This window comes from Aquarana catesbeiana, linkage group LG11 (assembly GCF_042186555.1).
Source record: "Aquarana catesbeiana isolate 2022-GZ linkage group LG11, ASM4218655v1, whole genome shotgun sequence".
NCBI lineage: Eukaryota > Metazoa > Chordata > Amphibia > Anura > Ranidae > Aquarana > Aquarana catesbeiana.
Window position 1 is genome coordinate 28,526,073 of NC_133334.1, and position 144,179 is coordinate 28,670,251.

Below are 144,179 nucleotides of genomic sequence, written 5' to 3' on the forward strand. Positions count from 1 at the left end.
TCTCCAGTTCCCCGATATCCTTTTTGAGAACTGGTACTTAAACATGAACTGCATATTCCAGATGAGGTCTTACTAATGATTTGAAGAGGGGCAAAATGACATCTCTCTCTCTCTGGAGTCCATACCTCTCCTAATACAAGAAAGGACTTTGCTCGCTTTGGAAACCGCAGCTTGGCATTGCAAGCAGTTAAAGTGTAAAACCTTTTTTTACTAGTCTTGAATAGAGTGGGGGAAGAGTTAGACCCTCTGTCATGTTATGATTGGTCAAACACAGAAACAGACGGGGCACTGGATTCTCTAAGGGTCACAGAAATTGTCACTTGGCACATTGGCTTCAGTTCGGCAGAAATCCACAAAACAGGGGCCACCCTCAAGAACAGGGAAAGGACCAGAGTTGAGAATCCACACGCATACTGTCAGGTGCAGGTATGGAGATGGAGATGCGAAGGGGGCTCCCCTTGCGGCTAAGTGCAGCGCGCCCCTGGAGTTGGGAACAGGGAGCGCGGTACTCAAAGAAGCACGGTTCGCCAGGTGCTTGCTTGTAGTCAGATGAGTTGGCCACTGAGGGTTGACTGTAGCAGGCTGAGCTGAACTTGCTGTGTTTTGGAAAGTGGAGGAACCAGGAGCCAGGCCAGAGGTAATACACGGATAAGTCAGTCCAGAGTATAAACAGGGGTGAGCCACGGTCATACACGGAAGAAAGGAACAAGAGCAAAGTCCAGATGCAAGCCAAAGGTCAAAACCGGGAGATCAGGAAGCGAGGTCCAGGTAAACCGGGTCAACAACGGGTAATCCACAGATCAGGAAACAGGGTCCTAAGGCACACAGGGAAGCTGAGATAATCCAGCAAAGTTCTGTTGCCAATGGCTGGCTTATATAGGGCTGTTGGCGCCAGGGTCTGTCACACCACTTGCGCACCGCGCACGCGCCGTAATGCGCATGCGCCGATACACGCCAGTGTGTGTGCCAGTGCGCGCTAATGCGCGTCGCGCACTCCTGCACGTCTCAGGACTCTCTGTGGGCATCCATGACGGCCATGTCCCTGACACATACTATCCAATGAGGGAGCCAAACAAACTTCCAAGAGTCCAATGTAATTTAATGATAAAATTGATTCATAGCAGGATAGAGCCAATGCAGCTTGGGAGCCAAACACACTCCCTCTTCATCAGGACTTAAAGTGGAAGTTCACTCAAACACCACCTAAATCTACTCCCACCGTTTTCTAAGCCTATAGTCATTTTTCTGTGGTGGTGAGACCTTGTAGAATGCCAACCCGAGATCGCAGCCCCCCAGGTACTCTCAGCTAAAGATATGGAGACCACTCAGTACAGATGGCAGGAGACAGAAGAGGATCCAGGAAAAGAGCCGAGGTCAGGATGGGCGGCAGCCAAGCACAAACGGAGGACGAAGCTGGGGTCAGTACACGGGAAGTCAGACACTGGATACATGAAACATTAAGCAAACAGGAGCTCAGAGAACTAGGAAGTTGCTCAGGCAACATGGGCTGTACTGAACATGTCTTATATAGGAAAGCAAACTAGGAGGTGGGCGAGGAAGTGAGAGACGGGAAGGAAATAAAAGCCCACAGTACAGCAGGTGGTGCCCATATGTGACCACAGAAGCCAAACAACACATATGAAAAGAATCACACGTCTAGCAGAGCCACTGCAGCAAGAAGGTAAGTATACAGAGGCAGGAAACTTCAGGATAAACTGTGACACCTATTCTGTCTACCTTGTAAAGGAAAGATCTGTATAGATACCTATCTCAAGGAGCTCCCCTCCTGTCACATGATCTCCCCAGCGGCCGGCTTCAGTACAGAGGAGAGACATTGGCTGCAGAGCCTGGCCAATGACATCACCCATTGGCTTACTCTGGGGCATCCATTGTCGGCTGTCTCTTCTTTACAATAGGTACTGTAAGTCTAGAGATCTTTTCTTTCACAGGGTAGATAACCTAGGCTTAGAATGGGGGTGGGAGTAGATTTCAAGTGGTTGTAAACCCTTACAATCCACATTTTGCTACGGGTAAGCCTATAATAAGGCTTACCTGTAGCTACTCTGGATATCTCCTAAACCTGCACGGTTTAGGAGATTATCCCCCGTATCTGCATGTGCCGACGTCATCGGCACATGCACACTGAAGCAAATGGCACGTTTGCTTCAGTGAGCGTGCCGTTACCGGCGTCTCCCACGCACATGCGCGGGAGTGACGTCATCGTGGTTCCGGCCAAGTTCCGGCCAATCACGGCGCCGGAGCCGCGATACCCGGAAGTAACTCCGGGGAGAAATGAGGTCGGACGGTGCTGTGTACGGACACCGCAGCGGGGGCTTCGATCTCGGGTGAGTATTACATAATGAGCTAGTATGCTATGCATACTAGCTCATTATGCCTTTGTTTTGCGGATCTTTTTTTTTTTTTTTCATGTGGGTTTACAACCACTTTAAGTGTTTGATTGGATTTCAACATCAGGAATTCTGACTGTGCTTAACCAGTTCCCATCCAGCCAATAGCAAATTGATGGCCGGGCGGTGGCTCTCCCATCCTGAATGGAGGTCATATGACGTCCTGTCAGGAAGTGCCGATCGTGCATTGGAATCTGTCACCGGCCACATCCACTAGACACAGTCGATGACCAGAGTACCGGCTCGCTGCTGGTACCATGTGACAAATCACAGTAGATCAGATGACAGTTGTACACAATGGATGGCTTCCTTACATGCCATCCATTGTGTTGCTAGCTGTGATTGGTCAATTTGATCACATGGTACAGACAGGGCCAATCACAGCCCATCTGTACCATGTGATGAGCTTTGAATAATCACAGCTAATCACAACAAAAAAGACTGAATGAATCCTTTTTATTCAGTAAAATGCTTGCTTATAGCAACACAATTCACTGCTATAAGCAAACAAAGAGTAAAAAAAAACAAAAACAAAAAAAACTCCTGATTACTTCCCCAGAGAAGTACAATGTTACTATGGTAACATTATATTGTTCTGGTCAGCGTATGTTAAAAAATAATCAGTAAAAAAAATAAAAATTTTAAAAAATAAAAATAAAAACACAATTAAAAAAAATATTTTTTTTTTTACTGTCAGCAGTGTTCCTGATCACTGCCACACCAGTTATATGATGACACTGTACTGCACTGGTGACAGTACGTAAAAAAAAAAAAATAAAATAATTGTGAAATTTTCAAAAAAATTATGACAAAAAAATGACAAATAAAAAAACTTGCCATGCCGCTTACTAAATACCTTGGACTGTTTACTTTCCAAAAGGGGTCATTTGGGAGATATCTGTACTGTCCTGGCATTTTAGGGCCGTCGGTACATCAGGATTGATAGATTATCATATATATATATATATATATATATATATATATATATATATATATATATATATATATATATACATATATATATATAGTTTATGGACTCTATAGCTTTCCTACAGACTAAATAATATACACGGATTTGGATTATTTTCACCAAAGAAATGTAGCAGAATACATTTTGGGCTAAATTTATGAATGAAACAATTATTTATTTGCAAAATTTTACAACAAAAATGAATAAAAAAAACAAACAAAAAAAAAACGCAGTGGTGTTCAAATACCACCAAAAGAAAGCTCTATTTGTATGAAAAAATTACATAAATATCATGTACAGGCCTGGACACAAAGGGGGGAAAATCTATCCGGAGGTCAAGTGGTTAAAGTGCATGCCATAATGGAATTGCATCAAAAACACATGAAAATGCATGTAGATGTGTTTTTGGTGCATTTTCGGTGTGTTTTCCTCCATGACAACAGACACCTCCTCCTAGCAACATTAACATATTAAACAAAAAAACACAAAGCGCAGTAAAAACACATAAAGAAATGCAAAACACATGTCGGAAAAAACGAGCCTCAAAAACGCATCAACTGCACATGCATAGATGTGAACCGAGCCTTTTTGACCTAGCCTAGATTTTGACCTTTCTGGTTTTACATGCAATGGTATGTGAAGGTAAAACAGGAATATTTCTATATTAAAGTATACAGTATATAAAGCTGAAATGTTATAAATAAAGCAAAGAAGTGTTGAAACTGTCAGATTCTGTGGATATTCTGCCCTATAAGCCCTGAAGAAGGGGAGGCCTTTCCCCTGAAACGCGTTGGCTGTATTTAATGTTCCTAATTAATAAACATTTTTTAAGGGCTCGTTCACACCACGAGTGGTGACTGGCATTTTCCCACACTGGATAATCATCAGTCACGGCAAGGGCACATAGAAATTAATTGTTTTCTATGTGCCTCGTGATCATGTGCCAGTGTTTTCTGCAGTGCCCTGAATGCAGCACAACACACTGCGCGCTTAAAATAAAAAAATACAGCTAAAAAAAAAAAAAGCCAACAGTGTGATGCACTGAAACACTCATACTGCAAGCAAAATCCAACAACTACCTGCAGGCTAAAACAGAGCGTTTAGTGTGTGGGCAAACCAACAAGCTAGATGGCTGATATTACTAGTTACTCCTAACCCTACACCAAAGATTATTTTTTCCTGTCTGTGATCCCTTTGGGGAGATTCACCCCCTCCCCTGTTTGTCTCCAGAACAGGAAGTGATTGGAAGGTTCAGGACAGGAAGTGACTGGAAGGTTCAGGACAGGAAGTGAAGGGAAGGTTCAGGACAGGAAGTGAAGGGAAGGTTCAGGACAGGAAGTGAATGAAGGTCCTGGACAGGAAGTGAATGGAAGGTCTGGACAGGAAGTGAATGGAAGGTCCTGGACAGGAAGTGAATGGGGGGTCCTAGACAGGAAGTGAATTGAAGGTCCTGGAAAGGAAGTAAATAGAAGGTTCAGGACAGGAAGTGAATGGAAAGTCCAGGACATGAAGTGAATAGAAGGTCCAGGAAAAGAAAGTAAGGTTCGGGACAGGAAGTGAATGGAAGGTCCTGGACAGGAAGTGAATGGAAGGTTCAGGACAGAAAGTGAATAAGAGGTCCATAGTTGCCCGATTTTCCCGGGACAATCCCGATTTTGGGACCCTCGTCCCGATTGGAGAGTGTCCCGAATCGGGATTTTCCATAAGGAAAATCTGCCTCTAGTGTTGAGTGGAGAGGGGAAGGGGGCTTGATCCGTGCAGCCAAAGAAGCGGCTTCTTTGGCTGCACGGCCCCTCCCCTCTCCACTGAAGCGAGCAGAAGACACGGCGCCAGCGCCGTGTCTTCCTGAAAGTTCCCCAGCCCCGTACTGCGCAAGCGCTGCGCCTGCACAGTACAGGGGGTCCGCCATTGCCGAGGGGAACTTTCTCGGCAGAACACCGGCCGCTCCTCCACTGAGCGGGGGCCGGGCTGCATTGAGGGGGGGGAGGCTGCACTAACTGAGGGGGGCTGCACTGAGGGGGGGCTGCAATAACTGAGGGGGGGCTGCACTGAGGGGGGGGGAGGCTGCACTAACTGAGGGGGGCTGCACTGAGGGGGGGGCTGCACTAACTGAGGGGGGGCTGCACTGAGGGGGGCTGCACTGAGGGGGAGGCTGCACTAACTGAGGGGAGGCTGCACTGAGGGGGGCTGCACTAACTGAGGGGGGGGCTGCACTAACTGAGGGGGGGGGCTGCACTGAGGGGGGGAGGCTGCACTAACTGGGGGGGCTGCACTGAGGGGGGAGGCTGCACTAACTGAGGGGGGCTGCACTGAGGGGGGGCTGCACTAACTGAAGGGGGGCTGCACTGAGGGGGGGCTGCATTAACTGAGGGGGGGGCTGCATTAACTGAGGGGGGCTGCACTAACTGAGGGGAGGCTGCACTGAGGGGGGGCTGCACTAACTGAGGGGGGCTGCACTGAGGGGGGCTGCACTAACTGAGGGGGGGCTGCACTGAGGGGGGGGAGGCTGCACTAACTGAGGGGGGGCTGCACTGGCGGGGGCACCTGATGTAAGGACAGACTCTGGCGGGGGCACCTGATGCAAGGACAGACTCTGGCGGGGGCACCTGATGCAAGGACAGACTCTGCCGGGGGCACCTGATGCAAGGACAGACTCTGCCGGGGGCACCTGATGCAAGGACAGACTCTGCTGGTGGCAGGCCACGTGGCTAGTGACACGCTCAGGGATCCCACTGATTCGGCATTATGGTGAGTTGAATGATTTAATTTTATATTACAATGTAATAATAGAAATAATGCGCTTCAATCATCCTGACACCATAACAACCATGGTGCCAGGATGATTGAAGCGTTAACACCAGGTGTTTGGAGTATCTTTATCTGCTGATTGTTAGGACCTGGGGCTGCTGTCCCGTCATTCCTCTCTCCCCCTCTCCCTCTCCCCCTTTCCCTCTCCCTCTCCATCCCTCATTCATCTCAGACTCTAACCACACCCTCTTGAGCCACGCCAATTTAAGCCACGTCCACTTTCATGCAAGCCACACCCACTTTTCATGCAAGCCACGCCCACTGTCCACGTAAGCCACGCCCACTTTCTGCGCAAGCCACGCCCATTTTTCGGCGTGGCGCGCTACGCGCGCCGCAACTATTATTTTTTCCTAGACCACACCTACAAACGAATGCCCCACCTCCTAATTATTGATCGGCTCCGCCTACAGCCAAAAAAGTGTCCCACATATTTTTTTTTCAATGTTGGCAACTATGGAGGTCCAGGACAGGAATTGAATGGAAGGTCCAGGACAGGAAGTGAATGGAATGTCCAGGACAGGAAGTGAATGGAAAGTCCAGGACAGGAAGTGAAGGGAAGGTCCAGGACAGAAAGTGAATGGAAAGTCCAGGACAGGAAGTTAATGCAAGGTTCCGGAGAGGAAGTGAATGGATGGTCCTGGGCAGGAAGTGAATAGAAGGTTCAAGACAGGAAGTGAATGGAAGGTCCAAGACAGGAAGTGATTGGAAGGTTCAGGACAGGAAGTGATTGGAAGGTCCAGAACAGGAAATGAATGGAAGGTTCAGGACAGGAAATGAATTGAAGGTCCAAGACAGGAAGTGAATGGAAGGTCCAAGACAGGAAGTGAATGGAAGGTCCAAGACAGGAAGTGAATGGAAGGTTCAGGACAGGAAGTGAATGAAAGGTTCAGGACAGGAAGTGAATGGAATGTCCAGGACAGGAAGTAAATGGAAGGTTCAGGACGGGACGTGAATGGAAGGTCCAGGATGGGAAGTGAATGGAAGGTCCAAGACAGGAAGTGAATGGAAGGTTCAGGACAGGAAGTGAATGAAAGGTTTAGGACAGGACATGAATGGAAGGTTCAGGAGGGGACGTGAATGGAAGGTCCAGGATGGGAAGTGAATGGAAGGTCCAGGACAGGAAGTGAATGGCAGGTCCAAGACAGGAAGTGAATGGAAGGTTCAGGACAGGAAGTGAATGAAAGGTTCAGGACAGGAAGTGAATGAAAGGTTTAGGACAGGAAGTTAATGGAAGGTTCAGGACGGGAAGTGAATGGCACGTCTGAAGATAAAATAGAGAAGGGCAAAGTGGAGACACAGCAATAAAAACTTGACAAAGGACATTTTTAAAATTGTTTAACCACTTCAGCCCCGGAAGATTTGGCTGCTGAATGACCAGGCCATTTTTTGCGATTTGGCACTGTCGCTTTAACTGACAATTGCGCGGTCGCATGACGCTGCACCCAAACAAAATTGACATCCTTTTTTCCCCACAACTAGAGCTTTCTTTTGGTGGTATTTGATCACCTCTGCGTTTTTTATTCTTTGCGTTATAAACAAAAAAAAAGCGACAATTTTAAAAAAAACAATATTTTGTACTTTTTGCTATAATAAATATCCCCATTATTTTTTTTTAAAAAGCAAATTTTTTTCAGTTTAGGCTGGTATGTATTCTTCTACATATTTTTGGTAAAAAAAAATCACAATAAGCGTATATTGATTGGTTTGCGCAAAAGTTATAGCGTCTACAAAATAGGGGATAGATTTATAGCATTTTAATTTATTTTTTTTACTAGTAATGGCGGCGATCTGCGATTTTTATCGGGACTGCGACATTATGGCGGACACATCAGACGCTTTTGACACATTTTTGGGACCATTAGCATTTATATAGCGATCAGTGCTATAAAAATGCACTGGCAGGGGAGGGGTTAACCACTAGGGGGCGATCAAGGGGTTAAGTGTATCCTAGAGAGTGATTCAAACTGTGGGGGGGATGGGCTTCAACTCACATGACAGCGATCACTGCTCCCGATGACAGGGAGCTAACACTAGGGGGCGATCAAGGGGTTAACTGTGTTCCCTGCTACACGTTTCTAACTGTAGGGGGAGGGGACTGACTAGAGGAAGTGACGGATCGTGGTTCCTAGCTATTAGAGACACACGATCTGTCACTCCTCACAGAGCAGAACAGGGATTTGTGTGTTTACACACACACTTCCGTGTTCTGCCTCTCGTGCCCATGATCGCTCATGGCCAGCAGTCATCGCGACCGTCGGCCACGAGCATCGGCACCCCTGCAGTGCAGCGGGCGCGCGCCTCCGGCAGCCTGTGCCCTCCTGCTATCCCATGAGCCGATCTATAGCTACGACGGCTCGTGGGATCGTGCCGACCTGCCACAGTAAAATGATGGTGGCTGGTCGGCAAGCGGTTAAGGGATATCTGAACACCAAATTTATTTTAGTCAGCCCTGAGCCTAACTGTCCTAACTATAAATACATAGGGGGGTCCATAAAGTGAAATTGGTGTTGAGTTCATCTCATTCAGGTGATTACAGAGGACAAGGGGGCACTCTTTACGTCTAGAGGAAAAGAGTTTTTACCTCCACATACGGAAAGGCTTCTTCCCAGTAAGAGCTGTAAAAATATGGAATAGACTCCCTCAAGAACTGGCTCTGGCCAGCTCAGTCAATTGTTTTAAAAAAAAAGAACTGGATGCATTCCTATAAGCACAAAATATAACTGGATATCATCATTTTTTAGGTAATAACACCAAGGGTAGTTGATCCAGAGACTATCCCATTGCCTCCGAGGGATCAGGAATTCCCCCCCCCCACTGAAGCTTTATGGGGTTTTATTTTGCCTTCCTCTGGATCAACTCTGGGTTTTGGGTTCTGTATATGGAGGTTTCCTAATGACAATTACTGCTAATAACACCAGAAATTGTTCTTCCAGGGAATATCTGATCGCTTTCAGAGGATCAGGAATTATCCCCCCCCCCCCCAGGGGAGCAAATTGAACCCCGCTTTATAGGGGTTTTTTATTCACCTTCCTCTGGATCAACTCTGGGTTTTGGGTTATGTGTGTGGAGGTTTTTTATTTTCTATTATCAGTTATAGATAATAACACCAGAGATTGTTGATCCAAGAAATATCTGATTGCTTTCAGAGGATCAGAAATTATTAACCCCCCCCCCATTTTATTGCCCCCCCCCTCATTATATTGCCCCCCCCCCCTCCATTGGAACACATTGAACCATGCTTTACAGGGGTTTTATTTTGCCTTCTTCTGAATCAACTGTGGGTATAGAGTTTTGTGTGGAGGTTTTAGATTTTCTATTATCAATTATAGATAATAACAGCAGACATTGTTGATCCAGGGAACATCTGATTGCCTTCAGGGGATCAGGAAGAAATTCTCCCCCCCCCCCCCCCCCCCCCCCCCATTGGAGAAAATTGAACCATGCTTTATAGGGGGTTTATTTTGCATTTCTCTAGATCAGCTGCAGGTACAGGGTCCTGCATATGAAAACTTTCTGTTTTCTATTTATTTTTTTCTATTGGTTGAAGTAGATGGACTTATAGGAGTTCATTTACTAAAACTGGAGAGTGCAAAATCTGATGTAGCTGATGCATGGTAGCCAATCAGCTTTGTCAAAGCTCATTGAACAAGCTGAAGTTAGAAGCCGATTGGCTCCCTTGCACAGCTGCCCCAGATTCTGCACTCTCCGGTTTTAGTGAATCTACCCCACAAGGTGAAAGCTGATTGGTTACAATGCAGAGCTGCACCCAATTGTGTGTGCACCAGTTTGAGTAAATCTCATCCTATGGGGTTGATTCACTAAAACTGGAGGGTGCAAAAAATCTGGTGCAGCTCTGCATAGTAACCAATCGACTTCCAGGTTTTATTGTCAAAGATCAATTCAACAAGCTGAAGTTAGAAGCTGATTGGCCACCATGCACAGCTGCACCAGATTTTTGCACCCTCCAGTTTTAGTGAATCAACCCCATAGGATGAGATTTACTCACACTGGTGCACACACAATTGGGTGCAGCTCTGCATTGTAACCAATCAGCTTCCAGGTTTTATTGTCAAGGCTGAACAAGCTGATTGGTTACTATGCAAAGCTGCACCAGTATTTGCCCCCTCCAGTTTTAGCGAATCAACCCCATAGGGTGAGATTTACTAAAACTGGTGCACACACAACTTGCTGCAGCTGTGCATAGTAATCAATCAGCTTCCAGGTTTCATTGTCAAGGCTAAGGCCCCTTTCACACATGCGGACCGTATGTCCGTATTTCATCCATCCGTTTTCGGATGAAATACGGACATACATGCATCCCTATGGGATAGCGGGTGTCAGCGGATGTACATCCGCTAACACCCGATGTCGTCCGCCTCCGCTCTCGTCCGATTCTGTGGACGGAAGAAAATCCTATTTTTCTATCCGTCTGCAGAGCGGATCGGAGGAACACGGACAGACGGTCCGTGTTCCTCCGATCCCCCATAGGGGAGAGCGGAGATCTGACAGGGCGGTCCCTGCACAGTGTGCGGGTCCCGCCCTGTCATCTGCCTGCTCAGCTGGGGAAAACGGAGCGATCCCCGCTGAGCAGCAGATAAACACGGGGCGGATCAACACGGATCCGTCCCGTGTGAAAGGGGCCTAAATTGAACAAGTTGATTGGTTACTATGCACAGCTGCACCACATTTTGCACCCTCCAGTTTTAGTAAATCAACCCCATAGGGTGAGATTTACTAAAACTGGTGCACAAACAATTGGGTGCAGCTGTGCATAGTAACCAATCAGCTTCCAGGTTTTATTGTCAAAGATCAATTCAACAAGCTGAAGTTAGAAGCTGATTGGCTACCATGCATATCTGCACCAGATTTTGCACCCTCCAGTTTTCATGAATAAACCCCATAGGGTGAGATTTACTCACACTGGTGCACACACAATTGGGTGCAGCTGTGCATTGTAACCAATCAGCTTCCAGGTTGCATTGTCAAGGCTTAATTGAACAAGCTGAATGGTTACTATGCACAGCTGCACCAGATTTTTGCACCCTCCAGTTTTCATGAATCAACCCCATAGGGTGAGATTTACTCAATCTGGTGCACACACAACTTGCTTCAGCTGTGCATAGTAACCAATCAGCTTCCAGGTTTCATTGTCAAAACTCAATTCAGCAAGCTGAAGTTAGAAGCTGATTGGCTACCATGTGCAGCTGCACCAGTATTTGCCCCCTCCAGTTTTAGTGAATCAACCCCATAGAGTGAGATTTACTAAATCTGGTGCACACACAATTGGGTGCAGATGTGTACAGTAACCAATCAGCTTCCAGGTTTTGTTGTCAAGGCTTCATTGAACAAGCTGATTGGTTGCTATGCACAGCTGCACCAGATTTTTGCCCCCTCCAGTTTTAGTGAATCAACCCCATAGGGTGAGATTTACTAAAACTGGTGCACACACAATTTGCTGCAGCTGTGTACAGTAACCAATCAGCTTCCAGGTTTCATTGTCAAGGCTTAATTGAACAAGCTGATTGGTTACTGAGCACAGTTGCACCAGATTCTCTGTGCATCGGTTTTAGTAAATCTACCCCATAGCATGTATTCTTTTTTCAACCTGACTAACTATGTAACAAAGATGAAAGATGATTATAAACAAAGAGCGTGCATTGTACTCTTTAAATTCAGCATGCAAAATACATTTTCAAAAATATGTATTTTTCTTTCATTTCATTTTTTTTTTTTAAAGCAGGCCAAGGGCTTGCTCTCTTCTACCATCTGCTAAGAGACATCAATGAATAGGTAAGACGTTTTTTTTTTAGCACCCAGTAACAATGTAGCTCTTGTAGAATAATAAAAAAAAAAGACCAGCATGCTTTGCTATCTAAACCAGCAGGGCAGCCCTGGGACCCACAGTATCTACACAAATGGAGAACAAAGAGTTGTGTTTTTGATACATGTTATCAGCTTAATTTAGGACTGTATGCATTTTCCAAAAATCAAGATTAAACATTGTAGCAATCCACATTGAGCCACACAGATGTATAAAAATGACAGCATTACCTTCTTTTTTTTTTGGAGGGGGGGGGGGGTCTATTCAAAGCCTTACAAGATGCTCCTTAAAGTTCCTCCCGTTCTTCTCTCCCCACATCTAACCGGACACACAATGCAGAATGACGGGGACACAATGCAACACTGCGGCAAAGCCATCCTGTTTCCCATTGTCTTCTCCCACAGTCCCTTCTCCTTTTTTGCACAGTACAACCGCTAGCAACACAACCGAGCCTCAGACTGAAGTACCATCCCAACGAGAGGAGGGAATATACTGCAGGAATATATCCCAGCATTCCTCGGGGCCCTTCAGCTCCCAGCATGCAAATGGACCGCCAGAGCTTTAACCCTTCCACGCCCGCTCCCCTTGCTTTGAAGCTTTTGCTTTCAACAACACACCACACTGCCAAAATAAAAAAAATGATTTTGAATATTTTTACAATTTTAAATTTGACCAAATTTGAAAAAAAAAATGTAAAAATATAAAATATCTGCACATGGATTAGCACGCTCGTGGCACGTGCTTAGCAAATACTGTATTTATAAGATATCATTTTCTATTTCATAAAAATGATACTAAACTAGAAAAAAGGGGTAATAATTCTATTTAGTCCAAGTTGTCACTGGTACCACGTCCTCAAATTTACCAATTTCCCATCAATAAATAACAAAATCGAAACCAATCTATAGGACTTTTAAGGTATCACAAATATAACCAAAATTTTAAACCATTTGGAATGTTGGTTTTATTTTTGATACCTTAAAAGTCCTATAAATATATAACAGGGGTGTAGAGATGTACAACATGTATTGTCTTTGTAACATTTCTTGTTGAGCCTTCTGTATCACCGCATGTTAAATAAAGAATTTACAAAAAAAAAAAAAAAAAAAGTCCTATAAATTGGTTTCGGTTTTGATATATATTTTCTATTGTATAGTTCGTTCATCCATGTATTAAATCCATTTTTTTCTTTTCGGATTTCTATTTTTTACGGTCAAAAACAGTAATTGGCTAAATCACATTTTTTTTAATTTATTGTTTTATTTAGTACATTGCACAATTACAATACAGGCGCCTTGTGCAATGTACTAAATAAAACAATAAATAGAAAAATGTGATTTAGCCAATTACTGTTTTGCAGACAAAAATTTTTGAAGGTTAAAACGCAGTAATTACGTAAGACAAGACACTGAGGGTGATTTACTAAAGCCGGAGAGCCTGGTGCAGATCTGCGTGGGAGCCAATCAGCTTGTTCGATTAAGCTTTGACCATAAAACCTGGAAGCTGATTGGTTTCTTTGCACAGCTGCACCAGATTTTGCACTCTCCAATTTTAGTAAATCAACCCCCCCCCCCCCCATTGGCTAAATCACATTTATCTCTGAGACCGTAGGAACTGAAATATACAATATCTATTGAACCACATTTATGCACGATGGCAATGCATGGAGCTGGCCTACTAAAGGAGTAATTTTCCCTTGAGACTCTGTGGAGGAGATTTACTAAAAACCGGAGCACACAGAATCTGGTGCATAGTAACCAATCAGCTTTTAACGTCAGCTTGTTCCAAAAAAAAAAAGCTTTGCCAATACAACCTGGAAGCCGATTGGTTACTTTGCACAGCTGCATCAGATTCTGTGTGCACCAGTTTTAGTAAATCAAATTCAAGGGGTGCGAAAAAAAAATACAATTCCACTGAACCTGATTTAAATCGACCAGGTTGGGGGTGATTATTTTTTTTTTTCTTTAGTAAATAAGGCCCTGCACCTGTTTGTGAGAGTAGGTGGGGGCATTCGCTATAACATTTCTAACAAGAAAAGCTTCAACATTATTTTACCTTGAAAATACACTGAAAATGGTAATATAACGTCAAAAATTCAGACTAAATACATTTTTTTAGACCCCAACATAGATGCTTAATTAACCCAGAATTTTAAAAAAACACCAAAAATATCAAAAATGTTTAAATTGTGTACCCTATCTTCAATCATAAAACATACCGTAAATCTAAGGCCTACAGAAGCTTACCATAGCCAGTGATTGCAAGGCAAAATTGTTTTAACGCCATTTATTCTAACACAATTTAAAAAAATAAAATAAAATGGCAATACAACAACACAACAGGTTCACTTTTGGCCTACTCCTGGTTACATATAACATTTCTAGTGATATTAATTTACCTATACTTATTTGACCTCCAAATAGTTCACCTTTAATAAAATGCCCTCGTTTTTACTCAATCTACCCTTCCCCCTTCATTCAAAAAATATCCAATAACACAACAGATTCATTTTTCAGCCTACGCCTGGTTATATAAAACATTTCCACCAGTATTCATTTTTTTTCAACCTATTTGACCTCCAAAAAAGTTCACATTTAATAAAATACCCTCGTTTATTTATTTTTTTTCTCAATCTACCCTTTCCCCTTCGTACAAAATTCTTCAATGAGACACAACAGATTTATTTTTAGCCTACGCCCGGTTACCTAAAACATTTCCACCAGTATCCATTTTCATTTTTACTTATTTAACCTCCAAGAAGTTCACATCTCATTCATTAAAATGCCCTCTTTTTTCTCAATCTACCCTTCCCCCCCTTCGTACAAAATTATTCAATGGGAAACAGAAGCAGAATTCACCCAACCATTTGGAACTAATGTTGCTAAGTATAAACAGAAGCACGCTTGACCTACATATGAGAATAGGCATAGGTAAAGAGGCATTTATTACAATCTAATTGTTTTCTCACACAAAATGTTACTGCAAATGTTGTCTTGGTAGGTTTTTTTTTTTTTACCCCCATTACCCTTCAGAAAATCTTTTTTTTTTTTTTTTTTTTGTTTTTTAGAGCAATTGCATTGATACATTTACAAAAATTCTAACTATGCCAGCTTGGCACAACCGTGTGCATGTAAATGCTTCTCTTGCTCATTGTTTTAAATAAATAAATTAAAAAAAACTGGATCATCGGCCTGCAAAATAATTTTTGAATCTCAATTTTTTTATTATGTATCTAGAGAGGTCCAGACATAAAGCGAAAGATGTGGTCAATTTATTGTTTGCACCCTAGAGCGTGTTCACTTCAAAATACGGGTCAGGAGAATTAAAAAAAACTATAGGTGAAATTTTCACGTCAACCCGATTAGATGAATAAAGTGGAAGACCTATGTTGACATATACATATTGGTTTGTAAAAGTATATATATATATTTTTTTTATTTTAATGAGTTTCTACTTTGAAATGTTTACAATTTTCTAAACTATACATACAAGGACATTTTTTTTACATTTTTAAGTATGGCACACACTTTTTTAAGTATATTTTTAAATATAGCTTAGCATACATAAAAGGGTTGTTTTTTTTCTCTTTTTAAGTATGGCACACGCATTTTTTTAAGTATATTTTTAAATATAGCATAGCATACATACAAGGAGGATTTTTTTTTCTTTTTTAAGCATGGCACACGCATTTTTTAAGTATATTTTTAAATATAGCATAGCATACATACAAGGAGTTTTTTTTTTTCTTTTTTAAGTATGGCACACACATTTTTAAGTATATTTTTAAATATAGCATAGCATACATAAAAGAGTTTTTTGTTTTTTTCTCTTTTTAAGTATGACACACACATTTTTTAAGTATATTTTAAATATAGCATAGCATACATAAAAGAGTTTTTTGTTTTTTCTATTTTTAAGTATGGCACACGCATTTTTTTAAGTATATTTTTAAATATAGCATAGCATACATACAAGGAGGATTTTTTTTTCTTTTTTAAGCATGGCACACGCATTTTTTAAGTATATTTTTAAATATAGCATAGCATACATACAAGGAGTTTTTTTTTTTCTTTTTTAAGTATGGCACACACATTTTTAAGTATATTTTTAAATATAGCATAGCATACATAAAAGAGTTTTTTTTTTTTTTCTCTTTTTAAGTATGACACACACATTTTTTAAGTATATTTTAAATATAGCATAGCATACATAAAAGAGTTTTTTGTTTTTTCTATTTTTAAGTATGGCACACGCATTTTTTTAAGTATATTTTTAAATATAGCATAGCATACATACAAGGAGGATTTTTTTTTCTTTTTTAAGTATGGCACACGCATTTTTTAAGTATATTTTTAAATATAGCATAGGATATATAAAAGATTTTTTTGTTTTTTCTCTATTTAAGTATGGCACACGCATTTTTTAAAGTATATTTTTAAATATAGCATAGCATACATACAAGGAGATTTTTGTTTTCTTTTTTAAGTATGGCGCATGCATTTTTTAATTATATTTTTAAATATAACATAGCAAACATAAAAGAGTTTTTTGTTTTTTCTATTTTTAAGTATGGCACACGCATTTTTTAAAGTATATTTTTAAATATAGCATAGCATACATACAAGGAGGATTTTTTTTTCTTTTTTAAGCATGGCACACACATTTTTTAAGTATATTTTTAAATATAGCATAGCATACATAAAAGAGTTTTTAGTTTTTTCTCTTTTTAAGTATGGCACACGCATTTTTTTAGTATATTTTTTTAAATATAGCATAGCATACATACAAGGAGATTTTTTTTTCTTTTTTAAGTATGGCGCACGCATTTTTTAAGTATATTTTTTTAAATATAGCATAGCATACATACAAGGAGATTTTTTTTTCTTTTTAAGTATGACACACACATTTTTTTTTAAGTATATATTTTTTAAAAGATTTATTTCTTCTTTTTAAGTATGACACACACATTTTTTTTGTAAAGTATATTATTAAATATAGCATATTTATGTATATTTTTAAATTACAAAAAAAAAATATATATATGCACCATATATACACAGGCTAGGTTAAAGATAACCTGTCACCTATGCAGTATACACGGACATGCAACAAATGATGCATTAGATAGGGTGACATAGTTTCACAGGATCTGTCAGTATCTGTATACAGTTACTACATAAAACTACAGACAACTTGGGCATTGCCATGTCATTTTTCGGCAGCATCTAGGCACAGAGCAGAATCTACAGGTCTCATGCCATGCAGCTGACAGGTTTCCTTTTGCAAAAAAAGCCATAGACAATAAAAAAAAGGGACCAAAGCTACTCAATTCTTCCCGATTACCAGTCAGTTGCTCGGCACATTTAAAAAAAAATTAACAACATTTTTGTAACATTTTGCGCCCGTTTGATATTTTTCGCAACTGACCGATTTGCTTTGAGCTAGTGTACTAGGATTTTTGCCTCGGGAGACTGTTCTATGTATTCGCCGCCAGTTACAGGTGATACATATGCATTCTGACAATTAAAAAAAAAACGGGTTATACGTCTGCCTGATACTACAATAGCTTCAATTTTTTTTAAGGATGATGGCATTAGATCAAAATCTCAAGCTGAATTCCTATACAGTCTACCTATGTTATTAAAATGATGTACTTTTGAGCATAGGTCAAATAAAATATATCAGGTCATTTATACCTACAAGCGTGAACTTTTAATTTTAACCGAGGCCTAATCCTTTAAAATGGGCTGATGGTTTGAGATTGCCACCTCAAAAAGCGCACCCGCACAGTTCCGAAAACTGTGTAATGCAATTAAAAAGAAATATATAAATATATAGTATTTCTGCTTATTTGTATTTAACTTATTTTAAATTAAGATCCCTGTCCAAACTATTTCTTTTTTTCTTTTTTTTGCAATTTAAATTTAAAAAAAATCACTATTTTTATCATTATCAAAAAAAAAAGAGCCCACTAAGTAAATTTTTACACGTTCGAAGTAAGATTATCAGTGTCACAATATAAGAAAAAAACAAAAAAAACATTAATTTAAAACAGACAGAATTTTTAATTATAGTAGTTTTACATTAGAGAGAATTCGACAAGCAAACTACAGCTTTCTTTTTTTTTTTTTTTTACTCAATTAAAGCAAATTTTTTACGCAGCCGACCAACACTTGAAATGGGGGGGCTAACTCTTAGGAACAGTCAATGAACTTCCAACACAAACTGTGACCCATTTAAGACCATAGGAGAAAAAAAAAAAGGGGGGGGGGAGGGAAATGCTATATGAAGCACAACAAAACCATGCAACTATTTTGAAGAATCTTGAATCAATTCCATATTATCATATGTGCAATCAATCATGTTTATATGCAAGTTTGGACTACATCTAGTACATTTTTAAATATTTACTATTTACTATGTAGGAACTTTTATGTACATGTATGCACTTCCAACACTTATACGTGTGTGTACATTTTTTTGCATGTATTATATTACTATATTATTATGTTATTTGCTACATGTAACTTACGGTCCCACATGCATCCATGTGCACCATTAAATATTTAATAATATCTACCAATTTATTCATCTGGTTTTGGTGTTGTGCTTTCATATAAAGTCCCACCATTTCCCTTTCCCCTCCTTCCCCCCCCTTTTTTTTCTATGATTTAAGGATGGACACATACAAACTCTGTAGCCGTTGTTGTCTCATACAAAGTCCCAACAATTTTATTTATTAACGACCATTTAAGACCATAAAACACCTAAAACACCAGCATGGCAAATCACATTGCTTTATATTATTTTATATTTTCGGATCCCATCATAAATAATTATTTAACAACCATATCACCACAAAATGAAGAAAAAAAAAAAAAAAAAAGATCATTTGAACAGACGCAACCACTACACTTTGACTTTTGGAGGGTTAAACTATTAAAATAATTTTTTCGGCAAGTAGGCCAAAATACGTGCATGATTTTTTTTTTTTTTCAAAGGGCAACATCTAAAAATATATATATACGAGGGCTATGGTCTTGTATACCCGGCTGATGGTTTTTTTTTTACTTTTCCACTAGAAGACCCCCTCCAACAAAAATAAAAATTAGCACGGCTTTTTTTACATCATGATAAATGATGTCAAAAAGGAACGGCGAGACATTTTTTTTTATAAACAAATTACAATTTTGAGTCCAATCAGAGCACCAAAAAGCTCCGTAGGGTGATTTTCTTTATTATGAACTGCAGATTGAGATTTTTTTTTTTTTTTACCCTTTCCTAAATTTTTTTCAGATACCTGACGGTATTTGTAAAACATCAAATTTATCATCTGAATGCGTTATATTAAAAAAAATGACATCAAAGGGATGATATGCAGATGAAGGATTTTGTTACTTTTGGTGTTTTGCTTTAAAGAATCCACTGCAGATTACACTTTTTTTATTACGGTGTTTATTTCGGTGTCTTTATCTAAGGGTAAATTCGACAAGCTTACCCAAGTGTTTTTTTTTTTTTTTTTTTATACCTAATTAACCAACTGTGGTGATTCAGCTAACGTTACAATGGGAATTGTGCCATAGGAAAAGCCAAAGGAGGTTCCATCATAAAATACGGCCTATACAGTATATCCAACACACTATCCCTTAACACCTTATCAACCTTTATATACAACATTTAATATTCAGTTCAACGTTACAACCGCTATTCTTCCACCGCATCGTCAACACAGCCTGATAAAAGTTCATTCAACCGGATGAAAACATGCTACGCAAAGTTTTACCATCTGCCTTGAATTTGGAGGGTTAAAATATTGGAAACATTTTATGTCTACCCACTGTTGGCCAAAGTGCATCATAATACACCTTTCTTCAATATGCAACTTAAAAAAAAAAACCTACTTAACCACTTAACATTTTTTACTTTTTTTTTTTGCCATAGCCAAATAACAAACGCCCCCACAAAAAATTATATAAGCTTTTTTTTTTTTTTTTTTTTTTTACATAATAACAGTTATAAGTCAATAGGAAAAATAAGTGGTTTGCTTTAGCAGTGAAATACTAGTTTGAGAAAGCAGAAAAAAAAGTTCTAGCTGTGTAATGGATACTTCCTTGTTTAAAAACTTTACAAAATGTAATATAGTCTGTTTTGACCTTGTCCTAACTTTTTTTTTAATATTTTTTTTTTTACCTGTCTACGATCTGAAGTGACAGCATGACATATGGAACATTATATGGAAAATATGATATCAAGAGGGTACCTTATTGACTGTGTAATTTGACATTTGGTGGTGTGAGTCATGTGATATTATGTATATATATATATATATATATATATATATATATATATATTTATTTATTTATATAAATAAAATCCAAAACTGGGGGGTGTAACCCCCTGTTTTGGATTCTTGCTCTATATTGAGCCTGGAAAGCAGGGCTCTGGTTGCATGCATCAGCTATAATATCTGCAAGTGCTGTTTACCCTCATTTGAACATATATATATATATATATATATATATATATATATATATATATATACACACAGTATATATGTACAGTATATATACTCACACATATATATATACAGTCATGTGTACACATGTATACACATAATATCATATATTTTACTTTCGCTTCCTCTCTCAACTGTGTCCTGTCTATAGCCAGATGCTATCGAATTTAAAAAAAAAAAACTCTTGCAAATATGTTGTATTTGTTCTCACAAGTCCCCCCAAAACCCTCCCTCCCCCCCCAAAGAACATATGGGTTGATCCATCATAATTAAAGGGCACTTAAAATAGGAGGGGTAACAAAGTTAAAAGGGAAATCTCATACTTTCTACCCTTTAGCCCAATTTCCTGCCCAGCAACACCAATATTATGAAAGGACAAACCTGGATTAAATACCCCCCCCCCCCCCCATGTAAAAATCTATAAACTGTCTTCCAGGGAATAAGTCAGTGTATACTCTCTATCACCGATCAGTGCTGTGCTTGAAGACTATGCTACAAAAAACTTTCAGGTGTCATGTAATTAACATACTATACTTAGGTAAGTATCGTTTAGATCTCAGGGTACAATCATTGTGTCCACCCAATCATTTAGGCCTGTATGTAAACCATAGGGGAATGCAGTTGCTGGCCAGGATTGTCAGATTGTGAAATAGCTGTTAACATATCAATGGGATTTTAATGGAACAAAGGTTGCAGATGTTGTTTTTTTATTATCAAACAGATTCAATTGACTTTTTATTATTATTATTATTTTTTTTTTTTAAAAGGGTTGAAAGTTGAACCAATAAGCCTGTAAGTGCTAGGTATGACGTTAAGCATACAAAGTAACATAACGTCGTTTTTTTTTGTTTTTTTTACCCACCCTGTATATTTTAAAGTTCATTTATATTTAATCTATTGACCTTTTTGTTCTATTTTCTTACTCAATATAAAAATAAAAAAAGCTTCTCTTGTACCTTTAATCTTTTTCCCTCCCTACAAACGCTAAAAGTTGTGGTTAAAAGAGTAAATGTCATATAGGCTCGTGGGAACAGCTTAATATTGACTGTTGAGGGGTTCACTGTAAAATCTCAGGCCCTAATATAACAGTGATTAAAGGAATTAAGATGTATGAATAATGGTTTGGTTCCTGCAGTATCCACAGGGTTAAATTTTGATTTTTGCTTCTTGTCCCTTTTAACGTTCTGCATACTAGCTCTTTGCATGTCATGTCAACTTTTTAACTTATATTTAAATTTAACTTCCGACTCTGGATATATCTTAGTTTACATAAAACTACTTTTAGACCCAACTATGATCCCTGGGACTGTTCAGATTTTCTAGTTTATAGATTTTTTTTTAACAGTAAAAGTTTTTACTAGTAATTTTTAAAACTTTTGATGGGCTTTGCATATAAATAAATATATATATATATATATATATATATATATATATATATATATATATATATATATATATATGCAAAGCTCATCAAAAGTTTCAAAAATGACTAGTAAAAACTTTTATTGTATATAAATAATATATCTATCTATGTATGGATATATCTATATATAGATATATATCCATATATATCTATATATATCTATATATACATATAGATATATGTCTATATGTATATATAGATATATATGTCTATATCTATATGTATATATCTATATGTGTATATATCTCTATATATATATATATATATATATATAGGTATATAGATGTATACACACACAAAACAAAGCTCATAACATTTAATATATATCATTGCCTTCAAAGAATTATATTATAAAACAGTTCATGTTACCACTGTAACCTTTCTACCATTACGGCAAGATGTGCCAGCTAATTTTTTATATCAATTACTTGCCTATCATTTACAGGGTCATAAAACATAATCTATTGGGGTTTTTTTATCCTTTTTTACCTACACTATTCATTTTACACATTATAGTCATTTAGTTTTGTTTAGGAACCCAAAATCACCCCCTTGCCCAGCAGTTTGGCCCTTAAGATTTCTTCAACAGGTCAGTTTTGTAGGCACAGGCCAGTAACAAGGGATATCATGATTTAATTATTTTTTTTTATTAGTAAAAAAACATTTGAGAGTCGTGGCTTAAAGGGTAAAATACGGTATTCATATTTATATTTACTTTTTAAACAACCTAATAATGGCTATCAAGGGATCAGTCAACTCACCAATGGGATTGATTTGCTAAAACTGGAGAGTTCACAATCTGGTGCAGCTCTGCGTAGAAACCAATCAGCTTCCAGGTTTTGTTGTCAAAGGTTAATTGAACAAACTGAAGTTAGAAGCTGATTGGCCACTGTGCACAGCTGCACCAGATTTTTTGCACTCTCCAGTTTTAGTAAATCTACCCCCATGTGCCCTATAATTAGGATAACACTAGCTGGTCTCTAGCAGCACCCATAGGGTTAAATGATAGATATTTGCACTAGTTACAGTCTATTGGTTTATTTTTTTGGATGTTTACCCTTTGAATAGGTGAGTACATTGATAACTGTCAAACTTACTGGTTTATATCCCAAATTGGCATAAAACTACTATATAGACCTAGTTAAATCCCCTCTAAGACGCTCAAGGTTTTATATATTTTGTTTTGTTGTAACGTTTTTATTGCCCATTACAAAACTTTATGACACATATATATAGATATATATATATATCTATATATATAGAGATAGATCTCTCTCTCTCTCTCTCTCTCTCTCTCTCTCTCTCTCTCTGTCTGTCTGTCTCTCTCTATATATGTCTGTATATATATATATATATATATATATATATATATATATATGTCTACATATATATAGAAATCTCTCTATATATATATATATCTATATATAGAGATATATATCTATATGGATATATCTATATATCTATATCTATATAGATATATAGGTAAAACTATATATCTATCTATATATAGATATATATATATATATATATATATATATATATATAGATATATAGATCTATCTATCTATCTATCTATCTATCTATCTATCTATCTATCTATCTATCTATCTATCTATCTATCTATCTATCTATCTATCTATCCATCTATCTATCTATCTATCATAGTACATAATAGAGTGTAATATACATCTCAGCCTGCATTTTCTTCATATGTTGTATTTTAGCAGGATAACCCCTGGGGACAACCTTTTTTCAGTTACATTTTTCTTCTTACATACATCATACAACATAACCCTTTATTAACATTTTCTTGACTTGTGGTATATGTCCTTGTGGTATATAGAACCTTTTTTTATAACTTTCTTATAATATACAAATACATAGAAATGTATTGTATGTCAGGGGTACTTTTTTTTATTCCTTTGTTATAATTTCACATATTTTGATTGATTAACTAACTAATCCAGAATAATGCTGTAAGGTTTGATGCTTACAGTCTTCTTATATGTTGCATTTTATGGGGAAAAGATATCTACAAGGGATATTCTAAAAACATTTTTTTTTTAAAATGCAAATTAAAATGCAAAAGTTTTGTTAAAATCTGAAGAAAAGTACTTTTTGTCGGTGATATAACATACCCAACAAAAGTCAAAAACTTGTGATTTATTCATGACATGTGATTCTTTGTCATGAATGGGGGGTAGAATATGCTTACTGTCTCTTGACTATTGCTTTTTGCACTAGAATTGCTTTCAAAGTCTTCAGTAATACCTATCTACATCTATCTATCTATCTATCTATCTATCTATCTATCTATCTATCTATCTATCTATCTATCTATCTATCTATCTATCTATCTATCTATCTATTACCTGCAAAAGTGTTGCCCAGGATTTATAGTTTTGGGACTTTTGAGTTTGATAATGGGCACAGATGCATATATACAAAAGCTGTCCAGGTTTAATTAATAAACCTTCGTATGTGTTAAAAGGATTATATTGTATATTACAAAAATTTAAAAATATATCAATATAGCTGTATCTGCTTTGGTCTGCTTTGCTGGGGGTAAACTACAGATTCAGATCAAACTGGCTACATGCTGGCTACTAACATGTTTCCCATGTATTCTGTATACATAGAGACTGATACATTTTTTATTTAACTACTAAACTAATTTAGTGCTTTTTAGATGTTTAAAATGCTTGTTTCTTCAAAAAAGAAAAGGCTTTGTTGCATGTTATAAATCTATCTATTCAAAAATATTGTATCTATGTATCTCTTCAAAACTCTCTTACCTGTTATTAGCCTTGTTATTCATACCATTTCCTACTGATAAAATATTGGTTTGTATTTATGTAAGTTCTCTTAGCTATTTCAGATACTTTTTTTCCCTATAGACCTTGCGTGGTATGAAAAAAGGGCCTTCCTTATGTCATCGTACCTCTTCAATGTAGGGTTTTTTACTGTTTAAAGTAAATCTGTCATAGGGAGACAAAATAAAAGTGATATTGGACAGCTTAAAAAAACTTTTAGATATTACTTTTTTTAAATGATTGCTGCCATTGTCAAGTAATCAGCAGTGTAAAATCAGCATTCTATCCTTGTAATTGGACCTCTAAAACTTTTTATTGGGAGTGGCCAATCAGCTGCCTAGAAACGCCTCTTAGTCGTATCTGTCAACGATGCTCTTTTGACACATGGCCGCACTGATATTAACTATATTAATGGCTCATGGTGTCAGCCCTGACACCAACTCGCCCAGCATTATCAGAAATAATTGGAAAATTTTGGGAATGCACTTTGCTTAATATATACCGTATTTACATAACGTCAGGACGTGGCAAGGATAGCAAACTGTGAAATAATCATTTTACTTTTTTCCATTTTTTTTTTTTTTTTTTTTGTTACAATTAATTTATTTATTCAAAGAACATGGTACTTTTTTACATTTTACTAATTATAGTATAACTAATAATACTGTGATAATCTATGGGCCAATGTATTTTATGAATTTTATTTTTAGGTGACTATAAATAAAAGCATAAGAAAGTTTAATGACGGTGGATGTTTTGTCATATACGAGGACCCCTTTAAGTCCCATTCATTTCTAGTCTTCTATCATCAATAAGAGAAATAATTAGTGGGATGTAACATGTCCAGGTGTGATTTTGTAGGTATTTCTAATTGAAAAATGAAAAAAAAAAAAATCTGAAATATTTGGTCCAACTGAACACATCAGCAGGGGGTTTTGGCGCCACAAAAACATCTCAATTAAACAACAAACAAAAAAAAAAACTATTCCAAAAAAAGGTCTGTACCCATTAACTTAGTGAAAAAGGTCTTTACCCACTTTAGAAAGCTCCCTCTCTATTAATAAGACTCTATCTATCCATTAAAGGGTGTTGTCTATTTAAAAAAAAAAAAAAAGAATTATCCATTTGAAAAAATTATCTACTCACTAAAAAACCCAAAATTTCTATTGTAGAATGTTCTGAAATTCTCTTTTCCTTACTTGTTTGAAAGCTGCTTCTTCGTGTATTTCAAATGCCACCTCTTAACTGCTAATTAATGTATTCATTTTTAATTAATTCTTATCAATAATTAATTTTACCTGAATGGCACGGGATGGTGGTTTATCGTGTTGTATGGTCAGGAGATGACTTGGTCAACTGGTTACATTTATACATCTATAATTACGTAGAAAGGTTATTTTTCAATGTAGGCGTGCCCTTTGTTCAGGTTATTATTTTCAATGTAGATGGTTAATCCATGAAGCCTACATGTGTCTGCATATGTATCGTAATCCATACAAATGTTTATGCATTCTTTTGTTGACTTAATGCCTTTTATTGAATATACTATTCTGTAATAAACTTCTGTTTTATATGATATAAGTATTGTTTTTGGTCACTCAAAAAGTCCCACCTACCAAAGTGGGGTTCCGTGTTTTTCCTTCTTTTCAATGTAGATGTGCCCTTTGTTCACCTAATATTCAGGGAGGTTTTATTGTTTTTCCCTAAATGAACGCTGCATTCAGTACAAAGGATTGAGATCGAAAAGAGAATTTTGCTGTACAGTCATCTCCTAAGCACAGGACTTCCGTTTCTCATCTAGGTATAGTTCTCCAGTTACAGGCCCTTCAATCTGGACATATCAAAAAGAGCATAGAATAATTAATACGCATAAGCTAAGGTCACCTTCACATGGTAAAATGATCAAAAGTTCCAGAAATTAGGCAGCTAGAGTTCTATGCCAATCTTGACTTTTTTTCTGCAAAAGTCGAAAAACATTGGCCCTGCCCCCCACTTTCCCAAGACTCTGTGTTGGTCAGTTTCATTACATTTCACTATATTAGAAAGGCTTGAGATGCAGAAGGGGGGGCAGGTCCAAGCTTAAAGTTTGAAGCAAAAGTCCAGATCTGCATTGAACTTTAGCTGCCTATAGCTCTGGATCTAGTGATCTTTTTTTTTTTTTTTTTTTTTTTACATGGAGGCGGCCTTTGCTTTCCTAGTTTTATGAGTCTTCCAGGTTGGTGAGGAGTTAATGGATTCCTAAAGACTATGTCACCCTACTGCTTGCTTGGAATTGCAGGAGGTATTTCCTACCCTGATCATAGAGGCAAGAGGATTTGTACTCAAGCTGATGACCCCATCACCATAGGTGTGTGCACAGGGTGTGCCGGATGTGCCCGTTCACACCCTAATCACCCCCATGTGCATTAGCATTATACAGGGGGCAGCACCAGATGGTGTAGTTGGGGGTGCTAGTGGCCAGTGTAAATGCCCCCCGTATATTAAAGGCTGGGTTCAACTTTAAGAACATGTTGCAACCATATTTATATGCTCCCAATCAACTGTCTCCCACCACCAGAGCCCCCTCTCTGTGACAGCAGGTGGCGTTCACGTGTGTTTGAGCTTTGGGGTGCACACCCTAATGCAGGGGTCTCAACCTGGCGGCCCTCCAGCTGTTGCAAAACTACAAGTCCCATCATGCCTCTGCCTGTGGGAGTCATGCTTGTAACTGTCAGCCTTGCAATGCCTCATGGGACTTGTAGTTTCGCAACAGCTGGAGGACCGCCAGTTTGAAACCCCTGCCCTGATGCAAAAGGCTCCCCACACACACCTATGATCATCTCTCTGGATCCACCAATCTCTTCTGGGCTCCTGCTTGGTCTCCTCCCAAATTTCCCACTTTGTCCCCATCTCACAGCCCCATCCCCACCCCGATATTTGCTGTCTCATATTTTGCTCCTCCATGCCCCTTTGCGGGTGCCTTTTGCCAAAGACAGTTTGGCTGATGGAATCCCATCCAGAAGCTGCACACGATCCATAAGGAATAACTGATAAGAAAATAAAATAGAAAGACTTTGGCACAGCTATAAAATTTCCTGAGCCAATGGGGTGGATTTACTAAAATTGGCGAGAGTGCAAGATCTGGTGCAGCTGTGCATGGTAGCCAATCAGCTTCTAACTTCAGCTTCTTCAATTAAGCTTTGACAAAGTTGATTGGCTACCATGCAGAGCTGCACCAGATTTTGCACTCTCCAGTTTTAGTAAATCAACCCGACACTGTTCACTTTTACAATGGAAATTGCACCTTGTAATGTGCAACTTTGCCCCTAAGCTTAGTAAATTTTGTGAAAGGCAAAAAAAAGCAGAGCCCATAATTAAAATGTTTATAAGCTTTTTTTTTATTATTATTTCCCACGCACTTGACTGGCTATTCTATGCAAAGTGAATTTTCGCTACATTCACTAAGCTCTGGGGGAAAATTCCTTTGCAATGGAAATTGCACCTTGTAATGTGCAACTTTTCCCCAGAGCTTAGTAAAATCGGTGAAACTATGTTTAATTTCATCATCCAACCATGTGCAAGTAAAGAAGAGCCGAGCCCTTTCTTGTTTAAAAAAAAAAAGTAAATTCTGGGAAACTCTGTTTCATTCCCTTGTCCAATCATGTGTAGGCAAAAAAAAAAAAAGAAAAAAAGCCGAGCCCCTCATAAAATGATTTATTAGGTGTCAATTAAGATAAGAATGATACCTAATAAGACCACAAGACCTTAGCACGGTAGACTCTCTCAGTTTGAGGCCTGAGCCCATTATAAAAGCTTTTTTTTTTTTTTTTTTAATTCCCACGCATTTGACTGGCTATTCAATGCAATGTGAATTTTCGCTACATTCACTAAGCTCTGGGGGGAAAATTCCTTTGCAATATGCAACTTCCCTATCAAAGTGAAAAGCCCATTTGCTTTTAGTAAATAAACCTCAGTATGAGATGTTTCCTTCCATCATCCAATTATGTGCAGGCAAAAAAAAAAAAGCAGAGCCCATAATTAAAATGTTTATAAGCTTTTTTTTTTATTTCCCATGCACTTGATTGTCTACTCTGTGCAAAGTGAAATGTCCCTACATTCACTAAACTAAACTAAATTCCTTTGCTATGTGACTTCCCTTTCAAAGTGAACAGCCCTTTTGCCTTTAGTAAATCAACCTCAGAATGAGATGTATAAAACATGGCAAACCATATAGGGGTTGATTTACTAAAAAGGGAGAGTGCAAAATCTGGTGCAGCTGTGCACAGCAGCCAATCAGCTTCTAACTTCAGCTTGTTCAGTGAAGCTTTGACAAAGCTGATTGGCTCCCATGCACAGCTGCACCAGATTTTGCACTTTCCAGCTTTAGTAAATCAACCTGACACTGTTCACTTTACAGTGGAAATTGCACCTTGTAATGTGCAACTTTGCCCCTGAGCTTAGTAAATTTTGTGAAACTCTGTTTACTTCCATCATTGAATCATGTGCAGGCAAAAAAAAAAAAAAAAGAAGCTGAGCCCATAATTAAAATGTTTATAAGCTTTTTTTTTTTTTTTTGTATTTCCCATGCACTTGATTGGCTATTCTATGCAAAGAGAAATTTCCCTACATTCACTAAACTAAATTCCTTGCAATGTAACTTCCCTTTCAAAGTGAACAGCCCTTTAGTAAATCAACCTCAGTATGAGATGTATAAAGCTTAGCAAACCATATAGGCAAACGAAAAAAGAAAAAAAGAAAAGCAGAGCCCATAATTAAAATGTTTATAAGTTTTTTTTTTGTTTTTTTTTTATTTATTTCCCATGCACTTGACTGGCTATTCTATGCAAAGTGAATTTTCGCTACATTCAAAGGGAAAATTCCTTTGCAATGTGAAACTTCCCTTTCAAAGTGAACAGTCTGTTTTCCTTTAGTAAATCAACCTCAGTATGAGATGTATAAAGCTTAGCAAACCATTCTGCACCTAGATACAGGGGATGATTTACTGAAACTTTTCCACAGAGAATAGTCAATTTTCTGAAACTCTGTTTACTTCCATCCTCCAACAATCATGTGCAAGCAAAAAAAAAAAAAAAAAGCCAAGCCCATTATAAAATTATTTATAGTTCTTGGAAATTGCACCTTGTAATGTGCAACTTTGCCCCTGAGCTCAGTAAATTATGTGAAACTCTGTTTACTTCCATCATTGAATCATGTGCAGGCAAAAAAAAAAAAAAAAAAAGAAGCTGAGCCCATAATTAAAATGTTTATAAGCTTTTTTTTATTATTATTTCCCATGCACTTGATTGGCTACTCTATGCAAAGTGAAATTTCCCTACATTCTCTAAACTAAACAAAATTCCTTTGCAATGTAACTTCCCTTTCAAAGTGCACAGCCTTTTTGCCTTTAGTAAATCAACGTCAGTATGAGATGTATAAAGCTTAGCAAACCATATAGTGGGGTTGATTTACTTAAAACTGGAGAGTGCAAAATCTGGTGCAGCTGTGGCACGGCAGCCAATCAGCTTCTAACTTCGGCTTGTTCATTTAAGCTTTGACTATAAAACCTGGAAGCCGATTGGTTTTCTATGCCGCGCTGCACCAGATTTTGCACTCTCCGGTTTTAATAAATCAACCCGACACTATTCACTTTACAGTGGAAATTGCACCTTGTAATGTGCAACTTTGCCCCCGAGCTTAGTAAATTGTTTGAAACTCTGTTTACTTCCATCATCCAATCATCTGCAGGCAAAAAAAAAAAAAAAAAAAGAAGCAAAGCCCATAATTAAAATGTTTATAAGCTTTTTTTAAATTTTATTTCCCATGCACTTGATTGGCCACTCTATGCAAAGTGAAATTTCCCTACATTCTCTAAACTAAACTAAATTCCATTGCAATGTAACGTCCCTTTCAAAGTGAACAGCCCTTTAGTAAATCAACGTCAGTATGAGATGTATAAAGCTTGGCAAACCATATAGTGGGGATGATTTACTAAAACTGGAGAGTGCAAAATCTGGTGCAGCTGTGGCACGGCAGCCAATCAGCTTCTAACTTCAGCTTGTTCAGTTAAGCTTTGACTATAAAACCTGGAAGCTGATTGGTTTTCTATGCAGAGCTGCACCAGATTTTGCACCCTCCGGTTTTAGTAATATGTTATATTGTAAAAAGCATATGCATACTTGCTAAGATTATATAGTGTAGGCATTGATACATATGTAATGCTTTCATTAGCAGAACTACAACTCCTATCATTTAAAGGAAGGAACTTATATTTGATTTTAGGCTGTAGTGCAAAGAGCCCCTCGGTCCCAGTTTCTATTATAATTTTGGTCCCCTCTTTTGTTTCATTTCTTTTATCCCTAATCTGTTGATTTGCTCCCATCACTAACAATATATGTCAGGCAGCAGCGTGGAAAGAACAATAAACCGGAGGCTTACCCCCATCAGATCCTTTGTTCACCATCCTCGCTGACCGTCCCCATCAAAACTTCTCACCCCCTTCCCTTCCTTGGAGTTCTTGAATGTTTTGCACGGCAGATACTCCACAACCAGAAAAAAAAAAACAAAACACAAAGCAGATTTAAAATTAGTTTAGACAATTACACATCTTACCGTTATTTTGTTTTCAATCTTTCTTTATTCATTTTTTTAAAAACAATTATACAAATACATATAAATACATATAAATACATGTATACCGTTATTTTAATGCATTCAACATAAACCTAAATGCAAACATTTACTGTAGTGCAGCTTTTCCAAATCTTACATGTGATGGCTGCATTAGTTTTCTTTTTTTTTTTCTATTTTCACTTAGTGATCTGGCCAGTAACACACCTCCTGTATTAGCGTGCCCCTACTTGGGATGAAGGAGCGCAGGGGGCACCTTTGGACACCAGCAGGGGTCAGGGCAAGGGGTGGGCAGGAGCAGGGTCAGGGCAAGGTGTGGGCAGGAAAGTCAGGGCAGGGGATGGGCAGGAGCAGGGTCAGGGCAAGGGGTGGGCAGGAGCAGGGTCAGGGCAAGGGGTGGGCAGGAGCAGGGTCAGGACAAGGGATGGGCAGGAGGGGCGGCTGCCCTGGGCGCAATGGTTTATTGCAGGAATGGGGCATCCTGACCCTAACCCCAAGGGAAGGGGGGGCACAGTTTGGCATCTTTGCCCTGGGCGCTTGGTGACCTTGCCCCAACACTGGGCGCCAGCATTCCCATTCTGGGGGGGGGGGGGATGTTAGATGTTTTAGCAGATATAGATAGCAAATTTGAAGCAAAACTCCAGCTGCAGTTACACAAGCAGTTAAGTTCTTCTTTTGGGATAAAGGTTTTTAAAAAAAGCTGATCATTGTAAGCACCCCTTGTCGGTGGTAAATGCTTTGTCTCAATACTCTAAGCCAGTGGTCTCCAAACTGCGGCCCTGGGGCCAGATGCAGCCCTTTCCTTGCCTTTATCCAGCCCTTGAGGCATTATTCCTGCCACTGACACCAATAATGGGGCACCATTCCTCCCACTGATGCCATTACTAGTGAAAAATAAATAGATAAAAATGAATAAAAACATTCCATAGTTTGTAGATACGCTTATTAGGATTTTTTTTTACCAAAAATATGTAGCAGAGAATACATATTGGCCTAAATCTATAAAGAAATTAGATTTTTTAAACATTTTTATTGGATATGTTTTATAGCAGAAAGTAAAAAATATTGTTTTCTTTTTCCAAATTGTCGCTCTTTGTTTATAGCGCAAAAAACAAAACAAAAAAATGATCAACTACCACCAAAAGAAAGCTTTATTTATGGGAAAAAAAGGACACTTTATTTGGGTACCTCGTCGCGCAACCACGCAATTGTCAGTTAGCCACTTAAGGACCGGAAGGATTTGCCCCATCAATGACCAGGCCATATTTTACGGTACGGCACTGTGTCGCTTTAACTGACAATTGCGCGGTCGTGAGACGCTGTACCCAAATAAAATTGATGTCCCTTTTTTCCCCCCACAAATAGAGCTTTCTTTTGGTGGTATTTGATCACCTCTGCGGTTCTTATTTTTTGCGCTATAAACAAAAAAAAGAGAGACAGTTTTGAAAAAAAAAAAAACATTTTTTTTTACTTTTTGCTATAATAAATATCCCCAAAAAAGATTAAAAAAAACCCGAATTTCTTCCTCAGTTTAGGCCGATATGTATTCTTCTACATATTTTTGGTAAAAAAAAAAAATCGCAATATTGATTGCTTTGCGCAAAAGTTATAGCGTCTACAAAGTAGGGGATAGATTTATTGCATTTTTATTATTTGTTTATTTTTTACTAGTAATGGCGGCAATCTGCGATTTTCAGCGGGACTGATCGGACACTTTTGACACTTTTTTGGGACCAGTGACGTTTATACAGTGATCAGAGCTAAAAATAGCCACTGATTACTGTGTAAGTGTCACTGGCAGGGAAGGGGGTTAACACTAGGGGGCGATCAAGGGGTTAAGTGTTCCCTAGGGAGGTGTTTCTAACGGTGGGGGGAGGGGACTGACTAGAGGAGGAGACAGATCGCTGTTCCTCATCACAAGGAACAGCAGATCTCTCTTTATTCCCCTGTCAGAACGGGGATCTGTCTGTTTACATTGACAGATCCTCGTTGTGGCTCTCTGAGGAGCGATCGCGGGTGGCTGGCGGACATCGCGGCCACCGGCCACGCGCATAGGCTCCGGCGTCGAGTCGTGGGCGCGCGCCCCCCTATAGTGGCTGACGTACGATGACGGCGTTTCGCGCAGCCGTGCCAACCAGCCGCAATACAACTGCGGGTTCTGGTCGGCAAGTAGTTAAAGTAACGCAGTACCGTATCGAAAAGAATGGCCTGATCATGAAGGGGGGTAAATCTTCCGGGGCTGAAGTGGTTAAAGTGTAACTAAAGGCAAAACTTGTTTTGTTTTTGTTTTGGATAGGGTGGAGATGGATTAGAACACCTGTCAGGTTTTTACTGCCGCCTATGCCCCCAATTAAGGAGATTTACTCTCTCTATTTGTCCTGTTTACCATATTTATTATTGAAAGTGAACGTAAAAGAAAATCCCAAATGTTGGGTTGTCCCCAGAAAAGAAATAGAGGGGGAAATCTTCCAATGAGGACACTAGTTCTGGTGATCTGGGGGGTCCCCAAGGAATTCCCTTCATTTGCAGGGATTTCCCCTCACTTCCTGTTTGGTTATGGGACAGGAAGTGAAGGGAAATCTCTGCAATGGGACACAGATGGCAAAACCCCTCCTTTACTCTATCCAAAATTTTTAAAAAATAATAATTTTTGCCTATAGTTCTACTTTAAGGTGTTTATTTAAAGGTTTTCAGGGTATCCATAAAAAGGGATCACAAACATAACCCTGGGCACCACAACACATCTAGTGGAACAATGGCCAGCTCTTTTTTATCCATATAAAACCTTTATCCCAAAAGGAACAAACCCATTGCTGTAACTGATTATAAAGTGTGAGCTGGAGTTTGGCTTCAATTGGTTGGTGCATTTAAATCTACTAATACATTTAACATCCTCCCCCCCCCTCCCAGACTGACAATGCTGCTGTCTACTGTGCCTCCTGTGCTCCTTCATCGTGTAGTCATTCTAATACAGGAGGTGTGTTAATGGCCAGATCACAAGGTAAAAACAGAGGGGGGAAAAAAGCCTAAAAAAAGAAAGCTGCAATATATTACATTTTCGGTTTTGGGGTTGATACAGCTTTAATAAATGTGAGAGGCAGTAAACTTTTTTTTTTTTGCTAAAGCCGTTATAGGATTACCTCCTATGTGCTCTCTAGTGCTAACTGCTGATATCAGAGTTTCTGCTGCCACGCCTTTGTATAACGATTCCTGCAATTCCTGCAAAATCTATATGGATGTCAGGATACGGCTGGTTATATTTGTTATATATAAAAAGAAGGCTTGGGGGCATGTCAGTCAGGAAAACCCCCCAAATATGCCCCCCAAATATGTACTTGTATGTTGTAATAGGCCCTGACCAGGTTTTTGGGCTGGAGCACCCCTCCCCCTCCTCATTACCTCCTATTTAGTGGCCACCAGTGATTAGGATGTATCCCTTTCAGTTCTCCCACATAGAGGAGTTCAGCTCCCATGGTTGAGACAGAGGATCTTCCATTCTATTACTAGTGTAGGACCCACTAATTCGGGGTACTTTGTCGCAGTAAGTGGGCTTAGCACTATATGACCATATAGTGTGACCAAACCCCCGTATTTTTTGAATATGTTCAGGTGTTCAGGTGTTTTTAACTAGCCCTGCAGGAAATGTCATTCTTGTATGTGTGCGCTGTAAAATATTTTGTACTGTTTATAGGTCTTACAGCAGCACCATCTTGAATTTAAATGCATTGTATGGTGTGCCCCCCAAATATGTACTTGTAGTCAGGAAAACCTGGGGGGGATGTCAGTCAGGAAAACCTGGGGGGGATGTCAGTCAGGAAAACCTTGGGGGGATATCAGTCAGGAAAACCTTGGGGGCATGTCAGTCAGGAAAACCTGGGGGATGTCAGTCAGGAAAACCTGGGGGGATGTCAGTCAGGAAAACCTGGGGGGATGTCAGTCAGGAAAACCTGGGGGGCATGTCAGTCAGGAAAACCTGGGGGGAGTGTTAGTCAGGAAAACCTGGGGGGCATGTCAGTCAGGAAAACCTTGGGGGGCATGTCAGTTAGGAAAACCTGGGGGGGATGTCAGTCAGGAAAACCTTTGGGGCATGTTAGTCAGGAAAACCTGGGGGTGGGATGTCAGTCAGGAAAACCTGGGAGGCAATTCAGTCAGGAAAACCTGGGGGGAATGAAGTCAGGAAAACCTGAGGGGGAATGAAGTCAGGAAAACCTGGGGGGCATGTCAGTCAGGAAAACCTGGGGGGGTGTCAGTCAGGAAAACCTGGGGGGTGTCAGTCAGGAAAACCTGAGGGGCATGTCAGTCAGGAAAACCTGGGGGGGATGTCAGTCAGGAAAACCCAGGGGGGGGATGTCAGTCAGGAAAACCTGGGGGGAGTGTTAGTCAGGAAAACCTGGGGTGCATGTCAGTCAGGAAAACCTTGGGGGGGGCATGTCAGTTAGGAAGACCTGGGGAATGTCAGTCAGGAAAACCTGGGGGGCATGTAGGTCAGGAAAATCTGAGGGGAGTGTTAGTCAGGAAATAATGGGGGGCATGTTAGTCAGGAAAACCTGGGGGGGGGGGTGTCAGTTAGGAAAACCTGGGAGGCATTTCAGTCAGAAAAACCTTGGGGGGAATGAAGTCAGGAAAACCTGGGAGGCATGTCAGTCAGGAAAACCTGGGGGGGCATGTCAGTCAGGAAAACCTTGGGGGAACATGTCAGTTAGGAAAACCTGGGGGGCATGTCAGTCAGGAAAACCTGGGGGGGCATGTCAGTCAGGAAATCCTGGGGGGAATGTCATTCAGGAAAACCTGAGGGGGGCATGTCAGTCAGGAAAACCTGAGGGGGGCATGTCATTCAGGAAAACCTGGGGGGGGCATGTCAGTCAGGAAAACCTGGGGTGGGGCATGTCAGTCAGGAAAACCCGGGGGAGGTCAGTTAGGAAAACCTGGGGGCATGTCAGTCAGGAAAACCTGGGGGCATGTCAGTCAGGAAAACCTGGGGGGGCATGTCAATCAGGAAAACCTGGGAGGGGCATGTCAGTCAGGAAAACCTGGGGGATGTCAGACAGGAAAACCTGGGGGCATGTCAGTCAGGAAAACCTGGGGGGGGGGATGTTAGTTAGGAAAACCTGGGGGGATGTCAGTCAGGAAAACCTGGGGGGGGGCATGTCAGTCAGGAAAACCTGGGGGGGGAATGTCAGTCAGGAAAACCTGGGGGGGGCATGTCAGTCAGGAAAACCTGGGGGATGTCAGTCAGAAAAACCTGGGAGAATATCGGTCAGGAAAACCTGGGGGGGGGCATGTCAGTCAGGATAACCTGGGGGGGGGGGGAATGTTAGTCAGGAAAACCTGGGGGGATGTCAGTCAGGAAAACCTGGGGGAGCATGTCAGTCAGGAAAACCTGGGGGGAATGTCAGACAGGAAAACCTGGGGGGCATGTCAGTCAGGAAAACCTGGGGGGGGGCATGTCAGTCAGGAAAACCTGGGGGGGATGTCAGTCAGGAAAGCCTGGGGGTCATGTCAGTCAGGAAAACCTCTGGGGGCATGTCAGTCAGGAAAACCTGGGGGGCATTTCAGTCAGGAAAACCTGGGGGGGAATGAAGTCAGGAAAACCTGGGGGGCATGTCAGTCAGGAAAACTTGGGGGGCATGTCAGTCAGGAAAACCTGGGGGGCATGTCAGTCAGGAAAACCTGGGGGGGGGCATGTCAGTCAGGAAAACCTGGGGGGATGTCAGTCAGGAAAGCCTGGGGGGCATGTCAGTCAGGAAAACCTCTGGGGGCATGTCAGTCAGGAAAACCTGGGGGGCATGTCAGTCAGGAAATCCTGGGGGGAATGTCATTCAGGAAAACCTGGGGGGCATGTCAGTCAGGAAAACCTGAGGGGGCATGTCAGTCAGGAAAACCTTGGGGGGCATGTCAGTCAGGAAAACCTGGGGGATGTCAGTCAGGAAAACCTGGGGGCATGTCAGTCAGGAAAACCTGGGGGGGCATGTCAGTCAGGAAAACCTGGGGGATGTCAGTCAGGAAAACCTGGGGACATGTCAGTCAGGAAAGCCTGGGGGTCATGTCAGTCAGGAAAACCTCTGGGGGCATGTCAGTCAGAAAAACCTGGGGGGCATTTCAGTCAGGAAAACCTGGGGGGGGGGAATGAAGTCAGGAAAACCTGGGGGGCATGTCAGTCAGGAAAACCTGGGGGGCATGTCAGTCAGGAAAACCTGGGGGGGGGGCATGTCAGTCAGGAAAACCTGGGGGGATGTCAGTCAGGAAAGCCTGGGGGTCATGTCAGTCAGGAAAACCTCTGGGGGCATGTCAGTCAGGAAAACCTGGGGGGCATGTCAGTCAGGAAATCCTGGGGGGAATGTCATTCAGGAAAACCTGGGGGGCATGTCAGTCAGGAAAACCTGAGGGGGGCATGTCAGTCAGGAAAACCTTGGGGGGCATGTCAGTCAGGAAAACCTGGGGGGGCATGTCAATCAGGAAAACCTGGGGGATGTCAGTCAGGAAAACCTGGGGACATGTCAGTCAGGAAAACCTGGGGGAGCATGTCAATCAGGAAAACCTGGGGGGGGGCATGTCAGTCAGGAAAACCTGGGGGGATGTCAGTCAGGAAAGCCTGGGGGGCATGTCAGTCAGGAAAACCTCTGGGGGCATGTCAGTCAGGAAAACCTGGGGGGCGTGTCAGTCAGGAAATCCTGGGGGGAATGTCATTCAGGAAAACCTGGGGGGCATGTCAGTCAGGAAAACCTGAGGGGGCATGTCAGTCAGGAAAACCTTGGGGGGCATGTCAGTCAGGAAAACCTGGGGGGGCATGTCAGTCAGGAAAACCTGGGGGGGCATGTCAATCAGGAAAACCTGGGGGATGTCAGTCAGGAAAACCTGGGGGCATGTCAGTCAGGAAAACCTGGGGGAGCATGTCAATCAGGAAAACCTGGGGGGGGGGCATGTCAGTCAGGAAAACCTGGGGGATGTCAGTCAGGAAAACCTGGGGGCATGTCAGTCAGAAAAACCTGGGGGGGGCATGTCAGTCAGGAAAACCTGGGGGGGGGGGGATGTTAGTCAGGAAAACCTGGGGGGATGTCAGTCAGGAAAACCTGGGGGGGGGGCATGTCAGTCAGGAAAACCTGGGGAGGAATGTCAGTCAGGAAAACCTGGGGGGGATGTCAGTCAGGAAAACATGGGGGGGGCATGACAGTCAGGAAAACCTGGGGGATGTCAGTCAGGAAAACCTGGGGGATGTCAGTCAGGAAAACCTGGGGGATGTCAGTCAGGAAAACCTGGGAGCATGTCAGTCAGGAAAACCTGGGGGGGGGGGGCATGTCAGTCAGGAAAACCTGGGGGGGGGGAATGTTAGTCAGGAAAACCTGGGGGGATGTCAGTCAGGTAAACCTGGGGGGGGGCATGTCAGTCAGGAAAACCTGGGGGGATGTCAGTCAGGAAAGCCTGGGGGGCATGTCAGTCAAGAAAACCTCTGGGGGCATGTCAGTCAGGAAAACCTGGGGGGCATTTCAGTCAGGAAAACCTGGGGGGGAATGAAGTCAGGAAAACCTGGGGGGCATGTCAGTCAGGAAAACCTGGGGGATGTCAGTCAGGAAAACCTGGGGGGGAGTGAAGTCAGAAAAACCTGAGGGGCGTGTCAGTCAGGAAAACCTGGGGGGCATGTCAGTCAGGAAAACCTGGGGGGGGGGGGGTGTCAGTCAGGAAATCCTGGGGGGAATGTCATTCAGGAAAACCTGGGGGCATGTCAGTCAGGAAAACCTGGGGGGGGGGGGTGTCAGTCAGGAAAACCTGGGGGGTGTCAGTCAGGAAAACCTCGGGGGGGTGTCAGTCAGGAAAACCTGGGGGGGATGTCAGTCAGGAAAACCTGGGGGGGGGTGTCAGTCAGGAAAACCTGGGGGGGCATGTCAGTCAGGAAAACCTGGGGGGGGGGCATGTCAGTCAGGAAAACCTGGGGGGATGTCAGTCAGGAAAACCTCGGGGGGGCATGTCAGTCAGGAAAACCTCGGGGGGGCATGTCAGTCAGGAAAACCTGGGGGGGTGTTAGTCAGGAAAACCTGGGGGGGGATGTCAGTCAGGAAAACCTGGGGGGGATGTCAGTCAGGAAAACCTGGGGGGGTGTCAGTCAGGAAAACCTCGGGGGGCATGTCAGTCAGGAAAACCTGGGGGGGGGGGCATGTCAGTCAGGAAAACCTGGGGGGATGTTGAATACTTGAGGCTCTTATTTAAAGATCCAAAAAACACCAACACAAGTTACTTTCTTTGAAGAGCTGGAAACACTGAATACAATACATATGTATGGAAGATGTTCTAAATCTGCCATGAGATATTCCTCATGTATGGTATATATTATATCAGTGCAGATTACTATTAACTGACATTTTACACTAAATGACAGTTGTCAGCATTTCTCTATAGAATACTTTGAAGACTTTATTTTATTACTCTTTGCAATGATAATGAAATGCTTAAATAAAACCTTTCTACTTTTTTTTTTTTTTTTTTTTTAACAATCTACACTACACTATACTTTGTCAAATGTATTGGGACGCCTGCCTTTACACGCACATGAACTTTACCGACGTCTTAGTCTATAGGGGTTCAATATTGAGTTGACCCTTTGCAGCTATAACAGCTTCAACTCTTCTGGCAGCAAAACCTGTGCTTTCCTTTGAATCACCAAGAACCTGTGATATATCCATTACCATTACATCACCTTCGCACACAGGAGAATATTTTGTACTGTCTGTTTTTGCTTGCCTAGAGGAATGTATGGGAAATGAGATGGGGCATGTGAACATCAACACTACAGGTAAGTTCCGAAGATTTGCCTGGTGAGAATATTCCAGCACTTGGGTGGAGCTGGGGAAACTGAAAGCTACCTCTCAACACTTTTTTTTTTTTATATGTTGGTATCTGAAGATTGTACACCACCAGGTGTTTTTATTACCTTCCTTTAGCCAAAAAAACTCCCTCTGTGCTCCCCTTTCCTGCCTGATGTAAGGCCTCCGTCCCACCAACCTGCCGTAATCATGTCCAATGAGACTCTCACTGGACAGGAGGATGGCAGATACATGGAATTTTGTCCCAAATTTAGGGAAGTCAAGCCCTTAGCAAGTTAGCAGCAAAGTGAAACTACACTATATCACCAAAAGTATTGGGACGCCTGCCTTTACACGCACATAAACTTTAATGGCATCCCAGTCTTAGTCCGTAGGGTTCAATATTGAGTTGGCCCCGCCCTTTGCAGTTATAACAGCTTCAACTCTTCTGGGAAGGCTGTCCACAAGGTTTAGGAGTGTCTATGGGAATGTTTGACCATTCGTCCAGAAGCGCATTTGTGAGGTCAGGCTTCGATATTGGACGAGAAGGCCTGGCTCACAGTCTCCGCTCGAATTCACCCCAAAGATGTTCTACCAGCTTGAGGTCAAGTTCCTCCACCCCAAACTCGCTCATCCATGTCTTTATGGACCTTGCTTTGTGCACTGGTGGGCAGTCATGTTGGAACAGGAAGGGGCCATCCCCAAGCTGTTCCCACAAAGTTTGGGGCATTAAATTGTCCAAAATGTCTTGGTGTGCTGTTGCCTTAAGAGTTCCCTTCACTGAAACTAAGGGGCCAATCCCAACCCTTGAAAAACAACACCCACTCCATAATCCCCCATCCACCAAATGATTTGGACCAGTGCACAAAGCAAAGTCCATAAAGGCATGGATGAGCGAGTTTGGGGTGGAGGAACGTGACTGGCCTGTACAAAGTCCTGACCTCAACCTGATAGAACACCTTTGGGATGAATTAGAGTGGAGACACTGAGCCAGGCCTTCTTGTCCAACATCAGTGCCTGACCTGACAAATGCGCTTCTAGAAGAATGGTCAAACATTCCCATAGACACACTCCTAAACCTTGTGGACGGCCTTCCCAGAAGAGTTGAAGCTGTTATAGCTGCAAAGGGTGGGCCAACTCAATATTGAACCCTACAGATTAAGACTGGGATACCATTAAAGTTCATGTGCGTGTAAAGGCGGGCGTCCCAATACTTTTGACTATATAGTGTTTGTTACCCCTACATAAATGCAAAACTAATGATGAATCTGCCACTTTTCTACCAATGCACTCTCCCTTTTTGGTTTAAACTTTTGAATAGCTACCGGCTCCCAAATTCCTTTTTATATTGCAAACGAAAACAGCACTGGTGGTCCCAGCTGGAGTCTTTCCTTGAAGTCAAGTTAGGAAGAGCTGAATGAAAACTCACAACTTATGGAACGTGAAGAAGAGTGTTACAGTGAGCACAACACCCTTTACAATTACTAATTGTGGTTGCAATGCTCTGCAGGCTCCTGAGAAAAAAAAAGAATACATGCTTATTTTTTGTTTTACCTGCAAAAACATGTATATTTTTATATATATATATATATATATATATATATATATATATATATATAAATCTTATTTTCTGGGCAATAACATGGTGTGGGCAGATTTCTGCCAGTCACCGGCTGTGTCACGCCCCTCCAGCCTGTGTCTTAGAATAACAGGGAGGCGAAGCCTACATCAATCTACATGTAATATCCCGCTCCCATTGTGCTTAGCTGGTAAGTGGGCATGAAGGAGGAGGGAGAGGGCTATTATTTACCACTGTGTATACGCCCACATGTGTGACTCTATAGTCACATGGGCTGCTCAGATGTTATAGGGAGGAAATGCTCAGCATAGAAAATCAGTCAAAACTGAGCATGTGCAGAGCCTTCAACACTGCTCTGCAAAATCCCTAGCTGAATTGGGGACATGGACAGAAGGGGGAGATAGAGAGCCGCGGGATCAGCCAGGATTTTTGAAGAATAAAGAAAACAAATCTCATAGTGACTGAGTGAGTATGAACAGCATGGAATACACCATTTATTGATCGTTTTTTATGATGTGGCTTTAGTGACACTTTGAACAAGAATGACTGATCTATCTCGCTTTAGATTACCGTTAGCATTGCTGGAATAAGTCCTCCAGGCTTCTCTGAATCTACAGGATAAAATAAATGTAAATCATTACTAAGACATAAGATGCATTTTCCAGTATGTTTAAAAGGAGACATTTTCCAGTACGTTTCGTCATGAAGACGTCAACAAGAAAGTGACCTCCTGCATGAAACAGACGAAGTCCAAATAGCCAATCATTCTTTCATAAAACCTCATCCAATTTATAAGGACAATGGATCTTATGTGAGGCCATACATACATACATATGTCAATTTCTGTAAATTCCAATCTAATCTTAAAAGATGGTACAATCAGTGTGAAGAATGTATGGTCAACCTTAAAAACTCTGAAGTACCACATCTAGCTTTTTTATACAATGCAGAAGAGTTACATCATATGTAAAGTTTTAAGGGAAAAAAAATGTCTTCTATGTGTGTGGTTAGGAGTGCCTAGTACAGTGGTCTCCAAACTGCGACCCGTGGGCCAAATGTGGCCCTTTGCCTGCCTCTATTCATCCCTTGGGGCACTATGCCTCCCACTGACGCCAACAAGGAGACACCTTTCCTCCCACTGATACCAATGATGGGGCACTATTCCTTGTTGGCTGTTTTTTAGTGTAAACCATGGGAGCTCAACACGTGGCCCTCCAGCTGTTGCAAAACTAGCCATCATGCCTCTACCTTTGGGAGTCGTGCTTGTAACTGTGAGTGGCTTGCAATACCTAATGGAAGTTAGAGGTCCACAGCAGTTGGAGGTCCACAGCAGTTGGAGGTCCACAGCAGTTGGAGGGCCACATGTTGAGCACCCATGGTGTACTGTAAACTAATAAATTAATTTGGACTCTTTTATACTTTGGTCTGCCGTTCCTTCCATGATGCATGTTTTGCTCTACAAATCTTTATTGATGCACGTGCTTGCGAACAAAGCCCCTCCTGGACCTTCCCTCACTGACACATTTCACCCAGCAACTTGGCTTATCAAAGAGAGGCTCCGATGTCAAACGGTGTCAAAGGTGACCCAGTTGGATGATGTCGCCGCTCCTCTACTTTTAGTAGAGTGAAGATGGGTCACCACATGTTCACTGCTGTCCATCCCTTCCTGTCCTGAAGATGACTACACTCTCTATTTCTTGTAGTGAAGGAAAATATACCCAATTGTGTTAAAGGCAGAAATAACAAGCTGATGATAGATTAACATTTCCCCACTCAAAAAAACAAAAAAATAAATAAATAAAATTGCTGGTTGGCTTTACAGTAAACTATAAAGCTCTTGTTCCTTTTGAGACACAGCTCCTGTGGGAAACAAAGAGCAGGTTCATTACTTGTACAGCCCAATGCTACACAAAACAGAATGGAATTGTTCCTATTACTAGCACAGCTTGACAGTAAATTCAGCAGAATATAAAAGTACAGCCTCTTGTGCAGTCTGACAATAGATTGTATAGTTTAGTGCTTTTTTCTTCTTGTATGACAACACACACATGGGACAATATAAATGAACTCAATACTTCTACAACTTTATACCACATGGCAGGAGTGAAACGTGATATTGCATACAGTGCAGTGTAGATATATGTTTATTGTGCAGTGTGACATTATACATTGGCCCGTGTCAACCGGGGTTCCTTCAGAGGTTGCTGGTGGTTTCTTGAGTAGTAAGCAGATTGGTCTTCTTCCAAAGTTCTGGCACCAGTGTCACTTAGAATAGTGGATTGGATTATTATAGAATTCTTCTTTTATCTCTCAGGTAAGCAACTACTTACACCGATGATCTTTTAGGATGTCTATAAGAAAAGCATTCTTTCCAGTTTCCACTGACCATGTAGGAAAGGTCCTTCTCTACTGACCATTGATGAAAGGAGGACCTCCTCCCACTGATCACCAATGTAGGTTCTGTTACACTGTCCACCAAAGTAAGGAGAACCTTCTCCACTGACCACCAATGTAAGGAGGTCCTTCTCTCCGTTATCATCAAAGTGGATCCTATTCCTATTGACCACCACTGTAAAGAAGCATTTCTCTGCTGACCACCAAAGTAAGGCTGACCTTCTTCACTGACTATTAATGTAATGGGGTCCTTCTTCCACTGATTGCCAGTGTGAGGGCACCATTCTCTAGTGACCACCAACATAATGCACTCTGACCACTAAGGAAGTCCTTCTCCCACTGACTGCCAAAGTAAAGGGATCCTTATCCCACTGACCACCAATGTGAGAGAGCCATTCACCAAATGACCAACAATGGAAGGACACTGTCTACACTGACCACTAATGGAAGTAATTCCACTGACTACCTATGATCTTTTTAGCTGTCTTTAAAAGAAGCATTCTTTCCACTGACAATGTAAGGAGGTCCTTTATACTGACTGCCAAAGTAATGCAGACCTTTTCCCACTGGTCACCAATCTAGAGGGGTCCTTCTGCACTGTTCACCAATGTAAGGAGGCCCTTCTATCATCAAAGGGGATCATATTCCCATTGACCACCACTGTAAAGGGGATCCTGACAACTAAAGAAGTCCTTCTCCCACTGACCACCAAAGTCAGGCTGATACTTATCCCATTGACCGCCAACGTAAGAGGGCCTTTCATCCATTGACCAACAATGTAAGGACACGTTTCTCCACTGACTACTAATGAAGGTCATTCCCCTGACTACCAAAGAAAATCCTTCTCCCACTGACCACCAATGGAAAGGGGTCCATTTCCACTGTTCACCAATACGGGGGGGGGGGATTTCTCCACTGACCACAACTGTAAGCACACCCCTCTCTACTGACCACTAATGTAAGGAGGTCCTTCTGCCACCGAACACCAAACTGAGGGGGATCCTTCTTCCATTGACCTCCAATGTAAGAGGACCCTTTTCCCATTGACCACCAATGTAAGGGCACCCTCCTCCACTTACCCATAATGTTAGGAATTCCTTCTCCACTGACTACTAATGAAGGTCATTCCACTGACTACCAAAGAGAATCCTTCTCCCACTGACCACCAATGGAAAGGGGTCTATTTCCACTGTTCACCAATAGGGGGGGGGGATTTCTCCACTGACCACAACTGTAAGGACACCCCTCTCTACTGACCACTAATGTAAGGAGGTCCTTCTGCCACTAAACACCAAACTTAGGGGGATCCTTCTTCCACTGACCTCCAATGTAAGAGGACCCTTTTCCCATTGACCACCAATGTAAGGGCACCGTTCTCCACTTACCCATAATGTAAGGAATTCCTTCTCCACTGACTATTTATAAGTAAGGGTTTTTTTCTCCCATTGAGCACCAATATATGATGGTCCTTTTTCAAAGACTTCTAATTTTAGGGCACCTTTTTCCATTGACCATTTTTTTTTCCCCTGAAAATATAGATGTGAAAATCAGTTGCCCAAATATCATGCAACGTAAAAATTTGCAGCTGCTATCTTTTTATCCTACAGATTCTCTGCTTTCAGAAAATCTACAAACGTTTTGGGAATTTTAATAATTTACATCCGAACAAAACTCTTTCAAGAATGATCCAGAGACCACCGGTAAATACAACACCTAAACAATTACACAACAAGCCTGTCCTATAAGACTACTAACTTAACTGTAAAAACTCAAATATATTAACTGAAATAAACTCATTAAAAAAAAGGAGAAAATTATATTAAAAAGTCATGAAAGAGTTGTGTGCATATCTAAATGTTTATTTCCCAAATATTAAAAAATATCTCAATATACAAAAACCCATTAAACAAATGATCCTTCAATAACCATCCATGTCATAGGTTCAAGTCCAATGTTATACAAATAGATAAAAGCCCTTCCCACTACAGTAGCAACACAGTAGTTAATATAGATGCATGACACAGAAATTTAAGCAATAAACAGAAAAAACATACTTTGTAGCATATATACCCCAGATGCACTATATTACCCAGTTTGATTGTTGATTGGGTAGTAATGTAAGGTAGTAGTCCTATTTAATATAGTATTATGTAATTGTTTAAGTTTCAATAATTTGCAGACCTACTCGTGCATTTTAACATGCTGAGCATTTTGTTTTTTTTGGGGGGGGGACCCTAATGCTAATGGGGTGTAATAAGATTCTTTGTAAAATATATGCCGGTAACTACACTATATTGTCAAAACTATTGGGACGCCTGCTTTTACACGCACATGAACTTTAATGGCATCCCAGTCTTAGTCTGTAGGGTTCAGTATTGAGTTGGCCCACCCTTTGCAGCTATAACAGTTTAAACTCTTCTGGGAAGGCCGTCCACAAGGTTTAGGGGTGTGTCTATGGGAATGTTTGACCATTCTTCCAGAAGCGCAAACTGTTCTCACAAAGTTGCGAACATGAAATTGTCCAAAATGTCTTGGTATGCTGATGCCTTAAAAGTTCCCTTCTCTGGAACTAAGGGTCCAAGCCCAACCCCTGAAAAACAACCTCATACCGTAATCCCCCCTCCACCAAATGATTTGGACCAGTGCACAAAGCAAGGTCCATAAAGACATGGATGAGCAAGTTTGGGGTGGAGGAACTTGATTGGGTTGCACAGTTCTGACCTCAACCTGATAGAACACCTTTGAGATGAATTAGAGCGGAGACTGCGAGACAGATCTTCTCGTCCAACACCAGTGCCTGACCTCACAAATGCGCTTCTGGAAGAATGGTCAAACATCTCCATAGACACACTCCTAAACCTTGTGGACAGCCTTTCCAGAAGAGTTGAAGCTGTTATAGCTGCAAAGGGTGGGCCAACTCAATATTGAACCCTACGGACTAAGATTTGGATGCCATTAAAGTTCATGTGCGTGTTAAGGCAGGCCTCACATTACTTTTGACAATATAGTGTATGTACATTGAGTTATTCATGGTGGCTTTAGATATGATATGAAAACCATCTTTAAAAGGTGTTTGTTCAAATGCTCATCAGACAACAGCTCACAGGCACTTAGGGAACCTTGTATACTGTATTATCCTGTATATTACAGTATATATTATATACAGTATATCACTTCTTCTCCAGATGGAAAAAATTCAGGTAAGGTCATTAGGTTGTTCAGGTTTTTCCACACAGCTGAGTTCCTTCATAGCCCTTATTAATTTAGTTGCTTTTCTCTAAACCCCTTCTAGTTACAGGGCATCCTTTTTGCGACCAGTTGCCAAACCTTAAGGGCATATTCAAAATGAAATGAATGAATTGTATAGGGGCAAGATTAAATCTTTTGCTCTTGTGTCTATGGGGTTGGGGGTTGCTCTTGAGTCTATGGGGTTGGGGGTTGCTCTTGAGTCTATGGGGTTAGAGTTGGAGTAGAGCATGTTCGCTTTGCTAGAGAATTTTCACTTAGCTTGCTGAATGAGGGGGAACTGTGCTGATTCCAATTATCCAGTCCTGTGCCAGCAAAATTCCCGCGTTGGACCAAATCAGCAGACAAATGGGCAAGTCCAGTAAGGAGGCCAAGGTCAGTAGCAGCCAGACAGAAGCAGTAGACAATCAGCAGGCAGAGACAAGTCCAGTAAATGGGCCGAAGTTAAGATAACCAGATGAGCAGAGTTGGGGCAGAAAGCAGAGGTGAAGTCCGGGGAGAAGCGGGGTCATACACTGGTAGCCAAATGCAACAGATCAGGCCCAGAAGTATCAGTAGTGCAATGCGCACGCACGTGAGCATATATCCGCACTGGTCAGTCTTCTGATCCTGAGAATCCGGTTAACCATACACCGTTACTAGACAAAGTACTAGGAATTATCCTATCTGCTTGATAGGATATCCATTATTCTTAATATTTAGTTACTGAATATAACTGGTAATAAAATAATCTCACTGGGGTTACTTTATTTAAAGAGTGTAAAGGATATCTTTAATTTAATACTCAATCATTTGTATATAAAAAAAAAAATTATAAATAATAATTATTTGCACATATATGGAGGTTGAAACACAAACATCTTTAGGTAAGTAAATTATCTACTCCTTTGGTATTTAAACTGCATTAAATCATTATGTTTGCTTAAGTTATTTTTATAATTTTTAGGCAGAAAAAATCTTATTTTCTTGGTAAATTCCCTACTCCAAGCCAACTGAAATAAATGATTGGGTTTAATTCAATAATGCGCTCCAACCATTTATATAAATTACATAAATGACTTTACTCAAGGAAAGATTTTTTTCCCTGATATATTTGCTGATATTAGGAGTTTAAAGGGTATCTTCAATGTAATATCCAATCATATATATGGAAAATAAAAAAATGTATTACATAATAGATACGTTAGTACACGTACGGATGGTAAAGAGTGTAAAGGATATCTTTAATTTAATACTCAATCATTTGTATAAAAACATTATAAATAATAGTTATTTGCACATATACGGAGGTTGAAACACAACATCTTTAGGTAAGTAAATGTTCAACTCCTTTGGTATTTAAACTGCATTAAATCATTACATTTGCTTACGTTATTTTTATAATTTTTAGACAGAAAAAATAGAAGTTTCTTGGTAAATTCCCTACTCCAAGTCAACTGAATTAAATGAATCATTTATATAAATGACATAAATTACCTTACTCAGGGAAAGATTTTTTTTCCTGATATATTTGAAGATATTAAAAGAGTTTAAAGGGTATCTTCACTGTAATATCCAATCATATGTATGGAAAATAAAAAAAATATTAAATAATAGATACATGTATGGATGGTTAAAGTAAACACAACTCCTTTAGTAATTCAACTGCATTAAATCATTAAGTTGGTGAAGTTGAAAATTTAAAAAAAGAATAAAAATATATATATATTTTTTAAATCCCTTACTCCAAGCCAACTGAATGGAATGATTGGGTTTAATGCATTAAGGCGTTCCAACCATTGATATAAACTATATAAATTAACCTACTAAAGAAACATTTTTCCTGATATATTTGCTGATATTGGGTCATTTTGGAAGAATGAATCTAATATATTTGATTTGAGCATACTAGAATCATATATATTGGTGTTGTGTCATACAATGTATCTTCAGAGAGATGAGTTTTTTATAGTAAATGTTTGTTTAAATTTGTTATCTTTGGTAATACATTTAGAGAAAAATGATAAAATAATAAATGTACCCATTAAAAAAATTGTAGAGATTATATTAAAATAATGATACAACATGATCCAACACGATTTATACCATTGATCTTGGAGAGATTAAAAATAAAAGGAGAGCCTTTTTATTATTTGAACAATGTGGCCTCTCCCTTTGTCCTTTTTGAAATGAAACTTTTTTTTTTTTTTTATAATTGCTATATTTAGATAATGGTTATTAAAAGTCTTTTTATTTTCGTGAGTTATTGTTCAACTAATATGGATTGTGTTGTTCTCATGATATGCGCAGATTATAATAAGCTGTGTTTATAAAATAAATAAATACGGTAATTAAAAAAAAATATTTTAATGTAATGCCTGACTTATGTTTTTTTTTAATTTTTTGTCATGACAAAATGTTTCCAAGAAAGTCAAGAAAGGTTTGATTCTCGGAAAACGAAGTCCTATAAAGTACACCAAAGATGAAGTATTGATAGACATTGTGGATGAATCAGCTGGAGAGTTAAGTCGGACACACAGCAATGAAGACATCTTGTACCTCTCCAGTGAGTCACAGTCCCGTCATTGAAGACATTTTATCTTTATGACGGTTATTAATAGTTTGTACATCACGCACGGGATGCTGAACATAAGCAGAGAACACGCTTGCTGCAAATTAAAGGGTTAAATAATTATATTTAGGGCTAAAGACCTCTCAAAATTATCTTCCCGGACAGTCTTTGTATTGGACTGTATATATATATTTTTTTTATGTGTACACGTAACTAAAGTTTTTCGTACAATAAAAAAAAAAAAAATGCAATATTTTTTTTTTTTTAAATGTACTTTGGGCAATTACCTTTAACCCCCTTTTTTTTTATATTAAATTCCCGACCTACCCTGAACACCAGCTGAAATGTCAGTTCACTCAAATTTGGTAGGGAACGCTTGGGCTGACTGCAAAAATGAAAGAATAGGAGTGAACGACGTTTTGCTTTCCTGAATAAAGATATAAATATATTATTAGATTGTAAGCTCTTCTGAGCAGGGCCCTCTTAACCCTCTTGTATTTTATTTTATTGTATCTGTATTGTCTCCCATTGGCCCTCTTAACCCTCTTGTATTTTTTATTGTGTTGTCTGCCTTTTATATTGTAAAGTAAACTGTTGGCGCTACATGAATCCTGTATAACAATAATATATTGTATGTATATACAGTATCTCACAAAAGTGAGTACACCCCTCACATTTTTGTAAATATTTTATTCTATCTTTTCATGTGACAACACTGAAGAAATGACACTTTGCTACAATGTAAAGTAGTGAGTGTACAGCTTCTATAACAGTGTAAATTTGCCGTCCCCTCAAAATAACTCAACACACAGCCATTAATGTCTAAACCGCTGGCAACAAAAGTGAGTACACCCCTAAGTGAAAATGTCCAAATTGGGCCCAAAGTGTCAATATTTTGTGTGGCCACCATTATTTTCCAGCACTGCCTTAAACCCTCTTGGGCATGGAGTTCACCAGAGCTTCACAGGTTGCCACACCCTCTCCTCCTCTTGCACAGGATAGTCCTCTCCTCTTCTGGGGGTGTCTAATTATTCTCAGAACTGGGCTAGCTCCTATGCAGGGGTAGAGCAAGGGGGTCTTCAAACTATGACCCTCAGGCCAAATGTAGCCCTCTAAAGTAAAAGGGGACTCTGATGTGGATCTTGATGTAAGTGAGGACTCTGATGGGGACCTTGATGTAAGTAAAGGACTCTGACTATGACGTAGGGGGGCACCCTGAAGGGCTCTAATTTATTTGGAATGTCTTTGCTTTGTTTTACAGTTTTTGTTTTTCTGTTGTTCTAAATCAGATCATGCTGATTAAAATTAAAATTTGATTTGTTCATTATTAAAACAAATTGTCCCACCAATGTTTGTCCCACCAATGTTTGTAAAATATATGATGTGGCCCGAGTACTAAAAAGTTTGGAGACCCCTTCTATAGAGTGTCACTTGATAGTTCTGAGCCTGCTGGGGCTGCTGACATTACATCCAAGGTGGTAGCAACCAAAAGCAATCTCAGGTCTTTAGGATGTCTACAAAAGGGAGGTTTTTACCCATAAATAACATCCCCAAAAAAGGTTAAATGCACATAAAAATAAAAATCTTGTAAGAAGATTTTTGCTGCAATTAATGTCTGGTGACAGGGTCTCTTTAATTTAACAGATCTTAGTCTGGGCAAGGTGAAAAATAGTGTGTGTGTATGGATGGTCTAAACAAGTAGTCTTTAAACTTAGTAAACAGTGGGCCAGTTTACTTTCCTTTAGACTTTAGGGGGGCCAGACTGTGGCAATTGGGAGTAGAAAAGGTCCCGACATCAGGGAAAAACCAATGCCCCACCTTTGGTGTCATTGGGAGGAATAGTGAGCCATCATTGGTGTCATTGGGAGGAAAAGTACCCTATCATTGGTGTCATTGGGCCCAATCGGTGGTGTCATTAGGAGGAATCCTACCCCATCATTGGTGTCATTGGGAGGAATTGTGTCCCTTCACTGGTCTCAGCGGGGGAGTATTATGCCCCATCGTTAGTATTAGTGGATGAAATAGTGCCCCAAGGGCCGGATAAAGCAGAGGGCTACATCTCCCCCCCCCCCCCCCCCCCGGGCAGCAGTTTGGAGACCACTGGTCTAAACGAAGAGTTTTCATTTTATAAAAATTTTAGCAAAAATTGAGAGAGTTTAGTGAAATTTTGTGATTTGGGGAAAGGCATTGGAGCCAATGAGAAGGGCTAAATATAGTTGTCTCTTGTAGTTTTTCAAGAGACATTGGACTTTAAAAGTCTCCTGAGCACTTCAGAATCTCCTTTCAACTACCCTCAACCTGTGCATATGCTAAAAAAAAAGCCCATCTTTAACCTCGTTATTTTACTTTTTTTTTCTAAACTGGAAAAAAGCAAAACAAATAAAACACAAATATTTAAAGTCACAGAACACAAAAAAGACCCCAAATGCTTCAAAAAGGAAAAAAAAAATCCCACATTTTTACCAACCCCCCCCCCTATAAATAAAGAAAACAATGTTTTTTAAAGCAAATTCTGTAAATGATGGGAATTGCACCAATAGGGGCACAAAAAGCAAAAACAAAAAAATTGCATAAAAAAGGAAAAAAAGCATATATATTGTATATTATATATATATATATATATATATATATATATATATATATATATATATACTGTGTGTGTATATATATATATACACACACACACACCAAAAAAAATATAAATAATGAAAAAAAATATTTGTTTATGTCAATTTTGGAAATGATGGGAAATTGCACCGACAGGGGCACAAATTAAACAAAAAACAAAAAAAAAAACAAACAAAAAAAGCACCCTCCAGATTATTTTCCTAATGTAAGACTAAAAAGGGTAAATTGGCATTAACTTTGTTTTTTAAAGCATTAAAGCAAATTCTGTAAATGATTGGAATTGCACCAATAGGGACACAAACAGCAAAAACAAAAAAAAAATTGCATAAAAAAGGAAAAAAAAAAACTAAATATAAATATATATATATATATATATATATATATATATATATATATATATATATATATATATATATATATATAAATATAAATTTTGGAAATGATGGTAAATTGCACCAACAGGGGGACCAAATTTAAAAAAAAAAAAAAAAAAAAAAAATAAGCACCCACCAGCTTATTTTCCTAATTTAATACTAAAAAGGGTAAATTGGAATTAACTTTCAATATAATTTATTACAAAGCAGCACAATTAAGTGCTCAGCCTGAATGGAGCCAATGCTTTGTTTACATTTTTGGGTGTTCTGTACGCTCTCATTGCGAAGCAGCAATGTACCTTGAGAAGAAGACAAGGGGTCGGGGGGGGGGGAGGAATGTCCAGCCTGACTCAGACCCCTTCTTCTTGGTATTTTATAGAGCATTGTGCTCTATTCATACAGGCTGGTACAGACTGGCTGTTCAGACTACAAAGAAACAAAAAAAAGTACATTGTTAAATTTAGAATCTGGTAGTACATTGTCTACCTTTTAGCAACCACAATTTGAAAAAATCCAACATTTATCCTATAATAAATTAAAATAATATTCTTAGAAAATCTTTCACCGTGCGTATAAAATCTTTACTGGTTAGGAGCAACATTTACATCCAGATTATTTCAGGGAACAGGACCCTCTTCTTCAGGGTTTGGGGCAATAGTTGGCACAATGATCAGGATAAAATGATATATACCCTGTTTACCCGAAAATAAGACCTAGCGTGATTGTCGGTGATGGCTGCAATATAAGCCCTACCCCCAAATAAGCCCTAGTTAAAGTCCTTGTAGGGCTTATTTTCTGGTAAAACAGGTTGGGGCTTATTTGGGGGGTAGGGCTTATATTGCAGCCATCACTGACAATCACGCTAGGTCTTATTTTCGGGGAAAGAGGGTAGATCCTAATACATACAACAATATAATTGATAGGTATACACCTGACACCACATCCCCAACTGCATAAACCAGAATAAGAAGGTAAAAAAAAAAATGAGACTTTTTAGGTTCCACAGTAATGTCAAAAACAACAAAATTGTGATTATTATTATTTTTTTAATTATTACTATATTACTTTTTTTTTTATATTTATTGTTATTTTTTGTTTTTTTATTCTTAAATGTTAAATTCCAGATGGTAAAGGGGGCAGAGTCAGCTCCCAAAACACGTTGGCTATTGTAAACAATTTGTCTTTCTAATTAATTTATATCAGGACTTGAACATTAAGGTGTGGCATTTAATCGAATGCAGCCACCCCATCTAAAGACTGGTAAGCCACAATATTTAATATTTTGGTTCTTGGGCTTAGATATGCTCAATACAGGAAATACTTCCACACCCCATGCAAAAGTAAATGCTTTACCTGAAATTCCCTTTTAAACCTTTGAACGGTTGGCAGAAATAAGGTAGGGGGATAATTGAAGATAATTAATTGGCTAAATAATTAATAAAATGACATAATAAAATAAATCTGAACTCCAACATTTTTTTTATATTATAAGGGAACAGATGCTCTTCAGATTTGCTACTTTGCACTAGCCAGACAGTATGTTTGCAAAGTAACAATAATAATAAACATTATTCAGACATATATTTGAAAGTACTGAATAACAAGCAGTGTATAAAATATTCCATGTTTTTTTTTTCTTTACTTAAACCAAATGAACATTTTAGATACATCGCCTGAAGTCAAGGCTATATACTGTCTGCCAGTGAGGGAAGATGATGTAATTATATTTAAAAAAAAAAAAAAAAAAAAAAAAAACTTTTTTTTTTTTTTTTTTTTTTTTACATGTTATGATTTATATTCTTTTTTTTTTTTTTTTGTTTCAATTTATATTCTGACTAAGGATTTCAGCTACACTTGTCCAATGACAACCTTTCCCCAGTCTCCAAGCCACACCAACCCACATGAATTATTTTTTATTTTAATAAAAATTCTCTATAGCTTGACCAACTTCTACTATATCTTCATGCCAAGCTTTTACTCCATGTTTTAGTTTATTTTAAAGGAATGTAGTGTCCTATCACGGAAGATAACCTTTGCAACTAGAAGAATGTATGTTTAATTTCCACTTGAGAAAGGAATTATTTGCTTTAAGAGTTGTAATAACGTACAATAGTCCTCCCCAGGAGCTGGTCCTAAAAGGATGAGTAGGCTGTTTAACCACTTGTTGTCCGGCCAATTTTAAAATTTTGCCCACACTTGTTAAAATCAGAATTTTTTTGCTAGAAAATTACTTAGAACCATCAATTAATATATATATTTTTTTAAATCACAGGCCTTGGAGAATAAAATGGTGGCTGTTATTTAATTATATTTTTTAAAATGTTTTTACACTTTTGCATTTTTTTTCTAAATTCGAACCTTATTTTTCTATCTTAAGTGATAGCTTTTGGCAGGTGGCACAGGCCTTGGAGAATAAAATTGTGGCTGTTGCATTTTTTTTTTTCTGGCAAGATTTAAAATTGTGCACGCCCCGGGAAATTACAAAAAAACTACGGTATCTAAATTAGTATATAGGTTACAATTTAGAAGCCTTTTTAAGGTTATTAGTTTAGAGTGAATTGTGAATCATGGCCTTAGAATTATTGTTCTGAATCCGACATTGCAAGTGTTTGCATTTGCATGTATGCCCGGGGGAAGGGGGTGCTTTTAAATTTTTTTTAAAAATTGTTTTTTTTAAATGTTTTTTACATTTTTAAATTTTTTTCTAATTTTAACCTTTTTTTTTTTAATCTTAAATAATAGCTTTTGGCAGGTGGCACAGGGCTTGGAGAATAAAATTGCTGTTCCATTTTTTTTTTATTGGTTGTTGCAATTTTTATGTCACATGATATTTGCTCAGTCGTTTATCAAATGCAGATTTTATTTAAAAAAATACACTAAAATTAATTTTTAATGAACACAAAATAATACCCAATTTTTGGTAAAACATAAAAAATGATATTTCGTTGAGTAAATAGATAACAAAAGTGTCAAGGTTTAAAACTGTGCATGTCTGGGAAATGACGAAAAATTACGATATCTAAATTAATATATAGGTTACAATTTAAAAGCCTTTACAGGTTATCAGTTTAGAGCGAATTGTGAATCATGGCCTTAGAAATCTAATGAACTCAACCACAAAATAATACCCAATTTTTGGTAAAATATAAAAAGATGATATTGCGTTGAGTAAATAGATACCAAACTTGTCAAAATGTAAAATGGTGCATGCCTGGGAAACAACTAAAAATGACGGTATCTAAATAAATATATATATATACAGTAGGTTACAATTTTGAAGCCTTTACAGTTTATCAGTTTAGAGTGAATTGTGAATCATGGCCTTAGAATTATTGTTCTGACTCCGACATCGCAAGTGTTTGCATTTGCATGTATGCGCAGAGGAGGGGGGTGCTATTAAAAAAAAATAAAAAATTAGTTTTATTTAAATGTTTTGACACTTTTACATTTTTTTCTAAATGTAACCTTATCTTTTATCTTAAGTGATAGCTTTTGGCAGGTGGCACAGACCTTGGAGAATATTTTTTTTTTTTTTCTGGCTGTTGCAGCTTTTTATGTTACATAATATTTGCTCAGCCCTTTATCAAACGCAGATTTTATTTTAAAAAAAAATACACTGAAATAAATTTTAATGAATGTTTTTACACTTTTTAATTTTTTTCTAAATGTAACCTTATTTTTTATCTTAAGTGATAGCTTTTGGCAGTTGGCACAGACCTTGGAGAATAAAACTGTGGCTGTTACAATTTTTTTTTTCTGGCTGTTGCAGTTTTTTATTTATTTAATATCACATGATATTTGCTCAGCCGTTTATCAAACGCAGATTTTATTTAAAAAAATACACTGAAATAAATTTTAATGAACTCAACCACAAAATAATACCCATTTTTTTGTAAAATATAAAAGATGATATTTCGTTGAGTAAATAGATACCAAACATGTCAAGATTTAAAATTGTGCACGTCCGGGAAATGAGAAAGAAACTACGGTATCTAAATTAGTATATAGGTTACAATTTAAGAGCCTTTACAGGTTATTCGTACAGAGTGAATCGTGAATCATGGCCTTAGAATTATTGTTCTGACTCCGACATTGCAAGTGTTTGCATTTGTATGTATGCCCGGGGGAAGTGGGTGCTTTTAAATTTAAAAAAATATATATTTTCATTTAAATGTTTTTTACACTTTTTAATTTTTTTCTAATTTTAACCTTATTTTTTTTTTTTTTTTTAAGTGATAGCTTTTGGCAGGTGGCACAGGGCTTGGAGAATAAAATTGTGGCTGTTGCATTTCTTTTTTCTGGTTGTTGCAATTTTATATCATATGATATTGGCTCAGCCCTTTATTAAATGCAGATTTTATTTAAAAAAAAAATACACTGAAATAAATTTTAATGAACTCAACCACAAAATAATACCCAATTATTGGTAAAATATAAAAGATGATATTTAATTGAGTAAATAGACAACAAACGTGTCAAGATTTAAAACTGCGCATGCCTGGGAAGTGACAAAAAACTACGGTATCTAAATTAGTATATAGGTTACAATTTAGAAGCCTTTACAGGTTATCAGTTTAGAGCGAATTGTGAATCATGGCCTTAGAATTATTGTTCTGTCTCCGAAATTGCAAGAGTTTGCATTCGCATGTATGCGCGGAGGAGGGGGGTGCTATTTAAAAAAAAATTTTATTTAAATGTTTTTACACTTTTTCATTTTTTTCTGAATTTAACCTTATATTTCTATCTTAAGTGATAGCTTTTGGCAGGTGGCACAGGCCTTGGTGAATAAAATTGTGGCTGTTGCTCTGACTCCGACACTGCAAGTGTTTGCATTCGCATGTATGCACGGGGGAAGGGGGTGCTTTTAACAATTTAAAAAAAATTATTTTCAGTTAGCGCGGTAAAAACGTAGAATAGTCTTCCATAAGAGCTGGTCCTAACAGAAAGGGTAGGCTTGTTTTAAGTAGATGTAATTTTTCACTAAAATCTTATATAGGCTTCAGCATGCTAATGTCATTTCAAAAGTTGTAGACAATGTACTTAAATCTGCTGTTTTAATTAAAAGAATACCTTGTGATCCTGCCATGAAGGTCCTTGTTCAGGCACTTCCTGTTATAGGGTGACAACCCTCTCTCAATTGTGCTCCTCTGTTGTCATCTTGTCACATGCATCCCAATGCAGACTACGGGCGACTATGCCGACATACATTGCATCTTGCTAGGGTTTACATCTACTTTAACACTGAAATATTTAAAATTATCCAAATAAATATAAAAAAAAAAATTGTCAAATCAGAAAGAAGCTGTGTACATTTAGTTAAAATTGCTCTATGGCATGAGGAACAAAATCATTTCAAAATGACCAAATGTTTTTTTTTATAATGTCTGTAGTTGTAATCACCAAAGGGTGGCACAGTAATATTTTCTTTCATTAAATTCAATTCTGAACTCTGAAAAGGGTATTATTCCCTGTGTTGGAGGGAAAAAAAATTGACGCTACATATCCAAGGGGGCTATCAGAAAGTTGAAAAAAATAATAAAATACAATAAAAAAAATTAAAAGGAAAACAAAGAATCCTGGACTTGATTTTTAACGTTAAATAAATAAATAAATAAAAGATTCTTAGAAAATATAGAACCTACGTATCCAATGTGGTCTATCAAAAAAGTTGAGAAAAATAATGAAATACAATTAAAAAAATAAAAATAAAAGGAAAAACAAAGAATAATGGACTTGATTTTTTAACGTTAATTAAATAAATAAATAAATAAATAAATAAAATATTCTTAGAAAAAATAGAACTTACTTGTGGTCTATCAGAAAGTTGAGAAAAATAATTAAATTTAATAAAGAAAAAAAAAAGGGAAACAAAGAATCCTGGACTTGATTTATAACATTAAATAAATAAAAGATTCTTAGGAAAAAAATCTAACCTACGTGTCCAATGTGGCCTATCAGAAAGCGGAAAAAATAATTAAATACAATAAAAAAAAATATAAAAAGGAAACAAAGAATGGACTTGATTTATAACGTAACATAAATAAATAAATAACAAAATAAATAAAAGATTCTTTTAAAAAATTAACCTACGTGTCAAAGGTAGTCTATCAAAAAGTTGAGGAAAATCATTAAATACAATAAAAAAAAAAAAAGAATCCTGGACTAGACCATTTCTTATCTTCTGATGGCATATGTCAATACTATCTATAGTGTCTAACCAGTAGCTAGATGACTTTCCTGGATTTTATATACATTGCTCTTATGTACAAAGCTATGTTTCTTCTGTTCTTTCTTAATAATAATAATAATAATAAATATACATAAATATACATATATATATATATATATATATATATATATATATATATATATATATATATATATATACATATATATATATATGTATATATATATATACATATATATATGTATATATATATATATGTATATATATATATATATATATATATATATATATATATATATATATATATATATATATATATATATATATATATATATATCTCCTAAAAATAAACCTAATAAATAAATAAGTATTCTTATAATAATAATAATAAATAAATATATAAGGTTCTTAAAAAAAAATTTAACCTACGTGTCTAAGGTAGTCTAACAGAAAGTTGAGGAAAATCAATAAATAAAAAAAAAAATACAAGGGGACCAATGAATTTTGGACTTGACCATTTCTATTCTACCAATGACATATGTTGATTCTGTCGTAAGATGCCTTGTCCTTTCTATAGGGCCTCATTAGTAACTAAATGACTTGCATGGATTTTGTATCCATTGTTCTTTTGTACACATTTTATTCTCATTTTTTATTGTCACTATTATCACTATTGCATTTTTTTTACACAGGAGTTATATATCAATATTCATATATTGAGTTCCTTTTTGATTCATATTTTATTTGCACTTTATATTAGCGCGACTATTTTGGACCTTTTCTTATGTACAAAGCTGTATCTCTTCTGTTCTTTAATAACGAATAAAATAAAATAATTATAATATTATTAAATAACAGGTTATTAATTATTTCCTTAATTACAGTATTAGGTTATTATAATGCCAAAGCATTTTTTCCATAATTTTACTATTTATAAAGTTTATAATTTGATATTACAATCATATAAATTCAATTTTTTTTTTTAGATAAATTGCTTTTGTATCAATACTGAAATTAAAGAAATATCTATTTGCTGTCAAAAGAATTAATAAAAAAGATGCAAAAGAAAAAATTATTACGATACCGACACGCTTACTTTTACTAAACAAGTGCCGTCAAAATGAAATGACTCAATGTTTACTCAGAAGTCTGTTCTATTTATAACATGTCTATTTTTAGATACATTAAACACATGTAGCGTACGTTATTTTAAAATATGCCTCAAGCTTACATGGCTTACATAATGCGGTAAACATGCAAAAAAAAAAATAGGAAATAACTTTCTGTTCCCAGTGTTTGCTGCCGATGGCGTCTATAAATATAAAATTATAGATATGAAATTAATTTGGGTACAATAGTGCACCACCGAGTATCATCCATTGCGGTGGGCTGGCAGCCCATTTATGATAAGTAGTCTGCCATAACCACTTAATACCCTTATATTGTTAAAAAAAAATGGTGGAAAGGTGGGTGTGTTATTCTAGAGTGCCATTTAAAAACATCTGGCGGCACACAATGCCTGTGCCAATTCTGTCAGTCTACAAAATAGGGGGTAGATTTATAGCATTTTTATTATTACTTTTTTTTTTACTAGTAATGGCGGCGATCTGCGATTTTTATCGGGACTGCGACATTATGGCGGACACATCGGACACTTTTGACACATTTTTGGGACGACTGACAGTTATACAGCGATCAGTGCTATAAAAATGCACTGATTACTGATTTTTTTGAACTGATATCCCATTTATATTGTTTACTAGCTGTCTCTGCTTGTTTAGAAATAATATATTTGAAAAAAAAACGGTTCCAGAAGAAGCCCTTAATTTGGGCGAAACGCGTTGATCCGTACGCTATTTATGCATTAACCACACACATTTATGTACTGTATGTGAATATGCATAATATGATATGCTTTTTAGAGTTTCTGTATCTTTATTATTTTTAAAGTGTTGTATAAATAAAAATGCATTGATTTTAGATTAATTTTCTCGTTTGAACAATTTTAATTATCTGAGCACCTTAAAATCCCCATCTCCCACAAAGCCCCTTATTTTTAGGAAATTCATGGGAAACACTTCCCTTATCTAGTTGTACTTACAAGGGGATAGTGCCAGAATTGCATGTCCAGGTACCCCCACCCAATATCCTGAGGTCACATTCAGCTCTCATATCCAGCGCAGGACCCCAAGCACTAACAAGTACCTGATTTTTAAATAGGAGCTTCATTATTTGTAACTGAAGTTCCTCTTTACAGTGAAAAAAAAAACATTTTGGATAGAGTAAGGGAGGGTTATAACCCCTTTCTTTTTTTGCCACTTGTGCCCCATCGGGGAGACTTCCCTTCACTTCCTATCACATAGACAAAACAGGAAATGAAGAGAGTCCTTGGTTGTCACCAGAACTAGTGCCCCTAATGGAAGATTTCCCCTCTACTCCTGTTCTGGTGACAACCCAAAATTTTAGGATTTTATTTCTTCAGTTTCACTATATAAAGGTAAACTGGGGCTCTAATCCCTCTCCACTCTATCCAAAACTGATGTATCACCCTCCTCCAGATAGGCTGCTAGGTACATTTAGTTTTTGGCTTCACTGTAGTGAGTGGAGCAGTGACTGATTGCTTTTGTCTGTTCAGGGTTTTTTTTTAAGCTGGGTGTTTGATTTCTCCCACCTGTTTCTGAAAGAAGCTTAAAAATAATAGGCAGGGAGATGGAGGTGACCAGTAGGAATATTTATCATGCCCCAGCCAATCCCCAAAAGGAGGCATCCAGAAAGAGGCTGGGGAGGTGATAAATGTTTGAAAAGCTCTGGGTGGGCGTCTTTCCACTTCAGGGAGACTTCCAGTCCCCTGGGGGGGGGGGGGGCTGCTGCCCCTAGAAGAGAGCGCTTCTGAGCCAGGAGATTGCAGTCTGGATCTCAGAAAGTGCTTCTGTTACTGATATTGATCGTTTTGGAGTATGCTCTGACCTTAGACCCCTCTCCTGCTGAAGTTCCTCAACTATAAATGTTATAAAGACATCCCCTAGACCAGTGTTTTTCAAAACTTTCTTCAGTTAAGGCACCCTTTAAGTTAAGGTGCGTCTGAGCCCAGGCTTTTTTGTGTGTTCGCAAATGTCCCATTTTCTAATGGGCGCGAATGTACATGCATTTGCTAGGTGCGTGGCGGTGTCATTAAGAAATAATGGCACCCATATGCAACTGCAAAAGGGAGGAATTTCAAGAAAACTTGCAATTTCGCACATGTTACCTCACTGCACCCGGTGTGAACAACCTCCCCCTGTTCCCCAATCCCTACTTCTACCACAATCCCTACCCCAACTTCCCCCCTCATCCCCTCTCCCAGCAAAATCCTCTCAAATCCCCTTTTCCCACAAATCCCCCCTCCAGCAAAAACACCCTCTCAATACCTTCTTCTAGCACAAACGCCCCCAAAATCCCCCCTCCTAGCACCACCCCCCTCCCAGCATAAATCCCCCTGCTCCCAAATCCCTACTCCTACCATAAGCCCCACCCCAATCCCCCCCCATCCCCTCTCCCAGAAAAATCTTCTCAAATCCCCTTTTCCCACAAATCCCCCCCTCCAGCACAAACACCCCCCCAATTCCTTCTACTAGCACAAACTCCCCCAAATCCCCCCTCCTAGCACAACCCCCCACCCCCCCTCCTAGCACAAATCCCCCTGTTCCCCCATCCACACTCCTACCACCAACTCCACTCCAATCCCCCCCCCCTCATGCCCTCTCCCAGCAAAATCCCCCCAAATCCCCTTTTCCCACAAATCGCCCCTCCAGCACAGACACCCCCTCAATTCCTTCTACTAGCACAAACGCCCCCAAGGTCCCCCCTCCTAGCACAACCCCCCCATCCCCCCTCCCAGCACAAATCCCCCTGTTCCCAAATCCCCACTCCTACCATAAACCCCACCCCAATCCCCCCCATCCCCTCTCCCATCCCAATCCTCTCAAATCCCTCCTCTTAGCACAAATGTGGCTGTGCTTCGCTCCCGTGTAGTGTGTGGGCTGTGTGTATTAACTCCCGTGCAGTGCGACTCTGCGAGGAGCAAGAGCGCACAGCCCGTACGGCTCTCTCCTCCCCCCTGCAGCTATGTGTACTATTGTAGGCAAAACAGAAAGTGCCGCCCGCCATGCCCTAACAACTGATGACGTTATCGGTTGGAAGGACATGGGCAGCCCGCACAGCTTTCTGATTTGCCCCCAATAGTACACATAGCTGCAGGGGGGAGGAGAGAGCCGCACAGGCTGTACACTCTCACTCCTCGCAGAGTCGCACTGCACGGGAGTGACACAAAGTAGCGCTCAGACCGGGATATGGCCGCGGCGCCCCTGAGGACTCTTTGTGGCACCCCTGTTGAAAAACCCTGCCCTAGACCGAGCCTGAATTGTAGGTGTGCTTGGATGAGTGCTTGTGTGATTGGCAGCCTCTGTACTAGTAAGAGAGAACCTGAGCATATTCTCAGCGGCCCATTCAGGGGTAAGATCTAAGATTTTCTTTTAGTTATCATTTAATGCTTATCCGCTTGCAGACCGCCCATCGCACATTTACTGCGGCAGGGCCCGTCTGCGCAAAACAATGTGCCTGTATGTTATTTCTTCTTCGGGGTCTGGGGTGCGCGTCGCAGGCAGCCCGCTGGACACAGCGGGAGCCAATCAGCGGGTCTGGCGGCCGCGATCGCCCGCCGGGACCCTCCGATCGTTCACTGGAGAGGCAGAGCGGGGGACTGCCTAAATAAACAAGGCAAACTACTGTTCTGTCAGAGATGAAGAGAGAGATCTTGTGTTTCTGCTAATCAGGAACACAGATCTCTGTCTTCCTCCAGTTAAATCATCCCCCAACACAGCTAGAAATCACTCCCTAGGAACACACTTAAAGCGCTGTTCCACCGGCAAATTTTTTTTTTTTTTTTTAAAGTCAGCAGCTACAAACACTGCAGCTGCTGACTTTTAATAAGGACACTTACTTGTCCAGGGAGCCCGCGATGTCACCCCCCCCCCCCCTTGAGGCCGATCCGTCCATCGGATCGGGTGCAGGCGCCGCCACTCTAATTAAGGGAAACAGGCAGTGGAGCCTTGCGGCTTCACTGCCCGTTTCCTACTGCGCATGCGCGAGTCACGCTGCGCTTTGTGAATGGCCGGCTGTCTTCTGGGACACACACATGTCCCAGAAAACTTTGGGGGGGAGGGCTCGCCAAAGAAGAGGATATGGCGTCCTGCGCCGCGGACCGGATGGATCGGAAGTACAGGCTGTACTTTATAAAAAGGTAAGTTAGAAGAAAAAAAAATGTTTTTAACTAGCCAAAAACGTGCGGTGGAGAGGTGGTCTTTTATTTAAGACCGCCTCTCAGAAGTGGGTGAAACTCCGCTTTAACCCTTTGATCACCACCGGTGTTAACCCCTTCCCAGCCAGTGTCATTTATACTGTGACAGTGCTTTTTTTTTTTAGTACTGATCACTGTATTAGTGCCACCGGTCCCCAAAAAGTGTCACTAAGGCAGGCCATACATGGGCCGAATTTCAAAAGAATTTTCTTTCGAAAATCTTATCTGAGAATTTTCGTTGGTATTTCGCACTGTTAGTGGGGCGGCAGCAACAGCTGATTTTCGTGCGGCAATCAAATTTGAGTAATCGTACATGTTGGAAATCTTTTGATAAAACGAACGATTTTCTAACCAATGATGGGAGAATTGTGCGAGAAATGTAATTGAAAAAGAAATTGCGCATGTGCAAGAAAAGAAAATTCCCAGAAAGAAAAGAAGATTCCCGCCCACGAAAATTTTTTTTTTGCAGCAACATGAGATGAAATTGAAGGCTTGGCTAGCTGAAATTTCGAAAATCAATGGTGGCGCCATCACAAAACGCACAAATTTTCTGATTTTCAAAACAAAATTATATCGAAATTCAACCATGTATGGTCAGTCTTATGCCCTGTACACACGGTCGGATTTTCCGACGGAAAATGTGTGATAGGACCTTGTTGTCGGAAATTCCGACCGTGTGTAGGCTCCATCACACATTTTCCATCGGATTTTCCGACACACAAAGTTTGAGAGCAGGCTATAAAATTTTCCGACAACAAAATCCGTTGTCGGAAATTCCGATCGCGTATACACAAATCCGACGCACAAAGTGCCACGCATGCTCAGAATAAATAAGGAGACGAAAGCTATTGGCTACTGCCCCGTTTATAGTCCCGACGTACGCGTTTTACGTCACCGCGTTCAGAACGATCGGATTTTCTGACAACTTTGTGTGACCGTGTGTATGCAAGACAAGTTTGAGCCAACATCCGTCGGAAAAAAATCCATGGATTTTGTTGTCGGAATGTCCGATCAATGTCCGATCAATGTCCGATCGTGTGTACGGGGCATAAGTGTCCAATTTGTCAGCCGCAATGTCGCAGTCCTGCTAAAAAATCGCTGATCGCCGCCATTACTAGTAAAATTAAAAATAAAATCGCCACAAAAATATCCCATAGTTTGTAGACGCGATAAATTTCGTGCAAACTAATCAATATACGCTTATTGAGATTATTTTTTTACCAAAAATATGTAGCACAATACATATTGGCCTAAACTGATGAAGAAATTAGATTTTTTACTTTTTAACTTAACTTTTTAATTTTATTTAATTTAATGGATATGTTTAATAGCAGAAAGTAAAAAAATATTGGTGTTTTTTTTCAAAATTGTCCGTCTTTGTTTGTTGATAGCGCAAAAAATAAAAACCGCAGAGGTGATCAAATACCACCAAAAGAAAGCTCTATTTGTGGGGAAAAAAGGACCTCAATTTTATTTGGGTACAACGTCGCACGACGGCGCAATTGTCAGTTAAAATAACGCAGCGCCGTATCGCAAAAAAACGGCCCGGTCATGAAGGGGGCGAAACCTGAAGTGGTTATTGGTGACCGGCGGGATAACAGATACACGTCCGGCATGACGAGGCTCACTTTGATATGGACTCAACAAGAAGTCCTGAAATTGTCAAATTAAAACAACTTTATTTGTCAAAGTTGGGAACCGTTATGTAAGCAGGATCTTCTTTTTTGCATGCGGATACCGTATAAAAATTCTTCTGCAGTTAGGAACTTAAGCTGAGCTCAGCCCTGTGATCTGCCTCTGCAAGTTAGTGAAGGAATGACAGACATACTCTATACATTTTATTAAAGGTTCCAGTAACATTGTGAACATTCAAATACTTAACCTTGGCTATGCCTGCCTGTATCATTTGTAATGTACCATTTATGTAATATAGTTGCAATAATAATAAGGCTTTGAAAAGTTTATGAAACTGTATAAAAGTGCATAGGACTGAATGAAAAAGCCGTGGCACGGAGGATGCCATCTTTTGCTTTTTTTTAGACAAACCAAACAGAGATTTTACCTGCGCTGCCTGAAGTCAAGGCTGCATATTGTCTACCAGGAAGTAATCCAATGGAAACCTTTACATTTTAATCAGGGCTTTTTTTCTCAGCGGGAACCAGTGGCGGCCCCGTCCATTAGGGGCACAGGGGAGCCGCCCCCCTATCCATGCGTCCGGCCCCCTAATCTACATATGGGGTGCCAGACGCATGGATTCCAATGAGGTTTTTTTTTTTTTTTTAAGCAAGTGAGCCTGAGGCTCTAATTGGCTTCAAAAATAGGTGGGCTCGGGGTACAACTCTTCTGGGAAGGCTGTCCACAAGATTTAGGAGTGTGTCTATGGGAATGTTTGACCATTAGATGAGAAGGCCTGGCTCAGTCTCCGCTCTAATTCATCCCAAAGGTGTTCTATTGGGTTGAGGTCAGGACTCTGTGCAGGCCAGTGAAGTTTCTCCACCCCAAACTCGCTCATCCATGTCTTTATGAAACTTGCTTTGTGCACTGGTGTGCAGTCATGTTGGAACAGGAAGGGGCCATCCCCAAACTGTTCCCACAACGTTGGGGGCATGAAATCGTCCAAAATGTCTTGGTATGCTGACGCCTTAAGAGTTCCCTTCACTGGAACTAAGGGGCCAAGTCCAACCCCTGAAAAACAACCCCACATTATAATCCCCCCTCCACCAAATGATTTGGACCAGTGCACAAAGCAAGGTCCATAAAGACATGGATGAGCGATAGACATGTGCACTGACAAAAAATGTGTTTGTTTTCGTTTCATTTGTTTATTTGCTTTTTTTGGAAATTCGGATAGTCGAAAATTTCAAAATTCAGAAATCTGAAAATTCGGAATTCGGAAATCCGAAAATTCGGATTTTCAAATTTTCAAATTTCTGAATTTCGAATTTTCAAATTTCCGAATTTCAAATTTTCGTATTTCGAATTTCCGAATTTCGGAAATTCCAAATTTTGGAAATTCCGAATTTCAGAAATGTTGAATTTTCGAAAGTCCTAAATTTGAAAATTCGGAAATTCAAAATTCAGAAATTCGAAATTCAGAAATTCAGAAATGTGAAATTCGGAAATTCGAAATTTTGGAAATTGAAAAATTCGGAAATTCGGAAATTTCAGAATTAACGTAATTTGTCAAAATTCGTTACAAAAAATAATTCGGAACTAAACGATTGTCTAATGAGCGAGTTTGGGGTAGAAGAACTTGACTGGCCTGCACAGAGTCCTAAACCTAAACCTGACCTTCTCTCCAACATCACTGCCTGACCTCACAAATGCGCTTCTGGAAGAATGGTCAAACATTCCCATAGACGCACCTCCGGCTGGAGGGTAATGTGGTGGGCATACCTGTCTAGGCAAGACTATACCAGGGCTGGGTTATTATCCTTTTTGAGTTTGTTGTGGGTTTTGTTTTGCGGGTGGGGGGTTGTTTTTGTGTTACCTTTCTATGCCTTTTTATTGTTTTATACTGGGATGTTTTTACTCTGTAACCAGTGGTTGTTTCCACTTTATGCAGGTCATTGTTTGTTTGTATGTCATAAAACTTAAATAAAAAGTAATTTACAAAAAAACATTCCCATGGACACACTCCTAAACCTTGTGGACGGCCTTCCCAGAAGAGTTGAAGCTATTATAGCTGCAAAGGGCGGGGCCAATTCAATATTGAACCCTAAGGACTAAGACTGGGATGCCATTAAAGTTCATGTGTAAAGGCAGGCGTCACAATACTTTTGACAATATAGTGTATTTGTTGGTTGAACTGGATGGACTTGTGTCTTTTTTCAACCACATTTTCTATGTAATTATCACTGCACTGTGCACAGGCTATGCAGGAAGCAGAGATGGGGGAGGGGCCCAGCAGGCTCCACCCACTACATTGTCTTCCTGCTTCTCCTTCCGGCCAATTAGGAAGCGGGAGGAGCACGATTGGCCGTGAGGAGAAGCAATCGTATTGGCCAGTATTGGGGGCGGGTAAGATGAATGGGGAGATCTGAAAGATGGCTGCTGACAGTGATTCCTCTGCTCTGCATCGCTGCCTGAGCGCGTGAGTACAACTCTCGGGGGCGGGGTGGCTGGAGCTCCAGGCCACCAGTGGGTGACATCATCACTGTGCTGTACATAGCCTTTGCAGAGAGAAGAACTGTGGGAGGGACCCAGCAGGCTCCACCCACTATAGGCTACCTGCAGGACACTACAGTAGGGGGTGGAGACAAGACCAGTCTCCCTGCACAAGGAGAGAGAGCAGAGCTGTGGGAGGGACCCAGCAGGCTCCACCCACTATAGGCTGCCTGCAGGACACTACAGTAGGGGGCGGAGACAAGACCAGTCTCCCTGCACAAGGAGAGAGAGCAGAGCTGTGGGAGGGACCCAGCAGGCTCCACCCACTATAGGCTACCTGCAGGACACTACAGTAGGGGGCGGAGACAAGACCAGTCTCCCTGCACAAGGAGAGAGAGCAGAGCTCTGGGAGGGACCCAGCAGGCTCCATCCACTATAGGCTACCTGCAGGACACTACAGTAGGGGGCGGAGACAAGACCAGTCTCCCTGCACAAGTAGAGAGAGCAGAGCTGTGGGAGGGACCCAACAGCTCCACCCACTACAGGCTGCCTGCAGAAACCGACAGGAGGGGGCGGAGACAAGACCAGTTTCCCTGCACAAGTAGAGAGAGCAGAGCTGTGGGAGGGACCCAGCAGGCTCCACCCACTATAGGCTACCTGCAGGACACTACAGTAGGGGGCGGAGACAAGACCAGTCTCCCTGCACAAGGAGAGAGAGCAGAGCTGTGGGAGGGACCCAGCAGGCTCCACCCACTATAGGCTGCCTGCAGGACACTACAGTAGGGGACGGAGACAAGACCAGTCTCCCTGCACAAGGAGAGAGAGCAGAGCTGTGGGAGGGACCCAGCAGGCTCCACCCACTATAGGCTGCCTGCAGGACACTACAGTAGGGGACGGAGACAAGACCAGTCTCCCTGCACAAGTGGAGAGAGCAGAGCTGTGGGAGGGACCCAACAGCTCCACCCACTACAGGCTGCCTGCAGAAACTGACAGGAGGGGGGCGGAGACAAGACCAGTCACCCTGCACAAGGAGAGAGAGCAGCAGTGACTGGTCTTTATTACAAAGGAAAAGTTTCACCCTGGATTACTGCACAGACCTTACTTACACAAAGCACAGTGGGTTTGAAGTAACAATATACATGACTTTTGCTTTTAGACAATATTTGCTTATACTGGAGTTCAGCTTTAAATAAATAATAAAGTGTCATTATGAAATAAAATCTTGACCCTGACATTACTTTCTATTATCAGGCAACAAGCGTCTATTGTCAGAAACAGATACCCTTCAAATACACTGAATGCGTTCACTCCAGCCGCTTTTTATTAGACAAACAAAAAGTAGCAAGGATAATGAAAAGTTTGCAAAACCGTACTCAACAACATGCGTTCAATATGCCATGTCCAACTTTTTTTTTACACAAAACGAATGGAGGTTTTAGATATGCCGCCTAATATACAAGTACAGGCGCAAAAACTAGAACATTCAAAGACCCACAGCAAATAAAGTATATAATGTAAAGGTTATAACATAACAAGAGTCCATAAACTTGTAATACGTTAAGAGGTCCAAGGACCATATGGAGTGATGATGATGAGGGGTCCCAACCCAGGGCTGCCATCGGGGGGGGGGGGGACAGAAACCGATTTCCCAAACACTGGACAGACACAAGGAGAGAGGCGCCTCTGGGGGTTCAGGTATAGAACAAGTTTTAATAACACTTAATACAGGCAACTCACATTTGAGAAGTCATGAGTAGGCATAGATAAGTCCCAAACATGGGGGCAGTCTGGTCATCAGTTCGTCATTCCATTCCTGCAAGGCGCTCTGCTCGGTACAAACTAGGGCTGCCACCTGTCCGGGATTCACCCGGACAGTTCGGATTTGGAATCATGCATTTGGGTTTCAGACTGCCTGCAACTCGGACACATTATTCAGACTGGACTATGGCTTCCCAGCAGGGTTGCTGGCTGCAGTTGTGTAAGCTGAGACTGTCTGTTACACTCTCTTTCATGCTGCCCAAAGCCATCACTAACAATTACCCCCTCCCCCCCACACAGATGGGAGAGGAGAGAGGGCTTGATCTGCTCCTCTTCCTCCCACCCCTACCCCTCTGTGTCTGCCCACACTCCAATCCCCAGCGCGGTGCATCAGAAAAGGAAGGTGGGGGCCAGAAATTTGAAGTCCAGCAGCATCAGATACATCTGGATGAGAGGTGCGGACTGCCAAGGGGTGAGTGAGCTCACCATCCATCCCTGTCTGTAACTGAAGTTTCCCCCCTTCTATCCCCTGTCTCTGAATAAGTACACTAAGGGAAATCAGGGTTCTCAGAGCACCCCTTACATCAGAGTTCCCCTTTACACCAGAGGCCACAGTGTTCCCCCCTTACATCAGAGTCCTCTCCGTACATCAGAGTTCTCAGTGTTCCCCCCTTAGATCAGGGTTCCCAGAGCATCCCTTATGTTAGAGTCCCCAGAGTTCTCCCTTACATCAGAGTCTACAGAGTCCCGCCTTACAGTGAAAGGGAATTCTGTGAGTTCAGATGTAAAATAGGAACTCTGTGGACTCTGATGTAAAAGGGGGACTCTTGTGATTAACTTCATTCGATTAGAAATGTTATTTAATAGCAAAACATATGTATAGTTTATACTATAAAAAAGATTGCTGGGCACCGCTAAAGTGTTCGGGTTTGACTTGAAGAAAAGGTGGCAACCCGGCCAGCGCCAGTCCTCCCCTGCAGCCCCAGTGTGAAGGCACTCGGGCTCTCACACTGGGGCTGCAGGGGAGGAGTTTTTCAGGTGCTTTACAGGCGCTATTTTTAGCCCTTTAGCGCCTGAAAAAAACGCCTCCAGTGTGAAAGTGGTCTAAACTTCTGAATCGATGCAAGAAATGTACATGAAGTAGGGGGGATTGGAATTACTGAAGATATCCACTATAACGATCGCATATTTTCTCTGTCTATTCAATTTTTTGTCTATCTATCTATCTATCTATCTATCTATCTATCTATCTATCTATCTATCTATCTATCTACAGTGGCTTGCGAAAGTATTCGGCCCCCTTGAACTTTTCAACCTTTTGCCACATTTCAGGCTTCAAACATAAAGATATAAAATTTTTATTTTTTGTGAAGAATCACCAACAAGTGGGACACAATTGTGAAGTGGAACGAAATCTTTTGGATTTTTGAAACTTTTTTAACTAATAAAAAAATGAAAAGTGGGGCGTGCAAAATTATTTGGCCCCTTGCGTTAATACTTTGTAGAGCCACCTTTTGCTGCGATTACAGCTGCAAGTCGCTTGGGGTATGTCTCTATCAGTTTTGCACACTGAGAGACTGAAATTCTTGCCCATTCTTCCTTGCAAAACAGCTCGAGCTCAGTGAGGTTGGATGGAGAGCGTTTGTGAACAGCAGTTTTCAGCTCTTTCCACAGATTCTCGATTGGATTCAGGTCTGGACTTTGACTTGGCCATTCTAACACCTGGATACGTTTATTTGTGAACCATTCCTTTGTAGATTTTGCTGTATGTTTGGGACCATTGTCTTGTTGGAAGATAAATCTCCGTCCCAGTTTCAGGTCTTTTGCAGACTCCAACAAGTTTTCATCCACAATGGTCCTGTATTTGGCTGCATCCATCTTCCCCTCAATTTTAACCATCTTCCCTGTCCCTGCTGAAGAAAAGCAGGCCCAAACCATGATGCTGCCACCACCATGTTTGACAGTGGGGATGGTGTGTTGAGTGTGATGAGCTGTGTTGCTTTTACACCAAACATATCGTTTTGCATTGTGGCCAAAAAGTTCGATTTTGGTTTCATCGGACCAGAGCACCTTCTTCCACATGTTTGGTGTGTCTCCCAGGTGGCTTGTGGCAAACTTTAGACGAGACTTTTTATGGATATCTTTGAGAAATGGCTTTCTTCTTGCCACTCTTCCATAAAGGCCAGATTTGTGCAGTGTACGACTGATTGTTGTCCTATGGACAGACTCTCCCACCTCAGCTGTAGTTCTCTGCAGTTCATCCAGAGTGATCATGGGCCTCTTGGCTGCATCTCTGATCAGTCTTCTCCTTGTCTGAGCTGAAAGTTTAGAGGGACAGCCAGGTCTTGGTAGATTTGCAGTGGTCTAAAACTCCTTCCATTTCAAAATGATCGCTTGCACAGTGCTCCTTGGGATGTTTAAAGCTTGGGAAATCTTTTTGTATCCAAATCCGGCTTTAAACTTCTCCACAACAGTATTACGGACCTGCCTGGTGTGTTCCTTGGTCTTCATGATGCTCTCTGCGCTTTCAACAGAACCCTGAGACTATCACAGAGCAGGTGCATTTATACAGAGACTTGATTACACACAGGTGGATTCTATTTATCACCATCAGTCATTTAGGACAACATTGGATCATTCAGAGATCCTCGCTGAACTTCTGGAGTCAGTTTGCTGCACTGAAAGTAAAAGGGCCGAATAATTTTGCACACACCACTTTTCAGTTTTTTAATTGCTAAAAAAGTTTAAAATATCCAATAGATTTCGTTCCACTTCACAATTGTGTCCCACTTGTTGGTGATTCTTCACAAAAAATTACAATTTTATATCTTTATGTTTGAAGCCTGAAATGTGGCAAAAGGTTGAAAAGTTCAAGGGGGCCGAATACTTTCTCAAGCCACTGTATCTATCTATCACATATCTCCTTTATTTATCTCTATTAATTCCACTGACACCAACGATGGGACATTATTCCTTCCACTGGCACCAATGATGGGGTACTATTGCTCCAACTGACACCAATGATGGGGCACTATTCCTCCAACTGACACCAATGATGGGGCACTATTCCTCCAACTGACACCAATGATGGGCATTATTCCTCCCACTGATACCAATGATGGGCACTACTCCTCCAACTGACACCAATGATAGGGCACTATTCCTCCAACTGACACCAATGATGGGCATTATTCCTCCCACTGACACCAATGATGGGGCGCTATTCCTCCAACTGACACCAATGATGGGCACTATTCCTCCCACTGACACCAATGATGGGCATTATTCCTTCCATTGACACCAATGATGGGCATTATTCCTCCCACTGATACCAATGATGGGCACTACTCCTCCAACTTGACACCAATGATGGGGCACTATTCCTCCAACTGACACCAATGATGGGCATTATTCCTTCCACTGACACCAATGATGGGGCACTACTCCTCCCACTGACACCTTTAGCGAAACATACCCAATAATGCACATGTGGATAGATAGATAGATAGATAGATAGATAGATAGATAGATAGATAGATAGATAGATAGATAGATAGATAGATAGATAGATCCATATATATCCACATATGCGCGATTGATCTATTTATCTATCTATTGATCTATATTATACAGTATATTCTTCAGTATATTATTTATCTCATAGTTTGTCTATCTATCTTTAAACTTCTGAATCAATGCAAGAAATGTACATGAAGTAGGGAGGATTGCAAAACTGAAGATATCCACTATAACGATCACATATTGGGGGTTATTTACTAAAGACAAATCCACTTTGCACTGAAAGTGCACTTGGAAGATCAGTCGCTGTAAATCTGAGGGGTAGATCTGAAATGAGGGGAAGCTCTGCTGATTTTTATCATCCAATCAAGTGCAAGCTAAAATGTTGTTTTTTTTAAATGTCCCCCTCGGATCTACAGCGACTGCACTTCCAAGTGCACTTGTAGTGCAAAGTGGAGTTGCCTTTAGTAAATAACTCCCCATTGTCTCTGTTTCTTTTATTCTTGTCTGTCTATCTATCTATCTATCTATCTATCTATCTATCTAATATGTTGATAATAGATCCAGAGTGACACGATTAATCATACACTTATACTAAGGTGTTGTCTGTTGAAAACATTTTTGACTTAAAAAAAATAAAATAAAAGATGCACTAAAAGAATGTGGTGATATTAAACAAAGCAGTGACTCAACTGTCATTTTTCTAGCACAAGTTAGACAGTGATGTGATGATCTATTCTAGACAAACTCTCTTGTTATTCTCTAAACCTGCTGATGAAGAGATGCAGTGCATGATCCACAATTTAACAAAATGATAATATGTGTATACATGAGTTGTGTGCATAACGTTTATACAATATTGAGAATTACAAATATAAATTATCTAGGAGAAAATATGTTACAAGACTGTTTAAAGTGGAATTTCAGTCATTTTTTTCATCTTCCCATCTATTAAATCTTCTGCCCTTGTTGTTGTTTTTCCTTTGGATAGTAGAACTTTTTTTTTTCTGCCAATAAATCTATACAGCCCACTTCATGTTTCTTGTCTGGTCATTAGCCTAGGATTATGACATCATGCACAGCTCTCTCTCTCTCTCACTCTCGGGAGAGTTTGCCAGGAAGGGAGAGGGGGGATGAGTCATAAGAGGGCCAATGAGAGCTGTAGTGCTGGAGGTGTGCCTCTGTGTGTCTGTGTAAATCCAGGAAGTGAACAGCCAGCAGCTTCAGCTGCCCACAGTTAAAATGGCTGCAGCCAGACTCAGTGGAGGGAGATTTCTGCAGCATATTTGGCAAGTACAGAATCACAGTATATATAAAATAATATGCAAAGTGGTCGGAGGGAAGCTTCAGAATGGCAAAGATGTTTTTTATTACAAATGATGTGAGCAGACTGCAGTTCCTCTTTAATAATGAGATTTTGCATTGTGCCCTATGCTGGGGTTTCAAGAGTCATTGGGGTCGATTTACTAATTTTCCCTTAGCTTAGGGAATGTGATGGGAATTCACTTTGTAAAGAATACCCAATCATGTGCAAGGAAATAAATAAATAATTGAATCCCTTTAGATAAATTCACATTTTGATATGTACTATCCATCTACAGGATACATTGCTGAGAAATCCAGAATGTCAGGGTTAATCATAGATATAAATGCATATGTAGATCCAATACAGTCTATCTACATTTTATATTTTTAAATAAATCTATCTATTTATCTATCTATCTATCTATCTATCTATCTATCTATCTATCTATCTATCTATCTATCTATCTATCTATCTATCTATCTATCTATCTAATCTATCTATCTATCTATCTATCTATCTATCTATCTATCTATCTATCTATCTATCTATCTATATATCTATCTATCTACTATATAGATATAAATCTATATACAGCAAGTATACTATATAATAGAGTAGATGTACATGATAGATAGATAGATAGATAGATAGATAGATAGATAGATAGATAGATAGATAGATAGATAGATAGATAGATAGATTATGCATATGTTGCTATCTATCTATCTATCTATCTATCTATCTATCTATCTATCTATCTATCTATCTATCTATCTATCTGGACCTGGGTATATATTATATGAACTGCATATAACACTGCACCTGGGTATATATTCAATGCACATAGTAATGGACCTAAATATATTAAACCCACTTGGGTATATTTTATACTTGCTGCATATAACACTGAACCCGGTTATATATTATATTCACTGTACCCAGCAGTACCTTGTAATCCAGGTACACAGGACAGCTCCTGGGCATATATTCTACTCACATCAGAGAAGAGCCCGGGTATATATTCTACTTGTTGCATACAAGACAGGACCTGGGTATATATTCTGGTCACTGTATACAGGACAGGACCTGGGTAAAAATTCTACTCATTGTATACAGGACAGGATCTGGGTATATATTTTGCTCACTGTATACAGGACAGCATCTGGGTATATATTCTACTTAATGTATACAGGATAGGACCCGGGTATACATTGTACTCACTGTATACAAGACCCGACCTGGGTATATTTTCTGCTCACCATATACAGGACAGGACCTGGGTATATATTCTACTCACTGTATACAGGACAGGACCCGGGTATATATTCCGCTCACTGTATAAAGGACAGCACCTGGGTATATATTCTGCTCACTGTATAAAGGACAGCACCTGGGTATATATTCTGCTCACTGTATAAAGGACAGGATCTGGGTATATATTCTATTCACTGTATACAGGACAGGATCTGGGTATATATTCTATTCACTGTATACAGGACAGGATCTGGGTATATATTCTACGCACTGTATACAGGAGAGGACCTGGGTATATATTATAGTCACTGTATACAGGACAGGACCTGGGGAAATATTCTGCTCATTGCATACAGGACAGTACCTGGGTATATAATCTACTCACTGTATATAGAGCAGGACCTGGGTATATATTCTACTCACTGTATACAGGAGAGGACCTGGGTATATATTCTACTCACTGTATACAGGACAGGACCTCGGTATATATTCTGCTCACTGTATACAGGACAGGACCTGGGTATATATTCTGTTCACTGTATACAGGACAGGATTTGGGTATATATTCTATTCCATGTATACAGGACATTATCTAGGTAAATATTCTACTCACTGTATACAGGACAGAATCTGGGTATATACTCTATTCACTGTATACAGGACAGGATCTGGGTATATATTCTATTCACTGTATACAGGACAGGACCTGGGTATATATTTTACTCACTGTATACAGGACAGGACCTGGGTATATATTCTACTCATTGTATACAGGACAGGACCTCGGTAAATATTCTGGTCACTGTATACAGGACAGGACCTGGGTATATATTCTACTCACTGTATAAATGACAGAACATGGGTATATATTCTACTCACTGTATACAGCACAGGATCTGGGTATATATTCTACTCACTGTATACAGGTCAGGATCTGGGTATATATTCTATTCCATGTATACAGGACATTATCTGGGTAAATATTCTACTCACTGTATACAGGACAGGATCTGGGTATATATTCTATTCACTGTATACAAGACAGGACATGGGTATATATTCTATTCATTGTATACAAGACAGGACCCGGGTATATATTCTACTCACTGTATACAGGACAGGACCTGGGTATATATTCTATTCACTGTATACAAGACAGGACATGGGTATATATTCTATTCATTGTATACAAGACAGGACCCGGGTATATATTGTACTCACTGTATACAAGACCCGACCTGGGTATGTTTTCTGCTCACCATATACAGGACAGGACCTGCGTATATATTCCAGTCACTGTATACAGGACAGGATCTGGGTATATATTCTACTCACTGTATACAGGACAGGACCTGGGTATATATTATAGTCACTGTATACAGGACAGGACCTGGGGAAATATTCTGCTCACTGCATACAGGACAGGACCTGGGTATATATTCTGGCCACTGTATACAGGACAGGATCTGGGTAAATAATCTACTCACTGTATACAGGACATGATCTGGGTATATATTCTACTCACTGTGTACAGGACATGACCTGGGTATATATTATACTCAATGTATACAGGACAGGACCCGGGTATATATTCTGCTCACTGTATAAAGGACAGGACCTGGGTATATATTGTGCTCACTGTATACAGGACAGCACCTGGGTATATATTCTACTCATTATATACAGGACAGGACCTGGGTATATATTCTGCTCACTGTATACAGGACAGGACCTGGGTATATATTCTACTCACTGTATAAATGACAGAACCTGGGTATATATTCTACTCACTGTATATAGCGCAGGATCTGGGTATATATTTTACTCACTGTATACAGGTCAGGACCTGGGTATATATTCTGCTCACTGTATACAGGACAGGACCTGGGTATATATTCTACTCACTGTATACCGGACAGGACCTGGGTATATATTCTGGTCATTGTATACAGGACAGGACCTGGGTATATATTCTGGTCACTGTATACAGGACAGAACCTGGGTATATATTCTACTCACTGTATAAATGACAGAACCTGGGTATATATTCTACTCACTGTATACAGGTCAGGACCTGGGTATATATTCTGCTCACTGTATACAGGACAGGACCTGGGTATATATTCTACTCACTGTATACCGGACAGGACCTGGGTATATATTCCGGTCATTGTATACAGGACATCACCTGGGGATATAATCTGCTCACTGTATACAGGACAGCATCTGGGTATATATTCTACTCATTGTATATAGGACAGGACCTGGGTATATATTCTGCTCACTATATACAGGACAGGACCTGGGTAAATATTCTGGTCACTGTATACAGGACAGGACCTGGGTATATATTCCACTCACTGTATACTGGACAGGACCTGGGTATATATTCCGGTCATTGTATACAGGACAGGACCTGGGTATATATTCTGGTCACTGTATACAGGACAGGACCTGGGTATATATTCCGGTCATTGTATACAGGACAGGACCTGGGTATATATTCTGGTCACTGTATACAGGACAGAACCTGGGTATATATTCTACTCACTGTATACAGCACAGGATCTGGGTATATATTCCGGTCATTGTATACAGTACATCACCTGGGGATATAATCTGCTCACTATATACAGGACAGGACCTGGGTATATATTCTACTCATTGTATATAGGACAGGACCTGGGTATATATTCTGCTCACTATATACAGGACAGGACCTGGGTAAATATTCTGGTCACTGTATACAGTACAGAACCTGGGTATATATTCTGGTCACTGTATACAGGACAGGACCTGGGTATATATTCTGCTCACTGTATACAGAACAGAACCTGGGTATATATTCCACTCACTTTATATAGAATAGGACATAAAATGAATACTGTTTAAAATTATGGATGACTATCAAGTTCAGCTTCATACACAAGTGGGAAGAAAATCGTCCAGGTCCTCCAAGGATCAGTTTATTGCATCGATAATTGTTCTGGCTTTACAACTATACTTTTTGACACTTTCTCTTTCCATAACTTAATCACTCTTACTGCAAAAACCTCTTTCAGAAACTGATGGTCACTGCTTACAGCATACATCAGAGGACTCTGTTTTATTACAGCCACTGCTAGTACTGCTACTATATATTATTCCATGAACAGAACCAGGTAAATATAATATATATATATATATATATATATATATATATATATATATATATATATATATATATATATATATATATATATATACATATATATATATATATATATATATATATATATATATATATATATACTGTATATAGTATATTATTTTATACTGGACAGGATCTGGGCATGTATTATGATCACCATACAAAGAACTTATTGTATATTGCACTCAGGACACTTTTACAAGTAGTTTTTTTATATTAATATAAATTATTATTTATTATTATTATTTATGATTTAATATAAACGCTATAATACCAAAAGTATTGGGACGCCTGCCTTTACATGCACATGACCTTTAATGACATCCCAGTCTTAGTCCGTAGGGTTCAATATTGAGTTGGCCCACCCTTTGCAGCTATAACAGCTTCAACTCTTCTGGGAAGGCCGTCCACAAGGTTTAGGAGTGTGTCTATGGGAATAATTGACCATTCTTCCAGAAGAGCATTTGTGAGGTCAGGCACTGATGTTGGACGAGAAGGCCTGGCTCGCAGTCTCTGCTCTAATTCATCACCAAAGGTGTTCTATCGGGTTGAGGTCAGGACTCTTCGCAGGCCAGTCAAGTTCCTTTACCCTAAACTCGCTCATCCATGTCTCTATGGACCTTGCTGTGTGCACTGGTACGCAGTCATGTTGGAACAGGAAGGGGCCATCCCCAAACTGTTCCCACAAAGTTGGGAGCATGAAATTGTCCAAAATGTCTTGGTATGCTGACGCCTTAAGAGTTCCCTTCACTGGAACTAAGGGGTCAAGCCCAACCCCTGAAGAACAACCCCACATCATAATCCCCCCTCCACCAAATGATTTGGACCAGTGCACAATATACCCAGGCCCTGTCCATAAATGGCCCTCTATTTTACTTTGAGCTTGTTTACTTCCTCAATCGATGTGTGTGTCACTTCCGGTTGATCGGAGTGTTAGCTGACGTGTCATTTCCGGGTGGATATAATGGGCTTTTGATCTACATCCCACCCGGGAGATAATTATCTCAGTGTGTGGGATGGTTATGTCCTACTTTTGGCGCAAATCGGAGCGCCATGGGACGGTCAATTAGGAGAGGGGAAAGGCATTCCCCCTACCCAGAGCACCAATCATCCGGTTTATTGGACAGTGCCCGGGGATGGGGGCGGCCCTTAAAAAAAACACCCACCAGATATAAATTGGACTCTGGCAGCAGATGGTCTTGGCTATTTCTGGCATGATGTAGACAGGAAACAGAACAAGGGTGCGCACACTGCTTCAGGCAAAGATGGACACCCCCGGTCCAAGGTGCTAATCCCGGCTCATCACTGTAGGCAATATCAAGAAGAGAATTAAAGGTTGATCGCACACTTGAATCCAAAAGATGCTGTAGAGATTTCTTTGTTGTCATGAGCCAGACAAAATTGCAATGATGATCAGTTGACGCGTTTCACAGGAAAAGAACCGTGCTTGTTCACAAACACGGTTCTTTTTCGTGTGAAACACGTCAACTGATCATCATTGCAATTTTGTCTGGCTCATGATAACAAAAAAATCTCTATGGCTTCTTTTGGATTCAAGTGTGCGATCAACCTTTTCTTCTCTTCTTGATGATGTAGACAGTGGTCATGAGGAATAGTGTACAAATGGTGAGTCTCCTTTCTTGCACTATATATGTGTGGACTCTATGTGACACATATATACTTGTGAAAAAAGGTGATAAGCTGCGCTCAAAAATCAGTACATAACATGAACATAATAATCCAAAAAGTGCTCGTATGAGTCCATTCAGCAACAGATGCAGAGTGAAGGAAAACAGTTAATTAGATGAATGGGCAACAATCTAAGGTGCTTATGCAAAGCAAAATCCAAAAGGAACCACCACCTTGTGACGTCACCAACAGTAACGTCAGGATGTGCTCTTACCCCAAATAATGGACGTTCTATTATGGAAGGTCACATGGGCATTTGGATATCCCAGCTGTAAATTATCCATGGAAGATACAGTGTGGGTGATGTTCGCCTCACAAGCCATTTCTCCTGCACTGAGCACAGGACTTGGGTGTATATTTTGCTCACCGTATACAGGACAGGACCTGGGTATATATTCTACTCATCATTGTACACAGGACAGGACCTGGGTAAATATTCTCCTCACTATATACAGGACAGGACCTGGGTATATATTCTGGTCACTGTATACAGGAACAGGACAGGACCTGGGTATATATTCAGTTCACTGTATACAATACAAGACCTGGGTGTATATTCTGGTCACTGTATAAAGGACAGGACCTGAGTACATATTCTGGTCACTGTATTCAGGACAGGACCTGGGTATATATTCGGGTCACTGTATACAGGACAAGACCTGGGTATATATTCTGTTCACTGCATAGAGGACAGGACCTGGGTATATATTCTACTCTGTATACAGGACAGGACCTGGGTATATATTCTGGTCACTGTATAGAGGACAGGAAATGGGTATATATTCTGCTCACTATATAAAGGACAGGAAATGGGTATATATTCTGGTCACTGTATAAAGGACAGGACCTAGGTATATATTCTGGTCACTGTATAAAGGACAGGACCTGGGTATATATTCTGCTCACTGCATACAGGATAGGACCTGGGTATATATTCTACTCTGTATACAGGACAGGACCAGGGTATATATTCTGGTCACAGTATAAAGGACAGGACCTGGGTATAAATTCTGGTCACTGTACAGAGGGCAGGAAATGGGTATATATTCTATTCACTGTATAAAGGACAGGACTTGGGTATATATTCTGGTCACAGTATAAAGGACAGGACCTGGGTATATATTCTGCTCACTGTATACAGGACAGGACCTGGGTATATATTCTATTCACTGTATAAAGGACAGGACTTGGGTATATATTCTGGTCACAGTATAAAGGACAGGACCTGGGTATATATTCTGCTCACTGTATACAGGACAGGACCTGGGTATATATTCTGGTCACTGTATACAGGACAGGACCTGGGTATATATTCTGGTCGCTGTATACAGGACAGGACCTGGGTATATATTCTACTCACTGTATACAGGACAGGACCTGGGTATATATTCTACTCACTGCATATAGGGCAGGACCTGGGTATATATGAACATAATAATCCAAAAAAGTACTCATATGAGTCCATTCATCAACAGAGGCAGAGTGAAGGAAAACAGTTAATTAGATGAATGAACAACAATCTAAGGTGCTTATGCAAAGCAAAATCCAAAAGGAACCACCACCTTGTGACGTCACCAACAGTAACGTGAGGATGTGCTCTTACCCCAAATAATGAACATTCTATTATGGAAGGTCACATGGGCATTTGGATATCCCAGCTGTAACTTATCCACAGAAGATACAGTGTGTATCTCACACACCCTTTCTCCTGCACAGATCATCCGGATAACCCATACCAAAAATAAACAAGGGGCTCCCATAGTGTAAAAAAACCTTCTTACAGGTGTTTATTCAAATGGTAACAACGTAGATATTTGCCAGCACACCAAGGATCGGCACAAAGTGGCGTCCAAAGGGGTAGTTTATTGCATGATGACAACACAAGAAAGGTGCAACGTTTCAGAGTCACGCAGGACCCCTTCGTCAGGCATGTGATCACATACCTGACGAAGGGGTCCTGCTTGACTCCCAAACGTTGCACCTTTCTTGTATTGTGATCATGCAATAAACTACCCCTTTGGACGCCACTTTATGCCGATCCTTGGTGTGCTGGCAAATATCTACGTTGTGACTTGAACCAGTATCCAAACCTTGAGAGCTTATACCAGGAGTGTGTGCGATGGGAATATGAAGTATTGTTTAAATGGTAATGCACTTGAACAAGTTTACAAAGACCGTGCACAGAATATTAAAAACAGCAGCAAGCGGTACCGATAAAAAACAAATGCGATGACAGGTCTGTGTATCCTCTGCCCCGACCGGTTTCGTCGCAAATGGACTTCCTCACGGGGCATGAGGAACACTTCCTGTCAATGCAATAAGTATTTAATACAACCATCCAAGCCTCGTTCTCATCGTCAAACTTGCGGTTCAAAGATTCGTGACCAAGCCTCACTTTTGAGTGCACCAAAGCAACTCCAAGCCCCGCTTGTGTCAGCAGGACCGGACACAGAGCAGTGTGTAATGCTAATCACACCGGACATGACGTCCCCATGACTCTGGTGTCCCCATAGATGAGAAAAAAACTGGAAAAATTATGAGAAAAAATATACAATGTATACTGTTAAAATTAAAAAATAAATAAAAATATTAGTAATGGAACGGGGTGTAGCTGGTGTTATGAACACCATATACTCACTAAAAAAATAAAAACAATTGCCCTTCCTTAAAGTGGACATAACACTAAATAAATTCAAGAGTTATACCAAAAAAAAAAAAAAAAGGTTAAATATATAGCAATATAAAAAACAATTGCTAAAAATAGTGAATACAGCAGGTTTGGGAATTGTTTAAAAAGCAGTTTACTTCCCAGTCCACATTTAAACCATGGGGAATATAACTTTTAAGGATATATATCCACTTGGTCTCCATTCTGGAGAGTTCTCTCACCTTGAGACTACCCTTTCAGTGAGGGGCGAAGTGGTCTATTCCCACAAAAAGAGTACCACGTGGATCTCTATTGTGAACAAGATCATAGTAGCGTGAGACACTATGATTCTTGTACCCTTTTATGATGTTACCAATATGCTCATTAGGTCTAACGTTAAGAACACAGGTAGTCTGGCCCACATATTGTAGCCCGCATTGGAGAAGGTATAGCACATGCGTAGTACTACATGTAATAAAGGGTTTGACGATATACGTCCTGCTGGTGGTGTTAGAAGTAAAGTCCAACATCTTTTTATTCTTATGGCTGTTAAATTGGCAAGTCGACACCTGTCACCTTTAAAGTAACCCACCAGACTATGAAAGAAGGAAGGTCTAGATGGAGGGTCAAGGACACTTTGCACTATCCTGTCCTTAATAGAAGATGCACCCTTATACACAACTTGAGGTCTTGGTGGAAGTAAAGGTGCAAGCACATTATCATTAAAGGGTAACTCCACTTTTGTGGGGGGAAAAAATAACAAATAAAGAAAAAATAATATAGCGTATACAATTGCGACACAAGTCATATTGTAATTGAATGTTATTAAAAATTACCTTTCCTTTTCAATCTGCAGCCACTGTAATTTTCTGCAAATGTAATGCAATATGGCTACCTGGAGTTGTTCTGTACACAGAGTGTGTACTGACCACTCCCCAGAAACATAATTTCCTGCTTGTGTGATTGGCGCCCCAATTTTCCCAGAAGTCTGCCTAAGATACAAGTCAGATTTCAGGCATCCCCTGCAACAAAAATGTCATTTTTGGTGAGATACTCCCTGTAGGAACACATCTAAAGGGATGCAGGCCCAGCAGATTTCCTCATTGGTGCTCTGAAGCTGCACACCTGATAGATAATTATGAAACCACTCCCATTAGACCCACTCACCACAGAGGCACAGACAAACACACAGGGATTTCTTCAGAATAACAAAAGGTAGGAATCTGCATCAAAGGTTGTTATAATCCTTGCAATGTACATAGATCACCCAGAGGGGGAATGTTTTTTCCTAACAAAAGTGGAGTTACGCTTTAAGTTTTTGTATTATACGTTTAACAGTATAGTGTTGGAACGAATATGACGTAATAAAGGGTATGTCGAAATTAGTAGAGTTAGTTACCTCCGGTCTATCCCCCAAAAGTGTATCTCGATCTCTATTTCTAACCTCTTCCATAGTAGCTTGTTTGTTGAGATCTTCCATGTTGGTGCAATTTCTCCTGATATGATAGAAATGGACCCTTAGGGATTCCATCCAGCCAAACTTTATGATGGAAACTGTTTCTAGAGATATAGGCATTTCTGTCTGTAGCCTTAAGACCCCTTTCACACTGACGGCGTTATCGGTAAAGCGCCGCTATATTTAGCAGTAAAGCGCCGCTATATTTAGCGGTGCTTTACCATCGTTTTAGCAGTGCTTCGGCAGCACTGCCCATTGATTTCAATGGCAGGGGCGGTGAAGAAGCGGTGTATACACCGCTCCTTCACCACCCCAAAGATGCTGCTTGCAGGACTTTTTTTTCGGTCCTGCAAGCGCACTGCCGCAGTGTGAACGCACTCGGGCTTTTACACTGGGGCTGCAGGGGAGGCATTTTTCAGTTGCTTTACAGGTGCTATTTTTAGCCCAAAAGCACCTGAAAAATGCCTCCAGTGTGAAAGGGGTCTAAAGAAAGTGGAGGTGACCAACTTGCCTTCCTCCACTTTAATATCTAGATCCAAAAAATGCATTTGTGATCGACTAATTTCATAGTTGAGGACAATCCCTCTTTCATTCTGATTAAGGGAATCAAGAAAATCCATTAATGAGATGGAATCACCCTTCCACAGGAGGAGGAAATCATCTATATAACGAGTCCAAAGAACCAAATTAGGTCTCTGCTGGGCATATATATATATATTTTACATACATGTAAATTTCCCAGCTTTATCTACTCTATCCTTAGAGATGGTAATACAATCTTTAGAATACCTCTAAAAAACATCCAGCTTTCCAGATAAAACAGGATCACTTGGATATATTTATATATATATATATATGAATTCTATATCTCCTGTAAGTTCCATCTTTTAAACAATGGGATATTCCATTATATATTTTCTGTGCTAATGACATTATCCAACTTTGTAGGATATAGCTACAATGTCCTCTTTTTATTTTCATCTAGTTGTGTTGCTTCCCATGGGCCGGTAGGTGCATATCTATATATATGGAGCTCGACACCATACATATACATGTATATACTATTTACATCATTTCATGTTTTTATCATAAATATGCAAGTGTGAGCTGAACACATGTATTAAAGGTATGATATACTGTGTAGGATCAAATCTGTAAGACCCATTTTGTTTTTGTTTTGTTTTTTTCTCCCTCTTACTGAATTATGGTTTGCTATGCATGAGAACACATAAGAACATACATTTGAACATTGTACATGTTTTTTCTTACTTATATATGTTTATACAGCTATCATGCACAATACTGAAAATAATTTTGTAGAAATATTTAAAATGATTTTTTCTATTTTTAGTCACACACAATATTTGCTTGTATGGTTTTGAAGAAGCGGACGTGCGCGAAACGCGTCACCAGATCAAGCACATTTATGAAATTTATATAATCATGTGACTGTAAAGTTTGTATGACAAGATACACCTTAGTGTGTGTGTGTGTTGTTTTTTTTTTTTTACTAGACTCAATTATATCTTTTTATCTATGTATTAAATGTAATAAAATCTATTTTTTATTATACTTTTGGTATTTTATGTTCTTAGAGGCATATGATTATACAGTATTATATAATATAAAAATATAAAATGTAGATAGATAGATAGATAGATAGATAGATAGATAGATAGATAGATAGATAGATATACTGTATTGGATCTACATATGCATATCTATCTATCTATCTATCTATCTATCTATCTATCTATCTATCTATCTATCTATCTATCTATCTATCTATCTATCTATCTATCATATAATAGATAGCTACATAGATACATAGATAGATTTATTTAAAAATATAAAATGTAGGATAGATAGATAGATAGATAGATAGATAGATAGATAGATAGATAGATAGATAGATAGATAGATAGATAGACTGTATTGGATCTACGTATGCATATCTATCTATCTATCTATCTATCTATCTATCTATCTATCTATCTATCTATCTATCTATCTATCTATCTATCTATCTATTTATCTAATATATAATAGATAGATGTATTGGATCTACATATGCATTTATATCTATCTATCTATTTATCCAATATATAATAGATAGATAGATAGATAGATAGATAGATAGATAGATAGATAGATAGATAGATAGATAGATAGATAGACTGTATTGGATCTACGTATGCATATCTATCTATCTATCTATCTATCTATCTATCTATCTATCTATCTATCTATCTATCTATCTATCTATCTATTTATCTAATATATAATAGATAGATGTATTGGATCTACATATGCATTTATATCTATCTATCTATTTATCCAATATATAATAGATAGATAGATAGATAGATAGATAGATAGATAGATAGATAGATAGATAGATAGATAGATAGATAGATAGATAGATAGATTTAAAAATATAAAATGTAGATAGATAGATAGATTCATAGATAGACTGTATTGGATCTACATATGCATTTATATCTATCTGTCTATCTATCTATTTATCTAGTATATAATAGATAGTAGGGATGAGCCGAACATCCCCCGGTTCGGTTCGCACCAGAACATACTGAACAGGCAAGAAATTCGGCAGAACACACGAACACCGTTGAAGTCTATGGGACACGAACATAAATAATCAAAAGTGCTCATCTTAAAGGCTTATATGCAAGTTATTGTCATAAAAAGTGTTTGGGAATCCGGGTCCTGCCCCAGGGGACATGTACTGTATCAATGCATATTTTTTTTTTTTTTTTTGGGGAGCAGTGTTTTTTTAATGCTTACAGTGTAACAATAAAAATGAAATATTCCTTTAAATATCATGCCTGGGGGGTTTCTATAGTATGCCTGTAAAGTGGCACATTTTTCCCGTGTTTAGAACAGTACCACAGCAAAATTACACTTCTAAAGGAAAAATTGTCATTTAAAACTGATCGCGGCTGTAATGAATTGTCGGGTCTCGGCAATATGGATAAAACTCATTAAAAAAAAAGAGCATGGGGTCCCCCCAGTCCATTACCAGGCCCTTTGGGTCTGGTATGAATATTAAGGGGAACACCGAACCAAAATTTTAAAAAAGAATTGCGTGGGGGGTCCCCCTAAAATCCATACCAGGCCCTTTGGGTCTGATATGGAAATTAAGGGGAACCCTGTACCAAATTTAAAAAAAAATGGTGTAGGGGTTCCCCTCAAAATCCATACCAGACCCTTATCCGAGCACGCAACTTGGCAGACCGCAGGAAAAGAGGGGGGGATGAGAGAGCGCCCCCTCTCCTGAACCATACCAGGCCACACGGCGGGAGCCTCCCATAGAGGCGGGTCGGTTCTGGATTTTTTTACATTTTTCGGTTCATCGCGGCGAGATAGAAGAAGATGAATTGACATCGTGGGACATTTTTATTTTTTTTATTTTTTAATAAAGGACTTGTCCCCAAGCTGTGTCTTGTCGTTTTTAACATTGAGACACTTTTTTTGTGAAATGGTAGGGGTACTTGTGCCCCGTTACCATTTCACACAAGGGGGAAGGCCGGGATCTGGGGGTCCCCTAGTTAAAGGGGGCCTCCAGATTCTGATAAGCCCCCCGCCTGCAGACCCCCACAACTACCGGGCTAGGGTTGTGGGGATGAAGCCCTTGTGCCCATCAACATGGGGACAAGTTGCTTTGGGGGGCTACCCCAAAGCCCCCTCCCCATGTTGAGGGCATGTGGCCTAGCACGGTTTAGGAGGGGGAGTGCTCTCTCGTCCCCCCCTCTTTTCCTGAGGCCTGCCAGGTTGCATGCTCAGATAAGGGTCTGGTATTGATTTTGGGGGGACCCCTTCACCATTTTTTTTTTAATTTGGCACAGGGTTCCCCTTAATTTCCATATCAGACCCCCATGCAATTTTTTTTTTAAATTTGGTTTGGGGTTCCCCTTAATATTCATACCAGACACAATGGCCTTGGTAATGGACTGGGTGGGGGTGCTCCTTTTTTCAATGAGTTTTATCTATATGGCCGAGACCCGACAATTCATTACAGCCGCGATCAGTTTTAAATGACAATTTTTCCTTTAGAAATGTAATTTTGCTGTGGTACTGTTCTAAACACAGGAACAATGTGTCACTTTACAGGCATACTATAGACACCCCCCAGGCACAATATTTAAAGGAATATTATGCTTAACAATATGCCTAAATTAGGGATATGTGAAATGTCTTGATTCAGAACGTACAGAAGGTTCCACAACACCCCATCACTGTCATCTAATAAACACATGGTGGTGAAGCTTCTATTGGTGTGGCTGGTTATGTAGTTGCTACCATTTATTTCTATGTCACTGTATATGGTCAGTGCATGGAAAGGCTCTATCCACATAACATGGCCATGTTTCTAATATTAGATCATTGATACAAGAAATGTTACAACTCACCCCCTACAATGAATACCTATAATTGGACTAAAATGCAATCTATCTGAGTCTGTTATGCTCACTGTATAGGCTGAATTCACAAAGTTAACAAACTAGAATAAGGATATTTATTTATTTTTACTAAGAAAGTTAGTTATGAATAGATGGGTAATGCATACCTGGATCGATCGATCTATCAATCAATCTATCTAATAAATTATTAGTTCCCCCCAGTTTTTAATGTGGTATTTTATGTGCCCCCCTATATATTGTTCCTAGAGTCGCTATCTATCTATCTATCTATCTATCTATCTATCTATCTATCTACCTATGTATCTTGCAGCCTGTCCTGCACTGTATAACTGTATAGTTGCTGTATCAATGTTTAACATACTATAGCTATTGTACGTGAGGATGGATTTGCATGTATATAGTATTCTTTGCAACTGGGCCTATGTATATACTGGGGTATAACAGGGGTATAACATGCTCATTTAGGAAAGTGACTGTTCACTCAGCTTAGTAAATAAGGTGAGGCGGTGTTGACTTCAATCAACCAATCACGCTATCAAAAATACAGTTTTCCTTGACGGATTGGGCATTCAATGTGAATACATTCACCCAGTTCATTAACATTTCTTTGGACACCACAAGAGGACAGAAAATGCATGTGCCCCTCCCCCAGTGCATCACACATACAGTATACAGTATATAGCTACTGTCGTGCATTGTATGCTAGGGTGCCATTCACATGCGTTGATGTGGGTAATGCATGTTAAAGCATTCATTCTAACTCTCACTAGCACAACACAAAAGTCTGAATGGGCCCTAAGTCAATCAAACCCACTTTGCTTTAAAGGGAGAAAAAAATTATATATGATATGCCCTACACATACCATTGTACCTATTTATATGGAGTCTAAAAAAAAGGTCACATCTATATATTAATATATACCTGTAGCTGTGTATTTATTAAATGAAAATCTACTCAGGAGTAGGACATATCCTATGCAACTGATGTACATAAATTGGGCATATAGTATATGCCCCCTATAAATAAAATAAGGTCTGATAATCAAAACACACCTGAACTATTCTCAGTGAGTGGTGACTTCTCAGAGGATACCACCTGAGTATGTAGTTTACTTACTTCTCACAAGTCAGAAGTTGTTTCATATTAAATACATGCTATATACGGTATACACAAAGACCATAGATAGTATATACTCACTGTGCACACATGGCCTGGTACACCTAACTCACATTGTACAATACACAAGCTAAACTTTAAGACTATACTATCTACGCTATACCCAGGCCTGGGTTTAGAAAGATACTGTGTATACATACAATGTGTAGAGGACAGGGCCTTGTATAAGTTATGCACCATGGGTGCAGTACACAGGATATGAACATGTATTTTTCAGAATGCACACAGATGAGGACCAAGTGTCCATTACTTACACTGGACTGTATAGGAGAAAGGATTACAGCATGTCCTATACCCTATAAATACTGCATACTTACAGGGAAAAAAAAAAAAAAAATATATATATATATATATATATATATATATATATATATATATATATATATATATATAGTAAAACCTTGGTTTGAGAGTAACTTGGTTTGAGAGCGTTTTGCAAGACAAGCAAAATGTTTTAATAACTTTTGCCTTGATATACAAGCGATGTCTTGATATAAGAGTAGCGTCATGTCACAACTAAGTATAAAAAAGAAGAGAGGAGCCTCTAAGTGTAGCAATATGGTTACATTTGATGAAGGTACAACATTCAGCAACTTATTGCTACTTAGAGGTGCCTCTCTTCTCTTTTATACCCTGGATTACAAGCATGCTTCTGGAACGAATTATCCTCGCAAACCAACATATATATATATATATATATATATATATATATATATATATATATATATATATATATGTGTGTGTGTGTGTGTGTGTGTGTGTGTGTGTATACATATATATATATATATATATATATATATACACATATATATAAATATATACACACACTGTACATCAAATGCTGTGAGACTGATTTATGAAACCTGCAATAAGGACGTTTGGGACTCTTGCCCAAAGCAACAAATCAAGTGTCTTCTCTTTCATTGGCAGCAAACTATTTTTTTCTCTTATTTCTCTAAATAATCTGCATGTACTAAGCCGAGGGTAGACATTGTATGGGTAGAACTTATAATAGATTTTACACTCAACTCTTTGGGGTACCCAAGTGATTAGATATGACGCCCATCTAAGTTTTAGTTATGAGATACACAGTGAGTTGTACGCTGTTATGCACATGGCTATGTGCATCAATTGGTTGGTGTATGACCCAATGGCCCTATTTTGTACCTTTACAGTGAAAATTTCCAATAAAAAGAATTAAAAAAAATATATATATGACTTTTATCCTACTGGTTCTGTTGGGGCAAATAATATTTTGAGGTTCTCAACCAACAAGAAAATGACTTTCTGGTTCTCAACATAAAATAGGCTGAGCATCTGAGTAGTCAATATAGTCAGGGTGGACATTGTATAGTAGAACCTACATTGGAGTCTACAATCAACTTTTTGGGTAACCCAAGTGATTAGATATGACTTTTATTTTACTGGTTCTGTTGGGGGTCATAACATTTTGAGGTCCTTGACCAATAGGAAAATTACCCTCTGGGTCCCAACATAAAAGAGATTGGGCATCTGGATATAAAACAGCACTGCACAGAGCATACTTCCCGTGTACATGCTTAATACACTATAGACAGACCAGGCCCTAGTGCCTGCTTCATACATTTAGTGCTGGGGAGAATGGTCTTCTTGACCAGTGGTCCTCAAACTGCAGCCTGGGGCTGGGATGTGGATGTCTGGGGCAATATTCCTCCCACTGACATCAGCGATGGGACACTATTCCTCTCCCTAATACCAAATGTGGTGGTTTACTCCCACTGATGCCAGGAATATTTCCACTCCCACTGGCCACAGTCCAGCCCCTCTAAAGTCTGAAGAACATTAAATTGGCCTTTTATTTAGAAAGCTTTGAGACCCCTGATCTAGACTCAGCCTTTGTGCCCCCCTGATTCCACTATCTCCTGTCTTTCTGAATTAAAAAATGAAAGCTGAGTTTACTGAGCAAAAAGGTATGATATTAAAATAAAGACTTTTTAAAATGCCTCAGGGCCAGTTCACACCACACAAACGCACTCCAGATCCATTCTGGATGCGTTTCTGCATGCGCGTTTTTCATGCTTTTCCGGATGCATTCCAGGTGCTTTTTTTCTTCTTTTTTCCTGTTTTTGTTTCTACTATACTAGGGTCCAGTGCGTTTTTTATGCATTTTACTGCGTTCCACTACAGTCCAGTGCAGGAAAAATGCAGCATGTTCTACTTTTTTTTCTTGTTACTGAAAAGCCCTGGAACTGACTGCACTGGGGTGAACTATGCCATTGGAAACCATATACCCTACTTTCCTCGCATAGAGCAAACCATAGGGGAGATTCTATTAAATCATGGTTGGCAAACTGCAGCATGCTGAGTGTTGCCCACACACAGAAGCTAAGGTTCAACCACCTGCTTTTCTGGATATACAACACATAAGCCTAACTCTGCATTTTTTTTAATTCTGCTGATCTACAGCAAACTTTATTGGTCCTAGATAGGTTAGACAGGCATTCTCTCCCTCGTAAGATGAAACTTTGTCCCCTGACATGTTTTGCCTAATGGGCTTTATCAGACCTGCTTCTCTGTGTGACATGGAGACATCATTAAAGTGAGAGTTCTTTTTTCTTTTTTTTTTATATGGGTACATATCAGTTTAATGATGTTATATATATGTATATATATATAATTTTTTGTAATGATGTCTTATATATAAATAATATGTATAAATATAAATATATAAATATATATATATATATATATATATATATATATATATATATATATATATACAGTGTGTATATATATATATATATATATATATATGTATTTTTTTTCACCTTTAAGACTAGGTTCTCTCACGTATTACTCTTCAGTCAGTCATTTACTGTGTATACATCAGATAGATAGATAGATAGATAGATAGATAGATAGATAGATAGATAGATAGATAGATACTTGTTGTAATTATATATATATATATTGCCTAGTAGGATTCGTCTTTAAGACTAAGGGTTCTCTCATTTATTACTCTTTAGTAATTTGCTGTGAATACATCATATGAAGAACGAGCTTATGTATGCCCTTTCTGGTGTGTGGGGGTATGGGTCATTGTACAGCAAGTTACCACATCCTCACCTTAACATGGCAAAGGCTCAGTCTGCTTTCAAGAAGTCATGTCATGGATAAAGAATACCTGGACATTGAGGCAACCTAAAAAAAAAGAAACAATGAGGGATCAATGACACATACTGTATCTGTGCATATATACAGTAATTTTTCATATACACTATCGGTGCCATTACATATTGAAAAATCACAATATACTGTAACAATAACCTATACAGTGAGCATTTGTCAATGTCATAAACAATGAAAATGACCTTGTATGAGAACGCTCCATATACGGGCCTTACATGGCGGGAAATCACCCTATATATTAAGTATGAATCTATATAGCTTGAACACCCCATTAGGTTTGCCAGTACCTCATTTAATTATTGACATTATACAGGTTGCATGGCTTGTTAGATTGGGTCAGTGCTGGGATTTAATCATCCACAGAACCTGAGTAATTCATGTGCATCAGTAATTCAGGAACTGTTTGGCAAACCAGCTCATTGGTAATAAGAAAGAAGATATGTAGCAGGAAAATACCATCAAAAATAGGAATGACTCTATAGACAGTATAAGAACCCCCCCCCCCCCCAACACCATAATAATTAAATAATTACAAGATGAGATTTACCATACACCATTAGATGGACCCCACACAATTAAACCCCACCAATTGCACATACAGTAAGAATGGCCCTAAATTATGAAAATTCACTATCTGCAATGCTTTTCCAGGGTTGGATGGTACTATAGAAAGGGGCAACAGTAAAAGTTGAGAAAGAGATAGGCAGACAAATAGATAGATAGATAGATAGATAGATAGATAGATAGATAGATAGATAGATAGATAGATAGATAGATAGATAGATAGATAGATAGATAGATAGATAGATAGAGTATATGGGCTAATATATTTTAAGCTAGACATAACACCTTCCTGTCTAGTTATTCTGTACCTACAAGACACAGATTATCCTCAAAATTATGGAACCTTCTATGACATGAACTTCCAATGGGTAATTATTGAAAACAATCAGTATCACTAAAAGACCCTCATTACATAACACACCATACTTATAACAAGTCTTGGTCCTTATTACACTTTCCTCTAGTCTGTGAATTACCAAAAACATGGCCTGACCATGATATTATAATATGATAGGCTTACAGTTATCACAGTTAGAAGACGGTGAAGCCACCAAGGTATTACTTCGGTTCTCATGTGGACTTCATGGACTTATAGTCCTATGATATGCTAAGATTAGTCAGCAAGCCACACATAAGCACCATGGTTCTATGAAGAGTTTAAAAGGGGGAATCCCATACATTCAGCAGCAACCTTTTACTATTCATTGCCACACCAACTGGTCCTGAGATGGCAATATTTTAAATAGGTGGGCACGAAACTGGGAAATATGGGAAAGTGGTCATACTTTTATGTCAGTGTGCTGGATAATCTATCTATCTACAAATATATATATATATATATATACATATTGTATGTGTGTGTCTTAATAGATCTCTAATGTCTAAACACAAAGCAGTGAGCCTCTCCCATAATACGTGGTGCATGGACGTATTTCCCTCACAGCTCGGAATACTTAACTCCAACCTATCTCCATGAAACATAATCTTTCCAGATCCCTTCCCCGGGTCATAACTAATGTTAAACTCTTCAAAAGTAGCAATAACCTTTATTTTTTGTAACATTATTATGTGTTATGTTATGTATATTATGCTACAATCTCCAAGATACTAATTATATGTTTTTACTTTCTCATCAAACCTGCAAAGGGAATCCCCTGAAATTTCAGTTCTCCAGAACTACGAACTAAACCCTCCGGTAATGACTAAGGATTTAGGCTTTGCAGCTTCCCGCCTGGCACTGTGTCAGCCCATAGGGCATCGGGTTCCTAAGCTTAAGACCTTCATGGTTTTATTTCACTAGAATCCAAAGAACAGACTTTTTTTTAATAAGGGCAAGGTTATAGTCTATAGACCCTCAAATTGGTAAACCAGGTTGGATAGTGGACTGTGGAGTAGAGATGGACGCGGTTTATTGGGTTCCTACACTATGGTGGAACAACAAGTCAGTGAACTATAGTCTATAGACAGGTTAGACTGTGGCGTAAAGATGGACGGGGTACATTGGGTTTCTACACTATGGTGGAACTACAAGTCAGTGAACATTTTTTTTTTAAATATGGGCAAGGTTATAGTCTAGACAGAGACCCTAAAATTGGTAAACCAGTTAGGATAGTGGACTGTGGGGTAGAGATGGAAGCGGTTCATTGGGTTTCATTGGGTGAACTAGTCTGCAGACCCTCAATTTGGTAAACCAGGTAGGATAGTGGACTATGGAATGGAGATGGACGCTGTTCATTGGGTTTCTACACTATGGTTGAACTACAAGTCAGAGGACTTTTTTAAATAGGGGCAAGTTTAAAGTCTAAAGACCCTCAACTTGGTAAACCAGGTAGGATAGACTGTGGAGTAGAGATGTTCGCTGTTCATTGGGTTTCTGCACTGTGGTGGATCTACAAGTCAGTGGACTTTTGGTTTCCCTAAAGCTATTGTAGAAGCAGGGGGTCCTCTATTGGCGGATAGTCAACTGGTGTAACCTACAGGGTTTGTAGGTCGTCAACAGCTAAGCTGTAAGTCTAGAGTACTCCGCAAGTTCTAAGGGTTGCTCTGCCACTATGGCTTTAAACCAAAAAAAACAAAAAAAAAGGCTGGATTTGGGGAAGGTCCCCCTATTATTAGAGAATACTATAGCAGGTTGAGGACACGGAGGGAAGTCGGAAATCCTACAGATCGTCTAAGCCTTTTTGAAAGTCATTAACTGCTAAGCTACGTGGTTGTAGAAAAAAAGTAGAGACGTGCTTTAGCTTTCGCTTAGTTTTTTACTGCGTTGGCTTGTGTAGTTTTTATTCTGCTTTATGATCTTACTTTCTCCTGAAAGCCCCTTTTGTCTTTGGAGAACCGTTAACTCTTTCTCAATGAGCATTTGCAGAAGCATGGTGTCTGATATTGCGAACTGGATTCCAACAGGACCGCAGCTTGGTCCATGGGGCTACTAAGTCCCACCATGCAGGAGCTTTGTGATATGGCCATCGCCACCCCAAATCCACCTAACCTGAAACTTTTTCATTGAGAAAAATGATACGGGTGCATGAAATTATTTCTCCTTCATGCTTATAACATACTTTTTTTTTCAAGGGTGGTGACTTTAATATTGGCGTAGACCCCAAATTCCATTTAAGCCAAATATTTGGAAGGGTTATAATTGGGAAGGGAAGCATTTACTCATATATGTCAATGAAAACGTGGAAAATAGTCTACGGGGGTGTCATAACATGTATCTAGACGTATAAACGGTACCCTAAAGATTCCCTTCCAGGACTTATCAGCCCTTTAAATGGTCCTTGTGTTGGTCGGGTCCGTCTATTGGTTCCCCCAATAAATCGATTTATCTGACGTGAGTATATAGCTCACGCTGAAGGGATTCCCGGGGCCCCTGACTTCATTCATGTCTATTGAAGTCATTTCTGTCTCTGTCCTTGTAGCTGGGGGGGGGGGGGTGTTCCCCAGTCTACCTGTGTCCAGTCTTTCATCCCCAGGTCCCCCCACTGGTGATTTTGCCCCCTTTGCTTTGCACCGGCAGAAAAGTGCAACAGAAAAGCCAGCCGGTTTGCTCTCCTTCCAACTGCAATTTCTCCGTGCTTGCTGTATGAATGAAGATCGAAGCTCGGAGCGGATCCGTACAGCAAAGCTCGGAGGAGAGACAGCAAAGCAGCAACTTTCTATTGAACTTTGCAGGGGGCGCGGCACACATTTGGGGGAGAGGGGTGGGGGGCCCTATACCCCTCCTACAGCTAGTCAATGGGGAACCCCCGAAAAAAAAAAAAAAGTTGTAAAAAGTCGTGTAAAGTTTAGTCAAGGGTGCTGGAAAGGGGGGATGCTTTTAGGATAATCTTTTGCTTGTTTAGGCACACACGGATGTACACCCAGTGAGTGTAACTTTAAGGGTGTCCTGGGGTGTTGTATGCTGACGTTTATGTTCTCTGCAGACTTTTTTTTTTGCTTTAACACGATTGAGAAAAAAAGTACAGGTTATAACATCCAGAGTGTGTTGAGGGTGAAGCGCACACTTATAATGTTGTGGTGAGTGAGGGTTGGCAGGTTGAAGGGAGGTAAAGATGAAGGGGTCCCCTCACCCCCACCAAAAAAAACTGTGATGAAGAAGAACGGGGAGTGAGCACTAAAAAATAAAGTGATGAAGAAGAGGAGTGAGCGCTGGGGTTGGTAAAAAAAGGGATGTGAGCACTCTGGTGAGTGAGCATTCTTGTCAGTACGCTGGTGAGTGAGCATTCTTGTCAGTACGCTGGTGAGTGAGCATTCTGGTGAGTGAGCACTCTGGTGAGTGAGTACTCTGGTGAGTGAGCATTCTGGTGAGTGCGTACTCTGGTGAGTGAGCACTCCAGTGAGGAAGAGGAGTGAGTACTTTGGTAAGGAAGGGGAGTGAGCACTCAGAAAACCTGGTGATGGTAGGAGAGTGAACCTTCAGAAAATCTGGTGAAAGGAAGGGGAGTGAGCCCTCAGAGAGGCTGGTGAAGGTACACTTCTCTGGTCTAGGAGGTCAATGTGTTCTCTTCGCTGCCGACGGCGAGTGTGCCCTCCGCAAATGCTTTTTGGGGTAAGGGCTTCCCGGCTAGGTATTCACATACAGCAAGCCCAGACCGCAAAAAGATTCGAGAAGGACCAGATCCAGCTCCGATCTCCAGCAGCTCCATGGTGGGGGCTCCAGAAAAAAAAATCTGACTCTTCCCTTAGAAACCCAACCTTGCGCCTCTCTCCAGTTGGGTGCTCCCCTGGCTGGCCAAGCCCGGCCACTTCAGCACCACCGACGGCGGACAGCTCCCTGCTATCTCCCTCCATTGTACAGAGCGGAGAGGGAGAGACAGAGCGAGCCGAGCGGAGGAGCTGCGTAAAGAGGAAACTCTCCCCCTGAGCACTAAATAAATACAAAGCAGCCGGGCTGCCCATTGGTCGCCACTAAAATCGTCACCCACCAATCAGGAACCGCCTCACATCTCATTTTCTTTTCGAAAGGGGTATAGAGAGAAACATTTCCATTTTCCAATTATTCAACAAATCCTCCACAACACAAGCTGGAGGGAGGGGGGCCCCCATCATTGTGGGGGGGGGGGGATGAATTGAAGGAGGGGGGAGACGACCCCTTTATAGACAGGGGTGTTCAGTTCTATTTCTGCCTGTCTTGTCTATAAATAGATCTACTGGTCATAGTTTAGGTGTCAAGTGTCTTTTTTTTTTTGCTTTTGAAAGACGACCATTGTCACGATTTGAAGTGATTGCAATGTCCTCACTTGAAGCCCTTCTCTTATTCAATGGAGTTACCTTGCCAAGTTCTACACGTGAGTACGTCAGCTACATGGAATCCCCCGGTGTAAGGAGCGATTAGTGCCGTAAAACCCACCACCAGCCCCTCCTTCCATCCCCCTATACACACTTTAACTCCTTCCCAGGATGGATGCTGCACAGTTTAATGCAGAGAGCATCGTGCCTGCTTTGGGTGGGTATGTATATCTATAGCTGTCTGTCTATCCCTGTGCCTTCCACAATGACGGTTACTCATCCCATAATTATAAGCAAGAAAGCAATTTCATTTTAGGGGTCATATACCCCTCAACGCCAATACAGGATGGTGCAATTTTTTTTAAAAATAAACTTGTCTCTTTAAGTTTTCTGTGTTTATGCATTGTAAGTTGGCTGTCGGTCAGTCCATTCATCTAACCCAACTCTGTTCCTTCTGAAGATATTTCCACCCATCCAAACCAACAACTGCCCCATCTGATGTTATATCTACCCATCCAACCCTATACCGCCCCTTCTGAAGTTATATCTAGCCATCTAAACCTACAACTATTATCTACCCATCCAACCCTACACTGCCCCTTCTGAAGATATGTCTACCCACCCGACTCTACATTGTCCCTTATGAAGTTACATCTACTCATCTAAACCTGCATTTAATGTCTACTCATCCAACCCTACTGCCCCTTCTGATGTTATGTCTACCCATCCAAACCCTACACTGCCCCCTCTTATGTTCTGTCTATTTATCTAACCTTACATCTGATGTCCACCCATTTGACCACACACTAATGCTTCTAACATGTCTAACCATCTAACCTTACACTACCCCTCCTGATGCTATATCTATCCATTTAACTCTATACTGCCCCTCCTGAAGTCATGTCCACACATCAAACTCTACCCTGCCCCTTCTGAAATGATGTCTACCCATCATCAGGTTTTGGGTGTGTATATACATCTTAAATTGACTGTCAGTCCATTTATCTAACCCTAAGCTGCTCTATCTGAAGTTGATCGAAATGTCTACTAATGTAACCCTACATTACGCCTTTTGCGGATATGTCTACCTATGTAACACTACATTGTCCCTTTTGAAGTTATGTCTATCCATTTAAACTACACTGTCCTCTCTGTGGTTATGTCTACCCATGTAACCATACGCTGTCCCTTCTGAGGTTTTGCTACTCATGCAACCTTACACTACCCCTTCTGAGGTTATGTCTCCCAATTTAACCCTACACTATCCCTTCTGAGGTTATGTACCCATTTATACCTATACTGTCCTTTCAGAGGTTATGTACCCATCTAACCCTACGCTGTCGCTTCAGAGGTTATGAGTACCCATGCAACCCTACACTGCTCCTTTTGAAGTTGTGTCTACCCATATAACCCTTCACTGTTCCTTCTGAAGTTATGTCTACTCATGTAACCTTTAACTCCCCCATCCGAGCTTATGTCCATCCTATTCCACCATTCTAAACATTTTAAGGTTAATATTTAAGACAGCACACCAAATTTCCATCTAGTCATCCTGAAAGCTGTCTAAGTCTACCATAATGGTCCAACTTCACAAGACTCAAAGACAAGTTAAGCTCCTACTTACTTCTTGGGTCGCATGTATCTCCTCACACCTGGACGTGTTCCTCTTCTTGGACGCCATGAAACAAAAATATTGTAAAAAAAAAATCCACATCTGCCCCCTTGTTCCAGGTATGTATATAAGTTACTGTACTGAGTGGGAGGGTCACGATCTTCTACCATCCCGAACCCCCTCCTCTACCTTCTTCAACTTGTTGACGGTGATGGAGCAAAGTGATGGGATGTCGTTGGCAGGAACCCCTTTGGATCTCTTCTTATTTGGGTGCCCATGGATCTCCTTTCCTTTGAGTTTTTCTATTATATCCCGGTCCGGATTCCCCCCCTCCCTGGATCACATCTTATTGGGTCTTGTGTGGTACCTTGATCCAGGACCCCCCCCTCCCCAATCCCACCCAACACTTGCTGCTTCTCATTGGGTATCTAGCAAGTCACGATTCCAGCTCACTCTGGGTGAACTGTGACTGGAGCAGTGACGCAGGCGCCTCTCATTACTCACTTATACAGTCACGACTTGGAAATCCGTGCTGTTACCACCGAAATTACTGCTGCCACCGTTCAATTATTTAATAGGATCCCGGGCCGGCGAGCTCGTGTCTTTCTGTGTGTCTGTCTGAGGCACCTGCTGGCTCTCTGACTGCATTTTAACCCCCTTTTTGGCTGCAGGAGGGAGCATGCACAGCTGTAGAAGGTTTGCAGACCACCCTGCTGCCAAGCAAGAATAAAAACATGGGGGGGGGGGGGGGGGGTTGGTAGGTGGTGAATGGGTTATAAACCAACTTACTGGGTTTGTTATTGGAAAAAAAAGGAAACCTCCTCCTATTTATGTGTGAGAGTACCCCCCCCCCACCTTCTCCAACACCTCGCCACCCACCCTTTTCTATAGGGGTTGCAGCATTTTTTTGCTGCACGTGTTGTTGCTGTTTTTATAAAAAAAAAGTGTGATCCGTTTGTAAATACGACCACGCAGCCTGGAATCTCAGCAATGTACATAGTGACATCAGTGGGTGTTCAGCTTTGCTAAAAATTCCCATCCACCATACGTTTATCTGGCTGTCTGCTCTGCCGGTGCCCACTTCTGCCTGTACTAGCGGTGGAGAAGCACCTTTATCTGCCCCCCCCCCCCCCCACGCCTGAGCCTCCAGCACACCCTTCAAGGTGATCTGGACCCCCCTTCCAACCCTAGAAATGATGATTTGCCGCCATTAACTCTTTGGCAGCCCCATGCATTGGTTGAGTCTCTAGCTGCAATGCCATCTTGGGAATTCCGCAGCTGGCAAACCCTCGGCGATGAAGGGGTTAACCTCACCAGCTGCTTATTCATCTGATCCTGAAGAGAAGTCACAGGGATTGCAGTCCAGGTTTGTACGATTATGTGTGTTTTCTATCTAATCTACCGGGGTTCCCTTTTGCAAGACTCAAAGGTAGGGGCTGGCCAAGCAAGCAATCCCTACCAAGTCTCATTGTGTTAGTCGGTTGCTTGTTGCCCAACCTGCTTGACCAATTAAATGAGCTTCTATATTCATCTGCCACCAACTCATCTGGAGAGGGGATGAGTAAGGAAAGCTACGAGGAAAACACACACACACACACACACACACACACACACACACACACACACACACACACACACACACCATCTTCTGGGAGAAGAGACTTAAATGGGGAAGAAAAGAGGTGGGAGGAGAGGCAGTCTAAATAAAGAAACCTACAGACTCACCAGCATCAAGCATAAGCCATTCAAATACAGGGCGGGAAGATGGAACTTGTGTAAGGGGGACACAATGGTCTGGCAGTGCCTATATCATTAGGATGGCTGTTGGTTTGGGCTTGCATAGCTCCAGTTTAGGATCTAGGCGCGGGCTTGCTTGGGATCTAGGTTTGGGCTTGTTTGGTGCCAGCTTGGGATTTAAACTTGGGCTTCCCTTGCTCCAGCTGGGGTTTTGGGCGTGGGCTTGCGTGGCTCCATCTTGGGACCTAGGCTTGAGTTTGCTTGGCTCCAGTTTAGGGTTTAGGCTTGGGCTTTCTTTGCTTCAATTTAGGATCTAGGCTTGTTTGGATCCAGCTTAGGATTTAGGCTTGGGTTTGCTTGGTTCCAGGTTGGGATCTAGGCTTGGGATTGCTTGGCTCCAGCTTAGGATTTAGGCTTGGGTTTTCTTGGCTCCAGCTTGGGATCTAGGCTTGGAATTGCTTGGCTCCAGTTTAGGATCTAGACCTGAGATTACATGGCTTTAGCTTAGGATCTAGACTTGGGCTTATTTAACTCCAGTTTAGAAGATGGGTTTGTGCTTGCTTGGAGGGAGAACATGATCCCCTAGTTCAAAACTTGGGCTTGGATATGTGGGGTTTTTTAGCACCACTTGTTCTGGAAACCTTGCAAGTCATCAAGCTCCAGACTCTTACAAAAATACTATTTCAACCATATGAGGGATTAACTCCTATAACTTGGCTTGCTTGGCTCTAGCTTAGTATCTAGGCTTGGGTTTAGAAAGGGATAAAGGGATCCCTCAAAGTAACAACAAGCTCCATAGGTTCTGACAGTTATAGAGGGGATTTCTGGACAGCTCCTGAGCCAGCCAGCTCCAGATTTTCTTTCTGCTTGACAAAGTGAGGTTGCTCCATCTGTTCTAGCTGTATCGGACACTAGCTTCTAGACTTGGGCTTGACTAAGTGGAGTTTAGCCTGCTAAATAGCTCTGTACAGAAGGAGAAGAATGCATAAGGGAGCGATGCTGGAGGCTGGAAGGGTTTCAGCACCACCACTGCTGGACAGATCCTGGGGGCTCGGCTGCGCTTGATAGAGTGAGGGCTTCTCTACCAAAACCCAGGCAACATCCCTTCCCGAGCAACCGGAATATTACTAGAGTCCACAGCGCCGGCAGGCAAAGGAGGACAGAGAGAGGAGAGAAGGGAGGAGAGACAGGGAGAGAGAGGAGAGAAGGGGGGGGCACGGAGAGAGAGGAGAGAAGGGAGGAGAGACAGGGAGAGAGAGGAGAGAAGGGGGGAGACACAGGGAGAGAGATGAGAGAAGGGGGGGAGAAAGAAGGAAATGAGAGGGGGAGGAAAGGGAGGGAGACAGAGAGACAGAGAGAGAGAGAGAGAGAGAGGGGAGAGAGAAGCAAAGAGGTGGTGGTGGTGGTGGGGGGATAGAGGAGAGGAAGGAGAGAGGAATTGGAGTTGGGGGTGCCAGAGAGAGAGAGAGAGATATTCTGTGTGTGTGTATAAGGGGGGTGAAAGAGTGAGAGAATAAAAGAGAGTGAGAAAAATAAAAAAAATAAATAGAGCAATCAAGAGAGAAGGATATAGGATGAAGGGGGGGGGGGGGATGAGGAGGGTGAGAAACAGAATGAAAGAGAAGAAGAGTTGAGATAGAGACAAGGAGAGAGAGAGAGAGGGGGAGAGGAGAAGAGAGACAACGAGAGAGAATAAAGGAGAGAGAAGAGAGTAGAGAGAGAAGAGACAAGGAGAGAGGGGGAGAGAGAGAGAGAAGAAGAAGAGGAGGAGAGAGAGATAGAGTAGAAGGAGAGGGAGAGAGAGAAGAGAGAGAAAAAAAAGAGGGAGAGAGAAGAAAACAAAGACAAGTAGAGAGAGAGAGAGAGAAGAAGAGGAGGAGAGTGAGATAGAGGAGAAGGAGATGGAGAGGGAGAGAGAGAGAAAAAAAAGAAGAGGGAGAGAGAAGAAAAGAGAGACAAGTAGAGAGAGAGAGAGAGAGAGGAGAAAGAGAGAATGGAGTGAAGGAAGAGAGAGGAGAGAGGGAGAAAGCTGCAGCCTCTATTGATTCAGAGATTTAATGCTGGGAGATCCCCAGGTCCCTGCTAGAATTCCCTCTTACACATGCATCCACCATCTAGCCTTGTTGCCTTGCCCAGTATAACATGCATAAGAAGAAAAAAACACACACACAGCACCACCCAGCTAAAAATATCCAAATGCAGCAAATAAAACAAAAGCATCGTTTGTCCAGCAAAAGCCATTCCATTACTTACCGTGTCTGGAAATTCTTGTGTACAGAGAGAGAGACACAGAGACAGAGAATATAGAGAAAAAACAGGAGAGGAAAAAAAAAAGAAAAAAAAAAGGGAAAAAATAAATGCAACCATTGATGTAATTACTAAGTATAGGATAAAATAAAGCTTTAGCTGATGACAAGGGCTCTCTTGTTCCTGTGCTGTCTTTTTATACCAGTGAAAACCCAGTCTATTTCTGGCGTACAATCAAGACCGTGATGCTATTTTTAGCCTGGAAAAAAAAAAATCACACACACACAAACACACACACTACACTGGGATGCACAAAGGTAATTGAATGGAACGCTGCGTCCTAGGCACACAATTGGGGCTCCTCTATGCACCATTTTTTAAGGCTGTTGTAAGATTGCAGCTGGAATATTATCCTTAGCATGAAATAACATGGACAGCCAGCCTAGCCCAGTCCTACCTCTTGTATCTAAGTCTCTCCGCTTCTGCCTGTTGCAAGCCCAGAGGATTGTTGGGTGTTGAGTGTAAAGTGTGTGTGTGTGTGTGTTTTTGTAATGTGTTTATTTATCAGGATTAACCCATCCTCTGGATTCTTGGGGTATGTAGCAATGGAGGAGATGGGAGCCCCTGTCCTGACATTCCCTCTCTGCAATGTCTCTGTATGGAAGAAAAAAAAAGGGGGGGGGGGTTCTGCTTCTATTTTTTTTTTTATTTTTAACCTCCTCATTTTTTTTTTTTTTTTACTTTCTCTATTTTAAGCAAGAGAGGATCTATAATTGGAGACTGGTTTCTGTGGGTGAGTTGAGGTATTTTGGGAGGGATGTCCCAGTAATCCACTACACAATGGATGAAGGGTGTGTGTGTGTGTGTGTGTATAAGAGGCTGGGGGTAGGGGGGGGGGGAACCAGATCACACTGCAGCCTGCTTGCATCCAACCTGCTTATCTCTGGCAGCTGCGTCAGCCCTGAGCTGCTGACGTCACACACAGAGTCCCCTCTTCAGAGGATCTGCTGCCAGGGAGAGGACTGAGCACAAAATGGCTTTGGGAAAAATAAAAAAATAAAAATAAAAAGACATCCAGGCTTTACAGGGGAGTAGCAGCCCAGGGGCAAATGCAATGTAGCAAATGATGGTGCTCTGTTGTCCATTATTGCAGCCTATCTGGGGCTGTTGGTTTCAGATGTGCAGGGAAAAAAAAAAAACAGGCTGATCTCCAGGGGTGACACAAATAACAGAATCTATAGCTTGCCTTCCTCATGTGCCCACGCACTCCACTCTGCCTCCCACGGAATCAGCCCAGATTCCCAGACAGTCAGCACAGCCCCTTCCCCTGAACACAAATAAACAATCTATGCTCCAAAATTAGCCCCCTGCAGGGGAGAACTGGCAAGGGGGGCAAGGTGGTTCATGCCTCCCCCCCCCCCACCACCACCACATTTTTTGCTGGCAATGAGTGCCTGCTTAAAGAGAAACTTAGGAATTAAATCTTGGAGCTGCCACTGGTGACTAATTTTTGAAGGCTGTCATCTTTATTCTTCAGTCATTGACACCACCTGATATGCGTATGCGTATAATAACACAAAACAATATCTGTGGTCTCCAAAAATTATCCATAGACATCCACTACTTAAAGCATACATATCTGCTACTCCGCCCCCTCCCCATGCACCAACATTATGGCACACATGCAGAAATTGCCCATGGGTCCTGGCGGAGCCTGGCAGCACATCTGCGCATGTGCAGGTGATTTGCCGCATACGCAAATAGACCGAGGGCTTTGGACCTCCCTGGTAGCAGTCTTAGGGTGTGCATGGGAAACCCTGTGCATCCCCAGATGGCTGGGGAAACTGGTGCATGCACAGATGTGCTGCAGGGCTCTCTCAAAACCGAGAACCTGCAGCACATTTACGCATGCATCGGGAGGTGATTTTCTGCGTATGCGAATAGATGGAAGGTTTTGGACTTCCCTGGTAGTGGTTTTCGGGTGTACATGGGAAACCGTGTGCATCCGCGGATGGCTGTGGAAACTGGTGCATGCACAGATGTGCTGCAGGGCTCTCTCAAACCCTGAGCCTTGCAGCACATTTGCGGATACATAGGAGGGGGGGGGGGGTTTGCATTAAGAGACAGAGGGGCCAGAAGGTAGGGCAGCATAATATGACCTTTGGGATGAAGGTCTGCTTTAGGCCACCAGCATTATGGGGCATGTGCAGAAATGCCCATGGGGTCCTGGCAGAGCCCGTCAGCACATCTGCACACGTGCAGGTGATTTTCCACGCATGCCAAAATACAGAGAAGATTTTGAACCGCCCTGGTAGCAGCCTTTGGGTGTGCATGGGAAACCCTGTGCATTCATAGATGGCTGGGGAAATTGGTGCATGAACAGATGTGGTGCAGGGCTCTCTCAAAACCGAGACCTGCAACACACTTACGCATGCATCGGGAGGTGATTTTCTACATATGTGAAAAGACAGGGAGGGTTTTGAACCTCCCTGGTAGTGGTCTTTGATTTTCCGCGCATGCCAAAAGACAGGGAAGGTTTTGGACCTCCCTGGTAGCAGTCGGCACCCCGGCCGATCTTCGGATCAGCTGTCGGGTGCAGCTGCCGCCATTGCCGGTAAGGGAACCCGGCAGTGAAGCCTTTTCGGCTTCACAGCTGGTTCTCTACTGTGCATGGGCGAAGCACGCTGCGCTTTCTAATTGGCTCGGCGGCGGAAGGAGGAGGAGGGCCGAGCTTCGACGCAGAGCCATCTCCAGAAGTGGGGAAGGGGACCTGTCAAAAACTGGTCCCCCCTCCCCCCTGAAAAGTGCCAAATGTGGCATCAGAGGGGGAGGAGGAAATGAATAAGCGGAAGTTCCACTTTTGGGTGGAACTGTGGAACTCTGCTTTAAAACCTGAGCCCTGCAGCACATTTACGCATGCATAGGGAGTGGAGGGAGAGTCTTGCCTTAGCAAGCACAAAAAAAAATACCTTGTTAAAAAAATTTAAGAAAGGAAGGGGTGAGGAGGTAGTAGTCTTTGGGTGTGCATGGGAATAGAGCCGCCCCAGCGATGCGTGGTATCACGCACTGGAACCGAAAGAGAGCAAGGGCGAGCGGCCAGCTTAAATACCCATGGGCTCCTCCCATAAATTCAGGCCACCATACTGGCCTTATATATATATATATATATATATATATATATATATATATATATATATATATATATATATATATATATATGCAGCATTTGTGTACTCCTCTATACTTACCTTACCATGTTTGTAGTTGTCCTATGGTGCACAGAACTCTAACCATGCAAGTAAAGTGAGAGAACTTGGCTTTTCATCAACTGTGTATGCACAGCCCAGCCAGTATTACCAGTTCAGTTGGCCTCACCTGCACGGTTGTGCTCTTATGAATTACCTTTATACTGACACCTGGCCTGCCTTCCAACATGGCATTGATATTGATTGGAAGTGGTGAGAGCAGGGTCCCTTAATTACTTTATTAGAAAAAAAAAATTTAAGGTGCAACAAAAAGTAACAAGTAAAGCCAAACTGCTGATATCCAGAACACACGTGACAAAGTTAGGACGGCTCCTTAATTTACCTTTAATTTGTGTTTTGTAAAACCCGCATTCAATAGGCTTTTTGTGGAGAATGTTACAATGTACATGCATGTTGCATGATTCTGTACTGTGCAACTTCCCTCTCAAGCTTCTTAGTTTTGGGTGAAAGTGCAGTAAGCTTAGAGAAAGGGCAATGTGGTAACCAGTTGGCACAAAAGTCCACATTTTTTGTAGGCTCAGCTCACATGAAAAAGACATCTAAAGAAGAGATCTAATGGTGGCCATACATGCTTTGTTTCTTTTTTCATCCACTCGATGTATGTTTCGATCAAAAATGCAAAGAAATTGCACAGTCATAGTATCCCTTCCAATCAATTTAAACTTTTTTTTCATTGTATTTGATCAAGTTGAGTTGATCAGCCAGGTTGGAATAAAAAGGATCGTCTTGCACCGATCAGCAGCACTGAGATACTTTGTACATGTACATGATCATGTTTCGATTGATCAGATTATGAAATTACATGGTGGAAAAAGAAATGTGACTGATAACTTATGATTACAAGTTGCGATCACATTTTAACAGTCATTTGAAACCCACCTCCCTGTGGGTGACATATCAATCGAATAGGTTGTCTATCGAATGATTATTCCTATCACAAGAGATCGATTGGTAAAAAATTGATCATTTATCAAAGCGTGTATGGCCACCCTATAGGCTCCATTCCTACTATGGCCTGATTCACACCTATGCAGGTTGCAGTTTGCATATTCCGGGTGCATTTTGCGTTTTTCAATACATGTTTTTGATCCATTGAAGTCTATGGAACCAAAAACCAGAAAAAAGTCCCTGGCCCTTTCCATAGAACGCACAGATGTGAACTACATCCATAGGAAACCATGTTAAATGGACTGTAGTGTGTTTCTGCAAAACTGAAAACGCACTAAAAAATGCAGAGGTGTGAACCAGGCCTTAGGCGTTTGGAATTGCGGGTGGAATTGCCGTTAATGCCATGGGATGCCATTGCTTGTTAATGGCATCCCAATCACTGTGTGATTTTTGCCACGATTGGTGGGCAAAAAAATCACGGCAAAATCACAACGTGCTACGCTGTTGCCTAAAAGAAGCTCATGCTTCTGTTTGAGCGGCGACAAAGCTCGTTGTGATTTTGCCGCGATTGTAGCGTGATTTATTGCCTGCCAATCGCGGCAAAATCGTGACACGATTGTGGTGCCATTAACAAATAATGGCATCGCAATCGCGTCCCGCATTTTGCCGTGATTCTGGAATCGCGGGCAGCATCGTGGTGATTCCACTCGCGATTCCAAGCACCTAGGTAAGTGTGCCTAGGCATAGGAATCCCAGTCTGTTTGAGGTGGATAGGCTTGGCCAGGAGCACAGGAGGAGATTTACTAAAACTGGATAATGCAAAATCTGATGGATAGGAACCAATCACCTTCCAGGATTTATTGCCAAAGCTTAATTGAACAAGCTGAAGTTAGAAGCTGATTGGCTACCATGCACAGCTGCATCAGATTCTGTGCACACCAGTTTTAGTAAATCTCCCCCAAGTCGCCTAAAAGGAGGGGCTGTAGGGCTCAAAAATAATATTCAGAATACATTTATAACCAAACTCCAGGCAGATAAAAACACAACGCTAATTATTATAGCTCTGTATAAGTTAAAAATCATTAAATGTAATTTATATATACAATAAACACAAGCACCTACGTTTATATCAGCCCCTTGTAATCCTCTGTACTGCAGGCTGGGAAAGGGAGGGCCAAAGTTAGCAGCCAATCAGGTGTGCTGCCTGCTCATGTGATAACAAAGAATTTGCTGACAGGAGGAGAGAGTAGAGTAGGTAAAGGGATGAGCCTATCAAGGAGCTGCTGCTCTTTACATGTCCAATCACATGATGGGGAGAGGGGTATGACCGGTTTGTATTGTCCTAACTGCAGGAGAGAAAAGTCAAAGCCAATGCACCAGGCTGGCTCTGATCTCTGTGTAAATCTCAGGTCTGGATAGACAGAGATACCAATACAGTGGTACCTTGGATTACGAGCATAATTAGTTCTTGAAGAATGCTTGTAATCCAAAGCACTCGTATATCAAAGCGAGTTTCCCCATAGGAATCAATGGAGACTCAGATAATTCGTTTCAGTGTCACTGCTAGTGTATGCAGTACTGCATGTGGCCAGAGGTGGAGGGGGGGCGCTGGAAACACTCGGAGACGCTCGGAGACCACTCAGAGACGTTTGGAGGCACTCGGAGACACTCTGGAGATGAGTGTTTCCGAGTAATTTCGAGTGTCTCCGAGCGTCTCCGAGCGCCGCCGGCACCCCGCACCTCTGGCCACATGCAGTACTGCACACCCCAGAGGCTTGAATCCTGACAACGCTCACAAACCGAGTCAGGATTTAAAAAAAAAAAAAAAATAGCTTGTATTGCGAAACGCTCATAAACCGTGTTACTCACAATCCAAAGTATTACTGTAGAAGCATTTACAGATCTGCAAATATAATACAATCAAAACATGAAACATGAAAAGTGAATCAAAGTGTAACAGTTGCATCACATATTACTTCCAGGTAAGTGTTACAATTAAACATTTTCACCAATTATGCAACACAGCCTTCCTCCCGAGTCATAATATAAAAAAAAAAATTAGTTACAGAAATCATATTCATTTTTTCCTTCTGTGCAGTGATCGCTCTCAAATATGAATTATCAATTTTACGATCAGGCAGATCAATGAAAAAAAAAAAACAGGGGTTGATTTACTAAAACTGGAGAGCACAAAATCTGGTGCAGCTCAAAATAGAAACCAATCAGCTTCCAGGTTGTATTGTCAAAGCTTAACTGAGCAAGCTGAAGTTAGAAGCTGATTGGCTCCCATGCACAGCTGCCCCAGATTTTACACTCTTCAGTTTTAGTAAATCAACCCCCATAGTCTTTCTTTTTAAGAATAGCTGCCTTGGCATACAGTTAAAGTAGAACTATAGGCAAAACTTTTTTTTTTTTCATTTTGGATAGAGTAAGGGAGGGTTGTAACCCCTGTAAGGGGTTATTTTCGCCCTCTTTGTCCCATTGGAGAGATTTCCCTTCACTTCCTGTCCCATAGCCAAAACAGGAAGTGAGAGGAAATCCCTATTAATTAAGGAAATTCCTTGCCCCCCCCCCCGGTCACCAGAACTAGTGTCCCCATTGGCTCTCTATTGCCTTTCTGGGGGACAACCCAACATTTGGGATTATCTTTAAGACCCCTTTCACACTGAGCCGTCCTGGGCGTCAGCGGTAAAGGGCCGCTTTACCATCGTTTTAGCGGCACTATTCGCCCGCTAGCGGGGCGGTTTTAACCTCAGTTAGCGGCCAAAAAGGGGTTAAATCTGCCCGCAAAATGCTGCTGAAGCGGCGCTTTGCCGGCGGTATAGCAGCGATGCCCCATTGTTTTCAATGGGGAGGAGCGGTGTAGGATCGGTGTATTCACCGCTGCAAAGAAGCTGCTGGCAGGACTTTTTGTAACGCCCTGCCAGCGCAACACCCCAGCGTGAAAGCACTCGGGCTTTCACACTGGGTTTGCAGCTGAGGCTTTTTTCAGGCATTTTACAGGCGCTATTTTTAGTGCTGTAGCGCCTGAAAAACACCTCCAGTGTGAAAGGGGCCTTACTCTCACTTTCAATGATAATGGTGAATAGGACAAATAGAGAGGGGGAATCTAATGGCAACAGAAACCTGACAGGGGTTCTAATCCCTCTCCACTCTATCCAAAACTAAAAAAATAAAAAGTTTGCCTTTTTTAACCCAACTTTGACCCAATATAAGGCCCATTGTGGATTGCTATTATTTTTACTCAATGGTCTTGTATGCCATGAAGAAAGAACAGAACGTAGTATTCCATAACTCTATTATGTGTCATATATGTTTATCTGTCAAATATAATTTCTATAGGCAATGGTACCATTATTCATTGCTGTGGTTGTCATACATCAGTTCTTTGTGCCACACACAAAAAATAATTGATTAGCTGCATGCACATGTGTGTATGTTGTGTATATACTTGCATGGGTAACAAATGAAAGCAACCGGTAAATGAAGAAATAAAGGAGTTATCTGGTGTCTGAGAATCTCCGGCACCACATCCCTGGGATTAAAATGTATAGGAGAAGCAAAAGCGGTATTTTAAAGGTGCACTAATGTATTAAAATTGTACATTTTATTAGAAGTAATTAAAACAGTGAAAATGTCCTATAAAGCCAACAAGAAATATCCATACAACTTATACAGTGATGGTGCAGTAACTTTATTTCTACATGTTTCTCCAGGCTATGGTTTCTTCAGGAGACTTTGCAAAAAACTGTATACAAAAATCACTAATGATTCAAAAACTTCGAATTAGTTACTATCCATACAGGGGGTATACATAGCACACAATGTACTTGTACATCAAAGTGTATACATTAATAAACAATTGATTACAAAAAATATATTCAACACAATGCAATGTTGTGTATAACATATATAATGTATAACTCCTCGATGTGCAATTCTCCTGAAGAAGGCATATCCTGGCGAAACATGTAGAGATGAAGTTACTGCATCAGCACTGTATAAGCCGTATAAATATTTCTTGTCGCTTTTATATGAAATTTTCACTGTTTTAATTGTTCCTAATAAAATTTACAATTTTATACATTTACGTGTGCTGGCACCTTTAAAATCCCGTCTATACGTCTATTGGTATCAGCTCATGCTAAGAAATAATGTGCAACTTTTGAATGGGAATTCAATTTAAAGTAGATGTAAATCATATGGCTAATCATATGTGCATTTCCAAATGTAGAGCATGCACTTCTTTTGGTGCGATGCAAGCCCAATAAAAATGAATGGGCTCAAACCACACTGCACTGAATCGCATGTGAAATGCACAGGAATGCGTTGCACACAGTGTGAACCAGGGCTAACTGGATGATATTTAGTTTGATAAATATGACATAGTGTATCATAAACATATACTTTTTTTTTAAATAAAATGTTTGTTTTCACCTTTTTCTTCCTTTGCAACATCACAGTTTTGTGGATCTTCTGCAGCCTCTTTGCAACCGCTTTCTGTCTACATGCACTTCCTGCGATATCTGCATGGGATTTGGTAACATGGGTTTCCTGACAGTGACAACAGGGGACCATGACTGTGTAGTATGTGGTAAAATGGCAACTCGTGGTCTACATCGGAAGCTGGTAAGATAGGGTTGACAACGCAGGAGCCCAACAGGGACACAGTGTTGTCACCCTATAACAGGAAGTACCTGAGCAAGAACATGCATAGCAGAAACACCAGGGATTAGTTTCATGGATTTTACTGATTTGAAAAAATATTGAAAAATACTTTGGAAAATACCTTCAAGCAGACCTTGTGGTTTAAGGCAAAGTTCACTTACAGAGAAGAGATTAATTGAAGGAATCTTGAAATGCGTTGGACATATGATGCCATGGAGCGATCAATTTATGGAATATCAATGCTTCCTAATTTATGCAGTGTTGGAGAAGTACCACTATAATCTGTATATGTTTACCAATGTCTTTTAAGCTAATCATGGCTATTTGTGGTTTTAATGAATATGTACTTTTAACAATTTTGTATTAAAAAAATATTTTTTTTAAAACTTTAAGTTATATTGGTTTGATTGCTGACAAAATCCCATGGAGGATAAAAAAAACCCCACAAAACTATGTTCACTTACACTGTCCAGGCCTTTTCCCCTTCACAAACCCCTATTAGTAGGCGTAAAATGTACCTGTTAAAAAAATAAAAAAAAAGTCACGCCCATGTTCCGCCCGCAGGGTCTAGGTGGGGATGACATCGCACTCCTGGCTATGTTCCGGGGAATATGGAGCAGCCAAAATCTCATGAGAAGTTGCTATTGCAATGGGCTGGAGTTCTTGTGAAATTTCACTTGATCTACATTTTCCAGGATCTTCCCAAAAAGATAGTGACCTCACACCAGTGATACAGATATGGGGCAAGGTAAGTATAAATCAATTTTTTTCTTACAGGTGTATCCTACATCCACTAATAGTAAGTTACTAGTAAAGGGGGAGGGTGCCCTAGCATTTTGAGTGGGCCTTGCATTTTACCAAAAGGCATACTTTAACATGGTAAAGCTTTTATGAACTCTTAGTAATTTGGTTTTACATATACTTTAATCTTTTCTTACCTGCCTTACAAAGTCCAAAGTGTTTGCCATTTCCTCATTCAGTCGTACTCATCATTAAGCATTATATGTGACACAGCATAGAAACACAAACCTTGGGGCAAGTTTCATAAAGCCAATAAATATATATATATCTGAATATATATATATATATATATATATATATATATATATATATATATATATATATATATATACACTATTTTTTATATACATATAATCAGAAGATTTGTAGACCTACAGTATGACAATCTAAAATCTCTTAAAAATATGTTAAAGTAACGTCACAGTTTATAAACCTTTTTAACCTTTACATAGGTTGGACTTGATGGACTTGTGTCTTTTTTCAACCTCACCTACTATGTAACTATGTAACCTTGGTGCAGTTTCATAAAGTCAATAAATATATATCTAAATATAAAGGATATTGAGATATATATAGATATATATAAATCAGAAAATTTGTAGACCTATGCACATCTAAAATCTCCTAAAAATAACTCAAAGTAACTTCACAGTTTAAAAAAAAAAACACAAATTAAAATCTTTTAACCTTGGTGCACAGTTTCATAAAGCCGATAAATATATATATGAATATAAAGGATATATATATCTATATATAGATATATAGATATATATCTATATATCTATATATAGATATATAGATATATAGTTTTTTATTATATATATATATATATATATATATATATATATATATATATATATATATATATATATATATATAATCAGAAGATTTGTAGACCTACAGTATATATAAAACCTCCTAAAAATAAGTTAAAGTAACGTCACAGTTTATAAACCTTGGTGCAGTTTCATAAAGCCGATAAATATAAAGTATATTAATATATATATATATATATATATATATATATATATATATATATATACTGTATATAATCAGAAAATTTGTAGACCTATGCACATCTAAAATCTCCTAAAAATAAGTCAAAGTAACTTCACAGTTAAAAAAAATATATATTGAAACACAAATTTTAATCTTAATAAACTAAATTTTAACCTTGGTGCAGTTTCAAAAAGCCGGTAAATATACATCTGAATATAAAAGATATTGATATACATTTTTTATATATATATATATATATATATATATATATATATATATATATATATATATATATTTCTTTTTTTTTTAAATATGTATATATTTTTTAATAAATATAAAATCAGAAGATTTGTAGACCTATGTACATCTAAAAACGCCTAAAAATAAGTCAAAGTAACTTCACAGTTAAAAAAAAAAATGTAATTGAAACACAAATTTCAATCTTAATGAAATCTACATCGCATGGCAATAGAATGGTATACAGGGCATATGTAATGCTGTATATGTGCAAATAGAAAAGTCACATATTTACATGGTTTATAATGTTGAAATAAACCACAGGTGCATTCAGTTCAACTTAAAAAAGTTCAATATATGGCAGGCAAGCAATGTTTCCCATCAGGAGTTTCTGGAGGGGTGCTCAGGACAAGTGTAAGGCTGAAATATGAGGCTTCAGAGGTCTGTGTGGAAAGCACACAATTGTTCGTTTGCTAAGCAGAAGCATAGAAAGTACTGGACTATATACCCTTTTATTGAAGGATTAGAGGCTGTTCACTTTGCAATGCCAGTGTTCACATAGCTTAGTAAATAAGGGGATGGTGTGTTCACTTTAAACATACAAATAAAACAGTAATTAAAAATAAAAAAAAAAAAATAATAAAAAAAAAAAAAAAACAGGATGTTTGCTTGTTTGTGATTGCATAATTGAAGCAAACAGAGCTTCACCTAATTTACTAAACATAAGCAATATGAACATTTACTTACTAATCATTTAGTAAATCAACCCTGTAGTATGTTACTCGACTATATCCCTATTTTATTCTGGTTGATATTACAGTATAAAGCTATATATAACCAGGCCAGTGTGTATAAAATAAATAAAATGTTCCACTGTTTTCAATATTGCCTTGTGTTATTTTTAATAAAATTCACTGTGTTTCGAGAGTGTGTTTTCAGTGTTTCTTTTTTTTCAAATAGGCATTCCATTTATTGGCATTATTAATTATATTTATCTAAGTGGCTATTTGCCAATAAACAACAAAGTGAAAAAGTCTAATAAAAACACAGATAACCCAACCTCACAACATTGCCAGTAAATGGGATAAATAGGTCACATCTACCAGAAAGTTACATTTTCTTATGGCTGGAGTCTGGACAGGTGTCACTCATTGACTTCCTATGCTTCATAGGCCTCATTCACACTAGGCCAGGGGTCACCAAACTTTATAAACAAAGAGCCAGTTTACTGTCCTTTAGACTTTAGGGGGCCAAACTGAGGCCAGTGGGGGTAGAATTGTCCTGGCATCATTGAGCGTAAACAGTGCCCCACCTTTGATTTTAGGAGGAGGAACAATGCCCCATTGTTGGTGTCAGTTGGAGGAATAGAGTTTTGTATCAGTGGGAGGACTAGTTCCCCCGAGGGACACATAAAGAGAACAGTTTAAAGACCACTGCATTGGACATTTAGTCCTGTTGCATGAGGCTCCTGTGTTTTAGAATGGGCAAAATGCACAGACGCACTGTCCAGCCCTGCGGCAGGCAGCCTTTAAAGTTCAAAGAGAGGCTGACAGCTGCTATGGGTAGACAGTGCCCCTAGTGGTACTAACATTTAGGGTGTTATGTGCCTAGGAAGGAATGCCCAGAATGCAAGCAGCCTGTCTTCCAAGCATTTGTTCCTGGGTATATATACCCTAAATGTTAGTGCACTCTCCAGCCTCAGCAGCTATCAACCTCCCATAGAATTTGCAGAGTGGCAGCAAAATGATGCACCTATGCTGAACCTTAAAGGGGTTGTAAAGGTAAAAGTTTTTTTCATCTTAATGCATTCTATGCATTAAGGTGAAAAAACATCCGACAATACTGCCCCCCCCCCAGCCCCCCCGTTTTACTTACCTGACCCCTCGAAAGTCCCGCGCTCGCCCCCGACATCCTCTTCGCCGCTCAGCCTGGCCATTAATTGGTTACAGTGGATGGATTGAAAGCAGCGCAACCATTGGCTTGCGCTGCTGTCAATCACATACAATGATGCGGCGCCCTGGGGGCGGGGCAGAGTGATACAGTGAGCGGCTATGGCCACCGGCTGTATCACGGGAGTGCGCCCGCAAGCACTCAACACCATGTGAGGGAGCTCACGAGGGTGTTGAGTCCTTGCGGGGGGGGGGGGCGGAGCCAAGACAGCCGCCGAGGGACCCCAGAAGACCAGGTTTGGGGCAAAACGTGCAAAATGAGCTGCACAGTGAAGGTAAGTATAACATGTTTGTTTTTAATATATATATATCTTTAGGGATCCTTTGACACCAGAGTCTCATGCACCAAGGCTTAACACCCACTGTGCATGGGACCATAGAAGCTCCAGCAGTTGGATCTGCTATGGGTTTTGTTATGTAAAATGTTATCAATGCAATTGTACAAGAAGCCCCAGAATACTTTAAACAAAAAAAAAATGTTATTTTCATTTTGCAACCACAGTCTCCAAAACATGTTAATTCTTTGCCCCAAATCAGTTTATAATGTTACTCTTATTTGCAACTTTGTTACATTATTTCATAGCAGTTTACCTAATACATGTTTCTACCCTATGAGGTATAACAGCTTATAATGTTACACTGGTTTGTAATTTTGTTATATTATTTCATAACATTTTACCTAACACACTTTTCCACCCAATGACATATAACAGCTTATAATGTTACTCTAATTTGTAACTTTATTTCATAACATTTTACCTCTGATAGTTTTGCTTCTGTTTCCATCTCATGGAAGCTTTTTGGCTAGGTGATGGCATCTATATTGTTCCAAAAAGTATATATTTATTTTATTTTTTTTAAGCTTAGTGACAATTTTTAATTTTACTAGCTTTAATTTGAAAACACAGGGGACCTATCATAGACAGGGGTCAGTTTTATTTTAAAGTAAATGTCTAGGCAAAATGATAAAAAAAAAAAAAAAAAAAAAAAAACATGTTCAGTACATCGCCCCATTACATGCACAATTCCCCATGTTTTGTCTCTTTAATCAAATACCTGTTGACAAGAAATTCAGTGAGTTTCGAATTTTCTGTACCCTCTTCACTGAAATCCCAAGCAGTGTTACCAGCCACACCTAGTGCAATTTTGTGAACTACAGAACACGTCCCCCTATGCCAGTGATGGTGAACCTTGGCACCCCAGATGTTTTGGAACTACATTTCCCATGATGCTCATGCACTCTGCAGTGTAGTTGAGCATCATGGGAAATGTAGTTCCAAAACATCTGGGGTGCCAAGGTTCACCATCACTGCTGTGAAGATGAGAAGAAGGAGATGTAATCTGCAGTACAAATCAGGATCAATCAGCCTAGGGTGACAACACCACTCCACCAAAGATACAGCACAGTGAGTAAGCGTTGTCACCCTAGGACAGGAAGTGTATTATTGGCAAAATCACCATTTGAGAACAAAGGGAAAATGAAAGCTAATGTAGACACCACATCTAAGTACAAGTAATTAATTGAGTACATTTTAATCTGATGATTTTATCTTTTCCTGTATTTTTCTTAAATCCTAATATTATTATTTTTTTAAATAAATTTTAGTTTACACATAAGCCTCTAATATACAATGCACAGTTTGGAGTCTTGATTATTCTTGCCCACCTTGGGTCACACTGTTTCTTTTGCATTCTTCGTAAAGTAAAATAAAATAAAACTAAAAACCCAACTGATACCTATTTGCAGTGATGGCGGCATTTATGCAGATATAGAAATTCAAGCACAAAGAATTGCTGCGATTTATATGACACCATTTAACTCTTATGCCACGTACACCCGAGCGGAATTTCCGTCGGAAAAATCTTGCTCAAGCGCTCAAATCGCTCAAGCTTGGCTTGCATACACACGGTCACACAAAAGTTCGCTGAACTTTTGACCGTCAAGAACGAGGTGACGTACAACACTATGACGAGCCGAGAAAATGAAGTTCAATGCTTCTGAGCATGTATCGAATTGTTTCTGAGCATGCGTAGGAATTTTGTGCGTCGGAATTGGTACAGACGATCGGAATTTCCGATCGGAACTTTTTCCGACCGAAAAATTGAAAACCTGCTCTCTATCTTTTGCTGGCTGGAATTCCGCCAGCAAAAGTCCGATGGAGCATACACACGGTCGCATTTTCGGACCAAAAGCTCTGATCGGACTTTTGCTGGCGGAATTTCCACTTGTGTGTACGGGGCATAACTCTTTTATATGTGTACCTTGAAAAGCAACATCTAAAATTACTTTCAGGGTGATGTGGGCATTTTGTTTGTCCATGTATATTTAAATTGATAGTTGTATCAGTTAGATCCAGTGCTAAAAAAAAATCCCACCTTGTGGGATGATGATTGCAATGCCAGGTAAATTTAAAAGTGGGCTTTTACCTGTTAAAAAAAAATGAAGTGTAGGCTATCCACATTATGCAGAACCATAATTGAGAAGATGACTTCCATCTATGAATTCTATGTTGCCAGCCTTATTCGAAGCCTTTGTTATGATGGCCATACACTTACTGGCAACTCCCAACGCTTTCAACCAGCTTGCAAAAACAAGCTGAAGGATCAAGCTAAGTTTCTACTTACAGTTGGAAACTGTTGGTAGCGGCTTACTTTGATTTGTTTGGCATTTTTTTCTATCACAAAGCTTTTGCCCTTTGTGTATACCCCAGCTATGACTGCCGGTTCCTATATAGGACAAGCAGAAACATGCATTGAAGGGACAGTGAAAGACATGGTTGGTTTATGAGCAGGCTATCAGTGAAGAGGCAAACAAACATGCATTTCCTGAATAAAACCCACACTTGATTTTAGGAGATCTGCAATAGCTGCTGTTTGAGAAAGGACTATAACCAATGTACCAGCCCATGGTGCTAAAACAATTGATGAACTGTCTGTGGTGCTGAAAGGATCAGGACAAACTAAACCCTCCTGGGTGCTAAAACAATATAACAGCTGTTCATGGTTCTGAAAGAGCTAGAACTAACAGTACCATCCTGGCTTCAATAACAAATTAAGAGCTGTGTATGGTGTAACACTAGAATCCATGGTGCCATCCTGGGTACTAAAACTAATTAGGAGCTGTCTATGGTGCTGAAAAGGATAGGACCAACAGCATTATACCGGTGCAAAAAGAGATTGGGGCCTTTCTATTGTGCTGAAAAGATTGGACCAATGCAACCATCCTGTGTGCTAAAACAGATTAGGAGTTGTCCATGGTGTTGAAAAAAACTTAGACCAGACAGCTTCCTCCCTCCTAACTCCCTCTCCCCCACTTTCTTTTTCTTCACCATTTTCTCTTCTTTTCCTTATTCTCTTACCTTTCCATCTTTCTCTTCTGACCCTCTCCAACTCAGTATTGCCTTTTTGCCCATAAGTAAGAATGGTACCTCTTTTTGGTCCCATAGACAACTGCACTGATGTTTCTAGTTCTAGGGCCCCCAGTTGAAGGGGGACCTAGAACTAGAAAGCGCATCACACTTCCAGGCAGGGCTCTGATAATTGATCATCTAACAATTCAATGTTGCTTGGACTGATTGTGTTTCATTCCTACATCATTGTTTAATGTTTAATATCTGCGGAGAGAAACTCCTTTTGAACTTGTTCACAGTTTTGCATAGTATTTTTGGCTATGTAACTGTCTACTTTTCTTATCGTTTCTAATAAAATTCAAGTGAAAGAAAAGACTTAGACCAGTGGAACCATCCTGGAAAAAAACTAATTAGAGGCGTACTAAAACAAACTAGGGCTATGGTGTTGAAAGGGCTAGAACCAACCAAACCATCTTGGGTGCTAAAACAAATTAGGGGATGTCTATTGTAATATAAGGGCTAGGACCAATGGTACCATTAAAGGTTGTAGGACCAATGGAATCATTAAAACCATCCACAACCTGGCCCCCAGCTACATTACTAACCTAGTCTCAAAATACCAACCTAATCGCTCTCTTCGTTCCTCTCAAGATCTCCTGCTGTCTAACTCCTTTGTCCCCTCATCCCATGCTCGCCTTCAGGACTTCTCCAGAGCCTCTCCCATTCTCTGGAATGCTCTACTCCAATCTGTCTGACTTTCCCCTACTTTGTCCACTTTCAGACCATCCCTGAAAACGCATCTCTTCAGAGAAGCCTATCTGGCCCCCACCTAACAACTGTAGATTTATTTTCTCCATCAGCACATCCCCCACAGTTATTACCTCTTGTATCTCTTGACCTTCCCTATTAGATTGTTAGCTCTATGGAGCAGGGCCCTCTGATTCCTACTATATTAAAGTATATTGTATATGTACTGTCTACCCTCAAGTTGTAAAGCGCTGCGTAAACTGTTGGCGCTATATAAATCCTATATAATAATAATAATAATAAAAAGGTTGTCTATGGTGCTCAAAATACTAGAACCAATGGAACAATCCTGAGTGCTAAAACAAATTAGGAGCTGTCAGTGGTGCTGAAAGGGATAGGACCAACAACACCATCCTGGTGCCAAAGGAAATTAAGGGCTTTCTATGGTTCTAAAAAGACTGGACCAATGGAATCATATTGGGTACTAAAACAAATTTGGGGATGTCTATGGTACTAAAAGAGCAAGGACCAATGGAACCATCCTGGGTTAAGAACTGTCTATGGTGCTGAAAAGATAAGGACCAATGGAACTGCCCTAGGTGCGAAAACAAATTAGGAGCTGTCTATGGTGCTGAAAAGACTAAGACCGATGGAACCATCCTGGGTGCTAAAACAAATTAGGAGCTGTCTATGGTGCTGAAAAGACTAAGATCAATGAAACCATCCTGGACACTAAAATAAATTAGGACTGTCTGTGGAGCTGAAAAAACTAGGACCAAAAGAACCAACCTGGACACTAAAACAAATTAGGACTGTCTATGGTGCTGAAAAGACAAGGACCAAAAGAACCAGCCTGGACACTAAAACAAATTAGGACTGTCTATGGTGCTGAAAAGACAAGGACCAAAGGAACCAGCCTGGACACTAAAACAAATTAGGACTGTCTATGGTGCTGAAAAGACTAGGACCAACAGAACCACCTTGGACACTAAAACAAATTAGGTCTGTCTATGGTGCTGAAAAGACTAGGACCAACAAAACCAGCCTGGACACTAGGGATGAGCCGAACACCCCCCTGTTCGGTTCGCACCAGAACATGCGAACAGGAAAAAAGTTCGTTCGAACACGCGAACACCGTTAAAGTCTATGGGACACGAACATGAATAAACAAAAGTGCTAATTTTAAAGGCTAATATGCAAGTTATTGTCATAAAAAGTGTTTGGGGACCTGGGTCCTGCCCCAGGGGACATGGATCAATGCAAAAAAAAGTTTTAAAACGGCCGTTTTTTCAGGAGCAGTGATTTTAATAATGCTTAAAGTCAAACAATAAAAGTGTAATATCCCTTTAAATTTCGTACCTGGGGGGTGTCTATAGTATGCCTGTAAAGGGGCGCATGTTTCCTGTGTTTAGAACAGTCTGACAGCAAAATGACATTTTGAAGGAAAAAACTCATTTAAAACTACCCGCGGCTATTGCATTGCCGACAATACACATAGAAGTTCATTGATAAAAACGGCATGGGAATTCCCCAAAGGGGAACCCCGAACCAAAATTAAAAAAAAAAAAATGACGTGGGAGTCCCCCTAAATTCCATACCAGGCCCTTCAGGTCTGGTATGGATATTAAGGGGAACCCCGGCCAAAATTTTTTAAAAAAATGACGTGGGGTTCCCCCTAAATTCCATACCAGACCCTTCAGGTCTGGTATGGATTTTAAGGGGAACCCCGCGCCAAAAAAAAAAAAAAAAAAACGGCGTGGGGTCCCCCCAAAAATCCATACCAGACCCTTATCCGAGCACGCAACCTGGCAGGCCGCAGGAAAAGAGGGGGGACGAGAGTGCGGCCCCCCCTCCCTCCTGAACCGTACCAGGCCACATGCCCTCAACATTGGGAGGGTGCTTTGGGGTAGCCCCCCAAAACACCTTGTCCCCATGTTGATGAGGACAAGGGCCTCATCCCCACAACCCTGGCCGGTGGTTGTGGGGGTCTGCGGGCGGGGGGCTTATCGGAATCTGGAAGCCCCCTTTAACAAGGTGACCCCCAGATCCCGGCCCCCCCTGTGTGAAATGGTAAGGGGGTACATAAGTACCCCTACCATTTCACGAAAAAAGTGTCAAAAATGTTAAAAATGACAAGAGACAGTTTTTGACAATTCCTTTATTTAAATGCTTCTTCTTTCTTCTATCTTCCTTCATCTTCTGGTTCTTCTGGCTCTTCTGGTTCTTCCTCCGGCGTTCTCGTCCAGCATCTCCTCCGCGGCGTCTTCTATCTTCTTCTCCTCGGGCCGCTCCGCACCCATGGCATGGGGGGGAGGCTCCCGCTCTTCTCTTCTTCTTTTCTTCTCTTCTTCATTTTCTTCTCCGGGCCGCTCCGCACCCATGCTGGCATGGAGGGAGGCTCCCGCTGTGTGATGGCGCTCCTCGTCTGACAGTTCTTAAATAACGGGGGGGCAGGGCCACCCGGTGACCCCGCCCCACTCTGACGCACGGTGACTTGACGGGACTTCCCCGTGACGTCACGGGGAATGCCACAGGGAAGTCCCGTCATGTCCCGTGCGTCAGAGGGGGGCGGGGTCACCGAGTGGCCCCGCCCCCCGTTATTTAAGAACTGTCAGACGAGGAGCGCCGTCACACAGCGGGAGCCTCCCTCCATGCCAGCATGGATTGCGGAGCGGCCCGGAGAAGAAAATGAAGATTAGAAGAAGAGAAGAAAAGAAGAAGAGAAGAAGATGAAGAAGATGAAGAGAAGAGCGGGAGCCTCCCCCCATGCCATGGGTGCGGAGCGGCCCGAGGAGAAGAAGATAGAAGACGCCGCGGAGGAGATGCTGGACGAGAACGCCGGAGGAAGAACCAGAAGAGCCAGAAGAACCAGAAGAACCAGAAGATGAAGGAAGATAGAAGAAAGAAGAAGCATTTAAATAAAGGAATTGTCAAAAACTGTCTCTTGTCATTTTTAACATTTTTGACACTTTTTTCGTGAAATGGTAGGGGTACTTATGTACCCCCTTACCATTTCACACAGGGGGGGGGGCCGGGATCTGGGGGTCACCTTGTTAAAGGGGGCTTCCAGATTCCGATAAGCCCCCCGCCCGCAGACCCCCACAACCACCGGCCAGGGTTGTGGGGATGAGGCCCTTGTCCTCATCAACATGGGGACAAGGTGTTTTGGGGGGCTACCCCAAAGCACCCTCCCAATGTTGAGGGCATGTGGCCTGGTACGGTTCAGGAGGGAGGGGGGCCGCACTCTCGTCCCCCCCTCTTTTCCTGCGGCCTGCCAGGTTGCGTGCTCGGATAAGGGTCTGGTATGGATTTTTGGGGGGACCCCACGCAGTTTTTTTTTTTTTGGCGCGGGGTTCCCCTTAAAATCCATACCAGACCTGAAGGGTCTGGTATGGAATTTAGGGGGAACCCCACGTCATTTTTTTTTTTAAATTTTGGCCGGGGTTCCCCTTAATATCCATATCAGACCTGAAGGGCCTGGTATGGAATTTAGGGGGACTCCCACGTCATTTTTTTTTTTTAATTTTGGTTCGGGGTTCCCCTTTGGGGAATTCCCATGCCGTTTTTATCAATGAACTTCTAAGTGTATTGTCGGCAATGCAATAGCCGCGGGTAGTTTTAAATGAGTTTTTTCCTTCAAAATGTCATTTTGCTGTCAGACTGTTCTAAACACAGGAAACATGCGCCCCTTTACAGGCATACTATAGACACCCCCCAGATACGAAATTTAAAGGGATATTACACTTTTATTGATTGACTTTAAGCATTATTAAAATCACTGCTCCTGAAAAAACGGCCGTTTTTAAAACTTTTTTTTGCATTGATCCATGTCCCCTGGGGCAGGACCCAGGTCCCCAAACACTTTTTATGACAATAACTTGCATATTAGCCTTTAAAATTAGCACTTTTGATTTCTCCCATAGACTTTTAAAGGGTGTTCCGCGGCATTCGAATTTGCCGCGAACACCCCAAATTGTTCGCTGTTCGGCGAACTTGCGAACAGCCAATGTTCGAGTCGAACATGAGTTCGACTCGAACTCGAAGCTCATCCCTACTGGACACTAAAACAAATTAGGAGCTGTCTATAGTGCTGAAAGTGCTGCAATTCTGTTTGATGTCACAATGCACATCTTCTAATTCAGTTTGAAATGTGGGTTGGTCTACTTTTATGCTTCAGACTAAACAGATGAAAAACATGGACTCATGAACATACCCAGGACACCTTGTATCACAAACTGACATTATGGTGTCATACTTGTTATGGGTCATTTGTCTTTCAGCCAAGCAAACCATCCATATATAAAATGCATACCAAGGGATATTACTATTTTTATTGCTTATCTTTTTTCAGAATGAAGTGTTTTTCCTGCAATTGTCCTCTCACAATCAATGGCCCCCTTCTAGAGAACTGGATTTATTGGATTAATAATATAATGTTCACCATCACTGAAACAAATACTTAAACGTCCATGGAAGAAGTGATGTCCAGGCACTGTACATGTTTTTCAGATTAATAAACTAATGACCAAGAGTAAAGTACATTTCTATATTAATTACATGATGTCAATATATATTATGCAAGAAGCCCCGGAATATGTTAAAAGCATTCTGAAAGGATCCATTTATTTAGGTTGCCACAGTCCCCAAGCCTTAGAAAAAAAAAATAATTCTTTAACTTGTAACAGCTTATACTTTAAGTCTGATTTGTAACATAATATAATGCTATGTACATTATATTATTTCATAAAAATTAACCACTTGCCTACCAGGCCAATTCTGGCATTTCTCTCCTACATGTAATAATCTTTTTTTTTTTTTTTTTGCTAGAAAATTACACAGAACCCCTAAACATTATGTATGTTTTTTTTTATCAGAAACCCTAGAAAATAAAATGGTGGTCGTTGCAACTTTTTATCTTGCATGGTATATGCGCAGCAATTTTTCAAACACTTTTTCTTTTTAAATAACTGTTTAATGCATTGATGTTACGCCGAGTAAATAGATACCTAACATGTCATGCCTCAAAAATGCACACGCTTGTGGAATAGCAGCAAACTTCGGTACTTAAAAATCCCCATAGGCGTTGCTTTAAAATTTTTTACAGGTTACATGTTTTGAGTTACAGAGGAGGGCTAGAATTATTGATCTCACTCTAACGTTCGAGGCGATACCTCACATGTGTGGTTTGAACGTCGTTTACATATGTGCGCGTGACTTACGTATGCGTTCGCTTCTGCGAGCGAGCACACGGAGGCAGGGGCGCTTAAAAAAATTTTTTAATTGTTATTTTACTTTTATTTTTCTAGTTTGATGCTTTCTTTTTAAATTTTTTTAATCACTTTTATTCCTATTACAAGGAATGTAAACATCCCTTGTATTAGGAATAATGCATGACAGGTCCTCTTTACAGTGAGATATGGGGTCAATAAGTCCCCAGATCTCACCTCTAGGCTGAGAAGCCTGAAATAAAAAAAAAAAAAAAAAAAAAAAAAAAGATCCTGGCTTCCCAGCCAAGGCGGCATTTTTTCAAATGCAGAGGCCGGGCGTGACGTCATAACATCGCGTCCGCCCTCTGAACGATAATAGAGACTCCGGCAACCATCTGGCCCGCCGGAAATCTCTATGGTAAGCATCCGGTGCTGGTTGGTTCCTTCTCTGGTTCACCGATGGCAGAAGAGCACGGAAAGGGGGGACATCCCCTCCCGCTGCCTGTAAGAATGATCAAGCGGCTGAACAGCCACTATGATTGTTCTTATGGTGTAGGGAATCGCTGAAAAAGAAATCTGAATGATGCCTGTAGCTACAGGCATCATTCAGATATCACCGCTCAAACTCGATGACGTCATATGACTTGGGCGGGTGGGAAGCGGTTAACTCTGATAGTGTTTCATCTATTTGCAACCAATAGAAATATACAGGAGTTTTCACCAAATAACAGCTTATGGCTATGTTATTGCATATAGCATAAACCTTCCTTAGCTTTGTGATTATGTTTACTTTTTATTGCTGTCCTTTTAAATGACATCATGATTGATGATGAGTTGAATTTTATTTAAATTTGTTTTAAATTATGTTTATGTTTGTTGTTTATATAATATATATTGGTTTGCAAATAAGAACCAAATAGGTGCCTATAACAGAGCAGAGCAGAAGCTGTCTGCTTTCAGACTGTCTTTCTCTAATAAAAACTTTAGAACAGTGGTCTCTAAACTGCGGCCCTGGGCCCGGATGCCGTCCTTTGCTTGCCCTTATCTGGCCAGACATTGTTTTCTCCCACTGGGTACAGTCCGCCCCCCTAAAGCCTGAAGGACAATAAACTGGATCTTTCTTTAAGTTTGGAGACTGCTGCTCTGGAGGAAGATGTATAGATTTTAGTAGGGAGGGGCATGGGTGAGGAGAAAATGGGAGCTTTAACTACTGAACTCTATCAACGGGATTTTTGTTTTCAGAAAAACAGTTTAGCATTAGCCTAACAAACATTAAAGAAGGAGCTTATAATTTTTTTTGGCTGGCTGAAAATGCATATACCGTACAGTATATAATACTGTATAAAAAAAAACTGTTTATAGTTACCTGACTCAGAAAATATTTTTTACTGTTAGTGCTGATTTTTTGTCCTGATAAAATAAATAAAATATAAAAACATGCATTCCTTATATGATTGTTTAAATTCATAACAATAATTTAAAATTACAAAGGTAACATTCACAACAGTCATTCGATACCTGTCTATTTTGCAAGTATGAGCTAGACATGTGTGGTTGTTTAGATACAAAATGTTCATTTTAGATCATTTTTGCATTCATAACAATGAATGTAATGTGTTATTTTTAATTACCATATAATGAATGGCAAAGGTAGGTAAGTAAAGTGTCGCATTTTAAAGCTTTTTCCATAAAATAAAATAAATATCTATTTAGACCCCCCCCCCCCCCCTTTTATTTTTCCTTCTCTCCTTTAATGTACTAAGACGTATAGTAATCATGTTGAATGGCACTTTGGAAAGAAGTTATACATTTTTATGATCTATATAAATATATATTGTTAGTCTATAATAATAATTGTCTATAATGAACATATGCTTTGTGATTTGTAATCTAAGAGATTATGTGATTGGTATTGTGGAAAACTTGTTAAAAAAGCAACAACAAGTATAATATTATATTTAGAACCCTTTTAGAGCAACAGCTCCATAAATATGGAACATGGGGGTCCAAATTTCTGTGAGTTATAAACCTGAACTTGTATAAGTAACCCAAAGGCTTCTTTGACCTTTTTCTTTTTCATTACAGTTAGTAGTGGTTTATGATAAAGGTTATTTTGGGTAGTATCAAGGTGCCCAGATATGTTTGAGGGTCCATCCCTTTGTCTTTAAAGTAGATCTCTAGCCAAAAGCAACAAGAGACGACTGCAAACCCAGCTTTTGCTGAAATATTCTACTACAATCTGGAGATGTCCCCAGTAGTACTTTTTCTGCCGCTAGATGTCCTCAGTCTGTTGGGCAGCATCATTTTAATCACTTCCCATGAGCCCAGGTCATCCTGTACCTGCCCCACCCTGTGACAAGGAGCAGCAGCACAGTCATGAGCTTATTTGTCTGTCCCAGTGCAGCAGTACAAAAATGTAATTTGTCTCCGGTGCTCTTTCTTTACCAATATGCACTCACCAGAAGGTTATTAATAAACAGCATTGGACACCATTCCAATCATAAGGAATCTCCAGCAATCAATCTTCCAAATATGCAGCACTCAGCCAGGGGGAGTCAGTGATGGCTGCTGATCCGGAACTCGGAAGTGGCGGTGTGGCGTCAAAATGTAAGGCCCCTCCCAATGCGTTCCATGTGCATGCATGTCTTCAGGGGATACGCCTACTGCCTACTGATTGGAATGGTGTTCAATGCTGTTTACTATTAACCTTCTGGTGAGTGCATATTGGTGAAGGAAGAGCACGGGAGACACATTATGTTTTTGTACTGCTGCACTGGGAAGTGTCACTATTAGAGGATTTTTCTTCAACTGCTACACTTTCTGATGTATATGGGAATTATTTCTATGGATACTACATGATCACGTTTATGGTGTTTATTCATTTATATTAATGCATGTTTTCTCATGCTCATTAAGATAAGCTTTATGATTGATAACGTTTTTATGCACTGTACTTGTTTGATTTTTATTATGTCATACTTACCTGCTCTATGTAATGGTTTTGCACAGAGTAGCCCAGATCCTCCTCTTCTCAGGTCCCCTGCTGGCACTCCTGGTCCCTCCCTCCTCCTAGGAGCACCCAAGCAAGCTTGCTCTCGTGCCACTGCTCTGCATGTCCGTTCACATACAGAGTTACGGCTCAGCCCCGCCCCCTCTCTCTCCTCATTCTCTCACTGGATATGATTGACAGCAGTGGGAACCAATGGCTTCCACTACAGTCTCAGTCAATGAGGAGGGAAACCCTCAGCAGAACCAAAGCTCTTGTGCACATCGCTGGATCGCGAATGGGCTCCGTTAAGTATTGGGGGGGGGGGGGTTACTTTCATGCATAGAGCTTTTCAAACCACTTTCGCTTCCTGTACTACAGACACAACAGGAAGTAAGAAGAAATCATTTCAAAATAAATGTCCCTTCTTGTTGTCACCACAGTAGGTGTCCCAGATGGAAGATTTCCCCTCTGTTCCTGTTCTGGTAATAACTCCTAATTTTGGATTTTCCCATCGCTTTCATTGCTGGTGACAATGGTTTCCCTTCACTTCCTGTCCCATAGCCAAAACAGGAAGTGAGAGGAAATCCCTCCAAAGCGGGGGGATTCTTTTTGTCATCAGAACAACTAGCATCCCCATTGCAGTTTAGACATTAATGGCTGTGTGTTGAGTTATTTTGAGGGGACAGCAAATTTACACTGTTATACAAGCTGTACACTCACTACTTTACATTGTAGCAAAGTGTCATTTCTTCAGTGTTGTCACATGAAAAGATAGAATAAAATATTTACAAAAAAGTGAGGGGTGTGCTCACTTTTGTGAGGTACTGTATGTATATATTACAGGTACAGTGGAACCTTGGATTACGAGCATAATCCGTTCCAGGAGAATGCTTGTAATCCAATGCACTCGCATATCAATGCGAGTTTCCCCATAGAAGTCAATGGAAACAAAGATAATTCGTTCTGCATTGACTTCTATTGCATGCAATACCGCATGTGGCCAGAGGTGGGGGGGGTGCCGGAGAGCCTCGGAAATACTCGGGGACAGCTCGGCTGAACTCGGAAAGCCTCGGAAAAGCTCGGAAACACTCGGGAACCGAGTATTTCCGAGGCTTTCTGAGTATTTCCGAACGGCTCCGAACCGTTCCGAGTTTCCGAGCGCCCCCGCACCTCTGGCCAAATGCGGTACTGCACCACCCATTAGCTTGAATTCTGCTTGTTTTGCGAGACAACACTCGCAAACCGAGTCAGAATTAAAAAAAAAAAGTTGCTCGTCTTTCAAAACGCTTGTTAACCGCGTTACTCGGTAACCAAGGTTCCACTGTATATATATATATATATATATATATATATATATATATATATATATATATATATAAATATATTTATATAAGTGTATACTATAATATATATTTTTTATATGTACACTGTATATACACATTCAGTACACCTAAGGAGGGTTGCCCTAACTATATTCCTAGAACCCACTTGGCCCTCATTCACATGGGCCTAAATTGCGATCCGCACTTGCCATTGGTTAGCGGGTGATCAGGAGGGATATGCCGCCTCCCACTTGCCTGTTTGATGAGGGATTCCACCTGAAAACCCTCTTCACCACATCCACATCCACATCCACTGGACAGGCCTGCGTCGGCCCTTTTCACCTGTATGGGGTGTGATGCCAGGCGATATCACCCGCTGGACACGACACGCCCCGTTATTCTTGACGTGCTGCAAAGGTTTCAGTTACATCCATTGCAGACACATCAAAACTAAATATGTGCAGGTCTTACAATTTGTTTTCCCTTGCATAATGCATAGAAGAACCCTCGCTCTATGTGTGGAAGCAGTGGTCTCTCTGTGAGGGACCTCTGCAGAGAGGACACTGCTTCCACACAGTAAGCAAAGGTCCTTCTCTGCTGCATATTGGGAGGTGAAAGGCTTTTCTACTTCAACTGTGGCTGCTTTCTGAAGAAAACGAATGGTAAGACTTTTGCACACCTTTTTCTTTTGATGCAAATAAAACCTGTTTTCATGACATACCTCATTTTAGACCCAGTAAAGTCATCAATGGGCCTCTGTGTTTCACTATATGCAATGCTGCCAGATCATGGCTGGTGGGAGGGGCCATCAGGGTGCTGTTCATAGCTTCCTCAGTACTCCTCTCAAGAGCCCTCAGTCCCGATGTAAGCAGTGGGCTGGCTCTTGGGAGGAGTTATGCAAATATCAAAACGCGTTGATGAGTGGAAGTCAATGCCCTAGGTAACACCCACAAGGAGCTCTCAGTAGCGCATGGGGGTGTTACCTAGGGCATGTGAATGCAGTCTGCTTAGGAATTGAAAGAACTGAAATCCAATGAGTAAAAGGGGCAGGCCAGAGGCAATAAGGTTGGGAAGGAAAGGGCTAAATGAAGCTGGACGTCCTTCAGTCGGGAAATGAGGTGCAGCTTTTAATGCACAGTGTGAGAAGCTCACAGTGTGCAGTGAAATCAGAGTAAGTCATTTCAGTCCAGGAGAGGAGCCGGTACAACTGTGCAAGATTATAGGGAAGGCCGGAGGTCAGCCTTACATACTGATACTGTGAGTAATTATAGGTAAAGAGGACATGTCATTAAGATATAAGATCCTTATCGATAGTAATTACAATGACGATACAGCAATAAATAAACATCTGGCTCAGCTGATGTCAGTACCTCTCCGTCTCACCATAGGTTAACTTGCCGTAATGTGTAAAAGAGCGCCACCTACTGACCCTTTTGCAGAAGAGCACCGAGGGAAATCCTGGCAGACTAATTGAAACAAATGCGATTCAACCCCAAAGGCCTCCAGAGTGACTCCATCTTACCTGGATGGGACTCTCAACAGACTAAGCTAGACACCTACAGAGAAAGAGAAGAGAAAGCAGAACGGTGATTGTCAGCTCCACTTGCCAAGTGCTTCCTGGATATATATATATATAATATTGACAAAAGTATTGGGACGCCTGCCTTTACACACACATGAGCTTTAATGACATCCCAGTCTTAGTCCGTAGGGTTCAATATGGAGTTGGCCCGCCCTTTACAGCTATAACAGCTTCAACTCTTCTGGGAAGGCCGTCCACAAGGTTTAGGAGGGTGTGGGAATGTTTGATCATTCTTCCAGAAGAGCATTTGTGAGGTCAGGCACTGATGTTGGATGAGAAGGCCTGGCTCGCAGTCTGTGCTCTAATTCATCCTAAAGGTATTCTATCGGGTTGAGGTCAGGACTCTGTGCAGGCCAGTCAAGTTCCTCCACCCCAAACTCTCTCATCCATGTCTTTATGGACCTTGCTTTGTGCACTGGTGCGCAGCCATGTTGGAACAGGAAGGGGCCATCCCCAAACTGTTCCCACAAAATTGGGAGCATGAAACTGTCCAAAATGTCTTGGTATGCTGACACCTTAAGAGTTCCCTTCACTGGAACTAAGGGGCCAAACCCAACCCCTGAAAAACAACCCCCACACCATAATCCCCCCTCCACCAAATGATTTGGACCAGTGCACAAAGCAAGGTCCATAAAGACATGGATGAGCGAGTCTGGGGTGAAGGAACTTGACTGGCCAACATCAGTGCCTGACCTCACAAATGCTCTTCTGGAAGAATGGTCAAACATTCCCATAGACACACTCCTAAACCTTGTGGACGGCCTTCCCAGAAGAGTTGAAGCTGTTATAGCTGCAAAGGGTGGGCCAACTCAATATTGAACCCTACAGACTAAGACTGGGATGCCATTGAAGTTCATGTGCGTGTAAAGGCAGGCGTCCCAATACTTTTGGTAATATAGTGTATATATGTGTGTGTATATGTATATATATATATATATATATATATATATATTATATATATATATATATATATATATATAATATTTATGTCACATACAATACAGTAGATCAGCAATGATGGTACTCCCACACTAGTCCTGTCTATGTTGCCCATAGTGGCTAATTAGCGGCTTTTTTTAAAATTCAGTGCAGGTTAGAAAATAAAAAATTCTGATTGGTTGCAAAGGGCAATGTACCCTTTCGGTTATTAGAAACCCAGAATTCTCACATTAAACCACACACACATTATGTATATCCTATTCCTCTTCCATTTCTGCCCTGTTATAGAAAGCCAGTGGATTCCTAGTTGTACTTTAGGCTCCGTTCACATATATATGCGAATTGAATGTGTTTTGAACCGCATCCGATTCGCATGACATGTGAACCGGCAGCCTTTTCTATGAAGCCGGGTAACACATATGCGGTGCAGCAGCAGTGCGAATTCGCCACAAATTTAATAAGAATCCTGTGCGTTTTCAGAGCACTGTAGTGCGAATCAGATGTAAATTCCAGGCTCATTGCTTTCTATGGGAACACATCTGAATCGTACATCTCATCCGTTTTGAACGCAAATTCAAACAGACAAAAAAAACAGCGTGGGGGTCCCCTCCAAAGTCCATATTAGATCTTTAGGTCTGGTATGGATTTTGAGGGGAACCCCCACGCCAAAATTATTTTTTAAAAATGACGTACAAAATCCATACCAGACCCTAATCCGAGCATGCAGCCTGGCAGGCCAGGAAAGGGGGTGGGAGGATGACTGAGCACCCTTGCCCCCCCCCGAACCATACCAGGCCACATGCCCTCAACATGGGGGGGTGCTTTGGGGCAGGACCCCCCCCAACCCCTAAGCACCTTATCTCCATGTTTATGGGGACAAGGGCCTCTTCCCCACAACCCTGGCCGGGGGTTGTGGGGGTCTGAGAGCAGGGGGCCTATTGGAATCTGGAAGCCCCCTGCCATTACCTATTTTATACAAAGCAGGGGGCTGTCATCTCCAGCCGTGCTCCTCAACTTAGTCAGAAACAAGCATGCAGGTTAGAAGTCTCACTTCACTGGCTGCACACTTGTTTGGGGAATAAGATGACAACCCTGTAAAGTCTATAGCCAAAAAACAAGGTGCCAAGTGTCACTTCTGTGTTTCGATTCTGACATATTTTTTTTCTTAAAGGATTACTCCATCTTGACACTGTGTGTTGGGTGAAGATTTCTATGCCCTATTTTTCCAGAGCGAAGATCCATCCCACTTCTCTCCGTGTCCTTGTTCTATGACCTGTGGTGTCAGAGATTCATTGTTCTGGGATCCCAAGAGTCAGTTTTCCATTTCGGTGTCAGTGTGGCATTGTTCTAGGACCCATATCATCCATTTCAAAGCGAAGTATGGCTTTTTTTTTTTTCCAAGAATCATACTTACATAGGTGGATGCTGCATCTGTCCCCCGCCGGCTCTAACACTGAGAACGGAGCAATCAAACACCACCGATCACTCAGCTCTCAGGGTTCCCCCAGCAGAAAGCTGGTGACTGTCAGTCACCGCCTCTCTGCTCTGCCCCTCCCCCCCTCGCTCACCGAAGCGCCAGGCTGTGGAGGGGGCCGGAGGGGCCGGCTCAGGCTCTCAGCGGCTTGCTGAAAGGCTGAGCCGGGTGTCAGTCCAGGCATGAGGGCGGATCCAGACTTCATTGTCACGATCTTGCCTGAGCCTGGACCGACCCTGTGATGTCAGCCGACAGCGGGCTTCAGCCTGTTGTCTGCTGAAAATGGGTCACAGAAGTGCAGAACAAACTGCACTCCTGTGACCCTCTGGAGAAGTACAGCCAAACGAGCTTTGGGGCTGTACTTCTCCTTTAACATTGTCACACCTTCCTGGGACCCCAAGTCACATGGGGGGGGGGGGGATTTACTAAAACTGGAGAGTGCAAAATCTGGTGCAGCTCTGCAGAGAAACCAATCAGCTTCCAAGTTCTATGGTCAAAGCTTAATTGAACAAGTATGAGTTAGAAGCTGATCGGCTACCATGCACAGCTGCACCAGATTCTGTGTGCTCCAGTTGTAGTAAATCTCCCCCCAATGTGACATTGTAATGGGTTCCTAAAGTTACATTGTGACATTATGCTTGGATAATACTATGGGGTTGATATACTAAAGGAAAACAGACTGTGCACTTTGCAAGAGCAGTTGCTCCAGAGCTTAGTAAATGAGGGTGAAGCTCTGCTGACTTCCATTATCCAATCGTGTCCAAGCACAAATGCAGGTTTTTTTCCTTGCATGTGATTGGATATTCTTTGCAAAGTGCAGCTTTACCTCATTTACTGAGCTCTGGAGCAACTGCAAAGTGCACAATCTATTTGCCTTTTGTAAATCCACCCCTAAGTATCATTGTGTTATTATTCTAGTACTCTAGTGGCATCTAGTAATATTAGTATAATAAATATACTATCTATCTATATCTAATATATAGTAATATTTTGACGTTCTGATACTGGGTGGAAGTAAGTATATTTAGGGTGTAAATTCAATCTTTATTTTTTGTATGGAGCCGTATGAGAGGGGTTTCCATAGTGCACGGTGGCTAATGATAAAGGCAAATGCTCCGTGTCCTGGTAATTTAGGACCATATTGAGGTCTGTTTTTTGAGGAGATGTGTGTTAGTAAGGCCAGCCGAGGCTCAGAATGAGGCTTGGTTGATTTGCATTCTATATACAATGGTGACGCAGTGTGCCTCCTGTGCCCCTGGACGACGACGTCTATGACGAAACGCGTAGGGTGGAGCGACGCGCTGACGTCTCCATCTCCCTCGTGTCCCGCAGGACGGGTTTGTTTGGTTGTGTGGCGGCCGACACAACCAAACTTAAGGCGTTTATACTATTACTGTTGTAAGTGAAGCATTTTTATTACCTCATAAATACACCAAGGATTTTATGCTATGTGCTGGTGAAATCTACTACCTTTCCTCACTGAGTGACAAACGGTATGCGGATGAGATCCGAGATGTGGAGAAAGGCCCAGGCTGGATTTTAAGCCACAGGTGCTTACAGGACACAGCTTTTGGTAGAGGTACAACGGCACAAGGTGATGGATTGTGGACATTGTCACTAAAGGAGTTTGCAATTTGTCACAAACACATGTGGATTTACTTATGGACTATGTTTTTTTCATTTCAATGTTTATTGTTCATTTTTGATTATTTAATGCAATCCTTTTCTTTTTTTTATTATTTTTTTTTTATACTTTGACATGGCTCTTGTACTCTGCACGTCATTGTTTTATTGCTGTGACCCCAAGTCACATTGAAACATTGTATCAGGGCTCCAAATGACATTGTGACATTGTCCTGGGAGCCTAAAGTTACATTGTGACATATTTCTTGGACACGTATTGTCATTGTGTTGTTGCGTAGTGACATAGCTCTTGGACTCTAAGCCCCTGATCACACCGGTGCGACTTGTCATGCGATTTGACAGGTCCAAATCGCATGATAAGTTGCACCCTATTGTCAGCAATGAAACTGTTCGAAACGCTGCCGCATGCTGCGGTGCGGCACCGATTTGAAAAAGAAGTTCCGGCCCTACTTTGGCAAATTTCAGGTGTGACTTGCATAGACATCTTGTGCATGAAATCGCACAGGTGTCAGGCAAGTCGCACTGAAATGCAGCTTTGAAATCGTGCGATTTCAAGTAAAGTCGCACAATTTCAAAGCCGCATTCAGTGTGAACGGGGGCTAAGTGATATTATGTTGTTCTACGACTCAAAGCGACATTGTGACATTGTACTGGGACCCTAAAGTTACATCATAACATTATTTTTGGATACTAGGTACCATTGTGTTATTATTTTACGACCCAAGTAACATTTTGAGATTGCTCTTGAACTCTACAAGTCATTTCAAAGGGAGAAGTAGAGACGGGAGTTTTAAGATGCCTATTAATTAAATTGAAAACAAATTGAAATTTATCAATTTTATTTAATAAACATCAGTTAGAAATATTACATAAAAACCAAGATGAATAAATTCATACGGTCATTGTACAAACATTTTTCGACTCTCCATGTTTCGCCATAATCATGGCTTCTTCAGGAGCTTTTGCAAGACTTTATGTACAGTATCACTATAAATAAACAAAAAATAATTTTAAGTAAACAAGAAATATATATGCATCAAAGGTTTTTAATATACATAGAGACCATATATAGTCTAAAAGTCTTTAAATTCAGAATACTGTAATGTAATATATGGGTAGTAAAGACTTTTAGACCATATATGGTCTCTGTGTATATTATGAACCTTTGATGTATATATATTTCCTGTTTAGTTAAAATTCTTTTTTTGTTTATTTATGGTGATACTGTACACAAAGTTTTGCAAAAGTTCCTGAAGAAGCCATGATTATGGCGAAACATGTAGAGTTAAAAAAACTTTTGTACAATGACCGTATAAATTTATTCGTGTTGGTTTTTATATAATATTTTAAACTGATGTTTATTAAATAAAATGTATAAATTTCAATTTGTTTTCAATCTAATTAATATGCACTTTAATTAATTTTGCAAAACATAAAGTCTTGCAAAAGCTCCTGAAAAAGCCATGATTATGGCGAAACATGTAGAGTTGAAAAACTTTTGCACAATGACCCTATGAATTTATTCATGTTGGTTTTTATATAATATTTTTAATTGATGTTTATTACATAAAATATATACATTTCAATTTGTTTTCAATCTAATTAATATGCGCTTTAATTAATTTTGCAAAACATAAAGTCTTGCAAAAGCTCCTGAAAAAGCCATGATTTTGGCGAAACAAGTAGAGTCGAAAAACTTTTGTACAATGACCCTATGAATTTATTTGTGTTGGTTTTTATATAATATTTTTAATTGATGTTTATTAAATAAAATGTATACAATTAATTTTGTTTTCAATCTAATTAATGTGCACCTTAATTATTTTTGCAAAACATAAAGTCTTGCAAAAGCTCCTGAAGAAGCCATGATTTTGGCAAAACATGTAGAGTTGAAAAACCTTTGTACAATGACCGTATGAATTTATTCGTGTAGGTTTTTTATATAATATTTTAAATTGATATTTATTAAATAAAATTTATAAATTTCAATTTGTTTTCAATCTAATTAATATGCACCTTAAAACTCCCATCTCTACTTCTCCCTTTAAAACATTTCTACTATGGGGAGGTGGTACATTTGAATAAGACCTGTCATCCTTTAAAATTAAAATTAAATCTATTTTTTCTACAAGCCATTGTTTTATCGATCTTGGACCCCAAGTGTCATTGTGACACTGTACCGGGACCCTAAAGTGACTTGTGACATTATTCTTGGACACCAAGTATCATTGTGTTATCATTCTAGGACCCCCAAATGCCACTTGTGTTCTCCAAATATGATCACAATGACATTTGGGGTCCTAGAACAATATCACAAAGACTTTTGGCGCCATGAAACTTAACACAATGACACTTATGCCCCGTACACACGGTCGGACTTTGCTCGGACATTCCGACAACAAAATCCTAGGTTTTTTTCCGGCGGATGTTGGCTCAAACTTGTCTTGCATACACACGGTCACATAAAGTTGTCGGAAAATCCGATCATTCTGAACGCGGTGACGTAAAACACGTACGTCGGGACTATAAATGGGGCAATAGCCAATAGCTTTCATCTCTTTATTTATTCTGAGCATGCGTGGCACTTTGTCCGTCGGATTTGTGTACACACGATCGGAATTTCCGACGGATTTTGTTGTCGGAAAATTTTATATCCTGCTCTCAAACTTTGTGTGTCGGAAAATCCGATGGAAAATGTGTGATGGAGCCCACACACGGTCGGAATTTCCGACAACAAGGTCCTATCACACATTTTCCGTCGGAAAATCCGACCGTGTGTACGGGGCATTAGGGTCCAAGAACAATGTCAAAATACCACTTGGGGTCTCCAAATAATGTCATAACGAGATTTTGACTTTGTTCTTGGACTCTAAGGGGGAGATTTACTAAAACTGAAGCACACAGAATCTGGTGCAGCTCTGCCTAGTAGCCAATCAGCTTCCAGGTTTTATTGCCAAAGCTTAATTGAACGTGCTGAGGTCAGAAGCTGATTGGTTACCATGCACAGCTGCACCAGATTCTGTGTACTCCAGTTTTAGGAAATCTCCCCCTAAGCCCCCCCGTCACACCGGTGCAACTTGTCATGCGATTTGACAAGTCCAAATCGCATGACATGTAGCACCCTATTGTCAGCAATGGAACCGTTTAAATTGGTGCGACGCTGACTTTGCGGTGCCGCACCGACTTGAAAAGGAAGCTCCTGCACTACTTTTGCCGATTCCAGGTGCAACTTGTATAGACATCTGTGCATCAAATCGCACAGATGTCAGCTAAATCGCACCTGAAGCGACACTGACATGCGGCTTTGAAATTGTGCGATTTCATGTGAAGTTGCTGGATTTCAGAGTCGGATTTGGTGTGAACGGAGGCTTAGTGCTTATTGTTCCAGGACCCCAAATGCCATTATGACATTGTTCTGAGGCTCTCAGGTCAGAGTATCATTATTCCTGGACCCTAAGTTTTATTGTGTCATTATCCTGGGACCCTGTGTGTTACTGTGATTTTGTTCTGGGGCCCCTATTGTTATTGCCACATCATCCTGGAACCCCAAGTGTCATTGCTCTAGAACCTTCCGTCATTGTGACGATGTCCTGGGGGGCCCCACGTGTCTTTCTTCTGGACCCTAAGAGCAATTGTAAAATTGTTCTAGGCATCTTGTGTCACTGTGACACTGCTCTGGGGCCCCAGGCATCATTGTAACATTGTTCTGGGGCCCCGGGCATCATTGTAACATTGTTCTGCCCCGGGCATCATTGTAACATTGTTCTGGGGCCCCGGGCATCATTGTAACATTGTTCTAGGGCCCCAGGTTTCATTGTTACGATCTTCTAAGACAAGTATAACTGTGACATCGTTTCAGGTCTTTAAGTGTCATTGCGTAACCCTAGAGGGACATTGTGCCATTCTTCTGGGACCCCGAGTGGGGCCCCTATTGTTATTGCCACATCATCTTGGAACCCCAAGTGTCATTGCTCTGGAACCTCCTGTCATTGTGACAATGTCCTGGGAGCCACACGTGTCTTTCTTTTGGGACTCACGTGCAATTGTAACATTGTTCTGGAACCCCAGGTATCATTGTTTCATTCTTCTAGGACCCCAAGAGTAATTGTAATATAGTTCTGGGGCACCTAGTGTCACTGTGACACTGCTCTGGGGCCCCCCGGGCATCATTGTAACATTGTTCTGGGGCCCCAGGTATCATTCTTCTGGGACCCTAAGTGCAATTGTAACATTGTTCTGGGGCACCTAGGTGTCATTTCAACACTGCGCTGGGGCCCCAGGTGTCATTATTTCATTCTTCTAGGACCACAAGTAATAATTGTAACATAGTTCTGGGGCAGCTAGTGTCCCTGTGACACTGCTCTGGGGCCCCGGGCATCATTGTAACATTGTTCTGGGGCCCCATGTGTCAATGTATCATTCTTCTAGGACCCCAAGTGAAATTGTAACATTGTTCTGGGGCACCTAGTGTCATTTTGACACTGTTCATGGGCCCCAGGTGTCATGGTAACATTGTTCTGGGGCCCCATGTGTCATTGTATCATTCTTCTAGGACCCCAAGTGCAATTATAACATTGTTCTGGGGCACCTAGTGTCATTGTTACGATCTTCTAGGACCACAAGTATAACTGTGACATTGTTTCAGGTCAGTGTCATTGTGTAAGCCTAGAGGGACACTGTGCCATTCTTCTGGGACCCCAAGTGTCATTGTCCCTAGACCCCCAGTGTCATTGTCCTGGGACCCCTGAGTGTCATTGTCCTGGGACCCCTGAGTGTCATTGTCCTGGAACCCAGAGTGTCATTGTCCTGGGACCCAGAGTGTCATTGTCCTGGGACCCCAAGTGTCATTGTCCTGGGACCCAGAGTGTCATTGTCCTGGGACCCCCAGTGTCATTGTCCTGGGACCCCTGAGTGTAATTGTCCTGGGACCCAGAGTGTCAGTATCCTGGGACACCAAGTGCCATTGTCCTGGGACCCCGAGTGTCATTGTCCTGGGACCCCGAGTGTCATTGTCCTGGGACCCAGAGTGTCATTATCCTGGGACCCTGAGTATCATTGTCCTGGGACCCCCGAGTGTCATTGTCCTGGGACCCCGAGTGTCATTGTCCTGGGACCCCGAATGTCATTGTCCTGGGACCCGAGTGTCATTGTCCTGGGACCCCGAGTGTCATTGTCCTGGGACCCCGAGTGTCATTGTCCTGGGACCCCGAGTGTCATTGTCCTGGGACCCAGAGTGTCATTATCCTGGGACCCAGAGTGTCATTATCCTGGGACCCTGAGTATCATTGTCCTGGGACCCCGAGTGTCATTGTCCTGGGACCCCGAGTGTCATTGTCCTGGGACCCCGAGTGTCATTGTCCTGGGACCCCGAGTGTCATTATCCTGGGACCCCGAGTGTCATTGTCCTGGGACCCCGAATGTCATTGTCCTGGGACCCTGAATGTCATTGTCCTGGGACCCCCGAGTGTCATTGTCCTGGGACCCCGAATGTCATTGTCCTGGGACCCGAGTGTCATTGTCCTGGGACCCCGAGTGTCATTGTCCTGGGACCCCGAGTGTCATTGTCCTGGGACCCCGAGTGTCATTGTCCTGGGACCCAGAGTGTCATTATCCTGGGACCCCGAGTGTCATTGTCCTGGGACCCCGAATGTCATTGTCCTGGGACCCGAGTGTCATTGTCCTGGGACCCGAGTGTCATTGTCCTGGGACCCCCGAGTGTCATTGTCCTGGGACCCAGAGTGTCATTATCCTGGGACCCCGAGTGTCATTGTCCTGGGACCCCGAATGTCATTGTCCTGGGACCCCCGAGTGTCATTGTCCTGGGACCCCGAGTGTCATTGTCCTGGGACCCCGAGTGTCATTGTCCTGGGACCCAGAGTGTCATTATCCTGGGACCCTGAGTATCATTGTCCTGGGACCCCCGAGTGTCATTGTCCTGGGACCCCGAGTGTCATTGTCCTGGGACCCCGAGTGTCATTGTCCTGGGACCCAGAGTGTCATTATCCTGGGACCCCGAGTGTCATTGTCCTGGGACCCCGAATGTCATTGTCCTGGGACCCCGAATGTCATTGTCCTGGGACCCCCGAGTGTCATTGTCCTGGGACCCCGAATGTCATTGTCCTGGGACCCGAGTGTCATTGTCCTGGGACCCGAGTGTCATTGTCCTGGGTCCCCGAGTGTCATTATCCTGGGACCCCGAGTGTCATTGTCCTGGGACCCCGAATGTCATTGTCCTGGGACCCGAGTGTCATTGTCCTGGGACCCGAGTGTCATTGTCCTGGGACCCCCGAGTGTCATTGTCCTGGGACCCAGAGTGTCATTATCCTGGGACCCCGAGTGTCATTGTCCTGGGACCCCGAATGTCATTGTCCTGGGACCCCCGAGTGTCATTGTCCTGGGACCCCGAGTGTCATTGTCCTGGGACCCCGAGTGTCATTGTCCTGGGACCCGAGTGTCATTGTCCTGGGACCCCCGAGTGTCATTGTCCTGGGACCCAGAGTGTCATTATCCTGGGACCCCGAGTGTCATTGTCCTGGGACCCCGAATGTCATTGTCCTGGGACCCCCGAGTGTCATTGTCCTGGGACCCCGAGTGTCATTGTCCTGGGACCCCGAGTGTCATTGTCCTGGGACCCCCGAGTGTCATTGTCCTGGGACCCAGAGTGTCATTATCCTGGGACCCCGAGTGTCATTGTCCTGGGACCCCGAATGTCATTGTCCTGGGACCCCCGAGTGTCATTGTCCTGGGACCCCGAGTGTCATTGTCCTGGGACCCCGAATGTCATTGTCCTGGGACCCCCGAGTGTCATTGTCCTGGGACCCCGAGTGTCATTGTCCTGGGACCCCGAGTGTCATTGTCCTGGGACCCCGAGTGTCATTGCACCAATGTATGGAGACCTCTATTGACCATGTAACATCGTTCTTTTAGCCCAAGTATCATTCAATGACAGAGTGTGTAATAATGATTCTGACATCCCATAGTATCCCTCTCTATTATCCTGGGATCCCCCCGCTGTAATAAAAAATGTAGGGAATCCCAGGTGTCGTCATGTAAACATCAAATA

General features: G+C 40.8%; 1 long non-coding RNA gene across 1 annotated transcript; it reads right to left on the reverse strand.

Annotated features, from left to right (window-relative positions):
* Positions 1-54,652: 54,652 nt before the first annotated feature.
* LOC141111916 (uncharacterized) lies at positions 54,653-101,360 on the reverse strand. Its single transcript, XR_012236483.1, has 3 exons — positions 101,083-101,360; positions 94,104-94,178; positions 54,653-58,172 (listed from the first exon to the last, which is right to left on the reverse strand). It is a non-coding gene; the product is annotated as an uncharacterized lncRNA (long non-coding RNA).
* Between the last annotated feature and the right edge of the window lie 42,819 nt (positions 101,361-144,179).